Source organism: Coturnix japonica, chromosome 31 (assembly GCF_054131305.1).
Source record: "Coturnix japonica strain WE chromosome 31, WE-NBRP24, whole genome shotgun sequence".
Taxonomy (NCBI): Eukaryota; Metazoa; Chordata; class Aves; order Galliformes; family Phasianidae; genus Coturnix; species Coturnix japonica.
The window spans coordinates 578,330-722,508 of record NC_140693.1 but is presented as its reverse complement, the minus strand read 5'-3'; positions in this window follow the sequence as shown (position 1 = coordinate 722,508).

Genomic DNA, 144,179 nt, shown 5'->3' with positions numbered 1-144,179 from the left:
CTTCCGTATAACATCAGCTATCAAGAGAAGAAGGTCATCATCGTTGAAGCCTTCATTCATCCCATCCCTACTGAAGCTGCTGACCTGAGCCCACCAGACACCTCAGGCACCAGCCTGGACTCAATGTCTCTGCAGTGCAGCCCAGCCCAAGCACAGCCTGAGTGCCCCGACAGCAGCACCACCATGCAGGCTCAGGTCAGCATCACCGAGGAGAAGCTGAGCATCTCGCAGGGGGGCACAGAATCAGGACACGAGTCCCAGGCTCCGGGCAACAGCACGGTCTCTGAGCAGCTCTCATGATTACAAGAGAGGATGAGTCCCATCTTTCCTCCAGACCTCACACCCCCTCCTTTCTCCTATTGAATAAAGGCACGCTCGTGCTCAATCAATGCCTTGACTGAATTCCGAGTTTTCATTCGCAGAGATTGGGATGAGTGCAAGAAACTGCAAGGCAGCTCAGCTTACAACACTCTGGCTGTGGGGTTTGTGCGGCCGAGCTCTGGGTGTGTTCCCATTTTGCCTGACTTTGGGATGCCTGCAGCGAGAGCTCTGCTGCCGTTGTGTATGGCAGCAAATAGTCTCTAGCATCCTGGATGCTGCTCATGAAAACCCCAAGCTTCCTGGCTGTGGCTGTGATGCTTTTCAGGGCCTTTTGATGCTCTTTGATGCCGTGGCTGCTCCCTAACACCTCTGTCCTCCCGCCGTGTCCATTCCTGGCTCCCACCTGTGAGCTGTCCCTGCAGATCATCTCTAGCCCTGCCATCATCGCGCTGCAGCAGGAGGAGCTCGCCCTGACCAACATCAGGCAGTGCTGCCTGCCTCTCTCACTCTCTAGACCAAGTGTAACTACGCTGTCATGGAGACAAATGCTTTCTGTCACATCCTCCATCCCTGCAGACATTTACCGGTAGGTGGCTCTTGCAGAAGAAGATTCAAGCACCAGAACCTTTTGCTCAGCTACAGCACACAAATGCTACAAAAGCAGGAATAACCCGCAAGATCTGGGTCTGTTTGTCTTGCACAGGCATGCACTAACTGCGTTTGATGGTACCCCCCATCCTTGATTTCCTTCCCTGCTTCTTGTCTGATGATGCTGCTGAGCCAGGAACAAGCTGCCCAGTGTGGCAGAGCATGGTGCAGGGCTGTGCTGGGACCTCCTCCCCTTCATCTGCTGCAGATCAGTGCCACACACGTGCCATCGAGATGCTCTGGCACGGGATGTGCCTCCAACCCAAAGCTCCTTCCCACCTCCCAAGGAAAAGCAAAGCAACCCAAGCATCTCCAGCAAAGCTGCCCAGCAGACAGCAGGGAATGCAAACAGCTTCTGGCTGCTCCCCTGCACTCCTGTCCTAAGTAATAGACCCCATGAGGACTGGCTGGGAAATCAGTGCATGACACATGTGAGTGTGCACAGGATTGTGCAAAGCAGTGGGGTTCCATGAGTTTGTGTGTGTGTGTATCTCGGCTGTTATGAAAGCATGGGAAGACTGCCTTACTGAGTCCCAGATAATTACTTATCCTCAAATGATTTTTCCTGGCCAAATTTAAAGCCTCTTACAGGTAATTGAGACCAACAGGCTGTTGTTGCACAATCAACAGGCACAAACTAGATGAATAGCTGAGGAAAATAAAGCATCATGCCAAGGGTACTAGATAAGTGAGCAGCTTGAGATCTGCACATTTATGTGATGCTCATGGTCTTAGACAATATTTGCTTAGTGAGGTCACATAGAATGAAAGTAAAATAGAAGAAGTGCAATTGGTCTCAGTTCACACAGCTGGCTGGTTTCTTTCAGGCTAATCCTGAACTGCCTCAAGCGACTGCTTTGGTGCTCTACAGAACAGCAACTTCAGAGATCTCTTTCTATTACTAAGTTTTTGAAAGAGCAATTTGCTCTGTTAATTATCCATCATTTTTGTGCAGTCTGTTTTGTCAGACTTGTCTTTAGCTTCCAAGTTGTATGTGAAGAATTGTTTCCATTGTAATGCACAATGTACTAAAAATTGAGAGATGAAAATGTGAAGAGTTTTTCCAGCTTTGATTTCATGTCTGGAATTTTGGAACCCACTACTTGCAGTTGTTAATCTGTCCAAACTGGTCTGGTTTGGAATGCCCTCATCCTTCTTGAATCGCTGTTAAAGGCGGAGCAATTCCTACAAGTGCCATGGCCCCACTGTTGTTCTAATTCTTGTTTCTTTGTTTTCCACACGCTGCTTTTCAAGCCTCCTTTTTCTTTACAGTCAAAGTGAGAACTGCACTGTGAGGTGTCTGAACCTTGTTGTGCCTGTACATAAATAGAACAGCAGCAAAGCCAGACAGGTGACTGTGCTGACAGCTCTCGTAGCCAGTAACACGTAACTGTGCTAAATCCCTTGTGACGGCTTTGATTTCATTTTTGCCAGTGAAATCCTTGTAAAAGGAACTGCAGCAGTGTGATGAGCTAAGGTGAAGATGCTGGTTTTAGTAGTGCTCTAAGCTGAGTGGAAGGGCAATTGAATGAGGGTTATATGCTTTCTCTGGGACGATAAGGTTTTATTTCCTGAGGGAAAGAGCCAGCTTTTCATGGGCTATATGTGGGCTTTGGCAAGGGCAGACAATCCAGTCTGTCAGGAAGCCATTTGAGGTGCTTCAGGTTTGTAAGCTTGTCTTTTTGTTTTTCAGGCGGATATTTGGAGCATGGGTGTAGTGCTGTATGCTCTGCTGTGTGGGTTTTCCCTTTGGATGATGACAATATGATGGCACTCTACAGGAGGATACCAGTGGGTATCAGTGGTGCTAGAATACACTGAGAAGGGAAATAGCTGAGCTTGACAAGAGGCCTTGCTTTTCGGATGGCAGAACATGCTGAGCTGTGAGTAGAAAGGCCTGTCTGCTGAATATTGTCCCTGTTTTTGCTGCTTTGTCTACCAGTATTTAGTGGAATTGGTTCTACGCTTGGTTGGCCTATGTGGCACTGTAGCCTAATTCTGTACCATGATAGCATACAGAATTTAAGGAGAAGTATTTTCTTGCCAATGGTCTGGATTTTTTGTATCTGGTTCTTCAACTGGCTGCTCCCTATACTATCTGTAGTAAAAATACAGATACATCATTTGATTTCCCAGAAATGAATGTTCCTAAATGCCAGCTCTTCTCATGTCTACAAAGATCAAAGTTCTGCATTTGCTATTAGAATTTCCTCTTCCAGAATCAGGAGGTAATGTAGGACCCCACAGATTGCCTTCAGAATCCAGCAGTTAGTTCTGTTTCCTTTCGGAGTGCATAACAACCTGAGCAAATGAATTGAATGACGTGGCTTATTAGTCTGGTACAAACTCTGCTGTACACTGAAACTTGGTCCATTTGTAAGCAGGACTTTTTCCATCTCTGCAGGACAGCAGAAAACCCTTTGTGCTAATCATGATGCCAAGAAGCAGAATGCGGCAAATGGCAGATGATCCAACTGCTTCAGGTGTTCATTTCCTTAAAACTGTGAATAGTTTTGGACTGAGAGTTTGTAAGCAGAACAGAGCTCTTAAAGCTGTCAGAGACTATTTCTGCACTGTTCAATTCTATCTGCACAACATACACAGGATCTCAGAACTGCGTTGCTTGAATTGGTGGAACTTGTTGAAGTGAACTGGGATGAGCAAGTTTTAGAACTTAGTCAGAATGCAGTAAAAAATGGATAATCTCATGAGTATTAAGGTACAGGCTTGCTATTTCTGCACTGAATTTGTTTTTATTTTACATGGCTGTGATCTGAAAGTTGCTTGAAACGCAGGCACCTAGGCACTGTTGTGTAACTGAATTTCACACGATAGGTCCTGAAATATCCTGGAATCAAAAACTCTGACTTGTTTTAAGTCTGCTGCTTGAGTCTAATCAGGGTCATAGTGTCTGTGTGCAGTGTTTCTTTCCCTGTAATGCTCCACATCATTTCATTTTGGGAATATTGAAGGAAATGGACTATGTGCCATAACTGTTGTTAGAACAAAGTATGTCTGGTGTGATCTTATGCATAGGTTCTGTAACTGCTCTTCACAGCTCAGGTGTTTGACCTTCCTTTTGGTGAAGTGATGAAATACTGCTGGTTTCTATTTGTGCTTCTAGGCACCTTGAAGCTCTTAGGAATAGAACAATTGTCTCCAGTTCTTTTCAATGATATCAGTAACAGCTCGAGTGTTGCTGCCCACTAGGTAGACCCAAAGAAGCAGATTACAGTGAAACAACACACGAGCTGGACCTGAATGAGGATCACTTTCAAGACAGTGGCTATGCTGCTTCAAGCCTACTTGCTTCTTCCTGCCGCCACTCTATTACCAAGTATCAACAACCTTTCATGATTCAACTTGCAAATGTTTGAAACTAACCCTTGTGTTTCTATGCCTTCCTAGGTGATTCGAGCCCTTGTCAACCCCAAAGATCCAAACCAAGCAGTGTCTTTCCATCAATGGAGAGTTCTTATTAAGCATGAATCGCTGCAATTCGGATGACAGCCTTCCACATGGTAACAGTGATGGACACAAGGGGCTCATCCACGTTCATGCTCTCATATCTCCTGGCTCTGCTGAAGCTCCTGACCTGAGCCTGCCAGACACAGCAGTCACCTGCCTGGATTGTGACCCAGCGCCTTTGCAGTGCTGCCCATCCCAAGCACAGCCCGAGTGTCCCAGCAGCAGCACCACCATGCAGGAGCAGGGCAGCATCAGTGAGGTGAAGCTGAGCATCTTAGATGGGGACTTAGAGTCAGGCTGCCAGTCCCAGGCACCAGGCAGCAGCACCAGCTCTGAGCCACTCTCATCTTGACAAGAGGAGTCCCATCTTCACCCTTGACCTCTCAAGCCCTCCTGTCTTTTATTGAATAAAGTCACTCTCATGCTCAGTCATCGCCTCGACTGCATTCTGAGTCTTCAATCACAGGGATTGGGATGAATGCAACAAACAGCAAGGCAGCTCAGCTTGCAATGCTATGGCTGTGGGGTTCGTGCAGGCAGAGCTCTGGGTTCCCATTTTGCCTGGCTTTGGGATGTCTGCAGCAAGATCTCTACCATTTTGTATGGGAGCAAATAATCTCTAGCATCCAGGTTGCTGCTCATGATATATCCCAGTCTTCCTGGCTGTCACTTTGTGATACTTTTCAAAGCCTTCTGATACTCTTTGATGCCTTGGCTGCTCCCTAACACCTCTGTCCTCCTGCCATGTTGACTCACGTCTCCCGCTTTTAAGCTGGCTTTGCAGATCATCTCCAGCCCTGTCATCATCACGCTGCAGCAGGAGGTGCTCACCTGGCCCAATGTCTGGCAGTACTGCTTGTTCTGCAGATGAGCAGCTGCCTCCTCATCTCTTCAGCTACAGTAGTTTTTCTCAGGGCAGTTAGATGCAGTCATGCTCCTCTGGATTTGGTGTGTTAAATCCATGCTGCATGGCAGCAGTCAGTGCAATACAAAGGTGTTCTGTGTGCCATAGCATTTCTCCAGGGGCTGCCAAAGGTAGAAGCACAACACAGCACCATCCTTCTGACAGTAATGTCTGTGAGTGTTAGACATGTGAGCACTGCATCATCCCCAGCGTGTCAGTGCTTTTCCACACCAACCTGACTCTCACACTCTGCACTGAATGTAACTCTGCTCTTGTGGAGACAAATGCTTTCTGTCACATCCTCCATCCCTGCAACCATTTGCCGGTAGGCAGCTCTTGCAGAAGAATCAAGCAGCAGAACCTTGTGCTCACCCTACAGCATGCAAATGCTATGAAAGCAGAAATAACCTGGCATGCTCTGGGTCTGCAAGGCTGCACAGATGGGAGAGGTAGATTGTGTTTTTGCAGTGGAAGTTTCCAGTATTTTCAGTACATAGTGTAGGCCCTAACTGAATGTATAACCCTCTTGTAAAACAGCTGTATAAGTAGTTTTTCCACCAAGAAAGTTGCTGAACAGAATTAAGTTCAGACTGGGGGCATTCTGACATGGGTAGAATTGAGACAAGCACAAGATAAATACAGGGTGGGTAGAGCCCAGCACAGGACAGAATGAATGTACTGACTTTTGGAAACATTGCCCTTCTCTGTCCGCAGAAAAGTACAAGGCAGACCTAAAAACAAGAGGTTGGTAATTGACCTTCTATGGAAATGAATCCTAGCCACAGTCTCGAGGAGTCTGTGAGCCTGAGATGCTCAACCAATGAGAGCCATGAGAGCATCACCTGCAGTGGGTTTAGGGCACAGAACAGAATTGATTTCACTGACTGGTGTGCAGTTTCTCCCTTGCCAATAGGGGATGTGCGCGCAGTATTGCAATAATGAATAAGCACTGCTGCTATCGCTGCCATCTTTGCCTAACTAGAAATCTTTGACTTTGAGAGTTTCTCACACAAGGGGAGAGGGTAAGAAAGTAAAGAGGCACAGAAAACTAAGGGAAACTGCTCTTCTTTATCTTATCTATAAAAATTGATACGATGCTGTTGTGCATTTTTTTTAATTTTATTTTTAATTTTTTGCTAATGTCAGTTAGATTGTTTTAAAATATCCACACACCAAAATCTGACTACCAAGCAAATGTAATGAAAATGAAATGAAGGTGAGTTAGTGGAAAGCACAAGGCCATATTATATTAGGCTCCAGCAAATTTACAGGCAGTCACTGCACGAAGAGGTAGATCTGAGTTGCACATTATATGATTCCCACAAAGATTAAGGAAATCTGAAGCTTTCAATATATTTTTTTAATTCTTTTTTCATTTCATTTTTAAACACCTGACCCAGACCCCAACCCTCACAGGAGCTGTAAAGATAACAGCATTAACCAGCAATGTAACTCTAATCCTAACCCTTACCCTGATTCTAAAATCGTCCCTAACTCCAAATGCAACAACAAAAATGATGCTAGAAGTTTGTAGCAAAAGGAACCTTAACCCTGATCATAATCCAAAAAAAAAAAATCATTATGGTAACAATAATCTTTACCTTAAGAGTAATATTAATCAGAGCCCAGATGATGCCTGCATCCAATCAGAAGCATGCTTTGCATTATTTAAGAGTTGTATTTTTTCCAATGAACTCTCTCTATTATCACGTTTATAAAGTAACAGAGTCTGTTCTTTTTCTCCTGACACTGTGCCTTACTCCTGACATCCCCTGGAAATGACCCAGATAGGGCACCATCAAAGTAATGCTAATAGTAATGTCAATCCTAAGGGTATCTCTAGCCTCAGTGTTAATGGGACGCTAACAACAATCCCAACAGCCTTAAACATTCTGGTGGTGTGAAAGAGGTGCTGCCTTGCACATGCTGGGCAGTCCCATTGCCTGTTAAATGCAGGCGGCAGCGTAGAAACATGATGCCCGTGGTCAGAATGCCCTGTGGCAGATCCTGGCACTGGAGAACTGACCGGAGAACCATGAGAGAACTGACAACAAATCACGCGACATCAGAACCGACCCAGTGGTTATTTACAAGCCTTGGGAGACCCAGACAGGATCTCAGAGTGGTGAATGTAGGTACAGAAGTTGTTACTACTCTGTTTTCTTCTAAAAGAAGTGTTTTTTTTTCATCTCAGAAGTTGGGGGGGGGGGGGGGGGGGGGGGCGGGAAAGGGATATCAATTTAATTACTCATTAATTTATTGACAGACATTCACGTTTGCTACGTTTGGAGAAGTTTTTATTTGTTTGCTGTGGTTTGATTTTTTTTTTTTTCTTTTTTTTTTCCCCCTTCCCTCCTCTTCCATCTTTGTGTTCTTCCCCTATAATCAAAAGAACGGATCCCCAGGGTTTGTCCCGCAGACGTTCTTTCCGTGGTCTCTGCTGCCACCTGCTGGCCAATAAGCGGAACTGCCACTGTTGGGCGTTTGGTGCCGCAGGAAGCACAACGCAGATCTGAGTTCTGACCGGTCTACGCAGCAAATCCGCCAATCTTTATTGCGATAAGCCCTCCAGACAAGAGCATAAAGTCTTTGCCTGAGGGCAGGGTTAGTAGTAATGGATGTCAGTTTTGAAATTTCCAGTCCATTCACCATAGCACTTTCTGCCTCCATATCCCATAACCAGAGCAGCTATGCTGGCATGCTCTCTTGGTTTCTGTCTAAACCACTGTACTATATCCATCAGTTCAGCTGCTGTATTATGGGCAGCAGGGTTTGGGGGGTGGACACTGGTCAGGGCACTCCCACCAGCCTATCCTGCATTTTTTTATTTTTTTTTTTTCATTTTTGGGTTACAATCAGTCAGATCTCAAATAGATCTAGTCCAAATGGAACCTCAAAATCTGACCTTTTAGTGCCTTCATTTACAGAGTCCATTTTATACAGATTCCCTTGTACAGGGCCCCCATGGTCCTCCAGACAGTTGTTACTGATCTTCCATAGGAGAATGATTGAATTAGGTTTTTTCCCATCAAAACTGCCACCTGTCTTTCCAATTTTTCAACACTATCATTCAATAGCTGATTTGCATCAGCCTGAGCCTCTTCAGTTATGTTCAGACAGTTCAAGGCCATTAAAAGTGGCCATGCCACCATGAACACAGCTAACTGTCATTCTCAAGTTGTAAGTATGTCTTTGCTAAGACCATGGAAATACTCAGTCAGGTGGGCCAGGGACTCATGGACCCTCCCTCCGTCCCACACAGGGCCCCATTTTTCAGTGACAGAAGCAGTGCTGCATTTTGAGGATCCTAGGAATCCCAGGACATGCCCTGACAAAAGGTCATTCAAAGGGGTAGTCTTTCCCCATCCAAACAACTCCATGATATTCACAGAATCACAGAATTGTAGGGGTTGGAAGGGACCTCCAGAGACCACTGAGTCCAGCCCCCTGCCAAAGCAGGTTCCCTACACCACGTTGCACAGCTCAGCATCCAGGCAGGTCTTGAATATCTCCAGAGAAGGAGATTCCACAACCACCCTAGGCAGCCTGTTCCAGTGCTCTGTCACTCTCACCGTAAAGAAGTTATTGCACACATTAGTGCAGAACTTCCTATGGTGCAGTTTCTGTCTGTTTCCCCTTGTCCCGTCTCCACACACTGCTGAAAAGAGTCTGGCCTCACCTCTTTGCCCCCCACACCTCAAATATTTATAGACCTGGATCCTGTCCCCTCTCAGCCTTCTTTTCTCAAGGCTAAACAGACCCAGTTCCCTAAGTCTCTCCTCATTGGGGAGATGCTCCAGGCCCTTCACCATCTTTGTGGTCCTCCACTGGACTCTTTCCAAGAGATCCCTGTCTTTTTTGTACTGGGGAGCCCAGAACTGGACACAATATTCCAGATGAGGCCTCACCAGGGCAGAGTAGAGGGGGAGGATCACCTCCTTCGACCTGCTGGACACGCTCTTTTTAATGCACCCCAGGATGCCATTGGCTTTTTTGGCTACAAGGGCACACTGCTGGCTCATGGTCAATCTGTCGTCCACCAGGACGCCCAGATCCCTCTCAGCAGAGCTCCTCTCCAGCAGCTCTTCCCCCAGCCTGTACTGGTGCATGCAATTATTTCTCCCTAGGTGCAAGACTCTACACTTGCTTTTGTTAAACCTCATCCGGTGTCTTACTGCCCAGCTCTCCAGCCTGTCCAGGTCTCGCTGAATGGCAGCACAGCCTTCAGGCGTGTCAGCCAATCCTCCCAACTTCGTGTCATCAGCAAACTTGCTGAGGGTGGTCACTATCCCCTCATCAAGGTCGTTGATGAAGATGTTGAACAAGACCAGACCCAGCACAGACCCCTGGGGGACGCCGCTAGTTACAGCCCTGCAGCCAGACACTGCACCGCCAACGACAACCCTCTGCACTCTGCCAGTCAGCCAGTTCTCGACCCACTTCACTGTCCAATCACCTATCCCATACTTCCTCAGCTTTGGTATAAGTATGTCATGGGAGACTGTATCAGTTATAGAGGTTATAGAGTTCAATTCCTGTAGTCAATTTGGCGGCCCAGGTGGGACCAGCTCTGTTCGCTGCAGGACCAGCTGAGAGGGAGACACTTTTGGCGCACCCTGAGATTTCTCTGAAGGACTCCCTTCCTCACCTGATCACTGCAGGGACAGACAAGGACCACCCATAGGTGGACCAGGTATGTGTATGGTAAGTGGAGCCCATATGTCTTGAGGAGACATCCTACACAGTTTACAGCCATACGTGCTGCTCCCAGGGAGGTGAGCTCATGGCTTTGGTTGCCAGCTGGGGTAGGAAGACTCCTTGGGTGAGTTCCTATGAAAGGGAACTGTATGTCATATGAATGGAAACAAGAACAAGTACTCTCTCCCAGGTGGGTGACAATAGGAGGGACCTAGGTTGGTCTCTCCTACGGGTATGGGATATAGTGGATAGCCTGTCAAATGGTAGCCTGGGTTCTCCAAGTTGTAATCACGGGGGTTATAGGTTGTATGTTCAATATTATCATCTGCTTTAAGTGTTTGGTACCGTGTGTCAAGCCGACTCTGGGAAAAACATTAACGTTTGCAACTGGTCGACCAGAGTATGAGTGTTATTAAGATTCCAGCTAGAAAACGTTGTCAGCATTGTGTAGTATGAATAAACCATGGTTTTTGATCTAAATGTCAGAGTGAGTGTGGTGTGAGTGAGACACAGAACAGCTGCAGGGTGAGTGCCGAGTCCCGATCCATGTTTCCTTCCTCCTGTGAGGGAAATGGCCAGACACGGACAAAGTGAAAGACTGTGTTGTCTGTCCACTCATATGTACTTTCTGCTTGTATGTAAGAAGACGGGAGTTTGTACTCTGTAGATTAGTAAGATTGTCCTGAGGAGAGGTGTACATTCCACCCGACCAATGAATGTCAACCCATTTATGTAATACTATGTACTGCTTGCGAGGAAGTGTGTGAGGGAGGTGGTTCAATCAGTGCTGGTTCTGTGGCACAGTGTTTATAACTGAAGAATACAGACTGTATTAAGGGAGTTTATGTGAACTGAAGAACTGTACGTTTTGACAAACTGTTTTGATGGTATAAGAAAGTGTAATTGTTAATGATATATGGAAGTGTACTTGAGGGAATGTGGAAGTGTATCTGAGCATACAAACAGAGGAAGCATTTACAGAAGAAAAAAGGTTAAAGTGAGTTTACCTGCACTGACATGAGAGCAACACCCTGAACCTCTGCCCTGTGAGCTGAGCAGAGCAGAGCAGAGACACAGTCCTCATGTATCAGGTAGTGTTATTCTGCTTACCAAATGAATGAGTTCACTACAGAAGAGGCAAATCTTCCCCTCTGCTCCATTTGTGGCATACTCTGGAGTTCAAGGCATTGCAAAGCTATGGCACATCTACTTTCTTTCAATGATGACGCCTTAGTATGCTCTGGGCTGTCATTTCAATTGCATCTAAAGAAGTCTAGGGTCATGCCAGCTGACAGGAAGCTGGCAAATGTTGTCTCATTGTAAGGAAGAGCAAGAAAGATGACATGGGCAATTATGGACCTGTCAGTCCAGAGCCTGGTAAAATTATGGAGAAAATGATGGTGGGAGTTATGGAAAAACAGCTGAAGGACAATTCTGTCATTGGTCGCAGCCAACACAAGTTTGTGAGGCAAAGGTCCTGTTTAATTTAAGCTCATTCTGTGACACAGTTATCCGTTTAGTTGACCAAGGGAAGCCAGTTGATGTAATCCTTGAGGATTTCAGTGGAGATTTTGATACTGTTTCTCACAACAACCTTCTGGACAGAATGTTCTGCATATGGCTAGACAGAAACACAATGTGGTGGGTGAGCAGTTGGCCAGTAGGTCAGTCCCAAAGGATTATAGTCAGTTTTTTCCATCAGGCTGGTAGATGGTCACTGTCGGGGTCCCCAGGGTTCCATTTTGGGGCCACTTTCCTTTCATGTTTATACAGATGACTTGAATGCAGGACTAGAAGATGTTCTGAGCAAGTTTGCTGATGAGACCAGATGAGGAGGTGCTGTTGCCTCCACTGAGGGTGGAGAGGACTTGCAGAGAGATGTGGACAAGTCAGAGAAGTGGGTACCAGTTGGTACTAAGCACCAAGTGCATAAAGTATAACAAGAACAAGTGCCTGATTGTGCACCTGGGTAGGGGCAATGCTGGACATACACACTGACTGGATATGGGACACTGGAGAGGATTCTGACTGGAAAGGGTTGGGGTGCTGGTCAGCATCACACTGAATGTGAGTCAGCAGTGTGCCAAGGCAGCCAGGAAAGACAACAGTCCCCTGGAGTGCATGAAGCAACTTATTGCCAGCTGGGTGAGGGAAAGGGTTGTCCCTCTGCTCTGCATTGCTACTGCCTCACTATGTTCTGGGCACCACAGAACATAAAGGACTTCAAACTCTGGGAGAATGTGCAAAGGAGGGCACTGAAACCGAGAGATCTGAAGTTCAGAGTTTCACAGGGATTGGCTGCTTGTTCAGACTGGGCCCTTCTCACATCCCTGCTCACATCCTGCAATGAAACATAGGTCTCATATGGGACATGAACCTCACAGCGTCCTTGCACCACATGTAGAGCCTGGGATCTTCTGTCCCCATGTCTTTCATTTAACATCATACAAAATTCCAACACATTGCCCCAGGAAATGCCCAGAGCCAACATGACATACAGGACCTCTCTACCACTGGTCTTGCAATCAGGGCTTGACCTGTCTGCTTTGTAAGGCAAAGGAGAGGTTTCTTAGCATGCCAGTGCCTTTGCCTGCCTGTAGTCATGGCTTCCAGTTATCTTCTCTAACAAGTCCCTTGGGAAGCTTACTTGGTAATGTTCCTCAGCGGGCCCATTAATACTCCAAGAAACTTCACTGTTACTTCTGACTTTGTCTTGTTGAGCACTTTGTGCAAACTTATCTCTGCACTAGAGGCTGATGAACTCAGCATCAAATGCACCCTGGGACCATTATAACCTAAAGAATCTCCTGTGCCTTATGCCATCTTGTTATCTTCTTCAGGTTATCAGAACTTGTTCAGCAAAAAGGAGGGATATCTGGAGAGAGCTTAAAGAATCCAGTATAAATTTATTGTCTATTTATTTATAGTTGGGTTTAAAGAAGACATTAAAGCAGCACTGTGCAACTGATACCAATCCAGGATGTCCCAATGAGTTCTGTACTGTTACTGTGTTGACAAAGGTCCTTCTCAACCTCCCCACCCAATTTCTGCTCACAATGGACCTATGGGACTTGCATCACTTTTCTTCACATCACTCTTCTCCTCTGCATTCATCCGCTCAGTGTTAAAACTGCTTTGCACCAACTCCCACTGGCTTTCCTCAGAGAACCAGCTACACATGGAAAAGGAAAGATTTCTCTTTTTTATCTGGCCAGCAAATGGAAAGAAAGGTGATGCAATTGAATGAACAGTAAAACACAGTGATCAACTGCATGCCATGTTCAAGCGGCATCTATTGAAGTTTGTCTTTCATATGGAATATTTTTAAAAGAAATGATTTATTCTGAGGTAGGATAGGATAGATTGAATCACAGTGAAGTAGTTGACAACAGAGGCCATCAGACTCTGAGAGATGGAGCAAATTCCAGTAATCTTCCTGGGATAGATCAGCCAGGTAGTTGAGAGGTATCAACTTAAAACTGATCAGGACTTGTGAGTATTTCACACATTGAGATGGGTTAACACATTCTCATTGATTTATATCTTTGTCTCCAACTCTGTTTTTCACTTTTACTGACATTAATGAACATCTTTCAGACTTCGTGCCTTAATAAAAAAGAGACAGTGATTGAGAAAAAGAAAAAGTATAAGAAGAAAAAGAAAAAGAATAGATAGGAAGGGATAGATCAAATCACAGTGAAGGAGTTGACAACACATTCCATCAGACTTTGGGGAGATGGAACAAATTCCAGTAATCCCCCTGAAAGTCAGAAATCAGACAGATAATTGGGAGGTATCTGACTGAACAAAGAACAAGGGATGGAGAAATCTGGAGGGCAGTGGGAGTAGTGTGTGCCCAAATGGCCTGCTGAAAACATGCCCTTAACCATGGCCATTTCTTTAGGAGAGCTGAAAAAACTTGGAGGATGAGGCACATCAAATAGGCAGCAGGGAAGAGTAGTGCTGGGCACCAGGCTACAGTCACAGGGCATTGGCACTGGCACCGCTGTCTGTGTCTCTGAACCTGAAGGCATTTGTGTCCAGCGAACACAGTTCTGGAAAACATTGTAGTTTCAGTAAAAGAAAAAAAAAGACATCAAATCACCTCAAAGATTCATATTTACAACTTAAAATGGAACAAGACTCATGAGAATTTTTCATGTTGAGAAGGGTTAACACATTTTCATTGATTTCCATCTTTGTCTTCAATTATTTGTTTCAGTTTTATTGACATTTATGATCAACTATTAAGCTTACAGCCTCAAAATAAATAAATAAATTAAAAGAGATACATTTGCATCTTGCACATGGCCTGATGCCCCTTTCACCTTCACAGTTCCCACAAGTCCTTCCATGCCGGAGAGTATGAGATCCAGCAGAGCACCTCTCCTCTTTGGTTCCTCCACTGCTTGGTCAAGAAGCTGCCATCTGTGCTCTCCATGGATCTGCTGGATGCCACATGCCCTGCTGTGCTGTCCCTGCCACAGATAATGGAGTGACAAAGGCCACCAAATGGGACAAGGGACAGACAACATCAGATTCCCATCTGTCTGCAGAGGGCACCTTCCATTTACTCTCCCTGATCAGGAAGACAGGAAAAGACACTGATGGTCTCCTCTGTTTGCCATTTCCATTAGCTCTGACCTGTCTGCTCTTCCATCCCCAGGCAGAGCTCAGTGCACTCTCACAGAGGGCAGTCGCCCTTCTTTGTCTCCTCGCCCATCCATCCTAAAGACTCGGTATCCCCCTTGTGCTACAGTGCAGTTGTGGAAACCATTAAACTGTGTCCCCATGGTCCAAACAGGAGCTCAGGCCTGCAGCTCTACCAAGATTTCTAGCTTCTTGTGTGTTGGTGTTTGCATTAGTGCAAAACCACAGAAGTAAACATCCTAATTGGAAAGCATCACTGGACATAGCCTGACTGGATAGCTCATCTATAGAATCAGTGTGCAGAAGGTGGCACACAAACATTAGACCGATCGTGGGTCTTGGAGGTGACGTAGCAGCACGGACACACCATGGGCATGGCTTTCCTGAAGGCCCTGTGCTGCTCTTGTAGCTGTGAGTGAATTCACCGGACAGCCGGTGCTATCCCCTCTCTGGCCCTCAGCTGATGCCCAGGAAGGAGGTGTCTATCTCAGGGATTTCCCACACGGTTTACAAGCACTTGCAAACATCAGGAGCAGCCCAGGCACCTTGGGCATCACCCAGTGTCTGTGTGTGAGCTGCTGCCTCCCAGCTGAAGGACCGAGGACTCAGAGCAGGAGCTCACATGCAGGCAACTCCTTGTGCACTTCTGAACTGAACCAGAGAAATCCCAGCTCCTGTGGTTCTGTGGGGAGCCGAATCCCATTTCAGCTCCAGGATTTCTGTCAAGGGATGAGACTCCTGCGCTGCCTCAGCTGGATCACTGCCCTGCACAGGGAAAGTCCAAACCTCGCCTTCCTTGTCTGGTTGCCCTTATTGTTTCATCAAACGATCTCTGGGAGCACTCCCCATATGTCTCCAATCAGTCACTGACCACTGGACATGTGGTGGTTAATTGAGTGGATTTCAAAGCACAGTCATGATGCTGTTGTCTTTCAGGAGCTGTTGGCCATGAGGACCCAGGGACATGTCAGGGGAAATGAGTGGGAAGGATAAAAATGACATAATCTGCTGCTTGCTTGTCCAGGTTCCTGGGACACAGGGAGCTCATAAAAGTGGGCAGAGCTGCAGAGAGACAGCTGTGCCCAGGAGCAGATCTCGTGCACAGCACAGCCTGCAGGTGACAGAAGGAGAGGAGAGAAATTGGAGAGAGCTTGCAGGATGTGTGTGGTGTGAGCGGGCTGTGAGCTCACTGCAGGAGCATTGCTCACAGACCATGACAGGGTAAGTCTCACTGCAGACCATGAGCTGCTTTTCATAGAGGGTCAACTTAATTTGGGACATCCCATAGGAGATCTGGATGCAGGCACTGCATGTTTCTTTACTGTGGAAAAAGCCTTCTGCTCCAGCTGAGGGCTTCCATACTGCAGTATGAAATCACAGCCCTGAGGGCTGCATGTCCCAGCACGGCTGCAGGCTGTGCAGCCGGGGCTGCAGGCGGGTGCCCAGGGCTGTCCTGCAGAGCAGGGTCCCTGCTGTGCCCCAGGGGCTGTGTGCCGGGTATGGGACTCTGCCGCCTGCCAGGCTCAGCACTCAGCCTGCCCGGGGAGCTGCCCAGGGTGCTGCAGGGAGACGGGTGGGGGGAAGGAGCCCCCCGGCAGGGCTTGTGCTGCCACAGCTGCTGCCTGGGGCAGGGGATCACAACTCCACTGCACAACGGAATGTTTCTGAGGGCACTTTGCAAGAGGAGAGCCAAGGCAGGGGGTTTCCATTTCCTGTTCTGAGGCAAAGAGGTTTGGAGTCAGAAATCTAAAAGGGGCAATAAGAGTTCTGAGAATTTTTCATCAATCAATTGCTTGTTTTGTGAACACTCACACATGATGTGCTTTCAGTTTCCCCTTTCTCGAAGGATGGAATTATCTTCATTTTCTGTAGGCATGAATAATCCACTTATCCTACAAACAGGCAGCATTTTCTAACTGAAACTGAATGCCACAGAAGCTCGGGTAGGGGGCTCTAAGAGCACTTGGGGTAAAGATATGAGACATGAAACAGATGAAAATATCCAGGGAGACGGGATAAGAAAATAAGAGGAATAAGACAGTTGAGTCTTCTCATGAAGCTTCACTGCACAGCTCCTTACTTGGTGCTTGGATGCTGCATTAGGGTATTTATTTTGCTATGCTGTTTGACCTCAGTTTGTACCACGATAAAATTGGCAGCTGACAAAGTGAAGTTTTGTGCACATTCAGCTCTGCGGTCATCTTTGGGTTTTGGAAGTAATATTGTCCATATGATTAGGAATTACACAATTTACATTGTCGCCTCTGTGAGTCCGGGGGTGTACTGGATATTGTGTTGAGGGACATGGTTTAGTGGGAGCTATAGGTAATAGGTGAACGGTTGGACTGGATGATCTTTTAGGCCTTTTCCAACCTTGGTGATTCTATGAATCTATGATTGAGGTTAAACAATTATTCAGGAATATCAGTGAGAGATCTGCCCCAAGGTGAGAAGGCTCTGCATGGCAGAGGGTGTGGGACGGTCTGGGCAGCTGCCTGGAGTGGTGGGCACCCCCAGGGCTTTGGAACTTCATCTCCGAGCAACTGCAGGATCCTGATAAACTGGTAGAATATTGGGGGCAGGTCTGCTGTGGCACTGGTAACCCCCAAGAGGCACAAATGACTGCAGTGTGCCAGATCCAGAGAGCTGGATCTGCTGACAGTGCTGCAGCCTCTGCAACTCCTGGCACAGACCATGCAGCAGCTCCAAGGTTTTGCTACACGTCCTGCAGTTGCTCCAAGCTCTGGGCAGATCCCTCTGTCACTCCACCCCTCATAATGAGCTCTGCAGTTACTCCTGCTACGGGTCCTGTAGCTGTTCCAAGTATGGTAATAAGAAAATGGTACAAATTCCTCCCAAGGGAGGAAGTACAGCCCTGCGGTGGCTCCAACCCCTCCAATGAGCCCAGTGGCTGCTCCAACATAGTCACAGGTCCTGTGGTGGTTCCAGCTCTGGCAATGAACTCTGAGGTCACTTCAACTCCTGCAACAGCCCAACAGCCACTTCAGCTCCTACAGTGAACCCTGTGGCTGTTAAAACCCCTGCAACTAATCCTGGACTTGCAGACAGATGCGCATAGGGATTAGTTCATATATGTTTGCAACTGCATATGTTGTATATGTGTGAAAATACACTAAATATATTATATATGTATAAATACATTTGTCATAATTATTATCCTTTTCTTTTTCTCTTTGTCTCAACCCATAAACCTTAAACCACAGCACTGCCTTGAGATGCTTACGGATCTCCTTGGGACTATTCAATCTGATCTGGTCACACAGTGAAGAGCACCTGAAGATCTCAAGGTTTTCTCAGGGAGCAGCTCCTGAGGTATATTCCTTACACCAGCCTTGGAAGAGGCCTCCCTCCAGTTCTCTGGTCCTGCTCTAAAGGGGCCCTCTTGTTATGGCAGTGCCAGCAAGGAGACCAGCTCTGACAGACCTGTTCATATTGCCGGCTACTGACTGCAGCCCTGGATTGCTGCTGTAGAGGCAACAGGACTGTTGTGAGACACACAAGACCTTCAGGACTGCACAAATGAGAGGACTCAAGAGCACTGCAGCTCTGGTAAGAGCACATGAATGAAAAGAGCACGTTGAGCTGCTGTCTGTGGCTGTACCTCCCCAAATCCAGGCAAAGTAGGAAGAAAGAAAATCTAAGTAAGTCTATTTTGAAAGCTTTTTAGGTATCTTATAACATATTCAGGGAATCTGGTTCCATGTTTACATGAGTTCTTGGAGTGAGAAAATGGAAATTAGGTAGGAAAGAATTTAAATACATTTTTATTTATAAGTTCAATAACATTTTTTTTTTTGCACATTCCTATATCTCACATAATCAAACAAACAAAGATGCATAAAACATAAAGAACCACCACTGGGAATCCTATTGAGGAAGTTGTGCATTTTATTGTAGCTGGAATAGTGCTTATTGCAACACCTTCCTGAAAGCGTGCTTGATCTCCCTGTTCCTCATGCTGTAGATAATAGAGTTTAGTGTTGGAGGAACCACTGCATACAGAAGTGCCACTGTCAGATCCAGGAGTGGGGAGGAAATGGACGGGGGCTTCAGGTAGGCAAAAGCACCAGTGCTGAGAAACAGGGAGACCACAGCCAGGTGAGGGAGGCACATGGAGAAGGCTTTGTGCCGTCCCTGCTCAGAGGGCATCCTCAGCACAGCCATGAAGATGTGCACATAGGACACAACTATGAAAACAAAGCAACCAAAGCCTAAACTGACACCAAAAAAGAGAAATACAAATTCCATGAGGTAGGAGCCAGAGCAGGAGAGCTTGAGGATCTGTGGGATTTCACAGAAAAACTGGTTGACAACATTGCCTTGGCAGAGAGGCAGTGAAAACGTACTGGCAGTGTGCAGCAGGGAATAGAGAACCCCAGTGCCCCAGGCAGCTGCTGCCATGGTGGCACAAGCTCTGCTGTCCATCAAGGTCCCGTAGTGCAGGGGCTTGCAGATGGCAACGTAGCGGTCATAGGACATGATGGTGAGAAGGGAATACTCTGCTGAGAGGAAGAAGGAAAAGAAAAAGAGCTGTGCAGCACATCCTGTGTAGGAGATGGCCCTGTTGTCCCAGAGGGCGTTGGGCATGGCTTTGGGGAGAGTGGTGGAGATGCTGCCCAGGTCGAGGAGGGCCAGGTTGAGGAGGAAGAAGTACATGGGGGTGTGCAGGCGGCGGTCGCAGGCTACGGCTGTGCTGATGAGGCCGTTGCCCAGGAGGGCAGCCAGGTAGATGCCCAGGAAGAGCCAGAAGTGCAGGAGCTGCAGCTGCCGCGTGTCTGCCAACGGCAGCAGGAGGAACTCGCTGATGGAGCTGCTGTTGGACATCTGCTGTTGTTGGGCTTGGAGTCCTGCTCAGAGTGCAGAAGATAATGACAAGTCCAGACCATTCTCAGACACACTCCTCCTGCTATAATATGAAATGTTTTTATTCTCTTACAACAGTGTACATTTAGCACCATTACTTGCATTTAATTTCATGTATTTCAGCATTCCTTAAGCAGAAGCAGCATATGGAGCTCTAACCTTCCTTTTATTTTCTTATGCCTTCTCCCTGGATACTTTCATCTGTTTCATGTCTCATATCTTTACCCCAAGTGCTCTTAGAGCCCCCTACCCGAGCTTCTGTGGCATTCAGTTTCAGTTAGAAAATGCTGCCTGTTTGTAGGATAAGTGAATTATTCATGCCTACAGAAAATGATGATAATTCCATCCTTCGAGAAAGGGGAGACTGAAAGCACATCATGTGTGAGTGTTCACAAAACAAGCAATTGATTGATGAAAAATTCTCAGAACTCTTATTGCCCCTTTTAGATTTCTGACTCCAAACCTCTTTGCCTCAGAACAGGAAATGGAAACCCCCTGCCTTGGCTCTCCTCTTGCAAAGTGCCCTCAGAAACATTCCGTTGTGCAGTGGAGTTGTGATCCCCTGCCCCAGGCAGCAGCTGTGGCAGCACAAGCCCTGCCGGGGGGCTCCTTCCCCCCACCCGTCTCCCTGCAGCACCCTGGGCAGCTCCCCGGGCAGGCTGAGTGCTGAGCCTGGCAGGCGGCAGAGTCCCATACCCGGCACACAGCCCCTGGGGCACAGCAGGGACCCTGCTCTGCAGGACAGCCCTGGGCACCCGCCTGCAGCCCCGGCTGCACAGCCTGCAGCCGTGCTGGGACATGCAGCCCTCAGGGCTGTGATTTCATACTGCAGTATGGAAGCCCTCAGCTGGAGCAGAAGGCTTTTTCCACAGTAAAGAAACATGCAGTGCCTGCATCCAGATCTCCTATGGGATGTCCCAAATGAAGTTGACCCTCTATGAAAAGCAGCTCATGGTCTGCAGTGAGACTTACCCTGTCATGGTCTGTGAGCAATGCTCCTGCAGTGAGCTCACAGCCCGCTCACACCACACACATCCTGCAAGCTCTCTTCAGTTTCTCTCCTCTCCTTCTGTCACCTGCAGGCTGTGCTGTGCACAAGAGCTGCTCCTGGGCACAGCTGTCTCTCTGCAGCCCTGCACACTTTTATGAGCTCCCTGTGTCCCAGGAGCCTGGACAGGCAAGCAGCAGATTATGTCATTTTTATCTTTCCGACTTGTCTCCCCTGACATGTCCCTGGGTCCTCATGGCCAACAGCTCCTGAAAGACAACAGCATCATGACTGTGCTTTGAAATTCGCTCAATTAACCACCACATGTCCAGTGGTCAGTGACTGATTGGAGACATATGGGGAGTGCTCCCAGAGATCGTTTGATGAAACAATAAGGGCAACCAGACAAGGAAGGCGAGGTTTGGACTTTCCCTGTGCAGGGCAGTGATCCAGCTGAGGCAGCGCAGGAGTCTCATCCCTTGACAGAAATCCTGGAGCTGAAATGGGATTCAGCTCCCTACACACCCACAGGAGCTGGGATTCCTCTGGTTCAGTTCAGAAGAGCACAAGGAGTTGCCTGCATGTGAGCTCCTGCTCTGAGTCCTCGGACCTTCAGCTGGGAGGCAGCTGCTCACACACAGACACTGGGTGATGCCCAAGGTGCCTGGGCTGCTCCTGATGTGTGCCAGTGCTTGTAAACCATGTGGGAAATCCCTGAGATAGACAGCTCCTTCCTGGGCATCAGCCGAGGGCCAGAGAGGGGATAGCACTGGCTGTCTGGTGAATTCACTCACAGCTGCAAGAGCAGCACAGGGCCTTCAGGAAAGCCATGCCCATGGTGTGACCATGTTGCTGTGTCAACTCCAAGGCCCACGATCAGTCTAATGTTTGTGTGCCACCTTCTGCACACTGATACCATAGATTAGCTATCCAGTCAGGCTATGTCCAGTGATGCTTTCCAATTAGGATGTTTACTTCTGTGGTTTTGCACTAATGCAAACACCAACACACAAGAAGCTAGAAATCTTGATAGAGCTGCAGGCCTGAGCTCCTGTTTGGACCATGGGGACACAGTTTAATGGCTTCCACAACTGCACTGTAGCACAAGGGGGATACCGAGTCTTTAGGATGGATGGGCGAGGAGATAAAGAAGGGTGAATGCCCTCTGTGAGAGTGCACTGAGCTCTGCCTGGGGATGGAAGAGCAGACAGGTCAGAGCTAATGGAAATGGCAAACAGAGGAGACCATCAGTGTCTTTTCCTGTCTTCCTGATCAGGGAGAGTAAATGGAAGGTGCCCTCTGCAGACAGATGGGAATCTGATGTTGTCTGTCCCTTGTCCCATTTGGTGGCCTTTGTCACTCCATTATCTGCAGCAGGGACAGCACAGCAGGGCATGTGGCATCCAGCAGATCCATGGAGAGCACAGATGGCAGCTTCTTGACCAAGCAGTGGAGGAACCAAAGAGGAGAGGTGCTCTGCTGGATCTCATACTCTCCGGCATGGAAGGACTTGTGGGAACTGCGAAGGTGAAAGGGGCATCAGGCCACGTGCAAGATGCAAATGTATCTCTTTTAATTTATTTATTTATTTTGAGGCTGTAAGCTTAATAGTTGATCATAAATGTCAATAAAACTGAAACAAATAATTGAAGACAAAGATGGAAATCATTGAAATTGTGTTAACCCTTCTCAACATGAAAAATTCTCATGAGTCTTGTTCCATTTTAAGTTGTAAATATGAATCTTTGAGGTGATTTGATGTCTTTTTTTTTCTTTTACTGAAACTACAATGTTTTCCAGAACTGTGTTCGCTGGACACAAATGTCTTCAGATTCAGAGACACAGACAGTGGTGCCAGTGCCAATGCCCTGTGACTATAGCCCGGTGCCCAGCACTACTCTTCCCTGCTGCCTATTTGATGTGTCTCATCCTCCAAGTTTTTTCAGCTCTCCTAAATAAATGGCCATGGTTAAAGGCATGTTTTCAGCAGGCCATTTGGGCACAAACTACTCCCACTGCCCTCCAGATTTCTCCATCCCTTGCTCTTTGTTCAGTCAGATACCTCCCAATTATCTGTCTGATTTCTGACTTTCAGGGGGATTACTGGAATTTGTTCCATCTCCCCAAAGTCTGAGAATCAGTGAGAATGTGTTAACCCGTCTCAATGTGTGAAATACTCACAAGTCCTGATCAATTTTAAGTTGATACCTCTCAACTACCTGGCTGATCTATCCCAGGGAGATTACTGGAATTTGATCTATCTACCAGAGTCTGATGGCCTCTGTTGTCAACTACTTCACTGTGATTCAATCTATCCTATCCTACCTCAGAATAAATCATTTCTTTTAAAAGTATTCCATATGAAAGACAAACTTCAATAGATGCAGCTTGAACATGGCATGCAGTTGATCACTGTGTTTTACTGTTCATTCAATTGCATCACCTTTCTTTCCATTTGCTGGCCAGATAAAAAAGAGAAATCTTTCCTTTTCCATGTGTAGCTGGTTCTCTGAGGAAAGCCAGTGGGAGTTGGTGCAAAGCAGTTTTAACACTGAGCGGATGAATGCAGAGGAGAAGAGTGATGTGAAGAAAAGTGATGCAAGTCCCATAGGTCCATTGTGAGCAGAAATTGGGTGGGGAGGTTGAGAAGGACCTTTGTCAACACAGTAACATTACAGAACTCATTGGGACATCCTGGATTGGTATCAGTTGCACAGTGCTGCTTTAATGTCTTCTTTAAACCCAACTATAAATAAATAGACAATAAATTTATACTGGATTCTTTAAGCTCTCTCCAGATATCCCTCCTTTTTGCTGAACAAGTTCTGATAACCTGAAGAAGATAACAAGATGGCATAAGGCACAGGAGATTCTTTAGGTTATAATGGGCCCCAGGGTGCATTTGATGCTGAGTTCATCAGCCTCTAGTGCAGAGAGAAGTTTGCACAAAGTGCTCAACAAGACAAAGTCAGAAGTAACAGTGAAGTTTCTTGGAGTATTAATGGGCCCGCTGAGGAACATTACCAAGTAAGCTTCCCAAGGGACTTGTTAGAGAAGATAACTGGAAGCCATGACTACAGGCAGGCAAAGGCACTGGCATGCTAAGAAACCTCTCCTTTGCCTTACAAAGCAGACAGGTCAAGCCCTGATTGCAAGACCAGTGGTAGAGAGGTCCTGTATGTCATGTTGGCTCTGGGCATTTCCTGGGGCAATGTGTTGGAATTTTGTATGATGTTAAATGAAAGACATGGGGACAGAAGATCCCAGGCTCTACATGTGGTGCAAGGACGCTGTGAGGTTCATGTCCCATATGAGACCTATGTTTCATTGCAGGATGTGAGCAGGGATGTGAGAAGGGCCCAGTCTGAACAAGCAGCCAATCCCTGTGAAACTCTGAACTTCAGATCTCTCGGTTTCAGTGCCCTCCTTTGCACATTCTCCCAGAGTTTGAAGTCCTTTATGTTCTGTGGTGCCCAGAACATAGTGAGGCAGTAGCAATGCAGAGCAGAGGGACAACCCTTTCCCTCACCCAGCTGGCAATAAGTTGCTTCATGCACTCCAGGGGACTGTTGTCTTTCCTGGCTGCCTTGGCACACTGCTGACTCACATTCAGTGTGATGCTGACCAGCACCCCAACCCTTTCCAGTCAGAATCCTCTCCAGTGTCCCATATCCAGTCAGTGTGTATGTCCAGCATTGCCCCTACCCAGGTGCACAATCAGGCACTTGTTCTTGTTATACTTTATGCACTTGGTGCTTAGTACCAACTGGTACCCACTTCTCTGACTTGTCCACATCTCTCTGCAAGTCCTCTCCACCCTCAGTGGAGGCAACAGCACCTCCTCATCTGGTCTCATCAGCAAACTTGCTCAGAACGTCTTCTAGTCCTGCATTCAAGTCATCTGTATAAACATGAAAGGAAAGTGGCCCCAAAATGGAACCCTGGGGACCCCGACAGTGACCATCTACCAGCCTGATGGAAAAAACTGACTATAATCCTTTGGGACTGACCTACTGGCCAACTGCTCACCCACCACATTGTGTTTCTGTCTAGCCATATGCAGAACATTCTGTCCAGAAGGTTGTTGTGAGAAACAGTATCAAAATCTCCACTGAAATCCTCAAGGATTACATCAACTGGCTTCCCTTGGTCAACTAAACGGATAACTGTGTCACAAAATGAGCTTAAATTAAACAGGACCTTTGCCTCACAAACTTGTGTTGGCTGCGACCAATGACAGAATTGTCCTTCAGCTGTTTTTCCATAACTCCCACCATCATTTTCTCCATAATTTTACCAGGCTCTGGACTGACAGGTCCATAATTGCCCATGTCATCTTTCTTGCTCTTCCTTACAATGAGACAACATTTGCCAGCTTCCTGTCAGCTGGCATGACCCTAGACTTCTTTAGATGCAATTGAAATGACAGCCCAGAGCATACTAAGGCGTCATCATTGAAAGAAAGTAGATGTGCCATAGCTTTGCAATGCCTTGAACTCCAGAGTATGCCACAGATGGAGCAGAGGGGAAGATTTGCCTCTTCTGTAGTGAACTCATTCTTTTGGTAAGCAGAATAACACTACCTGATACATGGGGACTGTGTCTCTGCTCTGCTCTGCTCAGCTCACAGGGCAGCGGTCTGGCAGGGTGTTGCTCTCATGTCAATGCAGGTAAACTCACTTTAATCCTTTTTCCTCTGTAAATGCTTCCTCTATTTCTATGCTCAGATACACTTCCACATTCCCTCAACTACACTTTCATATATCATTAACAATTACACTTTCTTATACCATCAAAACAGTTTGTCAAAACGTACAGTTCTTCAGTTCACATAAACTCCCTTAATACAGTCTGTATTCTTCAGTTATAAACACTGTGCCACAGAACCAGCACTGATTGAACCACCTCCCTCACACACTTCCTCGCAAGCAGTACATAGTATTACATAAATGGGTTGACACTCATTGGTCGGGTGGAATGTACACCTCTCCTCAGGACAATCTTACTAATCTACAGAGTACAAACTCCTGTCTTCTTACATACAAGCAGAAAGTACTTATGAGTGGACACACAACACAGTCTTTCACTTTGTCCGTGTCTGGCCATTTCCCTCACAGGAGGAAGGAAACATGGATCGGGACTCGGCACTCACCCTGCAGCTGTTCTGTGTCTCACTCACACCACACTCACTCTGACATTTAGATCAAAAACCATGGTTTATTCATACTACACAATGCTGACAACGTTTTCTAGCTGGAATCTTAATAACACTCATACTCTGGTCGACCAGTTGCAAACGTTAATGTTTTTCCCAGAGTCGGCTTGACACACGGTACCAAACACTTAAAGCAGATGATAATATTGAACATACAACCTATAACCCCCGTGATTACAACTTGGAGAACCCAGGCTACCATTTGACAGGCTATCCACTATATCCCATACCCGTAGGAGAGACCAACCTAGGTCCCTCCTATTGTCACCCACCTGGGAGAGAGTACTTGTTCTTGTTTCCATTCATATGACATACAGTTCCCTTTCATAGGAACTCACCCAAGGAGTCTTCCTACCCCAGCTGGCAACCAAAGCCATGAGCTCACCTCCCTGGGAGCAGCACGTATGGCTGTAAACTGTGTAGGATGTCTCCTCAAGACATATGGGCTCCACTTACCATACACATACCTGGTCCACCTATGGGTGGTCCTTGTCTGTCCCTGCAGTGATCAGGTGAGGAAGGGAGTCCTTCAGAGAAATCTCAGGGTGCGCCAAAAGTGTCTCCCTCTCAGCTGGTCCTGCAGCGAACAGAGCTGGTCCCACCTGGGCCGCCAAATTGACTACAGGAATTGAACTCTATAACCTCTATAACTGATACAGTCTCCCATGACATCCTTATAACAAAGCTGAGGAAGTATGGGATAGGTGATTGGACAGTGAAGTGGGTCGAGAATTGGCTGACTGGCAGAGTGCAGAGTGTTGTCGTTGGCGGTGCAGTGTCTGGCTGAGGGCCTGTAACGAGCGGCATCCCCCAGGGGTCTGTGCTCAGTCCGGTCTTGTTCAACATCTTCATCAATGACCACCCTCAGCAAGTTTGCTGATGACACGAAGTTGGGAGGATTGGCTGACACACCTGAAGGCTGTGCTGCCATTCAGCGAGACCTGGACAGGCTGGAGAGCCGGGCAGTAAGAAACCGGATGAGGTTTAACAAAAGCAAGTGTAGAGTCTTGCACCTAGGGAGAAATAATTGCATGCACCGGTACAGGCTGGGGGAAGAGCTGCTGGGGAGGAGCTCTGCTGAGAGGGACCTGGGCGTCCTGGTGGACGACAGATTAACCACGAGCCAGCAGTGTGCCCTTGTAGCCAAAAAAGCCAATGGCATCCTGGGGTGCATTAAAAAGAGCGTGTCCAGCAGGTCAAAGGAGGTGATCCTCCCCCTCTACTCTGCCCTGGTGAGGCCTCATCTGGAATATTGTGTCCAGTTCTGGGCTCCCCAGTAAAAAAAAGACAGGGATCTCTTAGAAAGAGTCCAGCAGAGGGCCACTAAGATGGTGAAGGGCCTGGAGCATCTCCCCAATGAGGAGAGACTGAGGGAACTGGGTCTGTTTAGCCTTGAGAAAAGAAGGCTGAGAGGGGACAGGATCCAGGTTCTATAAATATTTGAGGTGTGGGGGGCAAAGTGTTGAGGCCAGACTCTTTTCAGCAGTGTGTGGAGACGGGACAAGGGGAAACAGACAGAAACTGCACCATAGGAAGTTCTGCACTAATGTGTGCAATAACTTCTTTACGGTGAGAGTGACAGAGCACTGGAACAGGCTGCCTAGGGTGGTTGTGGAATCTCCTTCTCTGGAGATATTCAAGACCTGCCTGGATGCTGAGCTGTGCAACGTGGTGTAGGGAACCTGCTTTGGCAGGGGGCTGGACTCAGTGGTCTCTGGAGGTCCCTTCCAACCCCTACAATTCTGTGATTCTGTGAATATCATGGAGTTGTTTGGATGGGGAAAGACTACCCCTTTGAATGACCTTTTGTCAGGGCATGTCCTGGGATTCCTAGGATCCTCAAAATGCAGCACTGCTTCTGTCACTGAAAAATGGGGCCCTGTGTGGGACGGAGGGAGGGTCCATGAGTCCCTGGCCCACCTGACTGAGTATTTCCATGGTCTTAGCAAAGACATACTTACAACTTGAGAATGACAGTTAGCTGTGTTCATGGTGGCATGGCCACTTTTAATGGCCTTGAACTGTCTGAACATAACTGAAGAGGCTCAGGCTGATGCAAATCAGCTATTGAATGATAGTGTTGAAAAACTGGAAAGACAGGTGGCAGTTTTGATGGGGAAAAAACCTAATTCAATCATTCTCCTATGGAAGATCAGGAACATCTCTCTGGAAGACCATGGGGACCCTGTACAAGGGAATCTGTATAAAATGGACTCTGTAAATGAAGGCACTAAAAGGTCAGATTTTGAGGTTCCATTTGGACTAGATCTATTTGAGATCTGACTGATTGTAACCCAAAAATGAAAAAAAAAAAAAAAAAAAAATGCAGGATAGGCTGGTGGGAGTGCCCTGACCAGTATCCAACCCCCCAAACCCTGCTGCCCATAATACAGCAGCTGAACTGATGGATATAGTACAGTGGTTTAGACAGAAACCAAGAGAGCATGCCAGCATAGCTGCTCTGGTTATGGGACATGGAGGCAGAAAGCGCTGTGGTGAATGGACTGGAAATTTCAAAACTGACATCCATTACTACTCACCCTGCCCTCAGGCAAAGACTGTATGCTCTGTCCAACATAATGAGGATAGCCATTTGATCAGTGAATGATTTATGGCTGTGTGTCATATAACATGGCCAAATAAGAATGACATACCATTAAGTATCAGCCTGTGGTCCTCTATGGAGGACTAACAAAATTATATTAGAGAATTAGGCATGAAAGAGGCAATCTATGAAGATGATTTTGAGAGCCCAGTCAATAAATTTTTCATCAGGAACGAGGGATCTCATCCTACAGCCATCACCTTTACATCAGTATGGGTCTATGTTATCCATACTGAACCCCCCAGTGGCCCTCAGGTGCTGTAATACAACAGGCTGCCCAATTGATGGGGAGACAAGAGTGCCTACGGCCAGATGCAGGCTCTGAATGGTGGTGGAAAGGTCTGAGAAAGGCAGAGAACCATCTGCTGCCATGACTTAGGCGTCCAGCCCCTAAGGTAATCCAGTCTGGACCCATTAGGGTCTTGAGACAACAAATGTTTAAAGACCAGATTAGAGCAGGAGTTCAGTTTAAAAAGATCGATGGACAGCATAATCAGGAAAAAATATCTGTTAAACAGGCCCAAGCACTGAGTATTTATAGTCCAACCTTTTCAGCCAAACTAGATGTGAATGTAACTCAAGAAGGGTCTGGATGGGGGCTCTGGCAGAGCCAGAGTTCTTTGTGAACCCCTATGAGGTTTTGGCCACAGGTTTGGCATGGAGCAGAATAAAGATACATCACAGTTGAAAAGCATTTATTGGCTACCTATTCTACACTACAGGTGGTAGAACCAGTAGCTCAGATTTCAGAGGTTATCGTTAAACAACAAGGCCAGTCCAGGGGTGGGTAAAAGATCTAACACACATCTCTATGATGGGGGTGGCCCAATCACAAGCAGTGGTGCGCTCAGTTGTTCTGCTTGCCTGCTCCTCAAGGAGTTAAGAGAAATCTATGCCTGTTGCGTGTTCGAGTGCATGCGCAATGCCATGTGGAGGGCTTATCACAATAAAGATTGGCGGATTTGCTGCGTAGACCGGTCAGAACTCAGATCTGCGTTGTGCTTCCTGTGGCACCAAACGCCCAACAGTGGCAGTTCCGTGTATTGGCCAGCAGGTGGCAGCAGAGACCACGGAAAGAACGTCTGCGGGACAGACCCTGGGGATCCGTTCTCTTTTGATTATAGGGGAAGAACACAAAGATGGAAGAGGAGGGAAGGGGGAAAAAAAAAAGAAAAAAAGAAAAAACCAAACCACAGCAAACAAATAAAAACTTCTCCAAACGTAGCAAACTTGAATGTCTGTCAATAAATAAATGAGTAATTGAATTGATGTCCGTTTCAGACAGTCCCCTGTAGAATCAGGGTAAGGGTTAAGATTAGAGTTACATTGCAGGTTAATGCTGTTATCTTTACAGCTCCTGTGAGGGTTGGGGTCTGGGTCAGGTGTTTAAAAAATGAAATGAAAAAAGAATTAAAAAAATATATTGAAAGCTTCAGATTTCCTTAATCTTTGTGGGAATCATATAATGTGCAACTCAGATCTACCTCTTCGTACCTCTTTTGTGGTGTAGGGAACCTGCTTTGGCAGGGGGCTGGACTCAGTGGTCTCTGGAGGTCCCTTCCAACCCCTACAATTCTGTGATTCTGTGAATATCATGGAGTTGTTTGGATGGGGAAAGACTGCCCCTTTGAATGACCTTTTGTCAGGGCATGTCCTGGGATTCCTAGGATCCTCAAAATGCAGCACTGCTTCTGTCACTGAAAAATGGGGCCCTGTGTGGGACGGAGGGAGGGTCCATGAGTCCCTGGCCCACCTGACTGAGTATTTCCATGGTCTTAGCAAAGACATACTTACAACTTGAGAATGACAGTTAGCTGTGTTCATGGTGGCATGGCCACTTTTAATGGCCTTGAACTGTCTGAACATAACTGAAGAGGCTCAGGCTGATGCAAATCAGCTATTGAATGATAGTGTTGAAAAATTGGAAAGACAGGTGGCAGTTTTGATGGGAAAAAACCTAATTCAATCATTCTCCTATGGAAGATCAGTAACAACTGTCTGGAGGACCATGGGGGCCCTGTACAAGGGAATCTGTATAAAATGGACTCTGTAAATGAAGGCACTAAAAGGTCAGATTTTGAGGTTCCATTTGGACTAGATCTATTTGAGATCTGACTGATTGTAACCCAAAAATGAAAAAAAAAAAAAAAAAAAAATGCAGGATAGGCTGGTGGGAGTGCCCTGACCAGTGTCCACCCCCCAAACCCTGCTGCCCATAATACAGCAGCTGAACTGATGGATATAGTACAGTGGTTTAGACAGAAACCAAGAGAGCATGCCAGCATAGCTGCTCTGGTTATGGGACATGGAGGCAGAAAGTGCTATGGTGAATGGACTGGAAATTTCAAAACTGACATCCATTACTACTAACCCTGCCCTCAGGCAAAGACTTTATGCTCTTGTCTGGAGGGCTTATCGCAATAAAGATTGGCGGATTTGCTGCGTAGACCGGTCAGAACTCAGATCTGCGTTGTGCTTCCGGCGGCACCAAACGCCCAACAGTGGCAGTTCCGCTTATTGGCCAGCAGGTGGCAGCAGAGACCACGGAAAGAACGTCTGCGGGACAGACCCTGGGGATCCGTTCTTTTGATTATAGGGGAAGAACACAAAGATGGAAGAGGAGGGAAGGGGGAAAAAAAAAAAGAAAAAAAAAAAATCAAACCACAGCAAACAAATAAAAACTTCTCCAAACGTAGCAAACGTGAATGTCTGTCAATAAATTAATGAGTAATTAAATTGATATCCCTTTCCCGCCCCCCCCCCCCCCCCCCCCCCCAACTTCTGAGATGAAAAAAAACCACTTCTTTTAGAAGAAAACAGAGTAGTAACAACTTCTGTACCTACATTCACCACTCTGAGATCCTGTCTGGGTCTCCCAAGGCTTGTAAATAACCACTGGGTCGGTTCTGATGTCGCATGATTTGTTGTCAGTTCTCTCATGGTTCTCCGGTCAGTTCTCCGGTGCCAGGATCTGCCACAGGGCATTCTGACCACGGGCATCATGTTTCTACGCTGCCGCCTGCATTTAACAGGCAATGGGACTGCCCAGCATGTGCAAGGCAGCACCTCTTTCACACCACCAGAATGTTTAAGGCTGTTGGGATTGTTGTTAGCGTCCCATTAACACTGAGGCTAGAGATACCCTTAGGATTGACATTACTATTAGCATTACTTTGATGGTGCCCTATCTGGGTCATTTCCAGGGGATGTCAGGAGTAAGGCACAGTGTCAGGAGAAAAAGAACAGACTCTGTTACTTTATAAACGTGATAATAGAGAGAGTTCATTGGAAAAAATACAACTCTTAAATAATGCAAAGCATGCTTCTGATTGGATGCAGGCATCATCTGGGCTCTGATTAATATTACTCTTAAGGTAAAGATTATTGTTACCATAATGATTTTTTTTTTGGATTATGATCAGGGTTAAGGTTCCTTTTGCTACAAACTTCTAGCATCATTTTTGTTGTTGCATTTGGAGTTAGGGACGATTTTAGAATCAGGGTAAGGGTTAGGATTAGAGTTACATTGCTGGTTAATGCTGTTATCTTTACAGCTCCTGTGCGGGTTGGGGTCTGGGTCAGGTGTTTAAAAATGAAATGAAAAAAGAATTAAAAAAATATATTGAAAGCTTCAGATTTCCTTAATCTTTGTGGGAATCATATAATGTGCAACTCAGATCTACCTCTTCGTGCAGTGACTGCCTGTAAATTTGCTGGAGCCTAATATAATATGGCCTTGTGCTTTCCACTAACTCACCTTCATTTCATTTTCATTACATTTGCTTGGTAGTCAGATTTTGGTGTGTGGATATTTTAAAACAATCTAACTGACATTAGCAAAAAATTAAAAATAAAATTAAAAAAAATGCACAACAGCATCGTATCAATTTTTATAGATAAGATAAAGAAGAGCAGTTTCCCTTAGTTTTCTGTGCCTCTTTACTTTCTTACCCTCTCCCCTTGTGTGAGAAACTCTCAAAGTCAAAGATTTCTAGTTAGGCAAAGATGGCAGCGATAGCAGCAGTGCTTATTCATTATTGCAATACTGCGCGCACATCCCCTATTGGCAAGGGAGAAACTGCACACCAGTCAGTGAAATCAATTCTGTTCTGTGCCCTAAACCCACTGCAGGTGATGCTCTCATGGCTCTCATTGGTTGAGCATCTCAGGCTCACAGACTCCTCGAGACTGTGGCTAGGATTCATTTCCATAGAAGGTCAATTACCAACCTCTTGTTTTTAGGTCTGACTTGTACTTTTCTGCGGACAGAGAAGGGCAATGTTTCCAAAAGTCAGTACATTCATTCTGTCCTGTGCTGGGCTCTACCCACCCTGTATTTATCTTGTGCTTGTCTCAATTCTCCCCATGTCAGAATGCCCCCAGTCTGAACTTAATTCTGTTCAGCAACTTTCTTGGTGGAAAAACTACTTATACAGCTGTTTTACAAGAGGGTTATACATTCAGTTAGGGCCTACACTATGTACTGAAAATACTGGAAACTTCCACTGCAAAAACACAATCTACCTCTCCCATCTGTGCAGCCTTGCAGACCCAGAGCATGCCAGGTTATTTCTGCTTTCATAGCATTTGCATGCTGTAGGGTGAGCACAAGGTTCTGCTGCTTGATTCTTCTGCAAGAGCTGCCTACCGGCAAATGGTTGCAGGGATGGAGGATGTGACAGAAAGCATTTGTCTCCACAAGAGCAGAGTTACATTCAGTGCAGAGTGTGAGAGTCAGGTTGGTGTGGAAAAGCACTGACACGCTGGGGATGATGCAGTGCTCACATGTCTAACACTCACAGACATTACTGTCAGAAGGATGGTGCTGTGTTGTGCTTCTACCTTTGGCAGCCCCTGGAGAAATGCTATGGCACACAGAACACCTTTGTATTGCACTGACTGCTGCCATGCAGCATGGATTTAACACACCAAATCCAGAGGAGCATGACTGCATCTAACTGCCCTGAGAAAAACTACTGTAGCTGAAGAGATGAGGAGGCAGCTGCTCATCTGCAGAACAAGCAGTACTGCCAGACATTGGGCCAGGTGAGCACCTCCTGCTGCAGCGTGATGATGACGGGGCTGGAGATGATCTGCAAAGCCAGCTTAAAAGTGGGAGACGTGAGTCAACATGGCAGGAGGACAGAGGTGTTAGGGAGCAGCCAAGGCATCAAAGAGTATCAGAAGGCTTTGAAAAGTATCACAAAGTGACAGCCAGGAAGACTGGGATATATCATGAGCAGCAACCTGGATGCTAGAGATTATTTGCTCCCATACAAAATGGTAGAGATCTTGCTGCAGACATCCCAAAGCCAGGCAAAATGGGAACCCAGAGCTCTGCCTGCACGAACCCCACAGCCATAGCATTGCAAGCTGAGCTGCCTTGCTGTTTGTTGCATTCATCCCAATCCCTGTGATTGAAGACTCAGAATGCAGTCGAGGCGATGACTGAGCATGAGAGTGACTTTATTCAATAAAAGACAGGAGGGCTTGAGAGGTCAAGGGTGAAGATGGGACTCCTCTTGTCAAGATGAGAGTGGCTCAGAGCTGGTGCTGCTGCCTGGTGCCTGGGACTGGCAGCCTGACTCTAAGTCCCCATCTAAGATGCTCAGCTTCACCTCACTGATGCTGCCCTGCTCCTGCATGGTGGTGCTGCTGCTGGGACACTCGGGCTGTGCTTGGGATGGGCAGCACTGCAAAGGCGCTGGGTCACAATCCAGGCAGGTGACTGCTGTGTCTGGCAGGCTCAGGTCAGGAGCTTCAGCAGAGCCAGGAGATATGAGAGCATGAACGTGGATGAGCCCCTTGTGTCCATCACTGTTACCATGTGGAAGGCTGTCATCCGAATTGCAGCGATTCATGCTTAATAAGAACTCTCCATTGATGGAAAGACACTGCTTGGTTTGGATCATTGGGGTTGACAAGGGCTCGAATCACCTAGGAAGGCATAGAAACACAAGGGTTAGTTTCAAACATTTGCAAGTTGAATCATGAAAGGTTGTTGATACTTGGTAATAGAGTGGCGGCAGGAAGAAGCAAGTAGGCTTGAAGCAGCATAGCCACTGTCTTGAAAGTGATCCTCATTCAGGTCCAGCTCGTGTGTTGTTTCACTGTAATCTGCTTCTTTGGGTCTACCTAGTGGGCAGCAACACTCGAGCTGTTACTGATATCATTGAAAAGAACTGGAGACAATTGTTCTATTCCTAAGAGCTTCAAGGTGCCTAGAAGCACAAATAGAAACCAGCAGTATTTCATCACTTCACCAAAAGGAAGGTCAAACACCTGAGCTGTGAAGAGCAGTTACAGAACCTATGCATAAGATCACACCAGACATACTTTGTTCTAACAACAGTTATGGCACATAGTCCATTTCCTTCAATATTCCCAAAATGAAATGATGTGGAGCATTACAGGGAAAGAAACACTGCACACAGACACTATGACCCTGATTAGACTCAAGCAGCAGACTTAAAACAAGTCAGAGTTTTTGATTCCAGGATATTTCAGGACCTATCACGTGTGAAATTCAGTTACACAACAGTGCCTAGGTGCCTGCGTTTCAAGCAACTTTCAGATCACAGCCATGTAAAATAAAAACAAATTCAGTGCAGAAATAGCAAGCCTGTACCTTAATACTCATGAGATTATCCATTTTTTACTGCATTCTGACTAAGTTCTAAAACTTGCTCATCCCAGTTCACTTCAACAAGTTCCACCAATTCAAGCAACGCAGTTCTGAGATCCTGTGTATGTTGTGCAGATAGAATTGAACAGTGCAGAAATAGTCTCTGACAGCTTTAAGAGCTCCGTTCTGCTTACAAACTCTCAGTCCAAAACTATTCAGTTTTAAGGAAATGAACACCTGAAGCAGTTGGATCATCTGCCATTTGCCGCATTCTGCTTCTTGGCATCATGATTAGCACAAAGGGTTTTCTGCTGTCCTGCAGAGATGGAAAAAGTCCTGCTTACAAATGGACCAAGTTTCAGTGTACAGCAGAGTTTGTACCAGACTAACAAGCCACGTCATTCAATTCATGTGCTCAGGTTGTTATGCACTCCGAAAGGAAACAGAACTAACTGTTGGATTCTGAAGGCAATCTGTGGGGTCCTACATTACCTCCTGATTCTGGAAGAGGAAATTCTAATAGCAAATGCAGAACTTTGATCTTTGTAGACATGAGAAGAGCTGGCATTTAGGAACATTCATTTCAGGGAAATCAAATGATGTGTCTGTATTTTTACTACAGATAGTATAGGGAGCAGCCAGTTGAAGAACCAGATACAAAAAATCCAGACCATTGGCAAGAAAATACTTCTCCTTAAATTCTGTATGCTATCATGGTACAGAATTAGGCTACAGTGCCACATAGGCCAACCAAGCGTAGAACCAATTCCACTAAATACTGGTAGACAAAGCAGCAAAAACAGGGACAATATTCAGCAGACAGGCCTTTCTACTCACAGCTCAGCATGTTCTGCCATCCGAAAAGCAAGGCCTCTTGTCAAGCTCAGCTATTTCCGTTCTCAGTGTATTCTAGCACCACTGATACCCACTGGTATCCTCCTGTAGAGTGCCATCATATTGTCATCATCCAAAGGGAAAACCCACACAGCAGAGCATACAGCACTACACCCATGCTCCAAATATCTGCCTGAAAAACAAAAAGACAAGCTTACAAACCTGAAGCACCTCAAATGGCTTCCTGACAGACTGGATTGTCTGCCCTTGCCAAAGCCCACATATAGCCCATGAAAAGCTGGCTCTTTCCCTCAGGAAAAAGAGCCTTATTGTCCCAGAGAAAGCATATAACCCTCATTCAATTGCCCTTCCACTCAGCTTAGAGCACTACTAAAACCAGCATCTTCACCTTAGCTCATCACACTGCTGCACTTCCTTTTACAAGGATTTCACTGGCAAAAATGAAATCAAAGCCGTCACAAGGGATTTAGCACAGTTACGTGTTACTGGCTACGAGAGCTGTCAGCACAGTCACCTGTCTGGCTTTGCTGCTGTTCTATTTATGTACAGGCACAACAAGGTTCAGACACCTCACAGTGCAGTTCTCACTTTGACTGTAAAGAAAAAGGAGGCTTGAAAAGCAGCGTGTGGAAAACAAAGAAACAAGAATTAGAACAACAGTGGGGCCATGGCACTTGTAGGAATTGCTCCGCCTTTAACAGCGATTCAAGAAGGATGAGGGCATTCCAAACCAGACCAGTTTGGACAGATTAACAACTGCAAGTAGTGGGTTCCAAAATTCCAGACATGAAATCAAAGCTGGAAAAACTCTTCACATTTTCATCTCTCAATTTTTAGTACATTGTGCATTACAACGGAAACAATTCTTCACATACAACTTGGAAGCTAAAGACAAGTCTGACAAAACAGACTGCACAAAAATGATGGATAATTAACAGAGCAAATTGCTCTTTCAAAAACTTAGTAATAGAAAGAGATCTCTGAAGTTGCTGTTCTGTAGAGCACCAAAGCAGTCGCTTGAGGCAGTTCAGGATTAGCCTGAGACAAACCAGCCAGCTGTGTGAACTGAGACCAATTGCACTTCTTCTATTTTACTTTCATTCTATGTGACCTCACTAAGCAAATATTGTCTAAGACCATGAGTATCACATAAATGTGCAGATCTCAAGCTGCTCACTTATCTAGTACCCTTGGCATGATGCTTTATTTTCCTCAGCTATTCATCTAGTTTGTGCCTGTTGATTGTGCAACAACAGCCTGTTGGTCTCGATTACCTGTAAGAGGCTTTAAATTTGGCCAGGAAAAATCATTTGAGGATAAGTAATTATCTGGGACTCAGTAAGGCAGTCTTCCCATGCTTTCATAACAGCCGAGATACACACACACACAAACTCATGGAACCCCACTGCTTTGCACAATCCTGTGCACACTCACATGTGTCATGCACTGATTTCCCAGCCAGTCCTCATGGGGTCTATTACTTAGGACAGGAGTGCAGGGGAGCAGCCAGAAGCTGTTTGCATTCCCTGCTGTCTGCTGGGCAGCTTTGCTGGAGATGCTTGGGTTGCTTTGCTTTTCCTTGGGAGGTGGGAAGGAGCTTTGGGTTGGAGGCACATCCCGTGCCAGAGCATCTCGATGGCACGTGTGTGGCACTGATCTGCAGCAGATGAAGGGGAGGAGGTCCCAGCACAGCCCTGCACCATGCTCTGCCACACTGGGCAGCTTGTTCCTGGCTCAGCAGCGTCATCAGACAAGAAGCAGGGAAGGAAATCAAGGATGGGGGGTACCATCAAACGCAGTTAGTGCATGCCTGTGCAAGACAAACAGACCCAGAGCTTGCGGGTTATTCCTGCTTTTGTAGCATTTGTGTGCTGTAGCTGAGCAAAAGGTTCTGCTGCTTGAATCTTCTTCTGCAAGAGCCACCTACCGGTAAATGTCTGCAGGGATGGAGGATGTGACAGAAGCATTTGTCTCCATGACAGCGTAGTTACACTTGGTCTAGAGAGTGAGAGAGGCAGGCAGCACTGCCTGATGTTGGTCAGGGCGAGCTCCTCCTGCTGCAGCGCGATGATGGCAGGGCTAGAGATGATCTGCAGGGACAGCTCACAGGTGGGAGCCAGGAATGGACACGGCGGGAGGACAGAGGTGTTAGGGAGCAGCCACGGCATCAAAGAGCATCAAAAGGCCCTGAAAAGCATCACAGCCACAGCCAGGAAGCTTGGGGTTTTCATGAGCAGCATCCAGGATGCTAGAGACTATTTGCTGCCATACACAACGGCAGCAGAGCTCTCGCTGCAGGCATCCCAAAGTCAGGCAAAATGGGAACACACCCAGAGCTCGGCCGCACAAACCCCACAGCCAGAGTGTTGTAAGCTGAGCTGCCTTGCAGTTTCTTGCACTCATCCCAATCTCTGCGAATGAAAACTCGGAATTCAGTCAAGGCATTGATTGAGCACGAGCGTGCCTTTATTCAATAGGAGAAAGGAGGGGGTGTGAGGTCTGGAGGAAAGATGGGACTCATCCTCTCTTGTAATCATGAGAGCTGCTCAGAGACCGTGCTGTTGCCCGGAGCCTGGGACTCGTGTCCTGATTCTGTGCCCCCCTGCGAGATGCTCAGCTTCTCCTCGGTGATGCTGACCTGAGCCTGCATGGTGGTGCTGCTGTCGGGGCACTCAGGCTGTGCTTGGGCTGGGCTGCACTGCAGAGACATTGAGTCCAGGCTGGTGCCTGAGGTGTCTGGTGGGCTCAGGTCAGCAGCTTCAGTAGGGATGGGATGAATGAAGGCTTCAACGATGATGACCTTCTTCTCTTGATAGCTGATGTTATACGGAAGGCTTTCATCTGAACTGCAGCATTCTGTGCTTAGTAACAACTCTTCATTGATGGAAGATGCGTCATCGTAACATGCCCTGCGTCTTGGGGATATACAAGGGCTCGGGTCACCTAGGAAGGAGCAGATGTACAGCAGTTAGTGTCGAACGTTCGCAAGATGAACCATGGAGATTCTTGACATTTGGCTATGTAGTGGTGGTGGGCAGAAGCAAATAGGCTTCTAGCAACAGTGTCACTGTCTTGAAAGTGATCCACGTGCAGGTCCAGCTCTTGTGTTGACAAGAGACTCATTTGGGAAAGACAGGGATCGACTGAAGATGTCAGGCACGGGCTTGAACGCCAGAAGGAGGTACAAGCCCACTGAAAGCATGAATTCTACCTGTGTTGCTGACAAGCAGTGTTTTGTAAGCTGGACTTGCACCCTTACCTGCCAGGACCAAGACTTCTGCTTCAGAGGGCTCCCTGGCACTGCTCTGCAGTTGGTGTTTGGCCACAGGGGATGGTTTGCCCAGGCAGAAGCAGGAACACCAACTGCCAGCTGCTGACTCTGCCCTCTTCCTGGGAGAACTCATTCTGCAGAGAAAACAGAGCATGCTGTCAGACGTGGTGCAGGGTGATGGAAGAGCTGCACCGAGCCCTGGCCAAAAGTTGCCTGTTCTGGGCACTGCCTGCTTTCTGCTGAAACACAGCTTAGAAACGCCCTCTGTTTCAAACAGCAGAGGATGCTTCCATTCCTACAGCTCAGCCCTCAAGTCCTGAAGGCTAAATACCTCTCAACGATGTCAAGCAAGGACATGGATCCGGAGAATGTCGGAGGCTCAGGCTGCTTTGCTCTCCCAGGGCTGACCTTCACCAGGGAACAAAGGCCGTTGATGAGCTTGCCCCATTTCTTTGGCTCTGCGCAACAAAACAAAGAAACCAGTTCATTTCAGGCCTGGCTCGGTTGGACGAAGCTGAGCGCAATGCATTCGACAGAGCATGTAACAACGGGAAGAACATTCCCAACAAGGACACGCAAGAATGGATTTTCCCCATCCCTGGAGGTGCCCAAGGAGATTACTGTAGTTCTCTTTCTAAGCTTGCTGAACTTGGGCATAAACAAACCCCCTGAAAGTAACGTTCTGACCCTATTTGACTAACTCGCGTTGTCAAATGTAAATTACGCACCTGGCTTTGGCAATGAATTGAGGAGGGAATCGGGAACTTTTCCGCTGATGAGTTCCATGCACTCACCAGGGAAAAGCCCAACCTGTAATTAGAACAAAAAGACAGGTGAGCATTAGCCCGAGCCCAGAGCCAAAGGGAAGGTCCACTGACAGTGACACAGGGCAACTGTTTGCATCCAGCAGCCATCCTGTGCAGGCAGAGCAGCTCCAAGCTGAGATTCCCAACTCTACTGAAGTTGTGCTCTCTAGTCAAAAACGTGTGCCTACCTCAAAGCCACGCTTGCCTCTCCACCAGGGGCTCAGCCTGTTGATATGTCCTCATATCAACAATGCTCACCAGATCTCCGACCTGAAAGAGATTGAAACATCAATCCCAGATTCAGCAAATCTGGTAGGAAAACAAAGCAGAAAGGACTGCCCTCTTCTATGCACGACAACACGGAACGCCTGGAACTGCTTACCTCCAGAGAGAGCTCATCTGGCCCCTGGGCGACGTGGCTCTTAATAACATGGGCTGCCGCAAATGCTGGTACGTTTAAAGATGACATAGCATGCACCAGCTGCGGCTTCTGCATGTTATCAGCCTGCAAAACAGAGAACAGGCCGTGGTCAGGAGCTGAGGACAAACCACGAGGATTTCAAGGTGAGGAGCACATCTGCAGAGAAAGCTGCAGCAAATGCGCTCCGTCCTTCTCAGAAGCACTTCAGAAGGAGCTGCACGTCTCATAGCTCTGGAGCAGCACTTCTTCCCCACCCTTCACTACTCCAAGCAGCTCCAACAAACTTCTCAGAAGAAATCCAGGCCAGCACAGACCTGGCAGACCAGAACCAAGTGCAGCTTGTGTGACGGCAGTGCCCACTCCTTGCTTCCACCCTGCTCCAGCAGGTTAAGGAGTCTGAGCCTCACTGGCCTTTGACAACTCAAGACTTTCAGCACCTCATGCCAACATTTCTCACTAAGATACACCTAAGGCATTGAATTCTCTTCTCACTACCTCCTCCCAGTCCTCCCCTAGGAACAGAAACCATTCAGATTCTACAGCAAACACATCTACCCTGCAAGAGCACACTGAACCACCTGCAACAATGAAACATGGTTTTGGAGAGTGGGTTTGAAAACACACCTTTAGACAGCTGTCTCCCTGTAGCCAAAAGGAAACCAAGCAGCAAAAGAAGAGTCCAGCCTGAAATATGCCCATGCTACTAGCCCAGGTTTTTCACAGTCAATGCACAATCCATCCTGCTCTTGAGTTAGCAAATGACCAGTGGGTCTCCCCTTGCTCCACCCCTTCTCCTTCAAAGCCAGAAAAAGAAAGAAAAACAAGTAGAAGAAAACCCAGACGTACCTTTCCACACACAAAGCAGAAAGTGGAACAGCAGTTGTCTCCTTCCTGAGACATGGTGGGGCGCATCCCAGAGGAAGCCCAAGTTCTTTGCTTCTCTCCACAGGGACTTCAAGCACTCTTGGCAAGAGCTGCTTTGGTTCTTTCTTCAATTGCTTCCATCACCAGAATCTCCTTTGGAAAAGGAACCCGAATGAAAGAATCAGCAAATGAAAAAGAATGAGCAATAGCCACTTTACCAGCTTTCTTCTGACACTCAATTTAGACTCTTGACTCGGGCAAGGTCTTAAAATCAGCTGGTTACAAGAACTGTCCCAAAATATATCCAACATCTGTACAGCTGCCGTTATTTCTGACAGCGAGTGTAATCACAGAATCATAGAATGGCCCGGGTTGGAAGGGACCTCAAGGATCATGAAGATCAATCACCTCCCTGTCCCTGCTGGCCATCCCCTCTTCTGATGGAGCCCAGGGTACCATTTGCTCTCTGAGCTGCAAGAGCACGCTGATGGCTCACGTTCTGTTTTTCATCCACCAGGACCCCCAGGTCCTTCTCTGCGGGGCTTCTCTTAAGGACTGCTCCTCCCAGTCTGTAGAAATGCCTGGGATTCCTCCAGCCCAAGTGCAAAACCTTGCACTTTGCTGTGTTGAACCTCATTAAATTCACCTAGGCCAACCTCTCGGTTGAGCTCCCTCTGAATGGCATCCCTTCCTTCCACTGCGTCAGCCGCACCACTCAGCAAACAGCAGAGGGTGCACTCCATTGCATCATTGGTGTCTCTGATAACCATGTAAAAAAGCACTTGTCCCAAGACAGACTCCTGGATGACACCACTTGTTATCGGCCTCCACCTGGACATCAAACCATGAGTCACCACCCTCTGTCCTCTACAAAACCTCTTTGTCTTCTACTCCTGCTGCAGCTGCAATGGCTGCACCAGCATGACTCACGTGTTTGACAATCCTCCAGCTCTGGCCTAGCCATGCACAGCAGCAGTCCGTCTCCCTCCCAGCTCACTCACCAGTGTGCTGCTGTGCCCCAAATTCAGTGCAGCAGCATTGAGAGCAGGCAGCACCCATCACCCTCCTCTAACTCTCTCTGCCAGCTGCGATGAGGACTGACACAGCACGCCCACCCCAGCCCAGCTTTTCTGCTGAGACACCTCCCAGCAACCACCCAGCACCAATCCCAGTTGCTGCAAACTGTCTGAGAGCCTGCTGGAGTGCACTGACAATAACTTTGTGGGCCAAGCATTAAGCACACCATGCAGAAGGGAAGCATTACTGGACATGCTGAACAGCAGGGGTTAAGACTGGAGGTGGTCAGGGCTGTAGTGACCATGCCCTCCTAGAGTTCCTCATCTCAAGGAATGTGTGCCTGGCAAAAAGCAAAGTCAGGACCCTGAGCTTCAGGAGAGTCAGCTGCAGGCTGTTCAAAGAATTCTTGCATGAGAGACACTGGAAAACTGTTTTTAGGGGTAAAGGAATGGAAAAGAGATGGTAACTTTCTCAGAAAACCTTTCTCAGAGCTGGAGCTCTGAGCTCCATCCCGACCACACGAAACACAGCAGAGGAGGCAGGAAAGCAGCATGGCTGAACCTGCTGGTTACAGGGAGCAACAAGAAGGAAATGGAGAAACAGCGGAAACGGAGACATGCAGCCTGGTCGCTTTGGTGGCCTTCTACAGTGGAGTGACAGCATCAGTAGGGAAAGGAAAAGCAACTGACATCACTCAGCCAGACTTTTGCAAGGCCTTCGATGTTGAGCAAGTTTCCTGTTAGAACTCAGTGTGAACAAATCTACCACTGAGCAACACCCTGAGCCCCCACTCACCTCAGCAGAGGAAAGCCTGCACCCCAGCCTTCCGCCTATTCTGCTCCATTGATGGAAGCACACCGGGCATCATTGCTACTCACCCGACCAATGATGATAGGGGCAGAAAAGGGAATTCCTCTTTACCTTTCAGATGAAAAATTGATGACTGTGTGGAACCTTCCCAGTACCGCTGCGGGGCCTTCCTTTACTTGTATCCTGCTGCTCCGTGTCACAGTGGGAGAGCTGCTCTGGCCTCTCCTCTCAGCCTGTGCCTCCTGCAGTGTGAGCAGCTTTGTGGATAGAGGAGACACCCACACAGACTTGGGCCTGGATAGAGAACTGTGCCCTACAACATAGGTACATTTACATCATGCTCTTTTCCTTGTGTGTGAGCAATCCTTGCTCTTTTCAGATGGTACTATGAGCGTGTGACACCCCAAACACATAGTTAGCATCTGTCCATATCATTAAGGCTCTCGTCAAGGCAGTTATTTCAGCCTTCTGAGGGGTAGTCCCCACGGCTGATGGTTGTGCTTCCATTCCCTGCTCAGTAGCAGTTACTGCATGTCCTGCCTTACAGCCTCCTTGTCTCACAAAACTGCAGCTGCTGGTAAACCAGGCGTCTTCTGCATCTTCTAAGGGTTCGTCCTTCAGCTCCGACCGACTGGATGTAATGTGCAGCATCAGTTGTTTCAAAGCAGTGATGTCATCCTGGTTCTCCACCAGGGGAGTTCCGCTAAGGAAAGATACTGGGTTGGCAATAGTAGTTACAATTATTTCTATATCACCCTGCTCTACCAGGATGGCCTGGTATTTCGGGAATCTTTGGGGTGAACAGATGCCATTCAGAGGGACCTTGACAGGCTGGAAAGCTGGGCTCGGGTGAACCTAATGAGGTTCAACACAGCAAAGTGCAAGGTTTTGCACTTGGGCCGGAAGAACCCCAGGCACCTGTACAGGCTGGGAGGAGTTGTCCTTGAGAGCAGCTCGGCTGAAAAAGACCTAGGGGTCCTGATAGATGAGAAACTTAACATGAGCCAGCAGTGCGCTCTGGCAGCCCGGAAAGCAAATGGGATCCTGGGCTCCATCAGGAGAGGGGTGGTCAGCAGGGATAGGGAGGTGATCGTCCCTCTCTACTCTGCTCTTGTGAGGCCCCATCTGGAGTACTGTGTCCAGGTGCGGAGCCCTCAGTACAAAAAAGATATGGAGATTTTGGAAAGGGTCCAGAGGAGGGACAGGAAGATGATCAGGGGGCTGGAGCACCTCCCCTATGAGGACAGGCTGAGGGAGTTGGGTTTGTTCAGCCTGGAGAAGAGAAGGTTGCGGGGTGACCTCATTGCAGCCTTTCAATACCTGAAGGGAACTTACTCCCAGGAGGGGAGTAAACTCTTCGAAAGGGCTGATAATAGCAGGACTAGGGGAAATGGTTTTAAGTTGAAGGAGGGAAGATTTAGGTTGGATGTTAGGGGAAAGTTCTTTACTAGAAGGGTGGTTAGGTCCTGGAACAGGCTGCCCAGTGAGGTTGTGGATGCCCCGTCCTTGGAGGTGTTCAAGACCAGGTTGGACGGGGCCCTGGGCAACCTGATCTAGTAAAGGCGTATGTTTGGTGGCCCTGCTAGGCAGGGGGGTTGGAACTACATGATCCTTGAGGTCCCTTCCAACCCGGGTAATTCTGTGATTCTGTGATTCTGTGGGGTGAAAGCCAATGTCCCCCTTTTGCCTCCAATACAGTAAACACTGCATGAGATATTAAAACTGGTATCCTTTGGCCCAGTGTAGATTGATGGGCTTCTTGAATATTGAGCACCAGTGCACCCTGGATATCCCTTACTCACTTCAAGCTGTTTCAAGTTTACCATCAGTCCGTAGCTGTGTATCCATGGTCGGCACCCTCCTGTCATTCCTGGCAACGTATGGAGTTCCTTGGCAGTTTGCAGCTCAGGGGTTGAGCAGATGGCTTCTTTCTTGGCAGTCCTTAAGGTTCAAAGTCCAGCTGTCATCTCCTATCCCAAATACGTCACTTGCTGCTGAGTTAGTTGTGCTTTCTGTAAACCAAGAAACTCAGCAAACTCTCAGTCTATTGTACACAGTCCTTTTGTTGCTGTGGCACCCACGTGCTCCAGTAAAGTTCCACCCTAGGATGGAGGATCCCAGGTCTCAGGCTCACGAGTTGACCAGTTCTCAACAATCATTTAGCTGTTCTCACAACCCTGGGTAACACTGTCCAGGTTCACTGAGTCTCTTCTCCCTCTATTAGGGAGAACAGATACACGCAAGTACTCGTATGCTATCATGAGGAATTCAGTAGGTTACATTTAATTTAGAAGCATGATGCAATCAAAAGCTCGCTTAAATAAAAGCATACCCTTTTCTTTCACTCAAAATAATAGCCCAGAAAAAAATAAAAACAAAACAAAACTCTCATCATAATTGTTAAAGAAATTATCTACTAAATCTCGATGGAGAGTGGAGACACATGCTAGTTTTAGGAACACAGCACTTATCTCATTATCTGAATGCATCTCAAGGCATGCTCCTTGTGAAACTGTGAGAACTTCTATCATTAACAGACGTGTACCATGCCCTGATATAAGGTTAAACCGCTTGCAGTGCACTGTCAGATGTACAGGATGGCAGCTGTATGTGCTGTGACCAAATAAACCCCACACTGAAACCTTTCAGAATTTTAGGACCTACAAGTACTGCATTCATATTAAAAGTAAAAAATTCCTAAGCTACACATGTTCTAGGTTTCCATTTGTTAGATACAACATACCTTTGGAAGTAGGCGCCTAAAAAGATATGCCTTCTACTTGCTTCTCTGTCTGGCTCTTCGAAAAGAAGGCCTTTGGAGCAGGAAATGCAAAGGGCAGCTCATTTCTTAACACTGACTCTGCATCAACATTCTCTGTGTTTGCACGCTTCTTAGATGCCACTTTTCTTGTCACTGGAGTTGACAGTGTGAATTCCATATCACCCAGTTGAGTATCATGCCTCGAATGGTGCCAGAGACGGAACAAAAGGTTTTCTGATCACAGCCGGAGAAGTTACTGTCAAAGAAATTCTAACAGCTGAGAAGGTCAGACACAATGCTTATAAAAATATCATACATTATTTGGCTATTGAACAAAACAGTTGAAAACTCTGATTCTCTCCTAGAATAAGTTCGTTTCTTATAGACTGTCAAACACCATTTTTTTATTTGTTCATCTCAATTCTCCATTGAGGATTAACCTTCACCAGCTTATCTAAACATAAATATGAATTATCACTTGGTTTAGTTAAAAATTTGAATAATATCACAGTGGATTTTGTTGTCCAACACAGTAAGATTGAATTTCTTTCGGTACCTTTCAACCTCTGCCTACCTCCAGCCTAACTCCAGAATCTTATTAACTGTGCCTTATCGCTTCCCATTGTGTTTTAAAATCCTCACTGACTCCTTTACTTGTTCCCTTGCTTGCTGTTTCTGTGCAAACCAAACACTGGAGTTAGGGATCACGTCAAACCAACCATGGCCTACAGGTAGAAGGCAACAAAATTTATGCTTAACATACTTCTTTGCTCTATCTTTATCTTCCTTTGGTCAAGGTCCACTAGATACTTAAATATGGAGTAAGCACTAGATACAATGAGAAGCAGATTTCTAGATTAAGAGCTGTATTTTTTCTGTAAGAAACTAGCTGTACATCTTCACACACCTGCTTTATTTTCTGAGTATTTAGATCGAGTGGAGATTCTTCAAACACTGAAGCTACATCAGAAAATTCCATGGATCCAAACGCATCTGGCACATGGCTGCAGTCTGGCACATCTTCATATGCCAGAGCCTTTTCAGACAGAAATGTTCCACCGAGATTCTTTTGCAGAATTAGAAGGAAGATTTCATCAGAAGATTTCACCACTAAAGTCTAAATAAGATTGGTTTGCAAGTTCCAAACTATGGCTAACAGCTAATGGAAGTCCACAGGCCAGCAGCAACAACTTTTATATTATGTTCTTAATATTCTAATTGTTGATATGACGTTCATATAAAGAGCAGAAGGGAAATTACTCTTAGAGCTCAAGTCATCTTTCACAGCCTGCGTCAACAAGAGCAGCACCTCATAGCCTTTGGTTTCAAGACCTGGACCACAAGCTAGCTAATGATTTTACACAGAATTCCAGAGTTCAAGTCACTGTTTACATTAGGGCTGAAATTGTACTGAAAGCCTTCAAGTTCATCACACTTAATTATCACTGGCACCACACATAACTCCACGTTACATATGTGATCACACGCAACCTGGCAACTTCAGACAATTCCCAAAGCACTCCACTTGCACTTGGCTACTAAAGTACAGAAAAAGGAATTAACATCAGAAATAGCTGCAGTCAAAACCATCTAAGAATCCAAGTCTCCAGGAAACAAGGAAAGCAAATCCTCTCCAGGACTGTGTTCTAAAAGGAAACAGATCAGAAAGGTGAGTTCTTCCCCCCTTTGACCACCCACTCATGTAACGTCCATGTCATTTCTAAGTATGCTGCCCAGACCAAGACTGAGGATGCTTCAGAAGAAGACCTTCCCTGCTAAGCCAAACAGAACAAGTAAGGTACCAAAATATGTAGAGCCAAACGAGGAAAGGTGCTCTAAGAAGGTAAGCATCACAAGAGACCAACAGGAATACTTACACAATCCAAACAATGCACAGTTTCTGTTCCACAAGCTGCCAAGAGGAATGTGTGCAGTACTCACAGCGCACCATGTACACTGCTTACTGCAGTCATACTGCTTCGTAGGACCAGCCCAACTTACTAAAACACTTTAATGAGCAATCCGAACTGTCTGGATCAGCACGGTTCACTTGGAAGGGACCTTCACAGATAAACCTGAAGAGGTGAGGCGACTGCACTATCTAAACCTTAAAGCACATAGGACCTTAAAGCATAAGCTTAAAGCACAGAAGCATGACCAGCAGGTCGAGGGAGGTGGTGCTGCCCCTCCACACTCCTCTCATTGAAACCCCATCTGGAGCACTGCACGCAGTTCTGGAGCCCTCAACACAAGAAGGACTTGGAGATGTTCAGGCAGGTCCAGAGGAGGGCCATGAAGGTGATCAGAGAGGGCTGAAAGCACCTCTACTATGTGCACAGGCTGAGAGAGATGGGGCTCTTCAGCCTGGAGAAGACTCCAAGGAGACCTTAGAGTGGCCTTCCAGTATCTGAAGAGGGCCTACAGGGAAGGCTGGGGAGGGACTTTTCATAAGGGCAGGTAGCAACAGAATGAGGGGAAATGGCTTTACATGGGAAGAAGGTAGATTAGGATTGGATATTAGGAAGAAATGCTTTACTGTGGGTGTGGTGAGACACTGGAGCAGGTTGCCCAGCAAGGCTCCAATATGATTGCTTTGCAAGTTCCAAACTATGGCTAACAGCTAATGGAAGTCCTCAGTCCAGCAGCACAAAATTTTATATTATGTTCTTAATATTCTAATTGTGGATTTGACGTTCATATAAAGAGCAGAAGGGAAATTACTCTTAGAGCTCAAGTCATCTTTCACAGCCTGCGTCAACAAGAGCAGCACCTCACAGCCTTTGGTTTGAAGACCCGGACCACAAGCTAGCTAATGATTTTACACAGAATTCCAGAGTTCAAGTCATTGTTTATGTTAGGGCTGCAATTCTACTGAAAGCCTTCCAGTTCATCACACTTCATTATCAATGGCACCACAGATACCTCACAAAGAAGCATTATGACACCACAAAGGGGCATTATGACGTCAGAAAGGGCATTATGACATCACAAAGGGCATTATGAATCACAAAGGAGCATTATGACATCACAAAGGAGCATTATGACGTCTCAAAGGGCATTATGACGTCACAAAGGGCGTTGTGACGTCACAAAGTAGCATTATGACATCACAAAGAAGCATTATGACACCACAAAGAAGCATTATGACATCACAAAGGGGAATTATGACGTCAAAAAGGGTCATTATGACGTCTGAAAGGGGCATTGTGATGTCACAAAGGGGTGTTATGACATCACAAAGGGGTATTGTGACATCACAAAAGAGCATTAAGACATCACAAAGGGGAATTAAGACGTCACAAAGGGCATTATGACGTCACAAAGAGGCATTATCACGTCACAAAGAGGCATTATGAAAACAAAGGAGCCTTATAACGTCTCAAATGGCATTATGACATCACAAAGGGCATTATGACGTCACAAAGGGGCATTAAGACATCACAATGGGTCATTATGACGTCAGAAAGGGGCATTATGGCATCAGAAAGGTGCATTATGATGTCACAAAGGGTGTTATGATGTCACAAAGGGGCATTATGATGTCACAAAGGGGCGCTGGGAAAAGATCTCTGTGTGGAGATTGCTTCTACTAGAGGTAGTTCTATAAGACTGTTATATAGAGCTGTGCAGGGGCTGTAAATCTGTCTGCAGAGGGTGATGATCAGTTCCAAGTGTCTGCAGTCAATGCTCATGGACAGAGCCCATCCAACCTGGCCTTGAATGCCTGCAGGCCTTGAATGGGGCATCCACAGCCTCCTTGGGCAACCTGTTCCAGTGTGTCACCACCCTCTGAGCAAAAAACATCTACCTAAGATCCAACCTATACCTCCCCAGTCTCAGTTTTAAACCATTCCCCCTTGTCCTATCATTATCCACCCTCATAAACAGCCATTCCCCCTCCTGTTTATACGCTCCCTTCAAGTACTCAAAGGCCACAATGAGGTCTCCCCACAGCCTTCCATTCTCCAGGCTAAACAAGCCCAGATCCCTCCACCTTTCCTCATAGGAGAGCTGCTCCAGCCCTCTGATCATCACAGTGGCCCTCCTCTGGACCCCCCCCAACAGCTCCACATCCTTCCCAGGCCTGGACACAGTGCTGCAAATATGGCCTCACAAGAGCTGAGCAGGAGTGGACAATCACCTCCCTCTCCTGCTGGCCACCCCTTTTTCAGTGCAGCCCAGAACACACATGGATCTATCTTTTCCATACGGATATTCCCATCTGTGTACATATATATACCACACCTACACCCCCACAATCTGCTACAACTCCATAGAATTTTCAAGGTTGGAAAAGACCTGGATGATCTTATGATCTTATGATCTCAGATCTTATGATCTGGATGATCTTATGATCATCCAGTCCAACCATCACCAATACTTCCCAGTTAAATCACATCCCTCAACACAACACCCAAACTTTTTGTCAACTTCCCAGGGTTGGTGACTCTACATGAGAGAAAAGGGCACTCAGATAAGGGATTCTGCATTTGCTATTAGCAGAGGTGGGATGAGACCGAGCACTGCCCCAGCTCCTGGGATAATGCAGAAGGGCTGAGACCTTCCAGCTGCTTCCACCCAGGGTCACACAGCAAAGCCGACCCTGCAGGAGTCTGCATCATTCTTTGCATGGCATTGCTAAGAGGAAGATCCCCCCCCTACCCTTGGCTCTACACTCCAGCTGCTGTCTGCCATCTGTAAAGCCACCACAGCTCTCCTACTTGAGTTCCCATCTGCACAGTGACAGCTTGGTTTCTTCTTACTGTCAAAGCAGCCACAGCCTCAGTGCTTCTCAAATCTCCCCTTTTCAGCTGATTTCCTCTTTCTTGTGGCTGGGCAATTCCTCCCTCTCACAGTCATCCCTCTGCCCCACTCTGTGCCCACAGACCCAGAGAGGGCACACAGAGCCAGCCCTGTCCCAGCTGCTGCTGCTTCACATCTGACAGTCTCAGGAGCTGAGATCCAGGCCGAGACAGCAATGCCCAGACATGGTTTGTAGGACGTTTGTGATAGGAAATAGGGAGGCTTGTGATTAAACCTGCCCCCTAAGGAGGAAGGCAATGCTGCCTGCAGCCCCAGCAGGCATTACAAAACATCCCCATTTACAGGAGGGTTTTAAATAGCACAATTCAGGAACTACAACTGCACAAATTCCCGCATGCCCTGGAATAAGTTTGGGAATGGACATGGTTCTACCACCTGTGCAATGCCATAGAAATAACAACCATCCACCTGTAAACCTCCATCCTCTCCCCTGCTGCACAAAGGGAAGCTCAACAGCAGTGCACAAATGTCCCAGCAATGTCTGAGCACTGCTCTGTGCATCCCAACCTGCTCATCCCATCCACTCCTGGCTGGGCAGCAGGATTGGGGTGGCACATTGCAATGGGCACAGAGGAACATGGAAGCCCCACACATGTGAGGAAGGGGCTGGCTGTGCTCCACACTCACGTTATCAGACGTGATTTGCCCTTCTGTGGGGAGCCTCTGCTCTTTCCCAGCTCATCCTCCAGCGTCTGGGACTCCAGGATCTCATTCAGGCTGTTGTTGGCTGCGGGGCAGCTCCATGAAGAGCCTCCCCTCCACCGACCGGCACACAACAGCCGCTCCCGCGCACTGCGGCTCAGCCAATCGGAGCCGGCGGAGCTGCCGCTGCCCGATGGGACCCCCCCCCCCACATATTGACCCCCCAGACGAGGAAGAGGAGGAGGAGAGCGACGAGGAGCTGCCGCAGGAGCTGACGTTGGGGCGGGGGGGCAACGCGGGGGGGGGGTCGGCAGTGGGGGGTGGGGGAGGGGGTGGGGCAGCATTACCCCCGGACCCCGTGGACCCCCCCCAGCCAAAGTGCTGCTCTCCGACCCCCGCGGGCTCTTTGTGCAGCCGCTGCCCTCCAGTTATAGGACCCCCCCCCCCATATTGCGCTTTGCTCACCCCCACCTCCGGAACCCCCCCCCCACTCACCACATCGCCCCCTCCCCCCCCGGGTGGGGTTATGGGGGGTGGGGTGGGGTCGACGATGTGCCGTAAGCCGCGCCGGGGTCGTGTGACAAACCCCCCCCCCCATCAAGATGAATGGGGCGCTGTCGGGGGGGGGCTCAGCCGTAAGGATAAAGCGGGGGGGTAAATGACGGGGGGGGGCAGTGCTATAGGGAACGCAACTAATCTAAGCCCCCCCCCCCCCACATTAACACCCCATTGAGTGTGGTGGTGGTGGGGGTGGGGCACACAATAACCCCCCCAAAGGCCAAACAGCCCCAACACCCCCCCTCAAAGCCGCTGACTTACGCTGTGCCCCCCCTGCATGAAGGGCCCCCCCCCATCGATTGAGCCCCCCCCAATCCCATCTATAGTTGAGAGCTATGCTTTTTGTAACCCCCCCCTTTTAAAGCCCCCCCCCCCCACAATGTTGTGCACGATGTGCTGCCCCCCATGAGCCCCTGACCCCCCCCCTTAAAAGATGGGGTGGGGGGGGTGGTCTCGGACCCCCCCTCCTTTAAACGATGGGGTGGGGGGGCGGATTGTCACTGCCCCCCAACACCAAAATGGACACCCCCCTTTTAAAGGATGGGGTGGGGATGGGGGGGTGGGGGGTGAAGGTGATCTCGCCCCCCCCCCATTAAAACGGACCCCCCACCCCTTTAAAGGATGGGTGGGGGTCGGTTACGGGCCCCCCCGGCGCTGTGTGTGTATGTGCCCCCCCCCCCGTTTTGCTCCCCCCGTGGCGCAGTGTGCTGGGAAAGGATCTCTGTGTGGAGATTGCTTCTACTAGAGGTAGTTCTATAAGACTGTTATATAGAGCTGTGCAGGGCCTGTAAAGAGAGTTGAGGGGGACTCTAGTGGGCATATGGGGCTGTGGTGGGCAATAGGAGGACTAGGGGCTCTAGGGGGCTCTGAGGGTGTGTAGGGGTTGTGGATCAGGTTGGATCTTAGGAAGATGTTTTTCACTCAGAGGGTGGTGACGCACTGGAACAGGTTGCCCAAGGAGGCTGTGGATGCCCCATCCCTGCAGGCATTCAAGGCCAGGCTGGATGTGGCTCTGGGCAGCCTGGTCTGGTGGATGGCGTCCCTGCACATAGCAGGGGGTTGGAACTGGATGATTTTTGGGATCCTTTTCAACCCAGGCCATTCTATGACTGTACAGTTCCATAGTGGAACAAATATAATATGCTAACTATGTAAAACATGGAGTCAGACCTGTGTGATTTGTCCACACCAGGAGGTGATTAGAAAACAATTTGTAAGCTACAAAGCTGCTTGCTGGAAAGGAAAAGAAAATAAAACTACAAGAAAAAGGGAAATCATTTCTTCCTGAAAATAGGAAGAATTATAGATCTGACATGAAATTTGAATGAAGCTCCTGATTTTATGAAGCTATTCCCATTATTTTCTTGGTGCTGTGTTTCCCAAATGAGTGGTTTCTGGCTCTGCTGCAGCACCAGTCTGCATGTGAACATCAACTCTGTTCACCATCTGGGAAGATTAGGACTTCCCTTCTCCTACCAGCACCACTGAATTACAGTTACTCAGTGGTTAAACAAAGGAATCCTTAAAGAAGGGTTTACAGCTGTCCTGTTGTCTGAAGTGCTTGGGGCATTCTGATGCTATTAAGCTCTATGTATTAACAAGTTCAAAAAGAAAAGGTAGGCATCTGATTGTTGTGACAGTTTCTAAGCGATTTGGAAAGCTGTACCACCCAACCACTCCTTCTATTTGATGGAGGTGACAAAGCTCAGTTTAATTTCTGACTGCTGTTTAAATTCTGAAGCTCGAGCTGGTTCCTGGAGCAGAAAAAGCTCGGAAGCTGTCCCTCCTACAAGCAGGCACCTCTGAGCAAAATATGACATCTCAGTTTCTGATGGTAAGGTCAGGAGATCTGATTCCAGCATCTAGCTTTTGGCTTAATACTGTGTTAGTGGGACCTTTGGCATCTAGCACTTAATGATCTTGAAGGTTTCTTCCAACCCAAGCCCTCCCATGATCCTATGATTCTGTGATTTCATTCAGGTTTATTGAGATGAGTTCTCCTGAATGTGCTGTTCTCCATATGATTATAATTGGAGTCCAGATGGGTGACTGAAACCAGACACCAAACTTTCTGATGGCCAAAATTAAATGAAATCAATCCTTTACTGTGTCAGTAGTCTGTAACTAGAGCCCATCAGGTAATTCCCAGCCTCCTGCCTGTATCAGTGGCTGCACACAGTGAAAAAGTCTGATGGGCTTTTAACCTCTAAAATGTTCCAAAGCAACCAGAGGGTGAATATATTCACTATGTAAATACCTGCAGGAATAAGCTTGTCATGTATGTCCTCAGGTACCACAGTAGTTAATGGTGGGACTCAGTAGGTCATGCTGAAAGTTGAGTCTGCTGATTTTGAAGGTCTTTTGAAGGTCTTTTCCAGCCTACATGACCTTATGCTAATATTTCTGAAATTTATTTCTGTTCAGCTCCCAGAAAACCTCCCACCCAGCCCCCAACTGACCCCGTGGTGAAAAATAAAACAGAAACCTCAGTGACGCTGGCATGGTCCCCTCCGAAGATGCACCGCCCCATTCCAGTCGATGGCTACATTGTGGAATGCAAGAAACTAACTGGCTTCACCTGGGTGAGGTGCCACGAGTCTCATGTCCCCGTCCCAGAGTTCACGGTGAGCAATCTGTCTGAAGAGGCTGATGATCAGTTCCGAGTGTCTGCAGTCAATGCGCATGGACAGAGCCCGTCTCTGGAATTCCCAGGGAGCGTGCACCTTGGTAAGCACAAAAACCCCAATGGAAATGGGTCAGTGTGTGCTGAGCAGCTGTGTTGGTTCCCTAAAGATGCTTCCTTTGACTTTAAGGTTAGCAGTGCATTAACACACCAAAGGCTTTCCTTTATTCCTAGTTCTCCTATCTCCTATCAACCTCCAGCTACCACTAAAGTGATACGAGTTGTTTCTGTGACAGAGACATGAATATCCTTATCTTTTGATATCTCACATGTGCAAGAGGCAGAACTTTCTGTAACAGATCTTAAGCACAGAAGTGCTTCTTCTAGCACTCATGCAAAGGGAGAAGTAGAAATGTACCTATGATTTAATCTTCCATCTCTAAATGAGATACCAGACTTGCATCTAAAGAGCATTAAGACATACATGTTCTTCCTCAGACCCAGTCCTGGCTGTGAAATCCCCCCTAACAACTGGTGAAGCTGTACCTGGAGGGGATGCCATGTTTACTATTGACCTTACAACAACGTGCAAGCATGCCAGCTGATGAATGTCTGCAGTTCACAGCTATTGGCCAGTGCATTCAGTCACCAGGTTTACCACTGCATGACCATAGAGCAGTACTTTCAGCTGCAGGTTCAGACAGCCTTTCTGATTGCACTGGAATAGTTTAGAAGTAGGGGAGCAATCATTCCAATAATATCTCTATCAATCAGCTTTGCATGACAAAGTAGAACAAATAAACATTCATGATGGGAGGACCTGTTTGTCATTGGGTGGAAACCTCTGCAGAAGCATGTTTAGAGCATTATTAATCAGTAGAAGGAGATGTTTGGTTGATTTTTACTTAGTAAATCCAGCAAGAAGACCAAATGAAATATCGTGAATTGCTCAGCAGTGACACAATGATGAGTGCAGGAACAGAAGGTGATACTTTTTCAGAGATGTTGCAGCAAACATTGACCACGTTAGCCTGATATAAATTGAAATAACGAGGCCTTTGCTCCTGACAGGTGCTGCAGTGAGATTTACCAAGAAGAGCAAAGATGTAGAAAAGATCTGCGCTTGGCTGCGTGAGGAAGCCAAACTGCAGGCTGAGCTTTCAGACACAGGCACTACTGTGGAGTGGATGAAGGATGGGAAGGAGCTCAAGGCCAGTGAAAATTATGAACTGCAAATTGTGGGGAAGAAACACACCCTGAAAATTCACAACGACTCAATGGATGATGCTGCAAGTTATCAGTGCATCTGTGAGGGGGATAAAATGCTCTATCAGCTTTCAGTGAAAGGTATGTGACAGTCTGGGCTGTCCTCTTCCTGCCCAGGGCCAGCAGACTGCATTCACCTGACTCCCCGACAGTCCAGCTGTTGTCAGACAGCATCTGGGGTGTTTTCAGTGGCTGTTTTGACTTGAACTGGCCAATCTGCTTTGTAGAGCCATTTGATTTCTGTGTTCTGTCCTGTGATTCGTCCCTAAGATATAGAGGAAATCAAGGGAAAGACAGGAAAAAGAGCATCCCAGCCTTCCTGCTCTTCTGTCAGGGTGGCCACAAGAGATGATGTCAACATCTCTTTTTGTAGCAGTGATCCCAAATGTAGAAAACACCTGTGAAGAGTCACAGGGACTAAATTGATGGAGAGCAGAACTTCCTGCCAAGGCTTGTCAGCTAGTCTTAATTTTGCTTTTCTTCTCTCTCTTTGTCATGTTAGCATAATATTTCATACTGGCAGGTCTGCCCATAGAATTAACTGGCACAGGCTGCCCAGGTAGGTGGTGGGATCCCTGGAGGTGTTCAGGAGCTGTCGAGATGTGGCCCTGATGGATGTTATCAGGGGGCATGGTGGGGTGGGTTGGGGTTGGAATCAAAGGAGGACCCCCATGTATTTCATCGGGAAGCACTACTGGTAATAAGACCTTTGGAGCAAATCCTGGTAGGGCCACGCTCAGCTGGTCCAGTCTGGAGGCTGTTTCTCCTTACTGCAGTATCTGCAGTGAAAACCAGCAGCTGCTTTTGTGTGGTTGGGCTCACATCCAGCAGTGGTGACAGGACTACAATGATAAGAGACAGTTCCTGAAAAAATGAATGAAATTTGACTGTATGATAGGATGGAGTTAAATGTATTGACAGGATCTCAGTCATCCCAGTGTCCATCAGCTGGCTCTCGAGCTCCTAAATACAGGCATTCTGTAGAACGTTGTTGAATTTGTATTATACATGCGTATTCTTGGAACTGCAGAACAAATGCATGCATAATCCAGACTTTGATTTTAGCAGCTCTGACTGCGCTGTCTCAACAGACCCAACTCAGTTGTGTGCGCTGTTTTGAAATGATATGTTAACAAGAAGTTGGAAAACAAGCTCAATTACCCTCAGTAAAATAGGACCGTGGACTTAGGCTTGAACTTTTGGCTAAGACAGTGGTGAGATTTTGAATCTTTGAAGTCAATTATTCCACTGTGTGTTAATAAGGGCCAGTTTTATCATCTAACTTTTGCACTCCAATTAATTTCCATAAAGGAATTCTTTTTTTTCTTTTTTCTTTTCAGTCCTAAGTGATATCTCTATCTTTTAGGCTTGATTTGTTTGCCAGGGGGTTACAGTGCAGTAATAGATACCCCCTCCATTGATTTCCTTCTAGTTTGCTTGTTCCAATTCTTTCCTCAGTTTTCCTATTTTAGACATTTTCTTGAAGCCTTGGGCTTCTTCCTTTGGCTCTGTCCCCTGTACAGTGTACGTCCTTCAACTTGTGGAGATAAGGTAATCTGGTACGTGGTTTATAAAAGCTGCCAATTTGCCAGCTTCTGAATTAGAATCTAGCAATTAGAACTAGGATTAAACGTGCACGTTTGATCTTATGATAAATGAATGCCTCATGGTCACCAATGTCCCTGCAGTTCTTTACCATCATATGTATTTTGTGTCTTCATATTTTGTTTCAGCACTGGCAAACTTCGTAATCAAAGAGACAAGTGGAGGAGTAATCAGGGCCGTTGCTGGAAAACAAGCTGAATTTGTTTCTGAGACCTCTGAAGCCAATGTCATGGTGAAGTGGTACAAAAATGGCAAAGAAATCAAGACCAGTAAGAAATTCACAATGGAAGATAAAGGGAAACTGCATAAGCTTGTGGCTTCAGCTGTAACGAAAGAAGACGAGGGAACATACATCTACACAATTGGAGATGACACTCTGATTTTTGATTGGAAAGTCTCAGGTAAGTTTGTGAGGCAAACATAGGATCACAATCCATGTAAAGCACTTCAGACTTAATTCATTTTATTTGTCCAACGCTGTGGGTTTCCAGTATTTAGGACAAAGATTGCATAGCTCTATTGAAGCAATTCTGACCTTCCTGTTGTCCCTATGCAAATCCACAGTATGAGCAAATAATGTAACTGTGTTGTGATGAATTCAAGACAGCCTTAGCTCCAGCTGGGGCTGGAGTCACGACTTGAGCCCTGACACCTGGGCTTCATTCATCTAGTTCATGTATTGCCTCAGCACTTACATCATCTTTAAACCTATGACTGAAATGGTCCTAAGTTATTAGCATGGGAATCCTGTCTCCTCTTTGGACAAATTAAACTCCACATTTGGAGAGTTGAGTGTCTCCTGCTGTACCCGAAGGACATTGTGATCTCTGAGGTGTCTCCCTGAGGTGCTGTAAGCACAGCCATTAGCTCATAGTGCAAGTAAAGCACTGTTAGGTCAAGCCTGGAGGAGTAATGCTTGTCACTGACATGTTCCTGTTCAGGGTGGAGCTGGAGGGTAAAATAACACAAGAAATTGTCATTGAAATTCAATATCTGTGAAATTCAGCTGGTTGCATTCACAGAACCTGGCGTTAAGATCTGTTTTCTGTTTTATATCTTGAGCCTATTTTCCATAACCCAGTCCTCATTTATGAACTGAAGCTCTACTGAAAGCCTTTCGCTGTGTATGCTCATGCTGCAGTGCAGCGCTTGTGACCTTTAACAGCACATTCACGTTCCTCTGATCACAGGATCCTTACGGTTGATTAAGACCCTCTAGTCTGACTGCTCACCCATCACCACCGTGATGCTCACCATCAGCTTAGCTAAAAACTCAGCAGAGATGATAGATCAAGCACAACACTGGATTTGGGGTGGCTAGAGATTCCTAAGATATTGAAGGATTGCTTGCAGGTGGTGTTGGTTCAGGTATTCACCCTGCATCCCACCTGCTGTTCTGTTTGGTTGAGAATCATGCATTCTGCAATTTCACTTTGTAATTCAAAGACCCTGGCTTTATCTGTTGAAAAACTGATCTAAAACAAGCCAAGAAGACTCCGTTGGAACTGGTTGATGCAGAACAAAGGCATCCCCAAAGGACAAGTTGCACTGTTTGATGAACATTATTGGATGAGAGCTAAGCTAAGATTTAAAAAGTTCTGGGGCTGTCTCTGAGCATCAAATACAGAGGAAGCCTGCATGATTCCCTGAGAATGGATACCTCCTACTTTGGTGTAGGGTTAAGGGAACACTAGCAGTAACTCCTATCACAAAATGTCGCATGGCTCAGACAAAATGCCATCAAGAGGGCTTAATTAGGAGCACCAAATGGTCGCAAGATGGTCTTAGGGCAGGGAAGTAATCTATCTATGTGATATTGATTGATGCTATTAGTTCTTAACAGCTTGACTCTAGAAGGACTGTTGTTCTTTGGTCACCTAGTTATAAAAGAATAAATGGCTCCTGTCTATTACAATTTTTAACGCATTTTTTGTTCACTGATGCCATAAATGTTCCTGGCATAGTAATTGGCCTTGGTATATTCAGTGACTGAAAGCAACAGTTGTTGCTCTAAGAAATGCAGTACAAAGCTAGGTCTGCCTGTAGCTGACAGCCATCAGCTTGCTCCTCAGGCAGGTTCTGTCTGTGTATGGGAGATCACAATGTGAACCACTGATTGATTAGCTGAGGCAAGTGTGGGGTCAGCTGTGGGAGCACAGGTGAAAGTTATGTAGCTGTGCTCCCTGGAGGGGTGGAGTTCGACTCCACCTCCTCTGAGACCTCATTTAAGGGCTGACCCTCACTGAGGCAGCATCTCTTGGAGATTGCTCACCAGGGAGGATCACCTCAGCTCTGGTGAGTTCCCTTTTCCTTATATCTTCTGTATTTCTACCATTTTACTTGTAATTGCTATCCTTGTTAATACCAGCATAGTTATTGCCAATACATTTGGCAAGCCAGGCAGGAGCCACTGACTTGGCATCTAGAAATATAAGGAAAAAAAAAATGTCCTTTGTGTGGAAAATCTTTAATTGGTACAAGGGGGAGAAGACCACCCCCTTAGGGACATGCCTTCCTGGACAAATTCCAGGTTTTGAGGCGTCCCCATATTACCAATTAGCAACAATTATTGAACAATGGGGCCCTTTAAGAGTACCAAATAACATGGACGCCTATTGTCTAACTGATTACTTTCTAGGACTACAAAAAGATATCTTAATTACAAAAGAAAAGCGAATGGCTGCATCTATGGCAGCCTGGCCATTATTAAATGCTTTAAATCGGGCAGAGATAAAATCAAACAACATTGCACATGAAAATGAATTGTTAAAGGCCCGTATTGAAAAATTGGAGGGTGAGATCAATCTATTGACAGGAAAAAAACCGTCATTTTCTTCCTCCAACCCTCAAATTAGATACATTTCATTTAATGACGATCAAGATCCTGAAGAAATGAATCAAAATAAGATCACTAAATCTGATCTAGAAAAACCATCTGAGACGGACTCACTAGAAGTCTGTCCAGTAATAACTCAAAAAACAAAGAAAATTCAAGATCGACCAGCAGGAGTGCCTCCTGATCAATGGCCCCCTGCCGAATCTGTTTTACATGTAACAGCCCGTCCATACACACCTACTGAACTCATGGACCTAGTGCAACGATTTAGGCAAAGGCCAAGGGAAAGTGTTCCGGCTTGGTTATTACGGTTATGGGATTCAGGGGCAGATAGTGTACTGGTTAGTGGCCCCGAAGTATCTAAGTTGGCCACAATAACAGTACATCCTGCCCTTCGGCAGAGACTGTATGCTGGGACTCAGTTCCCTGAAGAAAACCATTCAATTGTAGAATGGATAATGGCTGCTTGCCGCATGGTGTGGACAAATAAAACTGACATGCCAGTAAACACAGGGATGTGGTCTTCTATGGAAGACCTTCAAAATTATATACGCGAATTAGGTATGAGAGAGGCTATCTACGAAGACACATTCGATAGCCCTGATATGGTTAAATTTTCTGCGGGAATGAGGGACCTAATTTTACAGTAAGCACCCTCTCATATGTATAGAACCTTGGTTTCCATACTTAATCCAGTAGTATCCGCAGAGGCAGTAGTCCAACAAGCCGCCCAATTGGTAGCAGACCTCGGAGAAACTGAGCGTTTACGAGCTAAGCGCAATATCAGGGTGATTGAGGATGCCGAGGCTTTTCCAATAGTGCGAGCTAGAAGATCGGCCCCGCGAACTTCTCGGGCAGGACCTGTTAGGGTATCCCGGAAACAAATGTTTAATGATCTGCTCCGGGCAGGCGTTCAGTTTTCAAAAATTGATGGGCAGCCCAATCAGGTTCTCCTTCAGTTGTGGAAGCAACTGAAGGATGAACAAAAATTTCAGAATAAACCCAAAAGGCCAGGGATAAGATTTATAGAGCGGCGACCAACAACAACATGGAATTTAGAAGATTTTATAGTTCCAAATAGGAAAAAGAAGCCACCTCAGGTGCCTCGGGTTATGACACCGGAGGTATCGGAGGTAAAAGACTTGAATCTGGCTCAGTTCATGGCTTGACGAGGGATGTCAGTCCTCCTAGGGCCTCTAGACGGGACCGGAGGCCCTATGTGGAACTGACGATATACTGGTCCCGAAAGAATATACAGAAGGTTATGGCCCTAGTTGATACCGGGGCAGAGACATCTATAATATATGGAGACCCAACTAAATTTAAAGGTAATAGAGTGATGATTGGAGGTTTTGGGGGACAAACCATTCCGGTCACCCAAACCTGGGTAAAACTGGGGGTCGGGCGTCTTCCACCACGGGAGTACAAGGTATCCATGGCCCCAATTCCAGAGTATATATTAGGAATTGATATCCTGTGGGGTCTGGCTCTCCATACAACAGTGGGAGAGTTCCGATTGTGGCAGAGATGCATTAGTATCCGGGCAATCCAGACAATATTGAGAGGCCATGCAAAACATGAGCCTATTTGTTTGCCGAAGCCACGCCGGATTACTAATGTGAAACAGTACAGACTCCCGGGTGGGCAGGATGAAATAACAAAGACGGTGCAGGAATTAGAAAGAGTGGGTATTATAAGGCCTGCACATAGCCCATATAACTCCCCAATATGGCCAGTGCGAAAACCAGATGGAACATGGAGGATGACAGTAGACTATAGGGAATTAAATAAGGTCACGCCACCTGTTCATGCGGCTGTACCCAATATTGCCTCCCTAATGGACACACTAAGCAGGGAAATCAAAACATATCACTGTGTCTTGGATTTGGCGAATGCATTCTTCAGTATTCCAATCAGTGAAGAATCGCAAGATCAGTTTGCATTTACATGGGAAGGGAGGCAATGGACTTTCCAGGTCCTACCCCAAGGGTACGTACATTCGCCCACTTTTTGTCATAATTTAGTGGCACGTGATCTGGCTAAGTGGGAAAAGCCAAATAATGTCAATTTATATCATTATATTGATGACCTCCTGTTAACATCCGATTCGTTAGAGGCGGTGAGACAAGCAGCAGATTTGTTGATAGCTTACCTGCAGAAAAGAGGGTGGGCTATAAACCCACAGAAGGTGCAAGGTCCGGGGCTATCTGTAAAATTCCTGGGAGTAATTTGGTCCGGGAAAACCAAAGTACTACCCAGTGCGGTAGTAGATAAAGTCCAAGCGTTTCCAGTCCCTACAACATCAAAACAATTGCAAGAATGTTTGGGTATATTGGGGTATTGGCGCTCCTTTATACCTCATTTAGCTCAGCTATTAAGGCCATTATACAAGCTTACAAAGAAGGGTCAATCATGGAATTGGAGAAAGATAGAACAGGATGCTTTCCAACAGGCAAAACTGGCAGTTAAACAAGCTCAGGCGTTGGGTATATTTGATCCGACCCTCCCAGCTGAACTAGATGTTCATGTTACTCAAGATGGTTTTGGCTGGGGCCTGTGGCAACGCCAGAGTTCTGTTCGAACCCCCATTGGATTCTGGTCTCAGGTTTGGCACGGAGCAGAAGAACGATATAGCATGATTGAGAAACAGTTATTGGCTGCCTATTCGGCATTACAAGCAGTAGAGCCGATAACGCAAACAGCAGAGGTCATAGTTAAGACTTCATTACCAATCCAGGGGTGGGTGAGAGATTTGACTCACCTTCCTAAGACGGGGGTGGCCCAAGCACAGACGGTGGCACGATGGGTCGCCTATCTAAGCCAGAGAAGCAGTCTGTCTTCATCTCCACTTAAAGAAGAACTACAGAAGATCCTAGGCCCAGTGACATATCACAGTGATACATCAAAAGAACCGATGGTTGCTCCACCAGAGAAGAGTCCCGTTCAGGAAGGAAGATATCCTATTCCTGAAGATGCCTGGTATACGGATGGGTCCAGCAGAGGCAACCCGAGCAAGTGGCGAGCAATAGCATACCATCCCTCTACTGAGACCATCTGGTTTGATGAGGGGGATGGTCAAAGCAGCCAATGGGCAGAATTGCGAGCCGTGTGGATGGTTATAACTAAAGAACCTGGTGACGGCGTCCTGAACATCTGTACAGATAGTTGGGCTGTGTACCGGGGGCTCACTCTGTGGATTACGCAATGGGCTACCCAGGAATGGACTATCCACGCCCGACCGATTTGGGGTAAAGACATGTGGGTAGACATTTGGAATACGGTCAAACACAGGACAGTATGTGTCTACCATGTCTCTGGTCATCAACCCTTGCAGTCACCAGGAAATGATGAAGCTGACACACTGGCCCGAATCCGATGGATTGAGAATTCACAATCTGAAAATATTGCCCGTTGGTTACATCAGAAGCTACGGCATGCTGGACAGAAGATAATGTGGGCAGCTGCTAAAGCATGGGGGCTGCCTGTACAACTATCTGATATCGTTCAAGCATGTCAGGATTGCGATGCTTGCTCAAAGATGAGACCGAGACCGTTGCCTGAAACAACATCCCACATTGCTAGAGGATATAGTCCTCTTCAGAGATGGCAGGTCGACTACATTGGGCCCCTCCCTCGGTCTGAGGGGGCGAGATATGCCCTGACCTGCGTTGACACTGTAAGTGGACTGCTGCAAGCCTATCCTGTACCAAAGGCAAATCAAGCATACACAATTAAGGCACTTACTAAACTGATGTCTGCATACGGGACACCTCAAGTTATCGAGAGTGACCATGGGACTCACTTCACTGGAGCGATGATACAGCGCTGGGCAGAAGAAAACAACATTGAATGGCGATTCCACCTGCCATATAACCCAACAGGGGCAGGCCTTATTGAACGTTATAATGGTATCCTTAAGGCTGCCCTGAAAACAGACTCTCAGTCCCTGCAGGGGTGGACAAAAAGATTATATGAAACCGTGCGGGACCTGAATGAAAGACCTCGGGATGGCAGACCCAGTGCCCTGAAAATGTTACAAACTATATGGGCCTCCCCTCTTAGGATCCAAATTACAGGCACCGATAATAAGGTAAAACCGCAGGTTGGTACTGAAAATAATCTTCTGCTCCCTGCCCCTGAGAATTTAGAACCGGGAATCCATAAGATAAATTGGCCTTGGAAGGTGCAGGTAGGACCCAAATGGTGTGGCCTACTTGCACCTTGGGGGAGATTATTGGAGGTGGGAGGTTCAGTCACCCCCTCGGTGATAGGTACATGGCCTACTGACATCGTGGTCAATACTCCGGCCTTTTTTGCTAAAGGAACACCTATTATGTCCCTATGGCAGATCAAGACTCCTCCTCTGGTGCCAGATATAGTTATACAGCCACAGATATCTGGCCAGAGGGTATGGTATCGGAGGCCGGGACATAATCCAGTACAAGCAGAAGTATTGACCCAAGATAAGAATACGGCCTGTATCTTGCCCTGGAGGGCGGATCTTCCCCTCCTAGTACCCTTGAAACATCTATATTACTCCCCTTAAGATTGATTCTAAGCCTCTAGGACCATTACTCTGGACTGATGAAACGCAGACGGACCTGCACTTCAAGATGATTTGTCTCCGGTAACATCTATCAAGCACTGGCCCATGGAAGATCATAAACACCCATCCAATCATCATCATTTGAATAATATCAACATCTAATGCGATGGGAGATTGTATCAGCGTCGTGATTGGGTCTCTGTAATAAGGGGAACTCACCTAATCATTGGTTCACGTTGTGAAGGGGTGGAGTGTATGGGAGATCACAATGTGAACCACTGATTGATCAGCTGAGGCAAGTGTGGGGTCAGCTGTGGGAGCACAGGTGAAAGTTATGTAGCTGTGCTCCCTGGAGGGGTGGAGTTCGACTCCACCTCCTCTGAGACCTCATTTAAGGGCTGACCCTCACTGAGGCAGCATCTCTTGGAGATCGCTCACCAGGGAGGATCGCCTCAGCTCTGGTGAGTTCCCTTTTCCTTATATCTTCTGTATTTCTACCATTTTGCTTGTAATTGCTATCCTTGTTAATACCAGCATAGTTATTGCCAATACAGTCTGGATGGAATGAAGGGCATGAAATACTGATGTGCTCATCAAACGCTGCTTGTTAGCTTAGAGACAAGGTGTTGAATTGGTTTGTTCATGTATTGCAAACAGGTTACTTAGCTGCCTTCATTTTAGCTTCAGAAGAACATGTGCAGAATACAGAATTGATTAAAAGAAATAAGAACTGTCTGCATAGAACTTACTCTTTCCTTACACAGGAGAATCAAGCACACGTTTGTATGTGAGTACCTCCAGAGGTGAAACTTGATCCCCCAGATGTAATGAGCAGAGACATTACAATCAGTTCTAACTGTATCTTAATGCTGTGCTGAATAAGCCTGAGTCAGGATGTAAACCACTTTCTCTTTTTTTCTTCAGATGAAGCCATTAATTTTGTCAGCAAGTCCAAAACGACTCCAGAAATATCAGTCAGTCCTTCTGAAGACCTGGAGCTGGTGTGTGAGGTGTCAGCTGCAAGCGGAGCTGTCGTATAGAAGAAAGATCAAATAGAGGTGAAGCAGGACCAGAGGACAACCATCATCTCCCAGGGGACGCACCGCAAGCTCATGGTCAAAAATGTGACCCTGAAAGACCAAGGGAGCTACAGCTGTGAAACAAAAGATGACAAAGCAACATTCCAAGTGAAAGTCAGAGGTGAGAAAATGCTTGGAATCCCAGAGATAAAGGAACACTTCATTTTGTGTGTCTTGCATTTGGAGGATCAACTTACAGCCTCTCTGGTGCAAAACATTTTGGCTATAGGACTTTCTTTGTCATCTAGTGTCATAGCAACACTTTTCTACATGTGCTTTTCCATCCAGGAATGAATTACTGCAACAAACAATAGGCAAGGAGGGTAACTTGTGCAGCTCTTGTAGTCAGCTGGTGTCTGCAGGGTTACAGTGCAAGAGCACACCAGGCATGCAAGGAGTGAGAAAAGGGGAGGTGTTTGATGAGATCTGGTTACAAAATTTGAATGACACAATGAGGTGGAAAATGCCACTAATCAGACTCATAAATGGCCTGGGTTGCAAAGGCCCACAGTGCTCATCCAGTTCCAACCCCCTTCTTCCTATGTGCAGGGTTGCCAAGCAGCAGCCCAGGCTGCCCAGAACCACATCCAGCCTGGCCTTGAATGCCTGCAGGGATGGAGCATCCACAGTCTCCTTGGGCAACCTGTTCTAGAGGGCCATTCCCTTCTGATTTACTGGAAATGTAGAGAGACATCAGAAGAAACAAAGAGAAGGGAGGAGGTTCAGCAGTGCATGCAGGTGTTCTAAATCTCATGTCCAAATCTGCTATCAGACTGCGAAATGTTTAGATTTATGATATGATATGAAATGATATGCCTATTCATTTCCCAAGGCAAAATAGAGGGGAAAGTATTTTCCTGTCTTAATGAGGCATCATGATGGTCCCTGTGAAGGGCAAGTATAATGAAAATGGGGAACTGGAGTAAGCTCTGCAGCAGACTACAGCAAAATGGTGTGACTGTTGTGATGTCCCTGCAGAGAAAGAAGACGTGTTTACAAACAAGGACAAGGTACAAAAGGAGGTGAAGGCTGCACTGACTCAAAATGCCACGCTGAGCTGCGAGGTGGCCCAGGAGAAGATGGAGGTGAAGTGGTACAAGGAGGGGAAACTGATCACTTCGAGCAAGAAGTTCAAGGTGGAGTCAGAGGGCAAACAGTGTCGGCTGGTGGTGATCCAGGTAGAGAAGAAAGATGCAGGGGAGTACAGCTGCGAGGCTGCTGGCCAGAAACTCACCTTCAAGATTCATGTCACAGGTGAGAGAGAACACATTTTGGCCTTTCATTCTAGAATGTTTTAGAAAACGGTCATTAGTTTGTAAGTTTTCCCTGCTATGCTTAAAATTTTTGGAGCTGAACTTTGGGGTGGTTAATTTCTGATGAGGAAATTGAACAAATTATTCTAAATACAGTTGTGAGGCAGCTCCATCTTTTAAAATCTTCAGGAATTTCCTTTTGCTGTGGGAATGAGGCCATAGACAAGAATGTTCTGATTGCACTTCTCCATTCCCACGTGCCTGTACCACTAGAACAACTCTGCAATGCAGCTGCGTCTCAGGAAGTTTCAGAACAGGGGCTTTGTGTCAAGCACTAGGGGGTGTGCTCTATGTAACATGTTTTTGTCTTGGAAGGGCTCATTTAGCATGGGAGAGAATACTACAGGAATGTTTTGTATAAGTTGATGTTTTGAAGACATAAGTAAATGGCAGCTAGGGGACGAAAGAGTCATGAGAGTCATACAAGAAGCATCACAGAATGCCTTTTGTTGGAAGGGACCTGGAGGATCATCCAGTTCCAATCTCTGTCCTGGAAAGGAACACATTCTTTGAGACTAGGTTGCTCTAACACCCATCCAGCCTAGACTTGAATGTTTTCAGGGATGGGGCATCCATAAATTGCACAACTTCTCTCCACATCATTCTCTTGGGGCATCAGACTGGGAGAACTGATTCATTTTTCTGACTCCTTCCCCAAAACCTGCTCTTCTTTCAAGAGGCCAAACTAATGTATCTCTCTCTTTTCAGAGCCAGAATTTGTATTTACAAACAAGGAGAAGGTACAGAAGGTGGTGAAGGCTGCAACAACAGAAAAATGCCACGCTGAGCTGCGAGGTGGCCCAGGAGAAGATGGAGGTTGTCATCAATTTATAAGCAATGAGCCAATAATGTTCCAATTATAAACTTTTATTAATTGTAGCGGGTAAAACTAAAAGGCAATTCAGCACTGGGCGACAGGGGGATTATTGTTCCTCCAACTGCCGCGCCGTCCCGTCCCTTGCAACTTCTTTTGTATTGTCCATCCCGAGCGTATTGTCCTTTAATTGGTCGGTTGTGATCGTGCGACTTGGTGTGTCGTTCCTTGGTTGGTCCTTCCGTGGAACTTTGTATCCATCGGGGCGCGCTTTGCCTGTAACTACGCAGAGTACACAATCTACCCATAAAATTAGAGTGTTCTGCAACCTTTGTGGCCTCCATATTCCACCATTATATCCCGGTCCTAATGAACAAGCACTCCACCACAATGCTACCACATCCCGGTCTTAATGAGCAAGCATTTTATCACAGAGGTCAAGTGATAAAAGGAGGGGAAACTGATCACCTCGAGCAAGAAGTTCAAGGTAGAGTCAGAGGGCAAACAGCGTCGGCTGGTGGTGAGCCAGGTGGAGAAGAAAGATGCAGGGGAGTACAGCTGCGAGGCTGCTGGCCAGAAACTCACCTTCAAGATTCATGTCACAGGTAAGACAGGTGTTGTATGAAATACAGCAGAGAACAGTAAAGTAAAATCTAGTTTCTATTATACTGCACCTGGATCACTGTAGTCTGTGCTGAGGTTTTTTCCCTAGACTTGATTGCCTGGGTTTGTAGAAAGTATTTGGTTTCAGTATGACACAAAGACCTGTTTCAGTCTGTCTGTAGAGCAATAATTAGTAATATATGTACAGTGGAAGCAATATTCAAGATATTATTCAAATCTCTCCTGTGCCTGAGATCCCAAACTGTAATTCTTGTTCACCTAAACATTTGACTAGGATAAGTATGTGCAGTGAGGCTGGAGTGCATGTTCTACGTGCAGCCTTTCATGGCAGGAGAAGCAGGAACTTCTCCTAGTAGTACACTGCCTTTTTACTATGCCTTTATGTTGGAGGCTGCATCTGGATAGGTGAGTCTGCTACTCACAGTAAGAGACCTGGTAGAGCTGACTATTGCCAGAGCTCAAAGTAAGATAGATATCTGCAAATCACACACAAAGAACAAAGGACTGCATTGGTGAGCATATTTCCTTTGTGCCTTTGACAGTCACAGTTGTGGCAATGGTAGAGGCCATGAGGAGTCTGTTCAGGAAGCCAGGAGTACTGTTCTGGGTCATGAAAAGGCAGCCAGTGGTTTGACTATCACATGTTTATGTGTTTTGATGTTTCACAGTGGGTCTTAAGTAAAAGGAACTCAGGTTTTGGTTGCCTGCAGGACAGATGTTCTTTTGGGTTCAATATGCTTGCATAGTGACTTGCAACCATGGGACTGGTGTTCAAGGACCCTCTTGGTTCCTTCAGTTCCTAGGTTCTTTCTTGCCTAGATTTGACACTTTGTTTCAACAGAAGAGCTGATATTCTCTAGTGAAGGCTATTAGTTTGGGCACAAGTGGTAACCTAAACCTGTTCCAACCTGTACATACAAACCTGCAAGTTGGTCTCATTTCGGTCCCTCAGTCAATACTTTTTCTTTTCTTCCCTCAGAGCCAAAACCTGTGTTTATAAACCAGGAGCAGGTGCAGAAAGAGGTGAGTGCTGCCCTGGCAGCAAGTGCCTCCCTCAGCTGTGAAGTAGCACAGGATCCAAGCGAAGTAAAATGGTACAAGGATGGAAGACTGCTTGCCTCCTCCAGAAAGTTCAGAATGGAATCTGTGGGCAAAACACGGCGTCTGGTTGTGGAGCAGCTGGAGAAGAAAAATGCTGGAGAATACATCTGCGAGGCTGCTGGCCAGAAGATGACCTTCAAGTTGGAAACAACTGGTGAGCATTCGCTTTGGGAGCACTAAGCAGCTTTTTATGTGGCTTAGAGGAAGACTGGCTGTCTTCTACCCTGTGGGCATGGAACAGCCACAATTCCCCCCGGAACAACATCAATGACCCACACCACAAGTTGGATTCTCCTTTTTAATGTAGTGGTAGCGAGGTGAAAATCTGGCTGTGGAATATTTTTGACTAAGGAACTTCTACTTTAATTTCTAGATGCGCTGAATTACCCTCTGGAGTGTCTTTCTGAATATATAAGCAACCATGGGTGACTATGATCCTGATTTATATCTAGGTTCAGGCTTACTTTTTCAGTTAGGTTAGATCAATAGCTCCAGAGAAGATAGGGAAATACAGCAGTTCACTGATACCATGTGTCAGAAGAATGCAGCTCAGTGCTGGGCAGTTTGCTGCTTCATTCCCTCTTACAAGTTGCACCCAAGGCTGGAAAAGACCACTGAGATAGCTGAGTCCAACCCAGCCCACCCTCACTGGACTTACTAACCACGTCCCCAGTGCCACATACCCGTGGCTCTTGAGCACCTCCAGTGACTGCGGTATATCAGCGTGGTTGCTTCAGTTGTGGGAGTTTTCAGACACTGGCTGTTGTTCTAGCGAGACAAAAAACCAAAACTGATGGAACAGTGTCTATACAGGAAGCAACTGGCTGTCCTGATGGCTGCCAACAGTTTTACACAAGGTGTGTCATGCAAGCTTGCATGAGTCTGGTTTAAAAACTTGCTGTTCTGATGGAAGGAGAGGATGTTGGTACAGGATAACTGCGGGATTTGTGCTCTCCCGACATCCAGTTGCAATCACAGCTTATTGTTGCTATAGAAAACAGCTTCTCTGTAGACAAATTGAGTTAGTTCCAATAAGTGGCTGAAGCCCTAAGTGATCCAAGGTGAAGCATGATCCAAACTGGAATTTAACTAATTGTAGTAGGGAATCCAAGCCTTAATGAGATGAGTTATTTAAAATATGAGTCCTCCATCTAAAACAGCATTGAACTCTTACTCTGGTTTATGATAGAAGTGAGAGTTTAACAGCAGAAGTCTGAAGTTATGCTCCATATTTCTCATCACTCAAGAGAATATTTGAATATATGAATTCCTTTGGCTATGTTAGAGCTCATAATGAGGTCAGCTGATGTTCTTTAAATGCTCGGAGTCTAGCAATGTGGGGAAGTGGACTGCTATTTGCTGTTGAGCTTTAGGCTAAGAAGCCTGATTTTAGAGGACTGTGGACTTCCCCTTTCCCTTCCCCTCTCCTCCCCTTCTCCCTGGACTGATCCCACATGGTTTGAGAATGATTTCAGATCAAGGTAAATGAGGAATCGCTGTGTGAAAACCTGTTGTTTTACTGCACTGTAAGAGACACTTAGTCAAAAGACAAGTGTGTGTTCCAAGCTTGAGATTGCAGGAGATCCTAGAAACAACTCAGCTGCTCAAACCTGCAGTCTGGCTGAATCTTTTATTGTCAGTTTTGGTCAGGAGGAGATGCTTGAGTAAGACAAATAAAAGGTCACGGGTAAGTTGGTCCTTCTTGTGATATACTTCTAGGCTTTCATCAGGGAGAAGCTTAATTAGTCCAAATAATCATAGCAGAAACCACACCAAGAGCATGAGAGTGAAATTTATACTTTCTTGACGTGAAGGAAAATTTTACCTGGTTCTGCCATTCCCCAAATATTTGTTTCCTTATGACAAGAAGAACTTTGCAGAAGTAATTTTTTTTTTCAGTCTTGCGTGCAACACAAAAAGGGGTAAAATCTAGGAGGCCACCTGAAATGTTTTTTCCATCTGGAAGGATCCATTTAACAGCACCCATGGACCTGGTTATGAACAAAACTAAGTTCCCAACTAAATCCACATTCTTCTTTCTCCTTCTCAGAATTGCCTGTGAAAATCAGCAAACCATTGGCAGACAGTAGCGTCATTGAGAAGGACAAGGTCACATTTGAGTGTGAGCTGTCCAGGCCCAACATGGACGTCAAGTGGTTCAAGGTATGGCATGTAATGGTATTTTCCTTTCTGACTTCTCTGGAAATGAATGAGAGCCTTTAATTTCATTTCCAAGGGATGCGAGTCTGAGCTTTTCCTTGATAGCTTTTTCACTGCTCTCTTTTCTTTATGCTCTTTTATTTGCCCAGATCAGCACTCTTTGTTATTATGTCCTGAGTTCATTTATCAAGTTGAAATTGAAGTTTGTTTTGGTTTTATTGTGAACTTTTTAGGTCATGCTGCACAAAATATTGTTGGTTGAACTACAGTACAGTCTTGAGCTTCAAGTCTAACACAGAAATTCTCAGCTGGGATTTTGTAGCCTTGTTGTGAACTGGGTTTTTGGGGTGAAATCTCAGTTTTCTTTGCACCTGACAGTGTGAGAATTTGCTCTGGCACTTTGTGTACCTCCCCGGTGCTCAGCTGTTCCTTCCCTTACTTGGGGATAACGTCATTTATTCAAGGTGATGTCCAAACAGGCTTGTTAACAGTCCTCCGCAGTGCTTTAAGCTGTCATAGGTCAGCCAGAATTTATGCATGTTCTATAGCCATTCCTTCATGTTGAAAACACTGCACTGTGCTTAAGCTTCAGCATATGTTCCAGTAAGCACAGTTCCATTAATTCTAGGGGAGTGGGTGAATTAAGCATAGATCTGAAGGCTCCCTTTGCTGAGTGCAGAGATGGAAGGACTAATGGAGATCTGACTTGATATTTTCCCTTCTAGGATGGGAAGGAGCTCTGTCAAAGTAAAAAAGTGGGCATTACTTCCCAGGGAAATAAGAGAAGTCTCATTATTCACAAGTGTGAATATGAAGATCAGGGAACATCCACATGCTGAGCAGCCTAAGACAAGACATCAGCTACCCTAAAGGTTCATTTTATGTTTAACTGAAAGAGCAAATAAATCCTCTTGTGGTATTTTGCACCACGGGAAGAAATGCTTCATGGGCAGTTTGGGCATTTTTTGGTTAGTCCTTTTGGATACCTTTCTCTTTCTTCTTTATGCTCAAGACAGATTTTCCCTCCATGTGTTGCATTGGTTAAACCCCAGTTTGTAGCTCATCATTGGGCTCTGAAGCATCAGACTTGTTACTGAACACACGGGTCTGCTGTGCCCTGGTAGATGCCACCTTCCCAAGGGACGTATGAAATGATGCTTTTTTCTGATTTCCTACTAGATGCTGTCCTCATGTGGCCACTTGGGTTCAGTGTTAGCATGAACATGAACATGTGTCCTGTCCCATGACTTTGGTGAACTCTCATTTTCTCTCTCATTCTGCAACCAGGTTGGGTTGCTGTTTCAGTACTGGCTGTTTTATGTAGCCATTCCATTTGTTCTGGTTTACGTTCTTTTTTATTTTCTTTTTTTCAGGCATCATTTCTATACAGTAGACAAAGCCAGCCTATTACATTTGATTTACAGTTTTTAGCTTTTGCTGGTAAGCATTTCAGCTCTCAGGCAGTTTTACCAACAGCTTTGAAGAGCTGAAATGAACCAGCCTGGACACGATGGTCTGTTTTTGTTGGTGTAATGAATTTATGAAGTTAAACTGATTGACCCCATAAGGTTTTACAGTGTATGACTCACGTCTGGCAGAGTTATCACAGCAATGAGTTTATATACTTAGCATTTCAGGAGGCAAATGGTTGGGGATACTCTTTCATTTGCTTGCGTCTCAGAGTGAATCACTAGTATGTGAACCATCCTTCATCTCCTTTGTATTGCTTTTGTGTGTGTCTGTGTGTGGTTTCCCCTGTGAATTTCATTCTTTCCAGTTATATGGAAGTTCTCTTTTGAGCAGTGAAATTAGATGTTCCATCATCAGTCATAATGGTAAAGCTGAGTTGCCACGTTATCTGTGTCCTTTCTGTCTGGCGTCTCAATAACTGCTGCCCCACCACAATATCTGCCTAATACTTCAGCTCCATGGATGCCTCCTTGTGCAAACTGAGAGCCTGTATTTGGTGTGCATAGATCTGGGCTTACATCTGTGCTGGTAAATGCACTAGTGCATGGGCTAAGCAGTCCTGCCTCCTGTGCTGTGGGCATTGAGATGGGGCTCCTACAAGCTGCCCATTGCAAGATATTTAGAAACTAATTGCTGCGGAGGTTTCCATCCTCTTTTCAGACTAACTAAAATTTGGTTAGTGGGATCAAAACAGAAGGGGCAGGGAGGGAGAGCTGACCAAGGACTACTGATGGAACAACTATGAATCCTTGGTTCCTCAGGATTCCCTGCATCAGCAGTTGGCAACAGGAGTAAGGGGGCTCAGGAGGACACTGTGGAGTAGTGTGAAAAATGAGCGAAGAGAGTTACTAATTGATGCCTCTTGGAAAGTAGTCCAAGAGTGGTCCTCTTCCTAAACTCTCCTCTTGTGTGTGGTTTTATCTTTATGCGGTGTTCATAACAAGTGATGTGTAGATCTCCCTTATCTCATAATGTCTTTGCCTGCCTGCAGTGAATATGCAGGATACTGGATCATATACCAGCTTCTTTGAATTACTGCTCATGTCAGGAGATAAAATCTGCCTATTCTTTGAACTAACACTGGCGAGGGTTAGTTATTCTGGCTACCGAGAGAATGACACAGCAGATTAAACTCTTTCATTTCCTTCTTTGTCAAATGCCTTTTCATCTAACTGTGTGTCCCATAGAAATTCAGAGCAGTGTTGGCTGAGGGAAGTGGAAATATTTATCTCCTGTGTGTATCTGCCACCCTATTTAGACATGCTGGCAGAGCGCAGAGATTGGAGGAGTTGGATTAGGCAGTAGTTTCCCTATTGCTCACAGAACCACTTTTTCTGTGGTCTCCCAGCTACCCTGTGCCCAGTGGCCTATGCAAGATGGAGCGGAAAAGGCTCATTTTATGAACAAACAGGAACCTTTCTGGTCAGATTAATACCTGTGCTCTTTTAGAGAGATTTAGATACTAGAGATTTTAGGTACTGGAATAGGCTCCCCAGAAAGGTGGTTGAATCACCATCCCTGGTTGTGTTTAAGAGCCTTTTGGATGTGGTACTCAGGGATATGATTTAGTGTAGGGTTTTTAGAGTTAGGGTACTGGTTAGGCTGTGGTTGGACTTGATGATCTTCAATGTCTTTTCCAACCTGGGTAAATCTATGATTCTATGCAGGAACTCTTCTCCTGAGGTTAATCCAAGTTGTATCCAGGCCCTTCAGAAGGAAAGGGATATAGCAGCACAGAAATATGGCCTGATTCTGACATAACTAAATGCAGACCTGGAGAGTTAAAAGGGATTGTGTGATGTTCAAAGGATTTTGAAGCAAAGATGTCCCCTAGGTAAGATTTGTGGCTGACATTCCCCATACATTGTTTGTAGGCACACAAGCTAAGGAGAGACTAGTGATGAGCATGCAGAGAAGCCAATGGTTCAGACAGGTTTGTAGTGACACAACACTGTAGAGTTCTGTCTAGTTCTCCTTGGCATAGTTTGGAAAATAAAGATGAGGTAATTGGTGGTAACCAATATGGCTTCATCAAGGTCAAGCCATGTCTGACAAACTTGGTGGCCTTTCATGATGGAGTAACAGCATCAGTGGATAATGGGAGAGCAACTGACATCATCTACTTGGACTTGTGCAGAGCATTTGATCCCGTCCTGCATGACATCCTGGTCACCAAACTGGAGAAAAATGGTTTTGATGGATGGACCAGTTGCAGGATAGGGAACTGTCTGGATGGTCACACTCAGAGAGCTGCAGTCAATAGCTCAGTGTCCAGGTGGAGGGTGGTGTTGGGACCAGTGTTATTTAACATTTTTGTAGGCAACATGGAGAGTGGAATCAAATGCAGCCTCAGCAAGTTTGCAGATGACACCAAGCTGAGCGGTGCTGTTGATGTGCTAGAGGGAAGGGATGCTACTCAGAGGGACCTGGACAGGCTGGAGAGGTGGGCCCTTGGCAGCCTCATGAACTTGAGTGTGGCCAAGTACAAGGCCCTGCACCTGGGTCAGGGCAATCCCAAGCACAGGCACAGGCTTAGAGGAGAATGATTTGAGAGAAGCCTTGACCCTGAGGAGAAGAGTTGGTGTGGAGGGAGGTGTCCCTGCCTATAGCAGGGGGACTGGAACTAAATGACCTTAAAGATTCAGTCAGTTCTATTGTTTTTCTACCCTTAATTTTGCTTGAAAGGTTTTAGAATAAATGAGATTCTGGTTTCCATGAAAACTGTTTGCAGGGAGCTCCATTGTAGCTAGTAGGTCTGTCTTTAAGTTCAAGGGCAATAATGCATTGACTGTGTTGAAGAGAGAAATGACTCAGGAATGGATGATGGTTTAGAATAAAACATAATCCTACTTATTTTCTATGCAAATATGTGTAAGGAAAAGATGCTGCACTCAGTTCTGGAAATACCCTGACAAATATATCTCTACTGTTTCACAGCTGGAGATATCAAGATTGTTAAAGCACTGGAAGATGTGGAAGTGAATGAATATGGGAGTGCATCTTTTGTCTGTGAGATTTCACACGATGAGGTTCAGACCCAGTGGTACAAAGAGGACAACAAGCTGAAGGCTGATGACAACATCAGAATGCAACAAGATGGTAGGGTGTAAGCGGGGGGTCTTTCTCCTGAGTGGGGGGTGGGTTGGAGATCAAGCATATAAGACATCTGAAATGAAGTGAAGAGGGTTCAGAAGCGAGTTCCCCTTTTGTTTTGGGACTGAGGTTTAGGTGGAACAAGTGACATGGTGGGATGCTTAGTGTGGGAAGTGTGATGCTATCCCACCATCCCACACTGCTGGGAGCAGGTAGGAAATGAGTGCAGTTATTTCCAAAGTGGGGGTGAACAGGGCAGTCAGTTCACCTCTCCAAAGAGGTTTTGTCTGACAGTGAGTGTGATCCTTCTGTATCAGATACTTTGAATTTGACGGTGGCCGCATTTGATCAGTCCTTGTAGAAGCCATGTTTAGATTCTGCTTTGGTCTGCTCCATTTCCAGTTCAAAGTCGTTGGACACTAAATGAGACAGCTGCATCTCAGTAAAAGATGTGTTTGAATAGCTGTGATGTGCTTACTATTCAGATTTACAGAGCTGAGGTTTTGTCCTTGGCTATAGCAAAGAAGTCAAATCAGGTGAAATTAATTGTATTTCTGAACTAGACAAGTTTAAGTTTGGTAGCACCTAAATTTGGTGCGGTTTGTCATTGATTTCATCTGAAAGAAACTTGCAGGCTTTTTATCTGCTGTTGTCCCCAGCGTAAGATTATCCATTCACATCCTAAAGTACTTGTTATATTTTCAACTCACTCTTATTTGAATAAAAGCCTCAACAATTGGGAGCAATTTAATAAGCACAGAACAAGAGCTGGACCTTGCATTTGGTAGATACTGTACAGTATTACTTCATAGAAATGTAGTCAATGGCATTCCCTATAGACAATCGTTTGTTTTATCTTTAGAGTCGTTCAAAGAACCATTGTGAACTTGACATTAATTGGAATGGAATACACGCAAGAGACTTTCCTCTTCTTCCAATTGTCCTCATCCTTTCTTCTCTTCCACCCCTGCTTTGCAGATTACCATATAGAAATCACCAGGAAGTTGGAGGACAAGACAGCTTTGGAACGTCATTCTGTCATCCTGTCCTGTGACTTCAGGCCTTCTCCAAAGGTTGTGAAATGGTTCAAGGGCCGCACACCCATCGAGCCCTCTGAGAAGTACAAGATCAAGAGGGATAAGCATTCAGTAGAGCTCAGAATTCTGAAGCTGAAGCCCGATGATGCTGGTGTGTACAAGTGCAAGGCAGGAATTGCAGAGACTGAGGCCACGCTGACAGCTGAAGGTATGAGCAGGGAGGGTGGCCTCTTCCATGTCCTATTTCACCTCAGATTTCTCTTCTTGAGATTGACTTCTGCCGTTCTCTCCTGCTAACTTTATACATGTATTATCTTCACATAGATGATTACACAAAGATCATCTAGTCCAACCATTCTACCACATCCCAGTATGATTTATAGTAACAGTGGTAACAGTTCACCTTGTTTCCCCACAGCCCGCAATGTAGAAGTAACGAAGCACCTGCAGGATGTAGAAATTGAAGAAGAGAGCTCTGCTGTCTTCTCCTGCGAGCTGTCCCATAATGACGAGGACGTGGAATGGTTCCTGAATGGCAACCTCCTTTACACCAACAATTACAATGACATCAAGAACGTTGGCAATTGCTGCACACTGACAATGAAGCAGGTTAAGCCTGAGGATGCTGGCACAGTGACAGTGAAGTCAGACAAGGTGTCAGAAAGCGCACCTGAAGGTGATAGGTGGGTCTGATCACACCCCTCCTGGATGTAAGAGATGCTAAGGAGCTCCAGTTCATTCTATTGTGCAGCAGTCCTGCTTCTAAAGCTGACCTCTCTGGGGTGACAAGTCATCAGAGGCTTTCTTCCAGTGGAAGGTTCCATTGCAGCAGATATCAAGGAAGGAGGATGGTTTTGGTGTCCTGCCAAAGCATTCCATTGCTTTTTATCATCATTTTACTTAACACAAGGAGAGTTACAGGAGCAATTTCTTTTACTGCTTCAGTAACATGCAGTGTCAATGCTGTTGTCTCCAAGGATTTATGACTGAAGGAGAGATCATTCAGTGTGTGTTTTGCCTCTGGGATGACTAATGACCAGGCTGTGAGCAACCTGATCTAGCTGTGAATGTCCCTTTTTATTGCAGGGGAGCTGGGCTAGATGGCCTTTAAGGGTCTCTTCCAATTCTAAGGAACTTGTGCCTGAAGTGCAGAAGTGGATGAATTATACCACTTCTTCATATCCTCCCCATGATTACAGAGGAAATACAACAAAACAACATGCATGGTCTTACTGTTGTCATTTGCTTGAATACGAAGACGTCTCTTTTTTATGGTTGAGATTTTTGTTGATATGGGTCAGGAGGAACTCACCCTTTTTAGCTTTCTCAATAGGCAAAAAGTTCCAGTTGCTGCAAGCCACCGAGGTAACCAATAGAGGGGCCCTGATCCCCCTTGTGCCATCGGGATGCTCTGGCACGGGATGTGCCTCAAATTCAAAGCTCCTTCCCACCTCCCAAGGAAAAGCAAAGCAACTCAAGCATCTCCAGCAAAGCTGCCCAGCAGACAGCAGGGAATGCAAACAGCTTCTTGCTGCTCCCCTGCACTCCTGTCCTAAGTAAGTGACCCCTCGAGGACTGGATGGGAAATCAGTGCATGACACACGTGAGTGTGCACAGCATTGTGCAAAGCAGTGGGGATCCGTGTGTGTGTGTGTGTATTTGTGCATGGATGGTGTTGTACACACATTTGTGTCCATGAGTGTACAAACCAGTGGTGTTGCTCAGGTGTGTGTAGGTCTGTGGGTATGTGTGCAAGGACGAGCATGCACATATATGTACGTGCACAGGGGTGTGCAGAGTGTTGGAGCTGCACAAGGACATTGTGGTACCGGTGTGTGCGTGCACTTTGGGAGTGAAAGGAAGGGGTTACACATGTGTGAGTGTGTGTGCGCACAGGGCTGCACTAAGGGATGTGGTTGTGTGAGTGTGTGTGAGCACATAGATAGTGCGTGGATGCGGTGGCACAAATGTGTGCTTGCACAGGGCTGTGCTGAGGAGTTGGGCTGCACACAGGTGCACACAAAGGGATGTTTGAACCCTTTGCCCCTAAGAACAGTTTTCCAGTGTCTCTCGTCCAAGAATTCTTTGAACAGCCTGCAGCTGACTCTCCTGAAGCTCAGGGTCCTGACTTTGCTTTTTGCCAGGCCCGCATTCCTTGAGATGAGGAACTCTAGGAGGGCATGGTCACTACAGCCCTGACCACCTCCAGTCTTAACCCCTGCTGTGCAGCATGTCCAGTAATGCTTCCCTTCACAGAATCACAGAATTACCCGGGTTGGAAGGGACCTCAAGGATCATGTAGTTCCAACCCCCCTGCCTAGCAGGGCCACCAAACATACACATTTACTAGATCAGGTTGCCCAGGGCCCTGTCCAACCTGGTCTTGAACACCTCCAAGGACGGGGCATCCACAACCTCACTGGGCAGCCTGTTCCAGGACCTAACCACCCTTCTAGTAAAGAACTTTCCCCTAACATCCAACCTAAATCTTCCCTCCTTCAACTTAAAACCATTTCCCCTAGTCCTGCTATTATCAGCCCTTTCGAAGAGTTTACTCCCCTCCTGGGAGTAAGTTCCCTTCAGGTATTGAAAGGCTGCAATGAGGTCACCCCGCAACCTTCTCTTCTCCAGGCTGAACAAACCCAACTCCCTCAGCCTGTCCTCATAGGGGAGGTGCTCCAGCCCCCTGATCATCTTCCTGTCCCTCCTCTGGACCCTTTCCAAAATCTCCATATCTTTTTTGTACTGAGGGCTCCGCACCTGGACACAGTACTCCAGATGGGGCCTCACAAGAGCAGAGTAGAGAGGGACGATCACCTCCCTATCCCTGCTGACCACCCCTCTCCTGATGGAGCCCAGGATCCCATTTGCTTTCCGGGCTGCCAGAGCGCACTGCTGGCTCATGTTAAGTTTCTCATCTATCAGGACCCCTAGGTCTTTTTCAGCCGAGCTGCTCTCAAGGACAACTCCTCCCAGCCTGTACAGGTGCCTGGGGTTCTTCCGGCCCAAGTGCAAAACCTTGCACTTTGCCGTGTTGAACCTCATTAGGTTCACCCGAGCCCAGCTTTCCAGCCTGTCAAGGTCCCTCTGAATGGCATCTGTTCCCTCCACCGTATCGACTGCACCACTCAGCTTGGTGTCATCAGCAAACTTGCTGAGGGTGTACTCCATTCCCTCATCGATGTCATTAATAAAGATGTTAAAGAGCACCGGTCCCAAGACAGACCCTTGAGGGACGCCGCTCGTTACCGGCCTCCACCTGGACATAGAGCCATTGACCACCACCCTCTGTCTGCGGCCTTTCAACCAATTGCTTATCCATCTAGTTGTCCACCCATCAAATCCACCTCCCTCCAATTTGGAGATGAGGATGTGATGGGGGACCATGTCAAAGGCCTTGCTCAGGTCCAGGTAAATGACATCGGTCGCCTTCCCTTCATCCACCAACGCCGTCACTCCATCATAGAAGGCCACAAGATTAGTTAAGCATGACCTTCCCCTGGTGAAGCCATGCTGGCTGTCTCGGATCACATGCTTGTTCTTTATGCGATCAAGCATGTTGTCCAGGAGGATCTGTTCCATAATCTTCCCAGGCACAGAGGTGAGACTCACCGGCCTGTAGTTACCCGGGTCGTCCCTGCTCCCCTTCTTGTAAATGGGAGTGACGTGACCCTTCCTCCAATCATCCGGGACCTCACCTGACAGCCACGACTTCTCAAATATGATGGAGAGCGGCTCAGCAACCACCTCAGCCAGCTCCTTCAGGACCCTGGGATGCACGCCATCTGGCCCCATAGACTTATACTCATTCAGTCTAAGGAGGCACTCTCGGACTTACTCTACCCTTACAGTGGGGAGGGATTTACCTCCTTGGTCCCCACATGGAGGTATGGGGGTGCAAGACTTAGGGACGTGAAAAAGACTAGAATCCTGGCCACCAGTGAAGACCGAGGTGAAGAACTCATTCAGCACCTCAGCTTTCTCTTCATCTGTTGAAGCCATTTCTCCTTTTAAATTTACCAGAGTAGGCACGCCCATTTTGGCCTGTCTCTTCTGGCCAATGTACCTGTAGAAGGTTTTCTTGTTGTTTTTCACATCCCTCGCCAAGTTCAGTTCTGCCTGAGCCTTGGCTTTCCTGATCCCACATCTGCAAGTTCGGACGGCATCCCTGTATTCTTCCCGGGTGACACAGCCTTGTTTCCAGAGCTTGTACACCCCTTTCTTCACCCTCAGTTCTCTTAGCAGGTCCTTGCTGAGCCATGCCGGTTTTCTACCTCTCCTGCCCACTTTCTTAATCAGGGGAATGGAGACCTCTTGTGCTGCCAGGAGGGCATCCTTGAACAGTAGCCAGCTCTCCTCAACGTCCTTATCTTTGAGGGCAGCGCGCCAGGGGATCTTGGCCAGCATTCCATTGAGTAGCTTGAAGTCTGCTCTTCTAAAGTTGAGCATCCTGGTCCTGCTCTTTGCCAGGCCCACATCGCTTGAGATCACAAACTCAACCAGGGCATGATCGCTGGAGCCCAGGCAGCCTCCAACCTTGACGCCTTTGATGATCTCCTCAGCGTTGGTGAGCAGCAGGTCCAGCAACGCTTGACCTCTGGTCAGTCTGTCCAATACCTTCCCTTCTGCTTGGTGTGCTTAATGCTTGGCCCACAAAGTTATTCCCAGTGCAGTCCAGCAGTCTCTCAGACAGCTTGCAGCCAGCCATGCTGATTTCCCAGCCTGACTGGAATCCCCCATCAAGTTGAGAGTCAGTGAGCGCGGTGCTTCTGGTAGCTGCAGTAAGCAGGGCCCATCAACAGGCTCCCTTGACCAGGCGGCCTGGAGCAGACCCTCACCTCCAGAAGCCCATTATTGGTTCAGTCCCGAATTTTACCCGCAAGTTCTCAACGTGATCGTGGCTGTTGTTAGTCCTTTGCAGTCAGCTTCTTCATAGAGAGGGCAAATACCTTGCCCTCCGGAATTCCATAGTAACAATCATGTCTCCTTTATGTCAGGTGAGGTGTTTTTTTTTGTTGTTGTTTTTTGTTTGCTTGTTTGTTTGTTTTCCATTTTCTAGGTAGAAAATTTAATTTCTGAGCCAGGAGAAGAAGAAGTGCAACATGTAACAATCTTCCTGGCACTGTGCAGTTTGCATGAGTAGCCAAGTGCTCCTCAGGTAACGTGTGCTGCAGAGCTGACCTTGGTGGCAGGGGTTGTGTCTTCATTTTCTTCCTGTCATGTGGGAACATAAGAAGACTCTTCAGAGCAGGAGCTGCAGAGGAAGATGAACGGCATGAGAAGGTAAGGCTAGGAACCAAGGACACCTCCAGAAAGAACAGAAAAACTAAGTCATTTAAGATGCATTATGGCCGTGTGATACTGTCCGTGACTGGAGGAGAAGCACATGGCTAGGAATGACTGATGGCTCTGGTGGGATGAGTGCCTACGTGCGCCGTAAAGGAGAGTTTGTGGGATGTTCTGTGGACATGTGAAGGCTGTGGGAAAGTTAAGAGAGAAAACGTGTGAATTCACAGAAGTGGTATTAGAACCTGGAATAAACCATTTGGATCACTCACATCTGAGTCCGTGCCAGATTGTCGCACTGTCAGAACCTGAGGCCTGGGATTTTCCTTTAGTAGTGCCAACTGCCTGTTGTAAATGAGAAAAGATATTACTAAACATAGCTTCCCTCCTTGTAGTTTTGATATTTCTGTCTTTGCATTCCTTTAGCACCCAGGGTGTTGATGCAGCTGCACAAATCCGCTGTACTGTCCTCCTGTTTTGCATGGAAGAATGGTAAAATAGCAATCTCTGGGTGAAATTTTGTTCAGGCGTTTTCCTTTCTGTGCCCCTAGGAAGCAATGGCTTGGAAATGGCAGTGCCGCCTGGGAACCCACACAGCAACCCAGTATCTCATTGTCTGGGTCTGTGAAAAACCACAATGATGACAAAAGATGTTTCAATTCTGTCTGTGCTGTCAGTGCAGCCCTGAGGAGCGGTGTGGGCATGGCATGGCAGGGAGAAGGGATTTCCCTTCCAATGGGAAAGTGCCTGTTCATGTGTTGGTATGTAACCGCTCCATGGCCTGCTCCATGTGCTTCTGAATGGGCAGCTCAACTTTTGTGTCACTCAGCCACCTGTGGCAGAGGTCAGGATTAGTGCCTTTCAAGGAGCTGAGAAGCATTTCTTGCTCAAGTCCTGCTTCCAAGCTTAACCACCTACAATGAAGTAGATGTCGTTTTTCTGGTGTCCTTCAATTCCGTGTCCGCATTTTCCCAAAAGCAAAAGAATTTGGAGTTAACCAGCTGCAGTGAAGTGAGCGATTTCAGTGCCTATTTCTGATGGTGGCAATGAGTTCAGAGGTCACACTTAATTGACGGTGCCTGTTTCCATTCTGACAAAGGCTGTAGTTTCAGCTGACTTCCCGAGGCTGCCATGTGTGGTGGTGACACAGCCTTGGGCTTGTGCGTTTGCATGACTCCCACCTTTCCTTTCTGTGTCTTGCAGGTCAGCTGGTGCTGGAAGCGGCCGGTATCTGAGTAGGAATGAAGGTGAGTGCAGGAGCAGCTGCTGAGGGGAGGAAGGAAGTCCATGCTAATGAGCTCTGAAGCATCTGCGGGTCCGGTACCAGAATAGGCAGCAGTGATGCAGGGGGCTCCTCGGCAGGAAGCTGGCTGATCCAAATGCTTGCTGAGAGTTTGGAAGCCCAAACCCTTATGGTCTCTGTAAGGGTGGTTAATAAAAAGATATTAACCAAGATGGTGGTAAATAGCCTAAAGTTATTAGCAAAGGGAAACTCACCAATATCGATACCTTGACTAGAAAGCTGAGGCAGCCTCAACTAGGGAGCAATCCCTAAGACATGCTGTCTCAGAGGTGGTCAGCCTTTAAATGAGGTCTCAGAGGAGGTTGAGTCGAGGTCCACCCCTTCTGGGAGCACAGCTAGATTACTCTCACCTGTGCTCCCGCAGCTGACCCAATACTTGCCTCAGCTGATTAATCAGAGGTTCAAGCTGTGATTTCCCATACAGTCTCTAAGCTGAAGGCAGCATCTCCTTGATCTGATGGTGGTGTGCCTGAGTGAGGGAGTGATCCAAGCTGGATGCAGAAGAGTCATCTTAATTTCTCTGCTATTTTACTTCAGATGACACCTATTGGGTGTTGGTTTCTTAAAATTTGGATCTAGGAGGTGGTCTCTTCCTTTGCTTCTGATGAAAGCACAGAAGTGCAGCAGGAGTAGAAGACAAAGAGGTTTTCTTGGTGACAGGAACACCAATTATTTGATTCAAATGTGTAACTGATGTAGATGGTGAAGAACAGATCTGCCTCAAAGACATGCTTGATCACATAAGAAATGAGCATGTGATCCAAGACAGGCAGCGTGGCTTTAGCAGGGGAAGGCCATGCCTAACCAGTCTGGTGGCCTTCTATGATGGAGTGACGGCATTTGTGGACAAAAGGAAGGTAACAGATGTCATTGACCTGGACTTGAGCAAGATCTTTGACATTGCCCTCCACCACATCCTTATCTCTAAACTGGAGGGATGTGGATTTGACAGGTGGACCACCTGGTGGATAAGGGATTGGTTGAAAGGCCACAGACAGAGGGTGGTGATTCATGGTTCTATGTCCAGGTGGAGGCCGATAACAAGTGGTGTCATCCAGGAGTCTGTCTTGGGACCAGTGCTTTTTTACATGGTTATCAGAGACACCAATGATGCAATGGAGTGCACCCTCTGCTGTTTGCTGAGTGGTGCGGCTGACGCAGTGGAAGGAAGGGATGCCATTCAGAGGGAGCTCAACCGAGAGGTTGGCCTACGTGAATCTAATGAGGTTGAACACAGCAAAGTGCAAGGTTTTGCACTTGGGCTGGAGGAATCCCAGGCATTTCTACAGACTGGGAGGAGCAGTCCTTAAGAGAAGCCCCGCAGAGAAGGACCTGGGGGTCCTGGTGGATGAAAACAGAACGTGAGCCATCAGCGTGCTCTTGCAGCTCAGAGAGCAAATGGTCCCCTGGGCTCCATCAGAAGAGGGGATGGCCAGCAGGGACAGGGAGGTGATTGATCTTCATGATCCTTGAGGTTCCTTCCAACCCGGGCCATTCTATGATTCTGTGATTACACTCGCTGTCAGAAAGAATGGCAGCTGTACGGAAGCTGGATATATTTTGGGACAGTTCTTGTAACCAGTTGATTTTAAGACCTTGCCCGAGTCAAGAGTCTAAATTGAGTGTCAGAAGAAAGCTGGTAAAGTGGCTATTGCTCATTCTTTTTCATTTGCTGATTCTTTCATTCGGGTTCCTTTTCCAAAGGAGATTCTGGTGATGGAAGCAATTGAAGAAAGAACCAAAGCAGCTCTTGCCAAGAGTGCTTGAAGTCCCTGTGGAGAGAAGCAAAGAACTTGGGCTTCCTCTGGGATGCTCCCCACCATGTCTCAGGAAGGAGACAACTGCTGTTCCACTTTCTGCTCTTTGTGTGGAAAGGTACGTCTGGGTTTTCTTCTGCTTGTTTATTCTTTCTTTTTCAGGCTTTGAAGGAGAAGGGGTGGAGCAACGGGAGACTCACTGGTCGTTTGTTACCTCAAGAACAGGATGGATTCTGCATTGACTGTGAAAAACCTGGGCTAGTAGCATGGGCATGTTTCAGGCTGGACTTTTCCTTCTTGGTTTCCTTTTGGCTACAGGGAGACAGCTGTCTAAAGGTGTGTTTTCATACCCACTCTCCAAAACCATGTTTCATTGTTGCAGGTGGTTCAGTGTGCTCTTGCAGTGCAGATGCTGTAGTTTGCTGTAGAATCTGAATTGTTTCTATTCCTAGGGGAGGACTGGGAGGAGGTAGTGAGAAGAGAATTCAATGCCTTAGGTGTATCTTAGTGAGAAATGTTGGCATGAGGTGCTGAAAGTCTTGAGTTGTCAAAGGCCAGTGAGGCTCAGACTCCTTAACCTGCTGGAGCAGGGTGGAAGCAAGGAGTGGGCACTGCCGTCCCACAAGCTGCACTTGGTTCTGGTCTGCCAGGTCTGTGCTGGCCTGGATTTCTTCTGAGAAGTTTGTTGGAGCTGCTTGGAGTAGTGAAGGGTGGGGAGGAAGTGCTGCTCAAGAGCTAAGGCTCTGCATGATCATCTTGGATGGTTTTAACCATGATATCTGAAGACATAGTTTCCATCAGAATGATCCCAACATTGTGCGAGTGTCTCAGATGTATGAGAGCACCCGCCTCCTCCAGCTGAGCCATAGGAAAGCTAACTGTGCCCAGTAATTACAGCTTCTGCAGATTGAATATGCTTCCAAGTGTTTTCCTTAGTGATCAATAATGTCCCAGCACTCTGAGATTCCATCTCTGGCACAGTCTGGAGCATCTCTGCAATCCTTGGTTGCTGGAGGGCACGTGGTGAGTGCATGGACAGGGTGGCACAAACGCGTGCGTGTGCTGAGGAGTTGGGTTGCACACAGGTGCACACAAAGGGGTGTTTGTGGAAGGTGTAGGCACGTAGGTGTTCCCAGGGATGGTTTGCACACGTCTGTGAATGCAAAGGAGGGCACACGATGCAGAGTGTGCATGGGGGTGTGCAAAGCAGGCAGGGTGGTGAATGGGTGTGCGTGTGCACATGGATAGGGGAAGGTTGGGGTTACAGGTTGACCTGTGCTGAGGTGAGTGGGGACTCACGGTGTTGCTCAGTGGTAGATTGGTTCACACTGAGTGCTAACAGGAAACTCGCACACCCTTTTTGTTTCAGCTGTGCCAGCGCTGTGATCCCTTGCTGCAGGGATGGGGTGTTGGAAGGATGGTGTGCGTGCCGAGCTCCCATCTCTTGCAGGAATCAAGTGTAGAGCAAAAGGGATGTTTGGGCCAGGTGACTGTAAGAAGGCTGGCTGCTTTGGATGGTGGTAGCTGATGGAAACAGGTGCTCTGGGGACCGTTCAGCTTTTAACAGAAGACAGGGGTCCTGCAGCAAGAACGACTAGGTTCTCAAATGGCTTCAGACGTGCACACCGACTACATCCCCGCAGACATTTACCGGTAGGTGGCTCTTGCAGAAGAAGATTCAAGCAGCAGAACCTTTTGCTCAGCTACAGCACACAAATGCTACAAAAGCAGGAACAACCTGCAAGCTCTGGGTCTGTTTGTCTTGCACAGGCATGCACTAACTGCGTTTGATGGTACCCCCCATCCTTGATTTCCTTCCCTGCTTCTTGTCTGATGACGCTGCTGAGCCAGGAACAAGCTGCCCAGTGTGGCAGAGCATGGTGCAGAGCTGTGCTGGGACCTCCTCCCCTTCATCTGCTGCAGATCAGTGCCCCACACGTGCCATTGGGATGCTCTGGCACGGGATGTGCCTCCAACCCAAAGCTCCTTCCCACCTCCCAAGGAAAAACAAAGCAACCCAAGCATCTCCAGCAAAGCTGCCCAGCAGACAGCAGGGAATGCAAACAGCTTCTGGCTGCTCCCCTACACTCCCGTCCTAAGTAAGAGACCCTATGAGGACTGGCTGGGAAATCAGTGCATGACACACGTGAGTGTGCACAGGATTGTGCAAAGCAGTGGGGTTCCACGAGTTTGTGTGTGTGTGTATCTCTGCTGTTATGAAAGCATGGGAAGACTTACTGAGTCCCAGATAATTACTTATCCTCAAATGATTTTTCCTGGCCAAAGTTAGAGCCTCTCACAGGTAATCGAGATCAACAGGCTGTTGTTGCACAATCAACAGACACAATCTAGATGATCAGCTGAGGAAAATAAAGCATCATGCGAAGGGTACTAGATAAGTGAGCAGCTTGAGATCTGCACATTTATGTGATGCTCATGGTCTTAGACAATATTTGCCTAGAGAGGTCACATTGAATGAAAGCAAACTCTAAGATGAATGAAAATATGCACAGGAGAAGAAGCCTCTGAGGCTGCTCAAGTGTTATGACCAGAAGACATAAACTCTGTTAAAGCAAACGTTTCTCTCTATTTTTTGTGTTATTCAAGGCAGGCCTTGATTACCGCCTGAACACATGCTGTGGAAGCCCAGCTTAAGCAGCACCAGAGCTAATCCAGGGCAAAGTGTCTATTGGCTCAGAGGGATGTAGAGCGGTGTTTGTTTTCCCCTCTTTCCCTTCCCTCTCCACAGAGCATTTAAAGGCAGTGGAGCTCAGGTAGGCTCTCTTGGTTTCCCTTCTGAATTCTGCTAGGTTGCATCGCTTGGTAGCTCTCAGAAGCTGTCAGTGGCCACAGACTAGAAAAGTGCAATTGGTCTCAGTTCACACAGCTGGCTGGTTTGTCTCTGGCTAATCCTGAACTGCCTCAAGCGACTGCTTTGGGGCTCTACAGAACAGCAACTTCAGAGATCTCTTTCTATTACTAAGTGTTTGAAAGAGCAATTTGCTCTGTTAATTATCCATCATTTCTGTGCAGTCTGTTTTGTCAGACTTGTCTTTAGCTTCCAAGTTGTATGTGAAGAATTGTTTCCGTTGTAATGCACAATGAACTAAAAATTGAGAGATGAAAATGTGAAGAGTTTTTCCAGCTTTGATTTCATGTCTGGAATTTTGGAACCCACTACTTGCAGTTGTTAATCTGTCCAAACTGGTCTGGTTTGGGATGCCCTCGTACTTCTTGAATCGCTGTTAAAGGCGGATCAATTCCTACAAGTGCCATGGCCCCACTGTTGTTCTAATTCTTGTTTCTTTGTTTTCCACACGCTGCTTTTCAAGCCTCCTTTTTCTTTACAGTCAAAGTGAGAATTGCACTGTGAGTTGTCTGAACCTTGTTGTGCCTGTACATAAATAGAACAGCAGCAAAGCCAGACAGGTGACTGTGCTGACAGCTCTCGTAGCCAGTAACACGTAACTGTGCTAAATCCCTTGTGACGGCTTTGATTTCATTTTTGCCAGTGAAATCCTTGTAAAAGGAAGTGCAGCAGTGTGATGAGCTAAGGTGAAGATGCTGGTTTTAGTAGTGCTCTAAGCTGAGTGGAAGGGCAATTGAATGAGGGTTATATGCTTTCTCTGGGACGATAAGGTTTTATTTCCTGAGGGAAAGAGCCAGCTTTTCATGGGCTATATGTGGGCTTTGGCAAGGGCAGACAATCCAGTCTGTCAGGAAGCCATTTGAGGTGCTTCAGGTTTGTAAGCTTGTCTTTTAGTTTTTCAGGCGGATATTTGGAGCATGGGTGTAGTGCTGTATGCTCTGCTGTGTGGGTTTTTCCTTTGGATGATGACAATATGATGGCACTCTACAGGAGGATACCAGTGGGTATCAGTGGTGCTAGAATACACTGAGAAGGGAAATAGCTGAGCTTGACAAGAGGCCTTGCTTTTCGGATGGCAGAACATGCTGAGCTGTGGGTAGAAAGGCCACAGCACAGTCTGCTGAATATTGTCCCTGTTTTTGCTGCTTTGTCTACCAGTATTTAGTGGATTTGGTTCTATGCTTGGTTGGCCTATGTGGCACTGTAGCCTAATTCTGTACCATGATAGCATACAGAATTTAAGGAGAAGTATTTTCCTGCCAATGGGCTGGATTTTTTTGTATCTGGTTCTTCAACTGGCTGCTCCCTATACTATCTGAAGTAAAAATATAGACACATCATTTGATTTCCCTGAAATGAATGTTCCTAAATGCCAGCTCTTCTCATGTCTACAAAGATCAAAGTTCTGCATTTGCTATTAGAATTTCCTCTTCCAGAATCAGGAGGTAATGTAGGACCCCACAGATTGCCTTCAGAATCCAACAGTTAATTCTGTTTCCTTTCGGAGTGCATAACAACCTGAGCACATGAATTGAATGACGTGGCTTGTTAGTCTGGTACAAACTCTGCTGTACACTGAAACCTGGTCCATTTGTAAGCAGGACTTTGTCCATCTCTGAAGGACAGCAGAAAACCCTTTGTGCTAATCATGATGCCAAGAAGCAGAATGCGGCAAATGGCAGATGATCCAACTGCTTCAGGTGTTCATTTCCTTAAAACTGTGAATAGTTTTGGACTGAGAGTTTGTAAGCAGAACAGAGCTCTTAAAGCTGTCAGAGATTATTTCTGCACTGTTCAATTCTATCTGCCTAACATACACCGGATCTCAGAACTGCATTGCTTGAACTGGTGGAACTTGTAAGTGAACTGGGATGAGCAAGTTTTAGAACTTAGTCAGAATGCAGTAAAAAATGGATAATCTCATGAGTATTAAGGTACAGGCTTGCTATTTCTGCACTGAATTTGTTTTTATTTTACATGGCTGTGATCTGAAAGTTGCTTGAAACGCAGGCACCTAGGCACTGTTGTGTAACTGAATTTCACACGATAGGTCCTGAAATATCCTGGAATCAAAAACTCTGACTTGTTTTAAGTCTGCTGCTTGAGTCTAATCAGGGTCATAGTGTCTGTGTGCAGTGTTTCTTTCCCTGTAATGCTCCACATCATTTCATTTTGGGAATATTGAAGGAAATGGACTATGTGCCATAACTGTTGTTAGAACAAAGTATGTCTGGTGTGATCTTATGCATAGGTTCTGTAACTGCTCTTCACAGCTCAGGTGTTTGACCTTCCTTTTGGTGAAGTGATGAAATACTGCTGGTTTCTATTTGTGCTTCTAGGCACCTTGAAGCTCTTAGGAATAGAACAATTGTCTCCAGTTCTTTTCAATGATATCAGTAACAGCTCGAGTGTTGCTGCCCACTAGGTAGACCCAAAGAAGCAGATTACAGTGAAACAACACACGAGCTGGACCTGAATGAGGATCACTTTCAAGACAGTGGCTATGCTGCTTCAAGCCTACTTGCTTCTTCCTGCCGCCACTCTATTACCAAGTATCAACAACCTTTCATGATTCAACTTGCAAATGTTTGAAACTAACCCTTGTGTTTCTATGCCTTCCTAGGTGATTCGAGCCCTTGTCAACCCCAATGATCCAAACCAAGCAGTGTCTTTCCATCAATGGAGAGTTCTTATTAAGCATGAATCGCTGCAATTCGGATGACAGCCTTCCACATGGTAACAGTGATGGACACAAGGGGCTCATCCACGTTCATGCTCTCATATCTCCTGGCTCTGCTGAAGCTCCTGACCTGAGCCTGCCAGACACAGCAGTCACCTGCCTGGATTGTGACCCAGCGCCTTTGCAGTGCTGCCCATCCCAAGCACAGCCCGAGTGTCCCAGCAGCAGCACCACCATGCAGGAGCAGGGCAGCATCAGTGAGGTGAAGCTGAGCATCTTAGATGGGGACTTAGAGTCAGGCTGCCAGTCCCAGGCACCAGGCAGCAGCACCAGCTCTGAGCCACTCTCATCTTGACAAGAGGAGTCCCATCTTCACCCTTGACCTCTCAAGCCCTCCTGTCTTTTATTGAATAAAGTCACTCTCATGCTCAGTCATCGCCTCGACTGCATTCTGAGTCTTCAATCACAGGGATTGGGATGAATGCAACAAACAGCAAGGCAGCTCAGCTTGCAATGCTATGGCTGTGGGGTTCGTGCAGGCAGAGCTCTGGGTTCCCATTTTGCCTGGCTTTGGGATGTCTGCAGCAAGATCTCTACCATTTTGTATGGGAGCAAATAATCTCTAGCATCCAGGTTGCTGCTCATGATATATCCCAGTCTTCCTGGCTGTCACTTTGTGATACTTTTCAAAGCCTTCTGATACTCTTTGATGCCTTGGCTGCTCCCTAACACCTCTGTCCTCCTGCCATGTTGACTCACGTCTCCCGCTTTTAAGCTGGCTTTGCAGATCATCTCCAGCCCTGTCATCATCACGCTGCAGCAGGAGGTGCTCACCTGGCCCAATGTCTGGCAGTACTGCTTGTTCTGCAGATGAGCAGCTGCCTCCTCATCTCTTCAGCTACAGTAGTTTTTCTCAGGGCAGTTAGATGCAGTCATGCTCCTCTGGATTTGGTGTGTTAAATCCATGCTGCATGGCAGCAGTCAGTGCACTACAAAGGTGTTCTGTGTGCCATAGCATTTCTCCAGGGGCTGCCAAAGGTAGAAGCACAACACAGCACCATCCTTCTGACAGTAATGTCTGTGAGTGTTAGACATGTGAGCACTGCATCATCCCCAGCGTGTCAGTGCTTTTCCACACCAACCTGACTCTCACACTCTGCACTGAATGTAACTCTGCTCTTGTGGAGACAAATGCTTTCTGTCACATCCTCCATCCCTGCAACCATTTGCCGGTAGGCAGCTCTTGCAGAAGAATCAAGCAGCAGAACCTTGTGCTCACCCTACAGCATGCAAATGCTATGAAAGCAGAAATAACCTGTCATGCTCTGGGTCTGCAAGGCTGCACAGATGGGAGAGGTAGATTGTGTTTTTGCAGTGGAAGTTTCCAGTATTTTCAGTACATAGTGTAGGCCCTAACTGAATGTATAACCCTCTTGTAAAACAGCTGTATAAGTAGTTTTTCCACCAAGAAAGTTGCTGAACAGAATTAAGTTCAGACTGGGGGCATTCTGACATGGGTAGAATTGAGACAAGCACAAGATAAATACAGGGTGGGTAGAGCCCAGCACAGGACAGAATGAATGTACTGACTTTTGGAAACATTGCCCTTCTCTGTCCGCAGAAAAGTACAAGGCAGACCTAAAAACAAGAGGTTGGTAATTGACCTTCTATGGAAATGAATCCTAGCCACAGTCTCGAGGAGTCTGTGAGCCTGAGATGCTCAACCAATGAGAGCCATGAGAGCATCACCTGCAGTGGGTTTAGGGCACAGAACAGAATTGATTTCACTGACTGGTGTGCAGTTTCTCCCTTGCCCACAGGGGATGTGCGCACAGTATTGCAATAATGAATAAGCACTGCTGCTATCGCTGCCATCTTTGCCTAACTAGAAATCTTTGACTTTGAGAGTTTCTCACACAAGGGGAGAGGGTAAGAAAGTAAAGAGGCACAGAAAACTAAGGGAAACTGCTCTTCTTTATCTTATCTATAAAAATTGATACGATGCTGTTGTGCATTTTTTTTAATTTTATTTTTAATTTTTTGCTAATGTCAGTTAGATTGTTTTAAAATATCCACACACCAAAATCTGACTACCAAGCAAATGTAATGAAAATGAAATGAAGGTGAGTTAGTGGAAAGCACAAGGCCATATTATATTAGGCTCCAGCAAATTTACAGGCAGTCACTGCACGAAGAGGTAGATCTGAGTTGCACATTATATGATTCCCACAAAGATTAAGGAAATCTGAAGCTTTCAATATATTTTTTAAATTCTTTTTTCATTTCATTTTTTAAACACCTGACCCAGACCCCAACCCTCACAGGAGCTGTAAAGATAACAGCATTAACCTGCAATGTAACTCTAATCCTAACCCTTACCCTGATTCTACAGGGGACTGTCTGAAACGGACATCAATTCAATTACTCATTTATTTATTGACAGACATTCACGTTTGCTACGTTTGGAGAAGTTTTTATTTGTTTGCTGTGGTTTGGTTTTTTCTTTTTTTCTTTTTTTTTTCCCCCTTCCCTCCTCTTCCATCTTTGTGTTCTTCCCCTATAATCAAAAGAGAACAGATCCCCAGGGTCTGTCCCGCAGACGTTTTTTCCGTGGTCTCTGCTGCCACCTGCTGGCCAATACACGGAACTGCCACTGTTGGGCGTTTGGTGCCACCGGAAGCACAACGCAGATCTGAGTTCTGACCGGTCTACGCAGCAAATCCGCCAATCTTTATTGTGATAAGCCCTCCACATGGCATTGCGCATGCACTCGAACACGCAACAGGCATAGATTTCTCTTAACTCCTTGAGGAGCAGGCAAGCAGAGCAACTGAGCGCACCACTGCTTTTGATTGGGCCACCCCCATCATAGAGATGTGTGTTAGATCTTTTACCCACCCCTGGACTGGCCTTGTTGTTTAACGATAACCTCTGAAATCTGAGGTACTGGTTCTACCACCTGTAGTGTAGAATAGGTAGCCAATAAATGCTTTTCAACTGTGATGTATCTTTATTCTGCTCCATGCCAAACCTGTGGCCAAAACCTCATAGGGGTTCACAAAGAACTCTGGCTCTGCCAGAGCCCCCATCCAGACCCTTCTTGAGTTACATTCACATCTAGTTTGGCTGAAAAGGTTGGACTATAAATACTCAGTGCTTGGGCCTGTTTAACAGATATTTTTTCCTGATTATGCTGTCCATCGATCTTTTTAAACTGAACTCCTGCTCTAATCTGGTCTTTAAACATTTGTTGTCTCAAGACCCTAATGGGTCCAGACTGGATTACCTTAGGGGCTGGACGCCTAAGTCATGGCAGCAGATGGTTCTCTGCCTTTCTCAGACCTTTCCACCACCATTCAGAGCCTGCATCTGGCCGTAGGCACTCTTGTCTCCCCATCAATTGGGCAGCCTGTTGTATTACAGCACCTGAGGGCCACTGGGGGGTTCAGTATGGATAACATAGACCCATACTGATGTAAAGGTGATGGCTGTAGGATGAGATCCCTCGTTCCTGATGAAAAATTTATTGACTGGGCTCTCAAAATCATCTTCATAGATTGCCTCTTTCATGCCTAATTCTCTAATATAATTTTGTTAGTCCTCCATAGAGGACCACAGGCTGATATTTAATGGTATGTCATTCTTATTTGGCCATGTTATATGACACACAGCCATAAATCATTCACTGATCAAATGGCTATCCTCATTATGTTGGACAGAGCATACAGTCTTTGCCTGAGGGCAGGGTGAGTAGTAATGGATGTCAGTTTTGAAATTTCCAGTCCATTCACCACAGCGCTTTCTGCCTCCATGTCCCATAACCAGAGCAGCTATGCTGGCATGCTCTCTTGGTTTCTGTCTAAACCACTGTACTATATCCATCAGTTCAGCTGCTGTATTATGGGCAGCAGGGTTTGGGGGGTTGGATACTGGTATACTGGTCAGGGCACTCCCACCAGCCTATCCTGCATTTTTTTTTTTTTTTTTTTTCATTTTTGGGTTACAATCAGTCAGATCTCAAATAGATCTAGTCCAAATGGAACCTCAAAATCTGACCTTTTAGTGCCTTCATTTACAGAGTCCATTTTATACAGATTCCCTTGTACAGGGTCCCCATGGTCTTCCAGAGAGATGTTCCTGATCTTCCATAGGAGAATGATTGAATTAGGTTTTTTCCCCATCAAAACTGCCACCTGTCTTTCCAGTTTTTCAACACTATCATTCAATAGCTGATTTGCATCAGCCTGAGCCTCTTCAGTTATGTTCAGACAGTTCAAGGCCATTAAAAGTGGCCATGCCACCATGAACACAGCTAACTGTCATTCTCAAGTTGTAAGTATGTCTTTGCTAAGACCATGGAAATACTCAGTCAGGTGGGCCAGGGACTCATGGACCCTCCCTCCGTCCCACACAGGGCCCCATTTTTCAGTGACAGAAGCAGTGCTGCATTTTGAGGATCCTAGGAATCCCAGGACATGCCCTGACAAAAGGTCATTCAAAGGGGTAGTCTTTCCCCATCCAAACAACTCCATGTTATTCACAGAATCACAGAATTGTAGGGGTTGGAAGGGACCTCCAGAGACCACTGAGTCCAGCCCCCTGCCAAAGCAGGTTCCCTACACCACGTTGCACAGCTCAGCATCCAGGCAGGTCTTGAATATCTCCAGAGAAGGAGATTCCACAACCACCCTAGGCAGCCTGTTCCAGTGCTCTGTCACTCTCACCGTAAAGAAGTTATTGCACACATTAGTGCAGAACTTCCTATGGTGCAGTTTCTGTCTGTTTCCCCTTGTCCCGTCTCTGAAAAGACACTGCTGAAAAGAGTCTGGCCTCAACACTTTGCCCCCCACACCTCAAATATTTATAGAACCTGGATCCTGTCCCCTCTCAGCCTTCTTTTCTCAAGGCTAAACAGACCCAGTTCCCTCAGTCTCTCCTCATTGGGGAGATGCTCCAGGCCCTTCACCATCTTAGTGGCCCTCTGCTGGACTCTTTCTAAGAGATCCCTGTCTTTTTTTTACTGGGGAGCCCAGAACTGGACACAATATTCCAGATGAGGCCTCACCAGGGCAGAGTAGAGGGGGAGGATCACCTCCTTCGACCTGCTGGACACGCTCTTTTTAATGCACCCCAGGATGCCATTGGCTTTTTTGGCTACAAGGGCACACTGCTGGCTCATGGTTAATCTGTCGTCCACCAGGACGCCCAGGTCCCTCTCAGCAGAGCTCCTCCCCAGCAGCTCTTCCCCCAGCCTGTACCGGTGCATGCAATTATTTCTCCCTAGGTGCAAGACTCTACACTTGCTTTTGTTAAACCTCATCCGGTTTCTTACTGCCCGGCTCTCCAGCCTGTCCAGGTCTCGCTGAATGGCAGCACAGCCTTCAGGTGTGTCAGCCAATCCTCCCAACTTCGTGTCATCAGCAAACTTGCTGAGGGTGGTCATTGATGAAGATGTTGAACAAGACCGGACTGAGCACAGACCCCTGGGGGATGCCGCTCGTTACAGGCCCTCAGCCAGGCACTGCACCGCCAACGACAACACTCTGCACTCTGCCAGTCAGCCAATTCTCGACCCACTTCACTGTCCAATCACCTATCCCATACTTCCTCAGCTTTGTTATAAGGATGTCATGGGAGACTGTATCAGTTATAGAGGTTATAGAGTTCAATTCCTGTAGTCAATTTGGCGGCCCAGGTGGGACCAGCTCTGTTCGCTGCAGGACCAGCTGAGAGGGAGACACTTTTGGCGCACCCTGAGATTTCTCTGAAGGACTCCCTTCCTCACCTGATCACTGCAGGGACAGACAAGGACCACCCATAGGTGGACCAGGTATGTGTATGGTAAGTGGAGCCCATATGTCTTGAGGAGACATCCTACACAGTTTACAGCCATACGTGCTGCTCCCAGGGAGGTGAGCTCATGGCTTTGGTTGCCAGCTGGGGTAGGAAGACTCCTTGGGTGAGTTCCTATGAAAGGGAACTGTATGTCATATGAATGGAAACAAGAACAAGTACTCTCTCCCAGGTGGGTGACAATAGGAGGGACCTAGGTTGGTCTCTCCTACGGGTATGGGATATAGTGGATAGCCTGTCAAATGGTAGCCTGGGTTCTCCAAGTTGTAATCACGGGGGTTATAGGTTGTATGTTCAATATTATCATCTGCTTTAAGTGTTTGGTACCGTGTGTCAAGCCGACTCTGGGAAAAACATTAACGTTTGCAACTGGTCAACCAGAGTATGAGTGTTATTAAGATTCCAGCTAGAAAACGTTGTCAGCATTGTGTAGTATGAATAAACCATGGTTTTTGATCTAAATGTCAGAGTGAGTGTGGTGTGAGTGAGACACAGAACAGCTGCAGGGTGAGTGCCGAGTCCCGATCCATGTTTCCTTCCTCCTGTGAGGGAAATGGCCAGACACGGACAAAGTGAAAGACTGTGTTGTGTGTCCACTCATAAGTACTTTCTGCTTGTATGTAAGAAGACAGGAGTTTGTACTCTGTAGATTAGTAAGATTGTCCTGAGGAGAGGTGTACATTCCACCCGACCAATGAGTGTCAACCCATTTATGTAATACTATGTACTGCTTGGGAGGAAGTGTGTGAGGGAGGTGGTTCAATCAGTGCTGGTTCTGTGGCACAGTGTTTATAACTGAAGAATACAGACTGTATTAAGGGAGTTTATGTGAACTGAAGAACTGTACGTTTTGACAAACTGTTTTGATGGTATAAGAAAGTGTAATTGTTAATGATATATGAAAGTGTAGTTGAGGGAATGTGGAAGTGTATCTGAGCATAGAAATAGAGGAAGCATTTACAGAGGAAAAAGGATTAAAGTGAGTTTACCTGCATTGACATGAGAGCAACACCCTGCCAGACCGCTGCCCTGTGAGCTGAGCAGAGCAGAGCAGAGACACAGTCCCCATGTATCAGGTAGTGTTATTCTGCTTACCAAAAGAATGAGTTCACTACAGAAGAGGCAAATCTTCCCCTCTGCTCCATCTGTGGCATACTCTGGAGTTCAAGGCATTGCAAAGCTATGGCACATCTACTTTCTTTCAATGATGAAAACTTAGTGTGCTCTGGGCTCTCATTTCAATTGCATCTAAAGAAGTCTAGGGTCATGCCAGCTGACAGGAAGCTGGCAAATGTTGTCTCATTGTAAGGAAGAGCAAGAAAGATGACATGGGCAATTATGGACCTGTCAGTCCAGAGCCTGGTAAAATTATGGAGAAAATGATGGTGGGAGTTATGGAAAAACAGCTGAAGGACAATTCTGTCATTGGTCGCAGCCAACACAAGTTTGTGAGGCAAAGGTCCTGTTTAATTTAAGCTCATTTTGTGACACAGTTATCCGTTTAGTTGACCAAGGGAAGCCAGTTGATGTAATCCTTGAGGATTTCAGTGGAGATTTTGATACTGTTTCTCACAACAACCTTCTGGACAGAATGTTCTGCATATGGCTAGACAGAAACACAATGTGGTGGGTGAGCAGTTGGCCAGTAGGTCAGTCCCAAAGGATTATAGTCAGTTTTTTCCATCAGGCTGGTAGATGGTCACTGTCGGGGTCCCCAGGGTTCCATTTTGGGGCCACTTTCCTTTCATGTTTATGCAGATGACTTGCATGCAGGACTAGAAGGCGTTCTGAGCAAGTTTGCTGATGAGACCAGATGAGGAGGTGCTGTTGCCTCCACTGAGGGTGGAGAGGACTTGCAGAGAGATGTGGACAAGTCAGAGAAGTGGGTACCAGTTGGTACTAAGCACCAAGTGCATAAAGTATAACAAGAACAAGTGCCTGATTGTGCACCTGGGTAGGGGCAATGCTGGACATACACACTGACTGGATATGGGACACTGGAGAGGATTCTGACTGGAAAGGGTTGGGGTGCTGGTCAGCATCACACTGAATGTGAGTCAGCAGTGTGCCAAGGCAGCCAGGAAAGACAACAGTCCCCTGGAGTGCATGAAGCAACTTATTGCCAGCTGGGTGAGGGAAAGGGTTGTCCCTCTGCTCTGCATTGCTACTGCCTCACTATGTTCTGGGCACCACAGAACATAAAGGACTTCAAACTCTGGGAGAATGTGCAAAGGAGGGCACTGAAACCGAGAGATCTGAAGTTCAGAATTTCACAGGGATTGGCTGCTTGTTCAGACTGGGCCCTTCTCACATCCCTGCTCACATCCTGCAATGAAACATAGGTCTCATATGGGACATGAACCTCACAGCGTCCTTGCACCACATGTAGAGCCTGGGATCTTCTGTCCCCATGTCTTTCATTTAACATCATACAAAATTCCAACACATTGCCCCAGGAAATGCCCAGAGCCAACATGACATACAGGACCTCTCTACCACTGGTCTTGCAATCAGGGCTTGACCTGTCTGCTTTGTAAGGCAAAGGAGAGGTTTCTTAGCATGCCAGTGCCTTTGCCTGCCTGTAGTCATGGCTTCCAGTTATCTTCTCTAACAAGTCCCTTGGGAAGCTTACTTGGTAATGTTCCTCAGCGGGCCCATTAATACTCCAAGAAACTTCACTGTTACTTCTGACTTTGTCTTGTTGAGCACTTTGTGCAAACTTCTCTCTGCACTAGAGGCTGATGAACTCAGCATCAAATGCACCCTGGGACCATTATAACCTAAAGAATCTCCTGTGCCTTATGCCATCTTGTTATCTTCTTCAGGTTATCAGAACTTGTTCAGCAAAAAGGAGGGATATCTGGAGAGAGCTTAAAGAATCCAGTATAAATTTATTGTCTATTTATTTATAGTTGGGTTTAAAGAAGACATTAAAGCAGCACTGTGCAACTGATACCAATCCAGGATGTCCCAATGAGTTCTGTACTGTTACTGTGTTGACAAAGGTCCTTCTCAACCTCCCCACCCAATTTCTGCTCACAATGGACCTATGGGACTTGCATCACTTTTCTTCACATCACTCTTCTCCTCTGCATTCATCCGCTCAGTGTTAAAACTGCTTTGCACCAACTCCCACTGGCTTTCCTCAGAGAACCAGCTACACATGGAAAAGGAAAGATTTCTCTTTTTTATCTGGCCAGCAAATGGAAAGAAAGGTGATGCAATTGAATGAACAGTAAAACACAGTGATCAACTGCATGCCATGTTCAAGCTGCATCTATTGAAGTTTGTCTTTCATATGGAATACTTTTAAAAGAAATGATTTATTCTGAGGTAGGATAGGATAGATTGAATCACAGTGAAGTAGTTGACAACAGAGGCCATCAGACTCTGGTAGATAGAGCAAATTCCAGTAATCTCCCTGGGATAGATCAGCCAGGTAGTTGAGAGGTATCAACTTAAAATTGATCAGGACTTGTGAGTATTTCACACATTGAGACGGGTTAACACATTCTCACTGATTCTCAGACTTTGGGGAGATGGAACAAATTCCAGTAATCCCCCTGAAAGTCAGAAATCAGACAGATAATTGGGAGGTATCTGACTGAACAAAGAGCAAGGGATGGAGAAATCTGGAGGGCAGTGGGAGTAGTTTGTGCCCAAATGGCCTGCGGAAAACATGCCCTTAACCATGGCCATTTCTTTAGGAGAGGTTAAAAAACTTGGAGGATGAGACACATCAAATAGGCAGCAGGGAAGAGTAGTGCTGGGCACCGGGCTATAGTCACAGGGCATTGGCACTGGCACCACTGTCTGTGTCTCTGAATCTGAAGACATTTGTGTCCAGCGAACACAGTTCTGGAAAACATTGTAGTTTCAGTAAAAGAAAAAAAAAGACATCAAATCACCTCAAAGATTCATATTTACAACTTAAAATGGAACAAGACTCATGAGAATTTTTCATGTTGAGAAGGGTTAACACAATTTCAATGATTTCCATCTTTGTCTTCAATTATTTGTTTCAGTTTTATTGACATTTATGATCAACTATTAAGCTTACAGCCTCAAAATAAATAAATAAATTAAAAGAGATACATTTGCATCTTGCACGTGGCCTGATGCCCCTTTCACCTTCACAGTTCCCACAAGTCCTTCCATGCCGGAGAGTATGAGATCCAGCAGAGCACCTCTCCTCTTTGGTTCCTCCACTGCTTGGTCAAGAAGCTGCCATCTGTGCTCTCCATGGATCTGCTGGATGCCACATGCCCTGCTGTGCTGTCCCTGCTGCAGATAATGGAGTGACAAAGGCCACCAAATGGGACAAGGGACAGACAACATCAGATTCCCATCTGTCTGCAGAGGGCACCTTCCATTTACTCTCCCTGATCAGGAAGACAGGAAAAGACACTGATGGTCTCCTCTGTTTGCCATTTCCATTAGCTCTGACCTGTCTGCTCTTCCATCCCCAGGCAGAGCTCAGTGCACTCTCACAGAGGGCATTCACCCTTCTTTATCTCCTCGCCCATCCATCCTAAAGACTCGGTATCCCCCTTGTGCTACAGTGCAGTTGTGGAAGCCATTAAACTGTGTCCCCATGGTCCAAACAGGAGCTCAGGCCTGCAGCTCTATCAAGATTTCTAGCTTCTTGTGTGTTGGTGTTTGCATTAGTGCAAAACCACAGAAGTAAACATCCTAATTGGAAAGCATCACTGGACATAGCCTGACTGGATAGCTAATCTATGGTATCAGTGTGCAGAAGGTGGCACACAAACATTAGACTGATCGTGGGCCTTGGAGTTGACACAGCAACATGGTCACACCATGGGCATGGCTTTCCTGAAGGCCCTGTGCTGCTCTTGCAGCTGTGAGTGAATTCACCAGACAGCCAGTGCTATCCCCTCTCTGGCCCTCGGCTGATGCCCATGAAGGAGCTGTCTATCTCAGGGATTTCCCACATGGTTTACAAGCACTGGCACACATCAGGAGCAGCCCAGGCACCTTGGGCATCACCCAGTGTCTGTGTGTGAGCAGCTGCCTCCCAGCTGAAGGTCCGAGGACTCAGAGCAGGAGCTCACATGCAGGCAACTCCTTGTGCTGTTCTGAACTGAACCAGAGGAATCCCAGCTCCTGTGGGTGTGTAGGGAGCTGAATCCCATTTCAGCTCCAGGATTTCTGTCAAGGGATGAGACTCCTGCACTGCCTCAGCTGGATCACTGCCCTGCACAGGGAAAGTCCAAACCTTGCCTTCCTTGTCTGGTTGCCCTTATTGTTTCATCAAACGATCTCTGGGAGCACTCCCCATATGTCTCCAATCAGTCACTGACCACTGGACATGTGGTGGTTAATTGAGCGAATTTCAAAGCACAGTCATGATGCTGTTGTCTTTCAGGAGCTGTTGGCCATGAGGACCCAGGGACATGTCAGGGGAGACAAGTCGGAAAGATAAAAATGACATAATCTGCTGCTTGCCTGTCCAGGCTCCTGGGACACAGGGAGCTCATAAAAGTGTGCAGGGCTGCAGAGAGACAGCTGTGCCCAGGAGCAGCTCTTGTGCACAGCACAGCCTGCAGGTGACAGAAGGAGAGGAGAGAAACTGAAGAGAGCTTGCAGGATGTGTGTGGTGTGAGCGGGCTGTGAGCTCACTGCAGGAGCATTGCTCACAGACCATGACAGGGTAAGTCTCACTGCAGACCATGAGCTGCTTTTCATAGAGGGTCAACTTAATTTGGGACATCCCATAGGAGATCTGGATGCAGGCACTGCATGTTTCTTTACTGTGGAAAAAGCCTTCTGCTCCAGCTGAGGGCTTCCATACTGCAGTATGAAATCACAGCCCTGAAGGCTGCATGTCCCAGCACGGCTGCAGGCTGTGCAGCCGGGGCTGCAGGCGGGTACCTAGGGCTGTCCTGCAGAGCAGGGTCCCTGCTGTGCCCCAGGGGCTGTGTGCCGGGTATGGGACTCTGCCGCCTGCCAGGCTCAGCACTCAGCCTGCCCGGGGAGCTGCCCAGGGTGCTGCAGGGAGACGGGTGGGGGGAAGGAGCCCCCCGGCAGGGCTTGTGCTGCCACAGCTGCTGCCTGGGGCAGGGGATCACAACTCCACTGCACAACGGAATGTTTCTGAGGGCACTTTGCAAGAGGAGAGCCAAGGCAGGGGGTTTCCATTTCCTGTTCTGAGGCAAAGAGGTTTGGAGTCAGAAATCTAAAAGGGGCAATAAGAGTTCTGAGAATTTTTCATCAATCAATTGCTTGTTTTGTGAACACTCACACATGATGTGCTTTCAGTCTCCCCTTTCTCGAAGGATGGAATTATCATCATTTTCTGTAGGCATGAATAATTCACTTATCCTACAAACAGGCAGCATTTTCTAACTGAAACTGAATGCCACAGAAGCTCGGGTAGGGGGCTCTAAGAGCACTTGGGGTAAAGATATGAGACATGAAACAGATGAAAATATCCAGGGAGAAGGCATAAGAAAATAAAAGGAAGGTTAGAGCTCCATATGCTGCTTCTGCTTAAGGAATGCTGAAATACATGAAATTAAATGCAAGTAATGGTGCTAAATGTACACTGTTGTAAGAGAATAAAAACATTTCATATTATAGCAGGAGGAGTGTGTCTGAGAATGGTCTGGACTTGTCATTATCTTCTGCACTCTGAGCAGGACTCCAAGCCCAACAACAGCAGATGTCCAACAGCAGCTCCATCAGCGAGTTCCTCCTGCTGCCGTTGGCAGACACGCGGCAGCTGCAGCTCCTGCACTTCTGGCTCTTCCTGGGCATCTACCTGGCTGCCCTCCTGGGCAACGGCCTCATCAGCACAGCCGTAGCCTGCGACCGCCGCCTGCACACCCCCATGTACTTCTTCCTCCTCAACCTGGCCCTCCTTGACCTGGGCTGCATCTCCACCACTCTCCCCAAAGCCATGGCCAACGCCCTCTGGGACACCAGGGCCATCTCCTACACAGGATGTGCTGCACAGCTCTTTTTCTTTTCCTTCTTCCTCTCAGCAGAGTATTCCCTTCTCACCATCATGTCCTATGACCGCGACGTTGCCATCTGCAAGCCCCTGCACTACGGGACCTTGATGGACAGCAGAGCTTGTGCCACCATGGCAGCAGCTGCCTGGGGCACTGGGGTTCTCTATTCCCTGCTGCACACTGCCAGTACGTTTTCACTGCCTCTCTGCCAAGGCAATGTTGTCAACCAGTTTTTCTGTGAAATCCCACAGATCCTCAAGCTCTCCTGCTCTGGCTCCTACCTCATGGAATTTGTATTTCTCTTTTTTGGTGTCAGTTTAGGCTTTGGTTGCTTTGTTTTCATAGTTGTGTCCTATGTGCACATCTTCATGGCTGTGCTGAGGATGCCCTCTGAGCAGGGACGGCACAAAGCCTTCTCCATGTGCCTCCCTCACCTGGCTGTGGTCTCCCTGTTTCTCAGCACTGGTGCTTTTGCCTACCTGAAGCCCCCGTCCATTTCCTCCCCACTCCTGGATCTGACAGTGGCACTTCTGTATGCAGTGGTTCCTCCAACACTAAACCCTATTATCTACAGCATGAGGAACAGGGAGATCAAGCACGCTTTCAGGAAGGTGTTTCAATAAGCACTATTCCAGCTACAATAAAATGCACAACTTCCTCAATAGGATTCCCAGTGGTGGTTCTTTATGTTTTATGCATCTTTGTCTGTTTGATTATGTGAGATATAGGAATGTGCAAAAAAAAAATGTTATTGAACTTATAAATAAAAATGTATTTAAATTCTTTCCTACCTAATTTCCATTTTCTCACTCCAAGAACTCATGTAAACATGGAACCAGATTCCCTGAATATGTTATAAGATACCTAAAAAGCTTTCAAAATAGACTTACTTAGATTTTCTTTCTTCCTACTTTGCCTGGATTTGGGGAGGTACAGCCACAGACAGCAGCTCAACGTGCTCTTTTCATTCATGTGCTTATACCAGTGCTGCAGTGCTCTTGAGTCCTCTCATTTGTGCAGTCCTGAAGGTCTTGTGTGTCTCACAACAGTCCTGTTGCCTCTACAGCAGCAATCCAGGGCTGCAGTCAGTAGCCGGCAATATGAACAGGTCTGTCAGAGCTGGTCTCCTTGCTGGCACTGCCATAACAAGAGGGCCCCTTTAGAGCAGGACCAGAGAACTGGAGGGAGGCCTCTTCCAAAGCTGGTGTAAGGAATATACCTCAGGAGCTGCTCCCTGAGAAAACCTTGAGATCTTCAGGTGCTCTTCACTGTGTGACCAGATCAGATTGAATAGTCCCAAGGAGATCCGTAAGCATCTCAAGGCAGTGCTGTGGTTTAAGGTTTATGGGTTGAGACAAAGAGAAAAAGAAAAGGATAATAATTATGACAAATGTATTTATACATATATAATATATTTAGTGTATTTTCACACATATACAACATATGCAGTTGCAAACATATATGAACTAATCCCTATGCGCATCTGTCTGCAAGTCCAGGATTAGTTGCAGGGGTTTTAACAGCCACAGGGTTCACTGTAGGAGCTGAAGTGGCTGTTGGGCTGTTGCAGGAGTTGAAGTGACCTCAGAGTTCATTGCCAGAGCTGGAACCACCACAGGACCTGTGACTATGTTGGAGCAGCCACTGGGCTCATTGGAGGGGTTGGAGCCACCGCAGGGCTGTACTTCCTCCCTTGGGAGGAATTTGTACCATTTTCTTATTACCATACTTGGAACAGCTACAGGACCCTTAGCAGGAGTAACTGCAGAGCTCATTATGAGGGGTGGAGTGACAGAGGGATCTGCCCAGAGCTTGGAGCAACTGCAGGACGTGTAGCAAAACCTTGGAGCTGCTGCATGGTCTGTGCCAGGAGTTGCAGAGGCTGCAGCACTGTCAGCAGATCCAGCTCTCTGGATCTGGCACACTGCAGTCATTTGTGCCTCTTGGGGGTTACCAGTGCCACAGCAGACCTGCCCCCAATATTCTACCAGTTTATCAGGATCCTGCAGTTGCTCGGAGATGAAGTTCCAAAGCCCTGGGGGTGCCCACCACTCCAGGCAGCTGCCCAGACCGTCCCACACCCTCTGCCATGCAGAGCCTTCTCACCTTGGGGCAGATCTCTCACTGATATTCCTGAATAATTGTTTAACCTCAATCATAGATTCATAGAATCACCAAGGTTGGAAAAGGCCTAAAAGATCATCCAGTCCAACCGTTAACCTATTACCTATAGCTCCCACTAAACCATGTCCCTCAACACAATATCCAGTACACCCCCGGACTCACAGAGGCGACAATGTAAATTGTGTAATTCCTAATCATATGGACAATATTACTTCCAAAACCCAAAGATGACCGCAGAGCTGAATGTGCACAAAACTTCACTTTGTCAGCTGCCAATTTTATCGTGGTACAAACTGAGGTCAAACAGCATAGCAAAATAAATACCCTAATGCAGCATCCAAGCACCAAGTAAGGAGCTGTGCAGTGAAGCTTCATGAGAAGACTCAACAAGCTCCACACATAGGGAGCACATCCACACATATCAGCACCATGGCCTGCACTTCTCCAGCTCCCACAAAGCCCTGTCCACTCTGGACAGATGTGCTGCTATCTCAACCCTTGGAGCCTCACATCAGGCACCAAAATGACAGTGGTTGTTGAACCCAACATGTGGCTCAGCAGCACACAGTGCTTTGTGCACTGCCCAATTCCCAGTGGGATGGGGATGAGAACTGGGAAAAAGAGTACAACTTCTGGGATGTAACAAAACAGTTTACTAAGAAAGATAAAAGGAGAGGAGTAATAGTTATCACTATATATCCGTTGATATGGAATTGTATGTAACAACTGATGCACAAGCACTTGCTCAGCACCACCAGACTGATGCTCAGCTGGACCCTGGGCAGTGAAGAGACTGAGATGAACTCCCACCCCTTTCAATACAATTTCTGCTTGCTGTCAGCTGATAGAGAACGTCCCTTTGGCCACTATCAGTCAGCTGTCCTCACTCTGTTCCCTCCCAGCTCCATGTGCCCTCCACTGACCATGGCCTTGGCTCTGTACAACACTGCTTAGCAGCAGCTGTAAACATCAGAGTGTTATCAATGGTTTTCTCCTAGAACCAAAACACTGCACCACAGCAGACAGTCTGAAGAAAACAATTCCATCCCAGCTGTAACTCAGATTCCTGCCTGTCCCCTCTTCTTGTTCTTCCTGATCAGGAAGCAAGGAACAGAATCTGCCGCTCTCCTCTCTGAGCCCTTTCCATCAGTTCTCAGCTGGCTCCTCTGCCATCCCCAGGCAGAGCTCAGTGCCCTCTCATGGATGGCAGCAGCCTTTTCTCTTCTTCCTTGCCCATCCGTCATGCAGAATCTGTACCCCATTTGCTACAGTACAGAGCTGAGAATCAACCCACCGTGTCTCTGTGAACCAAACAAGACCCTAGGCCTGCAAAGGCACAGAGATTTGGAGTTCGCTGAGTGAATGTTTGTGGTCCTCTCATTAGTGTAACGACTCTTCAGAAAGCATCCCCTTCCAGAAGCATGTTTTGATTTTGCCTGGCTGGGTCTTGCATCTACACTGTGGTACTGATGTTCAGAAGATGGCACACAGGTACGAGACCCATTGTGGGGCTCACAGTTGTCCAGTGAACATTGTCACTACCCAGGGCATGTCTTTCCTAAAGGTCCTCAGTGGCATTTGCCAGCTGGCTGGGGGTGTGCTGGAGACCCCAGGGAACTGCCATTCTGTTGTAATACAAGAAGAATTTTACAGAGCAGCAGCCATGGATCAAGATAAGCACTTTACAGAGCAGCAGCTGCAGAGCAGGATAAACAGCATGAGAACCAAGGACACCTCTAGCAAAAGAGTGAAAGGCTCGTGGCTTTGAAGCGGGGTTTTAGGGTTCTTATTGCAGAAGCTTTCTTCCAATTAGTACGTGTGATTTTTGAACACTCTTGTTTGTTTGCTATAAAAGTACGGCTCTTCAGGCAATAGATGGACACAGCTATATTTAACTATATTGGTGTGTGGTTGTTTGTCCTAGAACGCTGACTTTTGCCTTCAGGTTCGCCAACACATGGGGGCCCGCAATGTCATGGGATTTAACTCTTGAACACCTGTGGGATCCCGAGAAACTAAGCCAGTATTTGAGTCAGGGATGGCGCAGCCTAGATAGATCTAAGGGGGTATGACTTATTTGGGGCTTGGCTTGTGCTTACCGTGCTCTATATAACACTGTTCCGAAAAGAGAGAATTTCCGAGCTGAGGTTCTAGCCAAAAAGGGAAATCCCCAAGTCAATTTTGATCAGTCACAGGAGGCACCAGTAACAATATCAGTTGCCCTTGTGGAAGGCAAGAAATGGAAATGGGTGTCCTCACGTCTAGAACGGAAAAAAGAAGTGGAGGAGGAGGCAACAGAAGATCCAGGTGACAGGTCTGGATAAGTACCGAGAAAGGAAAAAGGAAAAGTGTCATGAAGAAGAGAGTGATGAGGAGGAAATCTCTGTTACTGTTTGTCGATCCCTGAAGATGACTGAAATCGAAGGCGTAAGAAAGGAGTTCACACGGCACCAGAATGAATCTCTTGTTACCTGGTTGCTTCGCTGTTGGGACAGCTGGGACGGTAGCTTGTTGTGATGTGACAGGCCCTTCCCCATATTCTGGAAGAATCTTAGTGTAATACAGTGGGTGTAGACAAAAAGGCGTAGGTTATATAAGGATGTGTCTGTTTCAATAAATCGCCATTTTGCCACTTCATCTCCTTGGTGTCACTTGGTAATTGGCCTAGCTGCTGCTTCAGTTGAAGGCGAGAGATCGTAAAGAAATTAACGACCATAAAGCCTTCATGTGTATCATTAAAATTCTCAGCTATTAGACACAAGCGCTTTCCAGATTGAGCAAGGAACAACAGTAAATTGCACTGTGTGTTTCCTTGTGGTGTTACCTACGTGACCACAGAGAAGACACGAGGAAGTGGCATGACCAGCCTACTCCTGTACTATGAGCACGGGTGAGGGAACTACAAAACAGTCCAACCACCAGTACGGCTGCTCCAGTTATCACAGGTAACCAATAGAGGGGCCCTGCCCTCATTCAAGGGAGTGGAAGGGATAATAGAGTTTATTGGACTGTGTGGATTTGATGGCCTAGCACATCAGAACCACAGAAATAAAAGGCACTGGTGGATACTGGTGCACAGTGCACCCTAATGCCCTCCAGTCATGAAGGGACAGAATCAATCCATATTTCTGGATATCTCTCAAGAATTGACTGTGTTGGAGGCTGAAATAAGCCTCACTGGTAAAGACTGGAAAAAACATCCTATGTGAGTGGTCCAGGGTTTCCGTTCATACTTGGTATTGAGGATACCCCAGAAGAGGGCATTTCAAGGATACTAAGGGGTATCACTGGGCCTTTGGAATCGCTGCTGTAGATATGGACAACATTAAGCAGCTGTCTGTTTTGCCTGGCCTGTCAGAGGACCCGTCTGTTGTGAGGCTGCTACGAGTAAAAATAAAAGAGCAGCAGGTACCGATTGCTACAAAGACAGTGCACAGACGGCAGTATCGCACCAACAGGGATTCCTTGCTCCCCATTCATGATTTGATTCGCCAGTTGGAGAATCAGGGAGTGATCAGAAAAACTCACTCACCTTTTAACAGCTCCATATGGCCAGTGCGTAAAGCCAGTGGAGAATGGAGGCTGACAGTAGACTACCGTGGCCTGAATGAGGTCACACCCCCACTGAGTGCTGCTGTGCTGGAGAGCAAATAATTCAAATTCTTCTATGAGCCAGTTTTGCTATTAAGTGAAGCAAAGTAAAAGGGCCTGCCCAGGAAATTCAGTTCTTAGGTATAAAGTGGCAGGATGGATGTCATCACATCCCAACAGTGATTGACAAAATCACTGCCATGTCTCCACCAACTAGCAAGAAAGAGACACAATCTTTCCTGGGTGCAGTGGGCTTTTGGAGGATGCACATTCCAAACTACAGCCTCATTGTAAGCCCCCTTTATCAGGTGATGCAGAAGAAGAATGATTTTGCATAGGGCCCAGAGCAGCAGCAGGCTTTTGAACAGATTAAACAGGAGATAGCCTGTGCCATGGACCTGGGGCCAGTACGGACTGGACAGGATGTAAAGAACATCCTCTATACTGCTGCTGGAGAGAAAGGTCCCACTTGGAGTTTGTGGCAAAGAGCCTCAGGAGGGACCCAAGGCCGACCCCTGGGATTCTGGAGCTGAGCGTACAAGGGGTCTGAAGAGTGCTACACTCCAACTGAGAAGGAGATCTTAGCCGCGTATGAGGGGGCTCGGGCTGCTTCCGAAGTAGCTGGTACTGAAATGCAGCTCTTTCTGGCACCTCGACTGTCAATGATGAACCGGATGTTGAAAGGGGAGGTTCTCTCCACCCATCATGCTACCGATGCCACCTGGAGCAAGTGGATTGCACTGATTAGACAACAAGTGCGGATGGGGAACCTCAATCGTCCAGGAATTTTAGAAGTGATCATGAACTGGACTGAAGATAAAAAGTTTGGAACATCACCAGGAGAAGAGGTGTCATGTGCTAAAGCGGCCCCACCATACATCGAACTACCAGAAAATGAAAAGAAATATGCTCTTTTCACTGATGGATCATTTCATATTGTAGGGAAGCATCGGAGATGGAAAGCTGCTGTTTGGAGCCCCACACGACAGGTCGCAGAGGCCACTGAAGGTAAAGGAGAATCAAGTCAGTTTGCAGAGGTAAAAGCTGTCCAGCTGACCTTAGATGTGGCTGAACGGGAGAGGTGGCCAATGCTTTATCTTTATACTGACTCATGGATGGTGGCAAATGCCTTATGGGGGTTGTTACAGCAGTGGGAACAAAATAACTGGCAACGGAGGTGTAAACCTATTTGGGCTGCTGAACTGTAGAAAAACATAACTGCTCAAAAAAAAGATATGATTGTAAAGGTGTGTCACGTGGATGCACACTTGCCCAAGAGTCGGGCTATTGCAGAACAACAAAACAACCATCAGGTAGGTCGAGCTGCCAGAATTGAGGTGGCTCAAATAGACTTGGACTGGCAGAACAAGAGTGAATTATTTCAAGCTTGATGGTTCCATGAGACCTCAGGCCATCAAGGAATGGACATAACATATAATTGGGCTAGAGACTGAGGGGTGGACTTAACTATGGATGCTATTGCACTGGTTATTCATGACTGTGAATCATGTGCCATAATTAAACAAGCCAAGAATATGAAGCCTCTCTGGGGGGAAGGCCAAGGCAAAAGTATAAATATGGGGAGGAGTGACAGGTGAATGATGTCACCTTGCCAGGATCTCATAATGATAAGCGTTTTGTGCTTACCATGGTGGAAGCAACCACTGGGTGGCTTGAAACATACGCAGTACCCCATGCTACTGCCAGAAACACAATATTGGGTTGTTAGAAACAAGTCCTATAGAGACATGACACCTCAGAAAGAACTGAGTCTCATAATGGGACACATTTCAAAAATTCCCTTAATAAATACTTGGGCCAAAGTTCATGGCATTGAGTGGATTTATCATATCCCCTACCATGCACCAGCTTCTGGTAAAATTAAAAGATACAATGGGGTGTTGAAAACTATGTTGAAAGCAATGGGTGGTGGAACACTGAAGCACTGGGAAAAGCATTTGCATGTGGTGCAAGGATGCTGTTAAAGTTCATATCCCACATGTGCCCTGTGTCTCATCACAGGATGTGGGGTGTGAGAAGGGCCCAGTCTGAACAAGCAGTCAATCCCAGTGAAACTCTGAACTTCAGATCTCTCAGTTCCAGTGCCCTCCTGTGCACACTCTCCCATAGTTTGATGTTCTTTATGTTCTGCATTGCCCAGAAGTGCACCCAGTGCTCCAGGTGAGGCAGTAGCAATGCAGAGCAAAGAGGGACAAACCTTTCTCCCACCCAGCTGGCAATAAATTGCTTGATGCACTTTAGGGGACTGTTGGCCTTCTTGGCTGGCTGGGCACACTGCTGACTCACTTAAAATTTTATGTTGAGCAGGACCCCCAATCCTTTTCAGTCAGACGTCTCTCATGTGTCCAATATACAGACAGTGTTTATGTCCAGGGTTGCCCATACCCAGGTGCACAATCAGGCACTTGTTCTTGTTATACTTTATGCACTTGGTGCTTAGTACCAACTGGTACCCACTTCTCTGACTTGTCCACATCTCTCTGCAAGTCCTCTCCACCCTAAGTGGAGGCAACAACACCTCCTCATCTGGTCTCATCAGCAAACTTGCTCAGAACATCTTCTAGTCCTGCATGCAAGTCATCTGCATAAACATGAAAGGAAAGTGGCCCTAAAATGGAACCCTGGGGAGCTCTGACAGTGACCATCTACCAGCCCAATGGAACCCACTGACTATAATCCTTTGGGACAGAACTACTGGCCAACTGCTCACCCACCACTGCTGGTGAACCTGAAAGGCAAAATGTCAGCGTGCTGGGTCAAACAGAGAAACACCAATATAGTTACATATAGCTGCATCAATTTATTGCCCGAAAGCCAGACTTTTATAGGAGACAGACAAGGGTGTCCAAAAATCACACACGCTAATTGGAGGAAAGCTACTGCAATAACAACCCTATAACCCCCCTTCAAAGCCACGAGCCATTCATTCTTTTCCTAGAGATGTCCTTTGTTCTCATGCTGTTTATCCTGCTCCGCAGCTGCTGCTCTGTGAACTCCTTATCTCAATCCATGGCTGCTGCTCTGTAAAATTCTTCTTGTATTACAACACACCACGTTTTGTTTCTGTCTAGCTGTATGCAGGAATTTCTGTCCAGAAGGGTGCTGGAGAAATAGTATCAAAAGCTCTACTGAAATCATCAAGGATTACATCAACTGCCTTCCCTTGTTCAGCTCAATGGATAAAGGTGTCATAAAAAGACCTGAAATTAAAAAGGACCTTCCCCTCTGTATCTTGTGTTGTCTGTGACCTGTCCTTCAGTTGTTTTTCCATAACTCCCACCATCATTTTCTCCATAATTTTACCAAGCACTGTAGTGAGACTGACAGGTCCATAGTTGCCCGTGTCATCTTTCTTGCTCTTCCTTACAATGAGACAACATTTGCCAGCTTCCTGTCAACAGGTATGACCCTAGATTTATTAGATGCCATTGAAATGCGAGCCCAGAGCATGCTAAAGTGTCATCAGTGCAAGAACGTAGATGTGCCATAGCTTTGCAATGCCTTGAAATCCAGACTATGCCACAGATGGAGCAGAGAGGAAGATCTGCCTCTTCTGTTCTGAGCTCATCCTTTTGATAAGCTGAATATCACTATATACTCCATGGGGTCAGGTGCAAAAGACACAATGGGTGCCCTAAGCACGTGGCTGAGGTGGTATTTAGGATGGCCAAGAATACCTCCCTTCTGGCCCTCAGCTGATGCTCCAGAAGGAGGTGTCTATCTCATAGATTTTCCGTCACAGTTTACAAGCACTAGCACAAAACTAGGATCACCCAAGGCACCTTGGGCATCACTGAGAGACTGTGTATGAGTAGTGCAGTCCCTGTGGAATAAAAACCAAGGATTCAGATGAGGGACTCACACACAGACACCTCACTGTGCACATCTGAACTCAGCTAGGTGAACTTGTAGCTCCTGTGGTTCTTTGAAAAACTGATCCCAATTCAGCCCCAGGGTTTCCATCTGAGGATGAGATGCCTAACGCTAGAATAAGGATGGGATGGTCTGTTGATAACAGGACAAATGGAAACGGATTTAAATTAAAAAGGGGAGACATAGGTTAGATGTGAGGAACCTATATTTTTACACAGCAACACTGGAAAAAGTTGCCCTCAGAGGCTGTGCATGCCCAATGGATGGGATCCTGGGTTTACTCTGGGTTTACCCTCACGTCAGTCCATGTTTCTACTCATACTTTTGTCTAGGTGAACTCTCACTTTACTCAAGGTTTTACTCACAGTTTACCATCAGGGAGTGTGATCGGGAGATGGGCTGGTGGAGTGACTTGCTGGCATCCCCGAGGGAAGGCTGCCAGGCAGATACCCCCAGAAAAGTGGTTGACTCCCTGCCCTGTCACAGTCAGACAGACCTGACTGATGAGAAGGGTTGGAAGAGAGTCCCAACTCAACATCACAGGAGCCCCCCCATGCCTGCCTAGCCCTCGACCCCTGATCCATCTAAGCAACAGGTTTGACACTCTGAAATCTGAAGGAGATAAGAATGGGGAGGCAATGGAGGATCTGCCTAGGAGGAAACCTAATGCAAGGCAGTCACTACCAAGCCTTGTGACTTCCTCTGCCATGAAAGAAAGAAGGGTGGCCGTGGTGGGTGACTCCCTTCTCAGAGGAATAGATGGCCCCATTTGCAGACTGGACCCCAGTTGTCAGTAAGTCTGCTGCCTTCTTGGTTTCAGGTCAGGGACATAATGAGGAAACTCCCAATGCTGGTTAGGTCCACTGATTATTTTCCACTACTCATAGTTTAGGTGGGCAGTGATGAAATTTCTTAGATAAGACTACAAACTATAAAAAGAGATTTCAGGAATTTAGGCCATTTAGTTCACAAAGTGGGAGATCAAGTGATTTTTTGTTCTATACCTTCAGTGGCAGTGAGGGACACAGAGCAGGCTTGGAAAGCAAAGCAATGAACAATTGTCTCAGAGGTTGGTACTGAGCCAGAAACTTTGAGTTCTTTGATCACAGGACAGTTTACTTTGCCCATGGTCTGTTATCCATGAATGGAACCCAACTGTCTCAAAGGGGGAAGTGAATCCTAGCATAGACGGTAGCGGGGCTTATCGAAAGAGCTTTAAACTAGCTACGATGGGGGAGTGGACAAAACAGGGCTTACGAGAGATAAGCCTAGGGAAATGCTGTTTGAGCTGGGAGAGAGGCAGATGCCTCAGCTGAAGTGCGTCTACACCAACGCACGCAGCTTGGTCAACAAGCAAGAGGAGCTGGAAGCAACTGTGCATCTGACAAACCATGACCTAGTTGCTATTACCGACCCATGGTGGGACCACTGCCATGACTGGAGTGCTGTGATGGATGGTTACAAGCTCTTCAGAAGGGATAGAGGAGGAAGGAAGGGTGGTGGTGTGGCCCTTTATATTAAAGAGAGTTTTGATGTTGAAGAGCTTGGGCTTCAGAATGAAGTGCATGTTTGTAAGGATCGGGGGAAAGGCCTGTAAGTGTGACATCTTGCTAAAGGTTTCTTATAGACCGCCTAATTGATGGGTGAGGCATTCTATGAGCAGCTTACTGAAGTCGCAAGATTGCCAGCACTCATTTTCTTGGGAGACTACAACTTCTCTGATATATGCTGGGAATATAATAAATAGCAGAGGAATCAGTCCAAGAGGTTTATAGATTGCATGCAAGACAGCTTCCTTACACAGCTGGTATGAAGTCCTACCAGGGGTGGTTCCTTGCTAGACCTGCTCTTCACTAACAGTGAAGGACTGGTAGGAGTTGAGAAGGTTGGGGACTGTCTTGGGCAGAGTGGCCATGAAATGGTAGAATTCTCTATTCTTGGAGATGTCAGAAGGGTGACTAGCAAAACTACTATCCTGAACTTCTAGAGGGCGGACTTTGACCTGTTCAGGACACTTGTAGCACAGGTCCCTTGGGAGTCGCTCCTTATGGGTAAAGGGGTCCAGGAAGCCTGGACACTCCTCAAGATGGAAATCTTAAAGGCACGAGATCAGGCTGTCCCTGAATGCCATAAGGTGAGCCATAGGGGAAGAAGACCAGTGCAGATGAACTGGGAAAAACTATTGAGACTCAGGAAGAAAAAGAGAATCTCCGTCCTCTGGAAGAAGGGGCTGGGTACTTGGGGAGATTACAAGGAAGTTGCTAAGGCATGCAGGGAGGAAGTTAGGAAGGCACATTAATTCCCTGTCCCTTAATCCATGCCCAGAGCTTCTCAGCCATGTCACTGCCAACTGTAAGCTCCATGCAGAGTTCAAGTGGGACACAGAGGGCACAGCCTTCTGCTGGGTGGATGCAAGTGTTGGTGGAACCAGATGGGACAAAGCCCTCCCACCATGCCCTCCTGGGAAAATGGCCACCCCAAGAATGGCAGTCTGCCTCCTCCATGACCCCATCTGAAATGCTCCTGCACTGATTGATTATAGGGCTTTAAACCAGGTCCAAATGGGGAAGGGTGGGGAATTGGATGTGACAGAGAAGGGCTGAGGGATATTGTTGCTGTTGGAGATTGAATGGAAAGCCTCTGAGTTGTTCTATAGGATTGTGTGAGGATTCCTCAGAGAAAGTCTTGTTGCCAATACCCCGTCCTAAATCTTACTGTGTACCCTCTGGGGGTAACCCCAACCTACTGCTGCCCTAAAGTGCCTGTAGACCAGTGCGGGTAGCATGGGAAATAAACGGGACAAATCAAGAGAAAACCACAGAGCTTTTCCTTTCATGCAGGCTGCTGATTCTGAGCAAGGCCCTGAACATCAGTGCCACAGTGTAGATGCAAGACCCAGACAGGCTAAATCAAAGCATGCTTCTGGAAGGGGATGCTTTCTGAAGAATCCTTACACTAATGAGAGGACCACAAACATTCACTCAGCGAACTCCAAATCTCTGTGCCTTTGCAGGCCTAGGGTCTTGTTTGGTTCACAGAGACACGGTGGGTTGATTCTCAGCTCTGTACTGTAGCAAATGGGGTACAGATTCTGCATGACGGATGGGCAAGGAAGAAGAGAAAAGGCTGCTGCCATCCATGAGAGGGCACTGAGCTCTGCCTGGGGATGGCAGAGGAGCCAGCTGAGAACTGATGGAAAGGGCTCAGAGAGGAGAGCGGCAGATTCTGTTCCTTGCTTCCTGATCAGGAAGAACAAGAAGAGGGGACAGGCAGGAATCTGAGTTACAGCTGGGATGGAATTGTTTTCTTCAGACTGTCTGCTGTAGTGCAGTGTTTTGGTTCTAGGAGAAAACCATTGATAACACTCTGATGTTTACAGCTGCTGCTAAGCAGTGTTGTACAGAGCCAAGGCCATGGTCAGTGGAGGGCACATGGAGCTGGGAGGGAACAGAGTGAGGACAGCTGACTGATAGTGGCCAAAGGGACGTTCTCTATCAGCTGACAGCAAGCAGAAATTGTATTGAAAGGGGTGGGAGTTCATCTCAGTCTCTTCACTGCTCAGGGCCCAGCTGAGCATCAGTCTGGTGGTGCTGAGCAAGTGCTTGTGCATCAGTTGTTACATACGATTCTATATCAACGGATATATAGTGATTACTATTACTCCTCTCCTTTTATCTTTCTTAGTAAACTGTTTTGTTACAACCCAGAAGTTGTACTCTTTTTCCCAGTTCTCATCCCCATCCCACTGGGAATGGGGCAGTGCACAAAGCACTGTGAGCTGCTGAGCCACATGTTGGGTTCAACAACCACAGTCATTTTGGTGCCTGATGTGAGGCTCCAAGGGTTGTGGTAACAGCACATCTGTCCAGAGTGGACAGGGCTTTGTGGGAGTTGGAGATGTGCAGGCCATGGTGCTGATAGTTTCCCTATTTGTGAAGCTTGCTGAGTCTTCTCATGAAGCTGCATTTCACAGCTCCTTGCTTGCTGCTTGTTTTCCCTGCTGCATCATTTGTCAACTCTGGATGCTGGATTAGGGTATTTATTTTGCTATGCTGTTTGACCTTGGTTTGTACCACGATAAAATTGGCAAAGTGAAGTTTTGTGCACATTCAGCTCTTTGGACATCTTTGGGTTTTGGAAGTAATATTGTTGGTATGATTAGGAATTACACATTTTACACTGTCGTCTCTGGGAGACCAGGGGTATTCAAGGAGAGACTGGATATTGTGTTGAGGGACATGGTTAAGTGGGAGCTATTGGTAATAGGTGAACGGTTGGATTGGATGATCTTTCAGGCCTTTTCCAGCCTTGGTGATTCTATGATTCTAGGATTGAGGTTAAACAATTATTCAGGAATATCAGTGTGAGATCTGCCCCAAGGTGAGAAGGCTCTGCATGGCAGGGGGTGTGGGACAGTCTGGGCAGCTGCCTGGAGTGGTGGGCACCCCCAGGGCTTTGGAACTTCATCTCCGAGCAACTGCAGGATCCTGAGAAACTGGTAGAATATTGGAGACAGGTCTGCTGTGGCACTGGTAATCCTAAAAAGGCCCAAATGACTGCAGTGTGCCAGGGCCTGGCCCACACCTACTGAGCTGTCTTCAACACTATTCAGCATCTTCAAGGGGAAGAGAGCTGGATCTGCTGACATTGCTGCAGCCTCTGCAACTCCTGGCACAGTCCCTGCAATAGCTCCAAGTTTTTGCTACACATCCTGCAGTTGCTCCAAGCTCTGGACAGATCCCACTGTCACTCCACCCCTCATAAGGAGCTCTGCGGTCACTTATGCTACAGGTCCTGTAGCTGTTCCAAGTATTGAGATAAGAAAATTAAGCAAACCACTGAGTGCTGCTGTAGAGACGACGGGACTGCTGTGAGACACACAAGACCTTCAGGCCTGTAGAAATGAGAGGACTCGAATCCTCTGTGCACTGTATCAGTGTAAAGAGAGGAGGAATGAAAAGAACTAGTTGTGCTTCTATCTGTGGCTGTACCTTCCCCAAATCCAGACAAAGTTGGATAAGAGAAGAGCTAAGGAAAAGCGTATTTTGAATGCTATTTATTTATCTCTTAACCTATTCGGGGAATCTGGTTCCATGTTTACATGAGCTCTTGGAGTGAGAAAATGGATAGTAGGTGTGAAAGAAGTGAAACAAATTTTTATTTATAAGTTCAATAACATTTTTTTGCACGTTGCTATATCTCACATAATCAATCAATCAAAGATGCATAAAAGATGAAGAACCATCACTGGGAATCATGCGATGAAGATGTGCACTTTATTGAAGCGGGAATAGTGAGTATTGCAACACCTTCCTGAGAGCGTGCTTGATCTCCCTGTTCCTCATGCTGTAGATAATAGGGTTCAGTGTTGGAGGAACCACTGAGTACAGAAGTGCCACTGTCAGATCCAGGAGTGGGGAGGGAATGGAGGGGGGCTTCAGGTAGGCAAAAGCACCAGTGCTGAGAAACAGGGAGACCACGGCCAGGTGAGGGAGGCACGTGGAGAAGGCTTTGCGCCGTCCCTGCTCAGAGGGCATCCTCAGCACAGCCACGAAGATCTGCACATAGGACACAACTATGAAAACATAGCAGCCTACGTCTAAACTGATAGTAAAAATGAGAAACACAACTTCCCTGAGATTTGATTCTGAGCAGGAGAGCTTGAGGATCTGGGGAATTTCACAGAAAAACTGGTTGACAACATTGCCTTGGCAGAGAGGCAGTGAAAACGTACTGGCAGTGTGCAGCAGGGAATTGAGAACCCCAGTGCCCCAGGCAGCTGCTGCCATGGTGGCACAAGCTCTGCTGTCCATCAAGGTCCCGTAGTGCAGGGGCTTGCAGATGGCAACGTAGCGGTCATAGGACATGATGGTGAGAAGGGAATACTCTGCTGACATGAAGAAGGTAAAGAAAAAGAGCTGTGCAGCACATCCTGTGTAGGAGATGGCCCTGTTGTCCCAGAGGGCGTTGGGCATGGCTTTGGGGAGAGTGGTGGAGATGCTGCCCAGGTCGAGGAGGGCCAGGTTGAGGAGGAAGAAGTACATGGGGGTGTGCAGGCGGCGGTCGCAGGCTACGGCTGTGCTGATGAGGCCGTTGCCCAGGAGGGCAGCCAGGTAGATGCCCAGGAAGAGCCAGAAGTGCAGGAGCTGCAGCTGCCGCGTGTCTGCCAACGGCAGCAGGAGGAACTCACTGATGGAGCTGCTGTTGGGCATCTGCTGTTGTTGGGCTTGGAGTCCTGCTCAGAGTGCAGAAGATAATGACAAGTCCAGACCATTCTCAGACACACTCCTCCTGCTATACTATGAAATGTTTTAATTCTCCTACAACAGTGTACATTTAGCACCATTACTTGCATTTAATTTCATGTAGATCAGCATTCCTTAAGCAGAAGCAGCATATGGAGCTCTAACCTTCCTCTTATTTTCTTATGCCTTCTCCCTGGATATTTTCATCTGTTTCATGTCTCATATCTTTACCCCAAGTGCTCTTAGAGCCCCCTACCCGAGCTTCTGTGGCATTCAGTTTCAGTTAGAAAATGCTGCCTGTTTGTAGGATAAGTGAATTATTCATGCCTACAGAAAATGATGATAATTCCATCCTTCGAGAAAGGGGAGACTGAAAGCACATCATGTGTGAGTGTTCACAAAACAAGCAATTGATTGATGAAAAATTCTCAGAACTCTTATTGCCCCTTTTAGATTTCTGACTCCAAACCTCTTTGCCTCAGAACAGGAAATGGAAACCCCCTGCCTTGGCTCTCCTCTTGCAAAGTGCCCTCAGAAACATTCCGTTGTGCAGTGGAGTTGTGATCCCCTGCCCCAGGCAGCAGCTGTGGCAGCACAAGCCCTGCTGGGGGGCTCCTTCCCCCCACCCGTCTCCCTGCAGCACCCTGGGCAGCTCCCCGGGCAGGCTGAGTGCTGAGCCTGGCAGGCGGCAGAGTCCCATACCCGGCACACAGCCCCTGGGGCACAGCAGGGACCCTGCTCTGCAGGACAGCCCTGGGCACCCGCCTGCAGCCCCGGCTGCACAGCCTGCAGCCGTGCTGGGACATGCAGCCCTCAGGGCTGTGATTTCATACTGCAGTATGGAAGCCCTCAGCTGGAGCAGAAGGCTTTTTCCACAGTAAAGAAACATGCAGTGCCTGCATCCAGATCTCCTATGGGATGTCCCAAATTAAGTTGACCCTCTATGAAAAGCAGCTCATGGTCTGCAGTGAGACTTACCCTGTCATGGTCTGTGAGCAATGCTCCTGCAGTGAGCTCACAGCCCGCTCACACCACACACATCCTGCAAGCTCTCTCCAATTTCTCTCCTCTCCTTCTGTCACCTGCAGGCTGTGCTGTGCACGAGATCTGCTCCTGGGCACAGCTGTCTCTCTGCAGCTCTGCCCACTTTTATGAGCTCCCTGTGTCCCAGGAACCTGGACAAGCAAGCAGCAGATTATGTCATTTTTATCCTTCCCACTCATTTCCCCTGACATGTCCCTGGGTCCTCATGGCCAACAGCTCCTGAAAGACAACAGCATCATGACTGTGCTTTGAAATCCACTCAATTAACCACCACATGTCCAGTGGTCAGTGACTGATTGGAGACATATGGGGAGTGCTCCCAGAGATCGTTTGATGAAACAATAAGGGCAACCAGACAAGGAAGGCGAGGTTTGGACTTTCCCTGTGCAGGGCAGTGATCCAGCTGAGGCAGCGCAGGAGTCTCATCCCTTGACAGAAATCCTGGAGCTGAAATGGGATTCGGCTCCCCACAGAACCACAGGAGCTGGGATTTCTCTGGTTCAGTTCAGAAGTGCACAAGGAGTTGCCTGCATGTGAGCTCCTGCTCTGAGTCCTCGGTCCTTCAGCTGGGAGGCAGCAGCTCACACACAGACACTGGGTGATGCCCAAGGTGCCTGGGCTGCTCCTGATGTTTGCAAGTGCTTGTAAACCGTGTGGGAAATCCCTGAGATAGACACCTCCTTCCTGGGCATCAGCTGAGGGCCAGAGAGGGGATAGCACCGGCTGTCCGGTGAATTCACTCACAGCTACAAGAGCAGCACAGGGCCTTCAGGAAAGCCATGCCCATGGTGTGTCCGTGCTGCTACGTCACCTCCAAGACCCACGATCGGTCTAATGTTTGTGTGCCACCTTCTGCACACTGATTCTATAGATGAGCTATCCAGTCAGGCAATGTCCAGTGATGCTTTCCAATTAGGATGTTTACTTCTGTGGTTTTGCACTAATGCAAACACCAACACACAAGAAGCTAGAAATCTTGGTAGAGCTGCAGGCCTGAGCTCCTGTTTGGACCATGGGGACACAGTTTAATGGTTTCCACAACTGCACTGTAGCACAAGGGGGATACCGAGTCTTTAGGATGGATGGGCGAGGAGACAAAGAAGGGCGACTGCCCTCTGTGAGAGTGCACTGAGCTCTGCCTGGGGACGGAAGAGCAGACAGGTCAGAGCTAATGGAAATGGCAAACAGAGGAGACCATCAGTGTCTTTTCCTGTCTTCCTGATCAGGGAGAGTAAATGGAAGGTGCCCTCTGCAGACAGATGGGAATCTGATGTTGTCTGTCCCTTGTCCCATTTGGTGGCCTTTGTCACTCCATTATCTGTGGCAGGGACAGCACAGCAGGGCATGTGGCATCCAGCAGATCCATGGAGAGCACAGATGGCAGCTTCTTGACCAAGGAGTGGAGGAACCAAAGAGGAGAGGTGCTCTGCTGGATCTCATACTCTCCGGCATGGAAGGACTTGTGGGAACTGCGAAGGTGAAAGGGGCATCAGGCCATGTGCAAGATGCAAATGTATCTCTTTTAATTTATTTATTTATTTTGAGGCTGTAAGCTTAATAGTTGATCATAAATGTCAATAAAACTGAAACAAATAATTGAAGACAAAGATGGAAATCAATGAAAATGTGTTAACCCTTCTCAACATGAAAAATTCTCATGAGTCTTGTTCCATTTTAAGTTGTAAATATGAATCTTTGAGGTGATTTGATGTCTTTTTTTTTCTTTTACTGAAACTACAATGTTTTCCAGAACTGTGTTCGCTGGACACAAATGCCTTCAGGTTCAGAGACACAGACAGCGGTGCCAGTGCCAATGCCCTGTGACTGTAGCCTGGTGCCCAGCACTACTCTTCCCTGCTGCCTATTTGATGTGCCTCATCCTCCAAGTTTTTTCAGCTCTCCTAAAGAAATGGCCATGGTTAAGGGCATGTTTTCAGCAGGCCATTTGGGCACACACTACTCCCACTGCCCTCCAGATTTCTCCATCCCTTGCTCTTTGTTCAGTCAGATACCTCCCAATTATCTGTCTGATTTCTGACTTTCAGGGGGATTACTGGAATTTGTTCCATCTCCCCAAAGTCTGATGGAATGTGTTGTCAACTCCTTCACTGTGATTTGATCTATCCCTTCCTATCTATTCTTTTTCTTTTTCTTCTTATACTTTTTCTTTTTCTCAATCACTGTCTCTTTTTTATTAAGGCACGAAGTCTGAAAGATGTTCATTAATGTCAGTAAAAGTGAAAAACAGAGTTGGAGACAAAGATATAAATCAATGAGAATGTGTTAACCCATCTCAATGTGTGAAATACTCACAAGTCCTGATCAGTTTTAAGTTGATACCTCTCAACTACCTGGCTGATCTATCCCAGGAAGATTACTGGAATTTGCTCCATCTCTCAGAGTCTGATGGCCTCTGTTGTCAACTACTTCACTGTGATTCAATCTATCCTATCCTACCTCAGAATAAATCATTTCTTTTAAAAATATTCCATATGAAAGACAAACTTCAATAGATGCCGCTTGAACATGGCATGCAGTTGATCACTGTGTTTTACTGTTCATTCAATTGCATCACCTTTCTTTCCATTTGCTGGCCAGATAAAAAAGAGAAATCTTTCCTTTTCCATGTGTAGCTGGTTCTCTGAGGAAAGCCAGTGGGAGTTGGTGCAAAGCAGTTTTAACACTGAGCGGATGAATGCAGAGGAGAAGAGTGATGTGAAGAAAAGTGATGCAAGTCCCATAGGTCCATTGTGAGCAGAAATTGGGTGGGGAGGTTGAGAAGGACCTTTGTCAACACAGTAACAGTACAGAACTCATTGGGACATCCTGGATTGGTATCAGTTGCACAGTGCTGCTTTAATGTCTTCTTTAAACCCAACTATAAATAAATAGACAATAAATTTATACTGGATTCTTTAAGCTCTCTCCAGATATCCCTCCTTTTTGCTGAACAAGTTCTGATAACCTGAAGAAGATAACAAGATGGCATAAGGCACAGGAGATTCTTTAGGTTATAATGGGCCCCAGGGTGCATTTGATGCTGAGTTCATCAGCCTCTAGTGCAGAGAGAAGTTTGCACAAAGTGCTCAACAAGACAAAGTCGGAAGTAACAGTGAAGTTTCTTGGAGTATTAATGGGCCCACTGAGGGCCATTACCAAGTAAGCTTCCCAAGGGACTTGTTAGAGAAGATAACTGGAAGCCATGACTACAGGCAGGCAAAGGCACTGGCATGCTAAGAAACCTCTCCTTTGCCTTACGAAGCAGACAGGTCAAGCCCTGATTGCAAGACCAGTGGTAGAGAGATCCTGTCTCTCATGTTGGCTCCTGGCATTTCCTGGGGCAATGGGTTGGAGGTCCGTATGATGTTAAATGAAAGACATGGGGACAGAAGATCCCAGGCTCTACATGTGGTGCAAGGACGCTGTGAGGTTCATGTCCCATATGAGACCTATGTTTCATTGCAGGATGTGAGCAGGGATGTGAGAAGGGCCCAGTCTGAACAAGCAGTCAATCCCTGTGAAACTCTGAACTTCAGATCTCTCAGTTCCAGTGCCCTCGTTTGCACATTCTCCCAGAGTTTGAAGTCCTTTATGTTCTGCGGTGCACAATCAGGCACTTGTTCTTGTTATACGTTATGCACTTGGTGCTTAGTACCAACTGGTACCCACTTCTCTGACTTGTCCACATCTCTCTGCAAGTCCTCTCCACCCTCAGTGGAGGCAACAGCACCTCCTCATCTGGTCTCATCAGCAAACTTGCTCAGAACGTCTTCTAGTCCTGCATTCAAGTCATCTGCATAAACATGAAAGGAAAGTGGCCCCAAAATGGAACCCTGGGGACCCCGACAGTGACCATCTACCAGCCTGATGGAAAAAACTGACTATAATCCTTTGGGACTGACCTACTGGCCAACTGCTCACCCACCACATTGTGTTTCTGTCTAGCCATATGCAGAACATTCTGTCCAGAAGGTTGTTGTGAGAAACAGTATCAAAATCTCCACTGAAATCCTCAAGGATTACATCAACTGGCTTCCCTTGGTCAACTAAACGGATAACTGTGTCACAGAATGAGCTTAAATTAAACAGGACCTTTGCCTCACAAACTTGTGTTGGCTGCGACCAATGACAGAATTGTCCTTCAGCTGTTTTTTCCATAACTCCCACCATCATTTTCTCCATAATTTTACCAGGCTCTGGACTGACAGGTCCATAATTGCCCATGTCATCTTTCTTGCTCTTCCTTACAATGAGACAACATTTGCCAGCTTCCTGTCAGCTGGCATGACCCTAGACTTCTTTAGATGCAATTGAAATGAGAGCCCAGAGCACACTAAGTTTTCATCATTGAAAGAAAGTAGATGTGCCATAGCTTTGCAATGCCTTGAACTCCAGAGTATGCCACAGATGGAGCAGAGGGGAAGATTTGCCTCTTCTGTAGTGAACTCATTCTTTTGGTAAGCAGAATAACACTACCTGATACATGGGGACTGTGTCTCTGCTCTGCTCTGCTCAGCTCACAGGGCAGCGGTCTGGCAGGGTGTTGCTCTCATGTCAATGCAGGTAAACTCACTTTAATCCTTTTTCCTCTGTAAATGCTTCCTCTATTTCTATGCTCAGATACACTTCCACATTCCCTCAACTACACTTTCATATATCATTAACAATTACACTTTCTTATACCATCAAAACAGTTTGTCAAAACGTACAGTTCTTCAGTTCACATAAACTCCCTTAATACAGTCTGTATTCTTCAGTTATAAACACTGTGCCACAGAACCAGCACTGATTGAACCACCTCCCTCACACACTTCCTCGCAAGCAGTACATAGTATTACATAAATGGGTTGACACTCATTGGTCGGGTGGAATGTACACCTCTCCTCAGGACAATCTTACTAATCTACAGAGTACAAACTCCTGTCTTCTTACATACAAGCAGAAAGTACTTATGAGTGGACACACAACACAGTCTTTCACTTTGTCCGTGTCTGGCCATTTCCCTCACAGGAGGAAGGAAACATGGATCGGGACTCGGCACTCACCCTGCAGCTGTTCTGTGTCTCACTCACACCACACTCACTCTGACATTTAGATCAAAAACCATGGTTTATTCATACTACACAATGCTGACAACGTTTTCTAGCTGGAATCTTAATAACACTCATACTCTGGTCGACCAGTTGCAAACGTTAATGTTTTTCCCAGAGTCGGCTTGACACACGGTACCAAACACTTAAAGCAGATGATAATATTGAACATACAACCTATAACCCCCGTGATTACAACTTGGAGAACCCAGGCTACCATTTGACAGGCTATCCACTATATCCCATACCCGTAGGAGAGACCAACCTAGGTCCCTCCTATTGTCACCCACCTGGGAGAGAGTACTTGTTCTTGTTTCCATTCATATGACATACAGTTCCCTTTCATAGGAACTCACCCAAGGAGTCTTCCTACCCCAGCTGGCAACCAAAGCCATGAGCTCACCTCCCTGGGAGCAGCACGTATGGCTGTAAACTGTGTAGGATGTCTCCTCAAGACATATGGGCTCCACTTACCATACACATACCTGGTCCACCTATGGGTGGTCCTTGTCTGTCCCTGCAGTGATCAGGTGAGGAAGGGAGTCCTTCAGAGAAATCTCAGGGTGCGCCAAAAGTGTCCTGGTCCTGCAGCGAACAGAGCTGGTCCCACCTGGGCCGCCAAATTGACTACAGGAATTGAACTCTATAACCTCTATAACTGATACAGTCTCCCATGACATCCTTATAACAAAGCTGAGGAAGTATGGGATAGGTGATTGGACAGTGAAGTGGGTCGAGAATTGGCTGACTGGCAGAGTGCAGAGTGTTGTCGTTGGCGGTGCAGTGTCTGGCTGAGGGCCTGTAACGAGCGGCATCCCCCAGGGGTCTGTGCTCAGTCTGGTCTTGTTCAACATCTTCATCAATGACCACCCTCAGCAAGTTTGCTGATGACACGAAGTTGGGAGGATTGGCTGACACACCTGAAGGCTGTGCTGCCATTCAGCGAGACCTGGACAGGCTGGAGAGCCGGGCAGTAAGAAACCGGATGAGGTTTAACAAAAGCAAGTGTAGAGTCTTGCACCTAGGGAGAAATAATTGCATGCACCGGTACAGGCTGGGGGAAGAGCTGCTGGGGAGGAGCTCTGCTGAGAGGGACCTGGGCGTCCTGGTGGACGACAGATTAACCATGAGCCAGCAGTGTGCCCTTGTAGCCAAAAAAGCCAATGGCATCCTGGGGTGCATTAAAAAGAGCGTGTCCAGCAGGTCGAAGGAGGTGATCCTCCCCCTCTACTCTGCCCTGGTGAGGCCTCATCTGGAATATTGTGTCCAGTTCTGGGCTCCCCAGTAAAAAAAAGACAGGGATCTCTTAGAAAGAGTCCAGCAGAGGGCCACTAAGATGGTGAAGGGCCTGGAGCATCTCCCCAATGAGGAGAGACTGAGGGAACTGGGTCTGTTTAGCCTTGAGAAAAGAAGGCTGAGAGGGGACAGGATCCAGGTTCTATAAATATTTGAGGTGTGGGGGGCAAAGTGTTGAGGCCAGACTCTTTTCAGCAGTGTGTGGAGACGGGACAAGGGGAAACAGACAGAAACTGCACCATAGGAAGTTCTGCACTAATGTGTGCAATAACTTCTTTACGGTGAGAGTGACAGAGCACTGGAACAGGCTGCCTAGGGTGGTTGTGGAATCTCCTTCTCTGGAGATATTCAAGACCTGCCTGGATGCTGAGCTGTGCAGCGTGGTGTAGGGAACCTGCACCCAGGGGTGGGTAAAAGATCTAACACACATCTCTATGATGGGGGTGGCCCAATCACAAGCAGTGGTGCGCTCAGTTGTTCTGCTTGCCTGCTCCTCAAGGAGTTAAGAGAAATCTATGCCTGTTGCGTGTTCGAGTGCATGCGCAATGCCATGTGGAGGGCTTATCACAATAAAGATTGGCGGATTTGCTGCGTAGACCGGTCAGAACTCAGATCTGCGTTGTGCTTCCTGTGGCACCAAACGCCCAACAGTGGCAGTTCCGTGTATTGGCCAGCAGGTGGCAGCAGAGACCACGGAAAGAACGTCTGCGGGACAGACCCTGGGGATCTGTTCTCTTTTGATTATAGGGGAAGAACACAAAGATGGAAGAGGAGGGAAGGGGGAAAAAAAAAAGAAAAAAAGAAAAAACCAAACCACAGCAAACAAATAAAAACTTCTCCAAACGTAGCAAACTTGAATGTCTGTCAATAAATAAATGAGTAATTGAATTGATGTCCGTTTCAGACAGTCCCCTGTAGAATCAGGGTAAGGGTTAGGATTAGAGTTACATTGCAGGTTAATACTGTTATCTTTACAGCTCCTGTGAGGGTTGGGGTCTGGGTCAGGTGTTTAAAAAATGAAATGAAAAAAGAATTAAAAAAATATATTGAAAGCTTCAGATTTCCTTAATCTTTGTGGGAATCATATAATGTGCAACTCAGATCTACCTCTTCGTACCTCTTTTGTGGTGTAGGGAACCTGCTTTGGCAGGGGGACTGGACTCAGTGGTCTCTGGAGGTCCCTTCCAACCCCTACAATTCTGTGATTCTGTGAATATCATGGAGTTGTTTGGATGGGGAAAGACTACCCCTTTGAATGACCTTTTGTCAGGGCATGTCCTGGGATTCCTAGGATCCTCAAAATGCAGCACTGCTTCTGTCACTGAAAAATGGGGCCCTGTGTGGGACGGAGGGAGGGTCCATGAGTCCCTGGCCCACCTGACTGAGTATTTCCATGGTCTTAGCAAAGACATACTTACAACTTGAGAATGACAGTTAGCTGTGTTCATGGTGGCATGGCCACTTTTAATGGCCTTGAACTGTCTGAACATAACTGAAGAGGCTCAGGCTGATGCAAATCAGCTATTGAATGATAGTGTTGAAAAATTGGAAAGACAGGTGGCAGTTTTGATGGGAAAAAACCTAATTCAATCATTCTCCTATGGAAGATCAGTAACAACTGTCTGGAGGACCATGGGGGCCCTGTACAAGGGAATCTGTATAAAATGGACTCTGTAAATGAAGGCACTAAAAGGTCAGATTTTGAGGTTCCATTTGGACTAGATCTATTTGAGATCTGACTGATTGTAACCCAAAAATGAAAAAAAAAAAAAAAAAAAATGCAGGATAGGCTGTTGGGAGTGCCCTGACCAGTGTCCACCCCCCAAACCCTGCTGCCCATAATACAGCAGCTGAACTGATGGATATAGTACAGTGGTTTAGACAGAAACCAAGAGAGCATGCCAGCATAGCTGCTCTGGTTATGGGACATGGAGGCAGAAAGTGCTATGGTGAATGGACTGGAAATTTCAAAACTGACATCCATTACTACTAACCCTGCCCTCAGGCAAAGACTTTATGCTCTTGTCTGGAGGGCTTATCGCAATAAAGATTGGCGGATTTGCTGCGTAGACCGGTCAGAACTCAGATCTGCGTTGTGCTTCCTGCGGCACCAAACGCCCAACAGTGGCAGTTCCGTGTATTGGCCAGCAGGTGGCAGCAGAGACCACAGAAAGAACGTCTGCGGGACAGACCCTGGGGATCCGTTCTTTTGATTATAGGGGAAGAACACAAAGATGGAAGAGGAGGGAAGGGGGAAAAAAAAAAGAAAAAAAGAAAAAACCAAACCACAGCAAACAAATAAAAACTTCTCCAAACATAGCAAACTTGAATGTCTGTCAATAAATAAATGAGTAATTGAATTGATGTCCCTTTCCCGCCCCCCCCCCCCCCCCCCCCCCCCAACTTCTGAGGTGAAAAAAAACCACTTCTTTTAGAAGAAAACAGAGTAGTAACAACTTCTGTACCTACATTCACCACTCTGAGATCCTGTCTGGGTCTCCCAAGGCTTGTAAATAACCACTGGGTCGGTTCTGATGTCGCGTGATTTGTTGTCAGTTCTCTCATGGTTCTCCGGTCAGTTCTCCGGTGCCAGGATCTGCCACAGGGCATTCTGACCACGGGCATCATGTTTCTACGCTGCCGCCTGCATTTAACAGGCAATGGGACTGCCCAGCATGTGCAAGGCAGCACCTCTTTCACACCACCAGAATGTTTAAGGCTGTTGGGATTGTTGTTAGCGTCCCATTAACACTGAGGCTAGAGATACCCTTAGGATTGACATTACTATTAGCATTACTTTGATGGTGCCCTATCTGGGTCATTTCCAGGGGATGTCAGGAGTAAGGCACAGTGTCAGGAGAAAAAGAACAGACTCTGTTACTTTATAAACGTGATAATAGAGAGAGTTCATTGGAAAAAATACAACTCTTAAATAATGCAAAGCATGCTTCTGATTGGATGCAGGCATCATCTGGGCTCTGATTAATATTACTCTTAAGGTAAAGATTATTGTTACCATAATGATTTTTTTTTTGGATTATGATCAGGGTTAAGGTTCCTTTTGCTACAAACTTCTAGCATCATTTTTGTTGTTGCATTTGGAGTTAGGGACGATTTTAGAATCAGGGTAAGGGTTAGGATTAGAGTTACATTGCTGGTTAATGCTGTTATCTTTACAGCTCCTGTGCGGGTTGGGGTCTGGGTCAGGTGTTTAAAAATGAAATGAAAAAAGAATTAAAAAAATATATTGAAAGCTTCAGATTTCCTTAATCTTTGTGGGAATCATATAATGTGCAACTCAGATCTACCTCTTCGTGCAGTGACTGCCTGTAAATTTGCTGGAGCCTAATATAATATGGCCTTGTGCTTTCCACTAACTCACCTTCATTTCATTTTCATTACATTTGCTTGGTAGTCAGATTTTGGTGTGTGGATATTTTAAAACAATCTAACTGACATTAGCAAAAAATTAAAAATAAAATTAAAAAAAATGCACAACAGCATCGTATCAATTTTTATAGATAAGATAAAGAAGAGCAGTTTCCCTTAGTTTTCTGTGCCTCTTTACTTTCTTACCCTCTCCCCTTGTGTGAGAAACTCTCAAAGTCAAAGATTTCTAGTTAGGCAAAGATGGCAGCGATAGCAGCAGTGCTTATTCATTATTGCAATACTGCGCGCACATCCCCTATTGGCAAGGGAGAAACTGCACACCAGTCAGTGAAATCAATTCTGTTCTGTGCCCTAAACCCACTGCAGGTGATGCTCTCATGGCTCTCATTGGTTGAGCATCTCAGGCTCACAGACTCCTCGAGACTGTGGCTAGGATTCATTTCCATAGAAGGTCAATTACCAACCTCTTGTTTTTAGGTCTGCCTTGTACTTTTCTGCGGACAGAGAAGGGCAATGTTTCCAAAAGTCAGTACATTCATTCTGTCCTGTGCTGGGCTCTACCCACCCTGTATTTATCTTGTGCTTGTCTCAATTCTCCCCATGTCAGAATGCCCCCAGTCTGAACTTAATTCTGTTCAGCAACTTTCTTGGTGGAAAAACTACTTATACAGCTGTTTTACAAGAGGGTTATACATTCAGTTAGGGCCTACACTATGTACTGAAAATACTGGAAACTTCCACTGCAAAAACACAATCTACCTCTCCCATCTGTGCAGCCTTGCAGACCCAGAGCATGCCAGGTTATTTCTGCTTTCATAGCATTTGCATGCTGTAGGGTGAGCACAAGGTTCTGCTGCTTGATTCTTCTGCAAGAGCTGCCTACCGGCAAATGGTTGCAGGGATGGAGGATGTGACAGAAAGCATTTGTCTCCACAAGAGCAGAGTTACATTCAGTGCAGAGTGTGAGAGTCAGGTTGGTGTGGAAAAGCACTGACACGCTGGGGATGATGCAGTGCTCACATGTCTAACACTCACAGACATTACTGTCAGAAGGATGGTGCTGTGTTGTGCTTCTACCTTTGGCAGCCCCTGGAGAAATGCTATGGCACACAGAACACCTTTGTATTGCACTGACTGCTGCCATGCAGCATGGATTTAACACACCAAATCCAGAGGAGCATGACTGCATCTAACTGCCCTGAGAAAAACTACTGTAGCTGAAGAGATGAGGAGGCAGCTGCTCATCTGCAGAACAAGCAGTACTGCCAGACATTGGGCCAGGTGAGCACCTCCTGCTGCAGCGTGATGATGACAGGGCTGGAGATGATCTGCAAAGCCAGCTTAAAAGTGGGAGACGTGAGTCAACATGGCAGGAGGACAGAGGTGTTAGGGAGCAGCCAAGGCATCAAAGAGTATCAAAAGGCTTTGAAAAGTATCACAAAGTGACAGCCAGGAAGACTGGGATATATCATGAGCAGCAACCTGGATGCTAGAGATTATTTGCTCCCATACAAAATGGTAGAGATCTTGCTGCAGACATCCCAAAGCCAGGCAAAATGGGAACCCAGAGCTCTGCCTGCACGAACCCCACAGCCATAGCATTGCAAGCTGAGCTGCCTTGCTGTTTGTTGCATTCATCCCAATCCCTGTGATTGAAGACTCAGAATGCAGTCGAGGCGATGACTGAGCATGAGAGTGACTTTATTCAATAAAAGACAGGAGGGCTTGAGAGGTCAAGGGTGAAGATGGGACTCCTCTTGTCAAGATGAGAGTGGCTCAGAGCTGGTGCTGCTGCCTGGTGCCTGGGACTGGCAGCCTGACTCTAAGTCCCCATCTAAGATGCTCAGCTTCACCTCACTAATGCTGCCCTGCTCCTGCATGGTGGTGCTGCTGCTGGGACACTCGGGCTGTGCTTGGGATGGGCAGCACTGCAAAGGCGCTGGGTCACAATCCAGGCAGGTGACTGCTGTGTCTGGCAGGCTCAGGTCAGGAGCTTCAGCAGAGCCAGGAGATATGAGAGCATGAACGTGGATGAGCCCCTTGTGTCCATCACTGTTACCATGTGGAAGGCTGTCATCCGAATTGCAGCGATTCATGCTTAATAAGAACTCTCCATTGATGGAAAGACACTGCTTGGTTTGGATCATTGGGGTTGACAAGGGCTCGAATCACCTAGGAAGGCATAGAAACACAAGGGTTAGTTTCAAACATTTGCAAGTTGAATCATGAAAGGTTGTTGATACTTGGTAATAGAGTGGCGGCAGGAAGAAGCAAGTAGGCTTGAAGCAGCATAGCCACTGTCTTGAAAGTGATCCTCATTCAGGTCCAGCTCGTGTGTTGTTTCACTGTAATCTGCTTCTTTGGGTCTACCTAGTGGGCAGCAACACTCGAGCTGTTACTGATATCATTGAAAAGAACTGGAGACAATTGTTCTATTCCTAAGAGCTTCAAGGTGCCTAGAAGCACAAATAGAAACCAGCAGTATTTCATCACTTCACCAAAAGGAAGGTCAAACACCTGAGCTGTGAAGAGCAGTTACAGAACCTATGCATAAGATCACACCAGACATACTTTGTTCTAACAACAGTTATGGCACATAGTCCATTTCCTTCAATATTCCCAAAATGAAATGATGTGGAGCATTACAGGGAAAGAAACACTGCACACAGACACTATGACCCTGATTAGACTCAAGCAGCAGACTTAAAACAAGTCAGAGTTTTTGATTCCAGGATATTTCAGGACCTATCGTGTGAAATTCAGTTACACAACAGTGCCTAGGTGCCTGCGTTTCAAGCAACTTTCAGATCACAGCCATGTAAAATAAAAACAAATTCAGTGCAGAAATAGCAAGCCTGTACCTTAATACTCATGAGATTATCCATTTTTTACTGCATTCTGACTAAGTTCTAAAACTTGCTCATCCCAGTTCACTTCAACAAGTTCCACCAATTCAAGCAACGCAGTTCTGAGATCCTGTGTATGTTGTGCAGATAGAATTGAACAGTGCAGAAATAGTCTCTGACAGCTTTAAGAGCTCCGTTCTGCTTACAAACTCTCAGTCCAAAACTATTCAGTTTTAAGGAAATGAACACCTGAAGCAGTTGGATCATCTGCCGCATTCTGCTTCTTGGCATCATGATTAGCACAAAGGGTTTTCTGCTGTCCTGCAGAGATGGAAAAAGTCCTGCTTACAAATGGACCAAGTTTCAGTGTACAGCAGAGTTTGTACCAGACTAATAAGCCACGTCATTCAATTCATTTGCTCAGGTTGTTATGCACTCCGAAAGGAAACAGAACTAACTGCTGGATTCTGAAGGCAATCTGTGGGTTCCTACATTACCTCCTGATTCTGGAAGAGGAAATTCTAATAGCAAATGCAGAACTTTGATCTTTGTAGACATGAGAAGAGCTGGCATTTAGGAACATTCATTTCAGGGAAATCAAATGATGTGTCTGTATTTTTACTACAGATAGTATAGGGAGCAGCCAGTTGAAGAACCAGATACAAAAAATCCAGACCATTGGCAAGAAAATACTTCTCCTTAAATTCTGTATGCTATCATGGTACAGAATTAGGCTACAGTGCCACATAGGCCAACCAAGCGTAGAACCAATTCCACTAAATACTGGTAGACAAAGCAGCAAAAACAGGGACAATATTCAGCAGACAGGCCTTTCTACTCACAGCTCAGCATGTTCTGCCATCCGAAAAGCAAGGCCTCTTGTCAAGCTCAGCTATTTCCCTTCTCAGTGTATTCTAGCACCACTGATACCCACTGGTATCCTCCTGTAGAGTGCCATCATATTGTCATCATCCAAAGGGAAAACCCACACAGCAGAGCATACAGCACTACACCCATGCTCCAAATATCCGCCTGAAAAACAAAAAGACAAGCTTACAAACCTGAAGCACCTCAAATGGCTTCCTGACAGACTGGATTGTCTGCCCTTGCCAAAGCCCACATATAGCCCATGAAAAGCTGGCTCTTTCCCTCAGGAAAAAGAGCCTTATCGTCCCAGAGAAAGCATATAACCCTCATTCAATTGCCCTTTCACTCAGCTTAGAGCACTACTAAAACCAGCATCTTCACCTTAGTTCATCACACTGCTGCATTTCCTTTTACAAGGATTTCACTGGCAAAAATGAAATCAAAGCCGTCACAAGGGATTTAGCACAGTTACGTGTTACTGGCTACGAGAGCTGTCAGCACAGTCACCTGTCTGGCTTTGACTGTAAAGAAAAAGGAGGCTTGAAAAGCAGCGTGTGGAAAACAAAGAAACAAGAATTAGAACAACAGTGGGGCCATGGCACTTGTAGGAATTGCTCCGCCTTTAACAGCGATTCAAGAAGGAAGAGGGCATCCCAAACCAGACCAGTTTGGACAGATTAACAACTGCAAGTAGTGGGTTCCAAAATTCCAGACATGAAATCAAAGCTGGAAAAACTCTTCACATTTTCATCTCTCAATTTTTAGTTCATTGTGCATTACAACGGAAACAATTCTTCACATACAACTTGGAAGCTAAAGACAAGTCTGACAAAACAGACTGCACAGAAATGATGGATAATTAACAGAGCAAATTGCTCTTTCAAACACTTAGTAATAGAAAGAGATCTCTGAAGTTGCTGTTCTGTAGAGCCCCAAAGCAGTCGCTTGGGGCAGTTCAGGATTAGCCTGAGACAAACCAGCCAGCTGTGTGAACTGAGACCAATTGCACTTTTCTAGTCTGTGGCCACTGACAGCTTCTGAGAGCTACCAAGCGATGCAACCTAGCAGAATTCAGAAGGGAAACCAAGAGAGCCTACCTGAGCTCCACTGCCTTTAAATGCTCTGTGGAGAGGGAAGGGAAAGAGGGGAAAACAAACACCGCTCTACATCCCTCTGAGCCAATAGACACTTTGCCCTGGATTAGCTCTGGTGCTGCATAAGCTGGGCTTCCACAGCATGTGTTCAGGCGGTAATCAAGGCCTGCCTGGAATAACACAAATATAGAGAGAAACGTTTGCTTTAACAGAGTTTATGTCTTCTGGTCATAACACTTGAGAAGCCTCAGAGGCTTCTTCTCCTGTGCATATTTTCATTCATCTTAGAGTTTGCTTTCATTCAATGTGACCTCTCTAGGCAAATATTGTCTAAGACCATGAGCATCACATAAATGTGCAGATCTCAAGCTGCTCACTTATCTAGTACCCTTCGCATGATGCTTTATTTTCCTCAGCTGATCATCTAGATTGTGTCTGTTGATTGTGCAACAACAGCCTGTTGATCTCGATTACCTGTGAGAGGCTCTAACTTTGGCCAGGAAAAATCATTTGAGGATAAGTAATTATCTGGGACTCAGTAAGTCTTCCCATACTTTCATAACAGCAGAGATACACACACACACAAACTCGTGGAACCCCACTGCTTTGCACAATCCTGTGCACACTCACGTGTGTCATGCACTGATTTCCCAGCCAGTCCTCATAGGGTCTCTTACTTAGGACGGGAGTGTAGGGGAGCAGCCAGAAGCTGTTTGCATTCCCTGCTGTCTGCTGGGCAGCTTTGCTGGAGATGCTTGGGTTGCTTTGTTTTTCCTTGGGAGGTGGGAAGGAGCTTTGGGTTGGAGGCACATCCCGTGCCAGAGCATCCCAATGGCACGTGTGGGGCACTGATCTGCAGCAGATGAAGGGGAGGAGGTCCCAGCACAGCTCTGCACCATGCTCTGCCACACTGGGCAGCTTGTTCCTGGCTCAGCAGCGTCATCAGACAAGAAGCAGGGAAGGAAATCAAGGATGGGGGGTACCATCAAACGCAGTTAGTGCATGCCTGTGCAAGACAAACAGACCCAGAGCTTGCAGGTTGTTCCTGCTTTTGTAGCATTTGTGTGCTGTAGCTGAGCAAAAGGTTCTGCTGCTTGAATCTTCTTCTGCAAGAGCCACCTACCGGTAAATGTCTGCGGGGATGTAGTCGGTGTGCACGTCTGAAGCCATTTGAGAACCTAGTCGTTCTTGCTGCAGGACCCCTGTCTTCTGTTAAAAGCTGAACGGTCCCCAGAGCACCTGTTTCCATCAGCTACCACCATCCAAAGCAGCCAGCCTTCTTACAGTCACCTGGCCCAAACATCCCTTTTGCTCTACACTTGATTCCTGCAAGAGATGGGAGCTCGGCACGCACACCATCCTTCCAACACCCCATCCCTGCAGCAAGGGATCACAGCGCTGGCACAGCTGAAACAAAAAGGGTGTGCGAGTTTCCTGTTAGCACTCAGTGTGAACCAATCTACCACTGAGCAACACCGTGAGTCCCCACTCACCTCAGCACAGGTCAACCTGTAACCCCAACCTTCCCCTATCCATGTGCACACGCACACCCATTCACCACCCTGCCTGCTTTGCACACCCCCATGCACACTCTGCATCGTGTGCCCTCCTTTGCATTCACAGACGTGTGCAAACCATCCCTGGGAACACCTACGTGCCTACACCTTCCACAAACACCCCTTTGTGTGCACCTGTGTGCAACCCAACTCCTCAGCACACGCACGCGTTTGTGCCACCCTGTCCATGCACTCACCACGTGCCCTCCAGCAACCAAGGATTGCAGAGATGCTCCAGACTGTGCCAGAGATGGAATCTCAGAGTGCTGGGACATTATTGATCACTAAGGAAAACACTTGGAAGCATATTCAATCTGCAGAAGCTGTAATTACTGGGCACAGTTAGCTTTCCTATGGCTCAGCTGGAGGAGGCGGGTGCTCTCATACATCTGAGACACTCGCACAATGTTGGGATCATTCTGATGGAAACTATGTCTTCAGATATCATGGTTAAAACCATCCAAGATGATCATGCAGAGCCTTAGCTCTTGAGCAGCACTTCCTCCCCACCCTTCACTACTCCAAGCAGCTCCAACAAACTTCTCAGAAGAAATCCAGGCCAGCACAGACCTGGCAGACCAGAACCAAGTGCAGCTTGTGGGACGGCAGTGCCCACTCCTTGCTTCCACCCTGCTCCAGCAGGTTAAGGAGTCTGAGCCTCACTGGCCTTTGACAACTCAAGACTTTCAGCACCTCATGCCAACATTTCTCACTAAGATACACCTAAGGCATTGAATTCTCTTCTCACTACCTCCTCCCAGTCCTCCCCTAGGAATAGAAACAATTCAGATTCTACAGCAAACTACAGCATCTGCACTGCAAGAGCACACTGAACCACCTGCAACAATGAAACATGGTTTTGGAGAGTGGGTATGAAAACACACCTTTAGACAGCTGTCTCCCTGTAGCCAAAAGGAAACCAAGAAGGAAAAGTCCAGCCTGAAACATGCCCATGCTACTAGCCCAGGTTTTTCACAGTCAATGCAGAATCCATCCTGTTCTTGAGGTAACAAACGACCAGTGAGTCTCCCGTTGCTCCACCCCTTCTCCTTCAAAGCCTGAAAAAGAAAGAATAAACAAGCAGAAGAAAACCCAGACGTACCTTTCCACACAAAGAGCAGAAAGTGGAACAGCAGTTGTCTCCTTCCTGAGACATGGTGGGGAGCATCCCAGAGGAAGCCCAAGTTCTTTGCTTCTCTCCACAGGGACTTCAAGCACTCTTGGCAAGAGCTGCTTTGGTTCTTTCTTCAATTGCTTCCATCACCAGAATCTCCTTTGGAAAAGGAACCCGAATGAAAGAATCAGCAAATGAAAAAGAATGAGCAATAGCCACTTTACCAGCTTTCTTCTGACACTCAATTTAGACTCTTGACTCGGGCAAGGTCTTAAAATCAACTGGTTACAAGAACTGTCCCAAAATATATCCAGCTTCCGTACAGCTGCCATTCTTTCTGACAGCGAGTGTAATCACAGAATCATAGAATGGCCCGGGTTGGAAGGAACCTCAAGGATCATGAAGATCAATCACCTCCCTGTCCCTGCTGGCCATCCCCTCTTCTGATGGAGCCCAGGGGACCATTTGCTCTCTGAGCTGCAAGAGCACGCTGATGGCTCACGTTCTGTTTTCATCCACCAGGACCCCCAGGTCCTTCTCTGCGGGGCTTCTCTTAAGGACTGCTCCTCCCAGTCTGTAGAAATGCCTGGGATTCCTCCAGCCCAAGTGCAAAACCTTGCACTTTGCTGTGTTCAACCTCATTAGATTCACGTAGGCCAACCTCTCGGTTGAGCTCCCTCTGAATGGCATCCCTTCCTTCCACTGCGTCAGCCGCACCACTCAGCAAACAGCAGAGGGTGCACTCCATTGCATCATTGGTGTCTCTGATAACCATGTAAAAAAGCACTGGTCCCAAGACAGACTCCTGGATGACACCACTTGTTATCGGCCTCCACCTGGACATAGAACCATGAATCACCACCCTCTGTCTGTGGCCTTTCAACCAATCCCTTATCCACCAGGTGGTCCACCTGTCAAATCCACATCCCTCCAGTTTAGAGATAAGGATGTGGTGGAGGGCAATGTCAAAGATCTTGCTCAAGTCCAGGTCAATGACATCTGTTACCTTCCTTTTGTCCACAAATGCCGTCACTCCATCATAGAAGGCCACCAGACTGGTTAGGCATGGCCTTCCCCTGCTAAAGCCACGCTGCCTGTCTTGGATCACATGCTCATTTCTTATGTGATCAAGCATGTCTTTGAGGCAGATCTGTTCTTCACCATCTACATCAGTTACACATTTGAATCAAATAATTGGTGTTCCTGTCACCAAGAAAACCTCTTTGTCTTCTACTCCTGCTGCACTTCTGTGCTTTCATCAGAAGCAAAGGAAGAGACCACCTCCTAGATCCAAATTTTAAGAAACCAACACCCAATAGGTGTCATCTGAAGTAAAATAGCAGAGAAATTAAGATGACTCTTCTGCATCCAGCTTGGATCACTCCCTCACTCAGGCACACCACCATCAGATCAAGGAGATGCTGCCTTCAGCTTAGAGACTGTATGGGAAATCACAGCTTGAACCTCTGATTAATCAGCTGAGGCAAGTATTGGGTCAGCTGCGGGAGCACAGGTGAGAGTAATCTAGCTGTGCTCCCAGAAGGGGTGGACCTCGACTCAACCTCCTCTGAGACCTCATTTAAAGGCTGACCACCACTGAGACAGCATGTCTTAGAGATTGCTCCCTAGTTGAGGCTGCCTCAGCTTTCTAGTCAAGGTATCGATATTGGTGAGTTTCCCTTTGCTAATAACCTTAGGCTATTTACCACCATCTTGGTTAATATCTTTTTATTAACCACCCTTACAGAGACCATAAGGGTTTGGGCTTCCAAACTCTCAGCAAGCATTTGGATCAGCCAGCTTCCTGCCGAGGAGCCCCCTGCATCACTGCTGCCTATTCTGGTACCGGACCCGCAGATGCTTCAGAGCTCATTAGCATGGACTTCCTTCCTCCCCTCAGCAGCTGCTCCTGCACTCACCTTCATTCCTACTCAGATACCGGCCGCTTCCAGCACCAGCTGACCTGCAAGACACAGAAAGGAAAGGTGGGAGTCATGCAAACGCACAAGCCCAAGGCTGTGTCACCACCACACATGGCAGCCTCGGGAAGTCAGCTGAAACTACAGCCTTTGTCAGAATGGAAACAGGCACCGTCAATTAAGTGTGACCTCTGAACTCATTGCCACCATCAGAAATAGGCACTGAAATCGCTCACTTCACTGCAGCTGGTTAACTCCAAATTCTTTTGCTTTTGGGAAAATGCGGACACGGAATTGAAGGACACCAGAAAAACGACATCTACTTCATTGTAGGTGGTTAAGCTTGGAAGCAGGACTTGAGCAAGAAATGCTTCTCAGCTCCTTGAAAGGCACTAATCCTGACCTCTGCCACAGGTGGCTGAGTGACACAAAAGTTGAGCTGCCCATTCAGAAGCACATGGAGCAGGCCATGGAGCGGTTACATACCAACACATGAACAGGCACTTTCCCATTGGAAGGGAAATCCCTTCTCCCTGCCATGCCATGCCCACACCGCTCCTCAGGGCTGCACTGACAGCACAGACAGAATTGAAACATCTTTTGTCATCATTGTGGTTTTTCACAGACCCAGACAATGAGATACTGGGTTGCTGTGTGGGTTCCCAGGCGGCACTGCCATTTCCAAGCCATTGCTTCCTAGGGGCACAGAAAGGAAAACGCCTGAACAAAATTTCACCCAGAGATTGCTATTTTACCATTCTTCCATGCAAAACAGGAGGACAGTACAGCGGATTTGTGCAGCTGCATCAACACCCTGGGTGCTAAAGGAATGCAAAGACAGAAATATCAAAACTACAAGGAGGGAAGCTATGTTTAGTAATATCTTTTCTCATTTACAACAGGCAGTTGGCACTACTAAAGGAAAATCCCAGGCCTCAGGTTCTGACAGTGCGACAATCTGGCACGGACTCAGATGTGAGTGATCCAAATGGTTTATTCCAGGTTCTAATACCACTTCTGTGAATTCACACGTTTTCTCTCTTAACTTTCCCACAGCCTTCACATGTCCACAGAACATCCCACAAACTCTCCTTTACGGCGCACGTAGGCACTCATCCCACCAGAGCCATCAGTCATTCCTAGCCATGTGCTTCTCCTCCAGTCACGGACAGTATCACACGGCCATCATGCATCTTAAATGACTTAGTTTTTCTGTTCTTTCTGGAGGTGTCCTTGGTTCCTAGCCTTACCTTCTCATGCCGTTCATCTTCCTCTGCAGCTCCTGCTCTGAAGAGTCTTCTTATGTTCCCACATGACAGGAAGAAAATGAAGACACAACCCCTGCCACCAAGGTCAGCTCTGCAGCACACGTTACCTGAGGAGCACTTGGCTACTCATGCAAACTGCACAGTGCCAGGAAGATTGTTACATGTTGCACTTCTTCTTCTCCTGGCTCAGAAATTAAATATTCTACCTAGAAAATGGAAAACAAACAAACAAGCAAACAAAAAACAACAACAACAAAAAACACCTCACCTGACATAAAGGAGACATGATTGTTACTATGGAATTCCGGAGGGCAAGGTATTTGCCCTCTCTATGAAGAAGCTGACTGCAAAGGACTAACAACAGCCACGATCACGTTGAGAACTTGCGGGTAAAATTCGGGACTGAACCAATAATGGGCTTCTGGAGGTGAGGGTCTGCTCCAGGCCGCCTGGTCAAGGGAGCCTGTTGATGGGCCCTGCTTACTGCAGCTACCAGAAGCACCGCGCTCACTGACTCTCAACTTGATGGGGGATTCCAGTCAGGCTGGGAAATCAGCATGGCTGGCTGCAAGCTGTCTGAGAGACTGCTGGACTGCACTGGGAATAACTTTGTGGGCCAAGCATTAAGCACACCAAGCAGAAGGGAAGGTATTGGACAGACCGACCAGAGGTCAAGCGTTGCTGGACCTGCTGCTCACCAACGCTGAGGAGATCATCAAAGGCGTCAAGGTTGGAGGCTGCCTGGGCTCCAGCGATCATGCCCTGGTTGAGTTTGTGATCTCAAGCGATGTGGGCCTGGCAAAGAGCAGGACCAGGATGCTCAACTTTAGAAGAGCAGACTTCAAGCTACTCAATGGAATGCTGGCCAAGATCCCCTGGCGCGCTGCCCTCAAAGATAAGGACGTTGAGGAGAGCTGGCTACTGTTCAAGGATGCCCTCCTGGCAGCACAAGAGGTCTCCATTCCCCTGATTAAGAAAGTGGGCAGGAGAGGTAGAAAACCGGCATGGCTCAGCAAGGACCTGCTAAGAGAACTGAGGGTGAAGAAAGGGGTGTACAAGCTCTGGAAACAAGGCTGTGTCACCCGGGAAGAATACAGGGATGCCGTCCGAACTTGCAGATGTGGGATCAGGAAAGCCAAGGCTCAGGCAGAACTGAACTTGGCGAGGGATGTGAAAAACAACAAGAAAACCTTCTACAGGTACATTGGCCAGAAGAGACAGGCCAAAATGGGCGTGCCTACTCTGGTAAATTTAAAAGGAGAAATGGCTTCAACAGATGAAGAGAAAGCTGAGGTGCTGAATGAGTTCTTCACCTCGGTCTTCACTGGTGGCCAGGATTCTAGTCTTTTTCACGTCCCTAAGTCTTGCACCCCCATACCTCCATGTGGGGACCAAGGAGGTAAATCCCTCCCCACTGTAAGGGTAGAGCAAGTCCGAGAGTGCCTCCTTAGACTGAATGAGTATAAGTCTATGGGGCCAGATGGCGTGCATCCCAGGGTCCTGAAGGAGCTGGCTGAGGTGGTTGCTGAGCCGCTCTCCATCATATTTGAGAAGTCGTGGCTGTCAGGTGAGGTCCCGGATGATTGGAGGAAGGGTCACGTCACTCCCATTTACAAGAAGGGGAGCAGGGACGACCCGGGTAACTACAGGCCGGTGAGTCTCACCTCTGTGCCTGGGAAGATTATGGAACAGATCCTCCTGGACAACATGCTTGATCGCATAAAGAACAAGCATGTGATCCGAGACAGCCAGCATGGCTTCACCAGGGGAAGGTCATGCTTAACTAATCTTGTGGCCTTCTATGATGGAGTGACGGCGTTGGTGGATGAAGGGAAGGCGACCGATGTCATTTACCTGGACCTGAGCAAGGCCTTTGACATGGTCCCCCATCACATCCTCATCTCCAAATTGGAGGGAGGTGGATTTGATGGGTGGACAACTAGATGGATAAGCAATTGGTTGAAAGGCCGCAGACAGAGGGTGGTGGTCAATGGCTCTATGTCCAGGTGGAGGCCGGTAACGAGCGGCGTCCCTCAAGGGTCTGTCTTGGGACCGGTGCTCTTTAACATCTTTATTAATGACATCAATGAGGGAATGGAGTGCACCCTCAGCAAGTTTGCTGATGACACCAAGCTGAGTGGTGCAGTCGATACGGTGGAGGGAACAGATGCAATTCAGAGGGACCTTGACAGGCTGGAAAGCTAGGCTCGGGTGAACCTAATGAGGTTCAACACAGCAAAGTGCAAGGTTTTGCACTTGGGCCGGAAGAACCCCAGGCACCTGTACAGGCTGGGAGGAGTTGTCCTAGAGAGCAGCTCAGCTGAAAAAGACCTAGGGGTCCTGATAGATGAGAAACTTAACATGAGCCAGCAGTGCGCTCTGGCAGCCCGGAAAGCAAATGGGATCCTGGGCTCCATCAGGAGAGGGGTGGTCAGCAGGGATAGGGAGGTGATCGTCCCTCTCTACTCTGCTCTTGTGAGGCCCCATCTGGAGTACTGTGTCCAGGTGTGGAGCCCTCAGTACAAAAAAGATATGGAAATTTTGGAAAGGGTCCAGAGGAGGGCCACAAAGATGATCAGGGGGCTGGAGCACCTCCCCTATGAGGACAGGCTGAGGGAGTTGGGTTTGTTCAGCCTGGAGAAGAGAAGGTTGCGAGGTGACCTCATTGCAGCCTTTCAATACCTGAAGGGAACTTACTCCCAGGAGGGGAGTAA